The following is a 104,966-nucleotide window of genomic DNA, read 5'->3' as shown; positions in this document are numbered from 1 at the left end:
ATGCTCAAACTACCGCACAATTGCACTCATCTCACACGCTAGTAAAGTAATGCTCAAAATTCTCCAAGCCAGGTTTCAACAGTACGTGAACCGTGAACTTCCAGATGTTCAAGCTGGTTTTAGAAAAGGCAGAGGAACCAGAGATCAAATTGCCAATATCCGCTGGATCATTGAAAAAGCAAGAGAGTTCCAGAAAACATCTATTTCTGCTTTATTGACTTCACCAAAACCTTCAACTGTGTGGATCACAATAAACTGTGGAAAATTCCGAAGGAGATGGGAATACCAGACCACCCCTGACCTGCCTCTTGAGAAACCTGTATGCAGGTCAGGAAGCAACAGTTAGAACTGGACATGGAACAACAGACTGGTTCCTAATAGGAAAAGGAGTATATCAAGGCTGTATATTGTCACCCTGCTTATTTAACTTATATGCAGAGTACATCATGAGAAACACTGGGCTGGAAGAAGCACAAGCTGGAATTAAGATTGCCAGGAGAAATATCAATAAACTCAGGTATGCAGATGACACCACCCTCATAGCAGAAAGTGAAGAGGAACTAAAAAGAATCTTGATGAAAGTGAAAGAGGAGAGTGGAAAATTTGGCTTAAAGCTCAACATTCAGAAATCTAAGATCATGGCATCTGGTCCCATCACCTCACGGGAAATAGATGGGGAGACAGTGGAAACCATGTCAGACTTTATTTTTTTGGGCTCCAAAGTCACTGCAGATGGTGACTGAAGCCATGAAATTAAAATACGCTTACTCCTTGGAAGGAAAGTTATGATCAAGCAGAGACATTACTTTGCCAACAAAGGTCCGTCTGGTCAAGGTTATGGTTTTTCCAGTGGTCATGTATGGATGTGAGAGTTGGACTGTGAAGAAAGCTGAGCGCCAAAAAATTGATGCTTTTGAACTGTGGTGTTGGAGAAGACTCTTGAGAGTCCCTTGGACTACAAGGAGATCCAACCAGTCCATCCTGAAGGAGATCAGTCCTGGGTGTTCATTGGAAGGACTGATGCTGAAGCTGAAACTCCAGTACTTTGGCCACCTCATGCGAAGAGTCGACTGATTGGAAAAAACCCTGATGCTTGGAGGGATTGGGGGCAGGAGGAGAAGGGGACGACAGAGGATGAGATGGCTGGATGGCATCACTGACTCGATGGGCATGAGTTTGAGTAAACTCCGGGAGTTGGTGATGGACAGGGAAGCCTGGCGTGCTGCGATTCATGGGGTTGCAAAGAGTCAGACACGACTGAGCGACTGAACTGACTGAACATGTATTCTTTCTAAATACCCATGGAACATTTGCTGAGATAGATATCATATCTCATATGCAAAATAACCCCCAATAAATTTAAAATAATTGAAATTATATAGAGTGTGTTCTCTAAACACAGTGGCATCAAACTAGAAAGCAGTACCACAAAAAACACCTGGAGAGCCTGTAAACTCTCTGAAACTAGACAACGCACTTATAGATAATCTATGGGTCAAAGGAAATCTCAAGGAAAATTTTTTAACATGTTTTTCAAATTTTTAGTTTTTAATTAAAGCAGAAACAATCTATCCCTTATTTGGAGAAAAGATTTCACTTCTATAATCTACACCAAACCAGTTTTCTGAATGGCCTCTTTTCCTCCCTTGGTTTATCCACAGCTAATAGGGACAATGTCACTCCAGAGACTCCCCACATCTGTGGGGCCAGTGGAGAAAGTGGGCAGACACTCAGACTGAGACGCCATTCCACCTGGACCCACAGATGGGGACTTGGTAGAGGGGGTGCTATTTGCACTTAGAGGTTATGCAGGAGTATGCTAGGTGCAGGCTGGTGTCCCATTTTCAAAGTCCCAGCCTCATGGATGGGACTCCCTTTTGGGACTAGGGAGCACCAATCCTGCATCCAGACTCTTCCTGGCCCATTGAGCCCATGCCTTCCTACCCTCCCAGGGAACAGCCTGGCCCTCCCAACCAGGCCTGGGTGGAGTTCTGACTCCACGACCACCACGTTCAGTCAGGTACCCAGACAAGAGGCCCTGGAAAGGTGCTCCTGTTCCATGGGGCTCACTGGCCTCCCCGAGTGGTCAGCACGTTCCCCAGTGGCTGGCCCCAGAGTTGGGGACTCACCCCAACGTTTTCAGGTTCCTTTGAAGTCAGGAGGGACGGCTGTTAGGCTTAGCAACAGGGTCGATTCTGCCAGCTGCCGTTCCTCTCTGGGAGCCCTGAGTGCCAAATCTCACTGCTGCCGAGTTGGACCCGCATTTTCCATGGCTTCTTCCTGAAAACGCAGGCAGCCTGGACCCCGCCAGGAACATTTTGTGTGACATTTGGAAAAAGTAAGTGAAAGAGTGATGTGCTTTTGTGCCCAAGAGGTGGATGCCAGACCTGGATACCCTCTGTGATCAGTGAGGCCATCCAGCTCATGCTGGACCTCCCGGATTGGCCATGATGTGCCTACCACAGTACAGAGGCCCACAGCGCCTCTTCTTAGGACACCTCCATCTGCTTCCACTCCTTCTTGCCTACACGAACTTCCAGATGAATAACTTCACAGAGAGATGCAAGTTAGTGTGTTGGCTGGTAAAGGTGCTATTTTAGTGTCAGTGAAGGGGGCTCTTGGTATCACAGTAGGGCCGCCAGGATACAACAGTCATCCTTTCGAGCTCAGGCTCAGAAGTTGGTCCCACCCTGTCTGTGTCCCTCTCAAGTCCCAGGGCCAGCCCTAAGCCCAGTGTGAGGAGGGAAGGAAACATAAATGTCCAGCAGGGTTGAAAACTCATTTAACAAGAACTAATGAACTATCTGAAAAAGAAAGGAAAGTCACACCCTAGCTTTTCTATAAACGATTTTCAGAGGGATCAAAGAGGCATTAAAATAATGAAACTATAGGACAGCTTTCCACTGATGGGTTAGAATGGCTTTTGTAAGCACAAAACACTGATGCTCATTTTTGATGCTCATTTTGATGCTCATTTGATGCTCATTTTTAGGCCACCTGGCAATATACCTGCAAAGTTTTAACTTTGTCAAAACTTTGACCCAGTCTCTAGGCTTTTATGCTAGAAAAAGAACAGAGATGAGCAAACAATCTGGGAAAGCCTAGGGATCAAAGCACTATTTTTAATAGTACAAAATTACAAACATGATAAATGTCCTCCAGAGGAGATCTTTTATCAAGTAACATTTCCAGGAAAGTTTTAATTGCTAAAAAAATACAAAAAAAAATTTCTGGTTAAAGATGGACATTTATCCCACACATTAATTTCTTCTTCCTCCTAAGGCTTCACTAAAATGATAATAAATTAATTAAAAGATACGAGGCCCATGGGACAAAGTGATCCAGAGAAGCCAATGAGAGATTACAACAAATTTTTAAAGGAAAGAAAACAGATGGGTAAGTTTGGGCGGGGTCCAGGAAACCCCTGACTGAGAAGACAGCTGGAGTCCAAGGAGACTTATGAGCTAAACTGTGCCCCATGTTTAAATGTGGGTGCCCCAGCCCCCAAGACCTCAGAATTAATACATATGGAGGCAAGATCTTTAAAGAGGTGATCAAAGTAAAATGAAGCCATCAGAGTGTCCCCAATCCAAGGGAGGAAATGGGGATGAGAAAGGAGGAGGGGGACAGGGTGGAATGCAGGGTCTGGTTCAGGCCAGGCCACTCTGAGCCACCTGTAGGCAAGTCCCAGCCTCACCAGGCCTGTTTGTCCACCTGGGAGGTATGAGGGCTGGGTGTTTGAACCGACATTCTGCAATTCTCTGTTACATGGCACTGCCTAGGAGAGTAATACCCAAAGGTGGGAGGTAAGGCATTGGCATCTGTCTTCTAAGGCATGATTTTTTTTTATTAGAATCAGCGGCAGGTGGAGACTGCTGCTGTCTGAGTCAATCCTCTGACCGAACATGGTCCCTTGGGACCAGGGCCCAGCTGCCCTGCCCCCCGAACTTCAGGGTCTTCCTCAACCAGGTCAACATGAAGCCCGTCCCAGATGTCCGAGCTCCCCACTGTGGTTTTCCCGTCTGACCACAGCAAGCTGAGTGCGGATGTCAGTGCCTGGAGGTCAGTGAGTGAGGGCTGGGGGTGGGGAGAGAGTGAGTCAGGCACACAGCAGGGAAGCAAATCAGGCAGGGTCTTGCACTAAGCAAGTGGTCACACAAGTCTGGAGACCAGGGCAGAGTCCCTTGGGCTTCTGCACCAAGATTGGACTATGGGGCGAACAATGTATGGATGTGAGAGTTGGACCATAAAGAAAGCTGAGTGCCAAAGAATTGATGCTTTTGAGCTGTGGTGTTGGAGAAGAGTCTTGAGACTCTTGCAATTGTCTGTGGTCTGCAAGAGTCTTCCTTGGACTGCAAGAAAATCAAGCCAGTCCATCCTAAAGGAAATCAGTCCTGAATATTCATCGGAAGGACTGATGCTGAAGCTGAAGCTCCGATACTTTGGCCACCTGATGTGAAGAACTGACTCGTTGGAAAAGACCCTGATGGTGGGAAAGATTGAAGGCAGGAGGAGAAGGGGATGACAGAGGATGAGATGGTTGGATGGCATCCTCGACTTGATGGACGTGGGTTTGAGCAGGCTCTGGGAGTTGGTGTGCTGCAGTCTACGGGCTCGCAAAGAGTCGGACAAGACTGAGCGACTGAACTGAACTGAATGGGGCAAACAAGCAGGAACAAGGTGAATGAGAGCACATGCTCAGAGCAGAGAGCTGGCAGTGGTGGGCAGTCTCTGGCCATCCCTGCAGGGAGAGCTGACAGGCCTCTCAACACTCCTGTCAGTAGAGGAGGACGAGAACAGCCAGACAGCCCCAAAACTGGGCTGCAGTCAGCTCAGATGGAAGGACTAAGGGACCAGCAGGTTCGAGAACCTGATGATGACTGTCAACATCAAGGCTGGAATTGAGGAAAGATGGCCAACAGGGTGTCAAAGGCATTTGAAAGAACACTTTTGAGATTCCTGCTACACTGGCAAATAAAAAAAAAAGCTGCGTTCTCTCTTCTTACAAATTTAACCCTGTATTTGGGGGACCACAGACAATTGTAACAAAGCAATCAACAGCAAAGTGCATAGCAGGCACAGAATCCCTACCAGTATCTTGGATACCTGAAAACAGTTTTGAACTGGCACTGGGGGAGGCAAGTCCAGGGTGGGAGGGAAAGGCTATTGTGAGCCTGGGGACCCTGCATGTCCATCAGCATAAGGACATGCTTTGAGAAACCTTGTCCCCAAACTCACAGACAGTAGGAACTTTGCTATCTGAAACCACACTGTTAAGAGTCATACAACCCATTCTTGCCTGAGAGACAGGAGCCTCATGGATCACTCTGACATGGACATATCTTTTTTGCCTTTTCATAGTCTTCATGGGGTTCTCAAGGCAAGAATACTGAAGTGATTTGCCATTCCCTTCTCCAGTATGTAGGTCAAGAAGCAACAGCTAGAACCAGACATGGAACAACAGACTGGTTCCAAATTGGGAAAGGAGTATGTCAAGGCTGTATATCGTCACCCTGCTTATTTAACTTATATGCAGAGTACATCATGCAAAATGCCTGGTTGGATGAAGCACAAGCTGGAATCAAGTTGCTAGGAGAAATATCAATAACCTCAGATACACAGATGATACCACCGTTATGGCAGAAAGTGAAGAGGAACTAAAGAGCCTCTTGATGAAAGTGAAAGAGGAGAGTGAAAAAGTTGGCTTAAACCTCAACATTCAGAAAACTAAGATCATGGCATCCAGTCCCATCACCTCATGGGAAATAGATGGGGAAACAGTGGAAGCAGTGACAGACTTTAGTTTCTTGGGCTCCAAAATCACTGCAGGTTGTGACTGCAGCCATTAAATTAAAAGACACTTGCTCCTTGGAAGAAAAGCTATGACCAACTTAGACAGCATATTAAAAAACATATTACTTTGCCGACAAAGGTCCATCTAGTCAAAGCTGTGGTTTTTCCAGTGGTCATGTATGGATGTGAGAGTTTCACTATAAAGAAAGCTGAGCGCCGAAGAATTAATGCTTTTGAACTGTGGTGTTGGAGAAGACTCTTGCGAGTCCCTTGTACTGCAAGGAGATCAAACTAGATAATCCTAAAGGAAATCAGTCCTGAATGTTCATTGAAAGGACTGATGCGAAGAACTGACTCATTGAAAAAGACCCTGATGCTGGGAAAAACTGAGGGCAGAAGCAGAGGGGGATGACAGTGGATGAGATGGTTAGATGGCATCACCAACTCGATGGACATGAATTTGAGCAAGCTCCAGGAGTTGGTGATGGACAGGAAAGCCTGCTGTGCTGAAGTCCATGGGGTCTCAAAGACTGAGCAACTGAACTGAACTGAACATGGACAAGCAGTTGGGTTCCAAACCTGGTATGGAAAGCAGGGTTCTAGGGTACCCCCCACGATCCCCACCCACAGGTGTTCGCACCTTGCATAAGCCTCAACCCTTGAGCGGGAATGAACCCGTGATTGTGATGGGGTCAGGTTACTGACCAGTTGGCACTGAGAAGCTGAGTATCTAAGTGCATGCATGCGTGCTAAATCACTGCACTTGTGTCCAGCTCTTTGCGACACTATGGACAACAGCCCACTGGGCTCCACAGTGCATGAGATCCTCCAAGCAAAAATACTGGGATGGGTTGCCACGCCCTCCTCCAGGGGATCTTCCTGACCCAGGGACTGACCCTGCATCTCATGCCTCTGCATTGGCAGGTGGGTTCTTTTCCACTAGCGCCACCTGGGAGGCCTGAGTATCTAGGTGGGCCTGACTGAATCAGGTGAACCTGTAGCTGGACCTGTCCCTCTCTGAGGTCACACAGATTGGAGGTGTAAGGGGCCCAGGGAGGGCCAGGCTGTGAGAATGCTCACTGGCTTCTGAGAGCAGTCCTCGGTCGCAGCAGTAAGACGATAGGAGCTTCAGCCCTAGACCCACAAGGATCAAGGTTCTGCCAGTGGCCTCTGGGGTGTTGGGGTAGCTCTTCCCCAGCCCATCCCCCTAGTGAGAATGTAGCCTGCCCACGCTTGGTTTCAGCTTGACGACACCCTGACCAGAGGCCAGACGCATCCGGGTGCCATCTACAGAATGAGATGACTCTTAGGTTTTAAGTGCTGACCCTGTGCTAATTTGTTATGTGGCAAAAGAAAACTGACTCATCCGTTACAAAGCTTAGATCAAGGGGTTTCTTCAGACATGACTTTCCACATCAATCCAAACTTATGGGTTCCAGCAGGTGAAGGCTGCATGAGCAACATTTCTCCGCAGACAGTGCCATCCATTCTCAAGTGACCATTATTCCTTCCCTCCAGTCCCTATCTTGCCCCCACCCCACAAAGATGTTGGGAACCCCAATTGCTGACAGCACACGGAGCTGACCCTAATATCCCAAACCCTCTCAGAATTGCTCAACACAACACCAGGCCCTTTCAAAGGCCCTTCCTCCTCCCTAGGACACTTCAAGATTTCCCTTGGCACGAGGCCTCCCTGGCAAGTCAATGCACCCAGTGTGGCTCCGTTATGAGGGTGCCCCTGGTGGTCTTTACCTACCACACTTTATCAGCAGGTAGAAGGAGCATTCTGAATGTTCTGATCTTATCTTCTCCCACCTCCTAAACCTGCCTCTTGGACACAGAGATCAGTGATGGATCCCTTCTTTGATTCTCACATGCACAGATAAACTAATCCCAGGGCCATGCAGGGGAGGATTAAACCCAGACTACATCTCCAGGCAGGTAGAGGCAGCCTCTCCCAGTCCTGTGTTCCTTGAGTGTCAGGTCCTTCCATGCCACCAGAGCATGGAATGACAGAAAGTGCAAATGTCTCACAGTGGCTTTTATGGGTCTGGGCCCTTTGTTCTGGAGCATCTTCTTAAAGCATCTTCCATATGTGCAAGCATTCTTTAAGCATCTTCTGAAAATCATGAACTGACCCAGACCAATGCTGTCTTTGCTGTCCTTCACTTCCCCGGCATGCTGCAGTCCATAGGATCGCAAAGAGTTGAACACAACTGAGTGACTCAACAACAACAACAGCAAATAACTGCCTCTGACCCTCCTCAACTTATACTTCGTTGTTGTGACTTAGTCACTAAGTCATGTTTGACTCTTTGTGACCCCGTGGGCCACAGCATGCCAGGGTCCCCCGTCCTTCACTATCTCCCACAGTTTGCTCAAATTCATGTCCGTTGAGTCAGTGATGATATCTAACCATCTCGCCCTCTGCTGCCCTCTTCTCTTTTTGCCGTCAATCTTTCCTAGCATCAGGGGCTTTTCCAATGAGTCATCTCTTCACATCAGGTGACCAAAGTATTAATGCTTCAGCATAAGTCTTTCCAATGAATATTCAGGACTGATTTCCTTTAGGACTGTCTAGTTTGATTTCCATACAGTCCAAGGGACTCTCAAGAGTCTTCCCCAGCACCACAATTTGAAAGCAACAATTCTTCGGTGCTCAGCCTCCTTTATGGTCCAAGTCTCACATCAATACATGATTACCGGAAAAAACACAGCTTTGCCTATAGGGACCTTTGTCAGCAAAGTGATGTCTTTGCTGTTTAATATACTGTCTAGGTTTGTCATAACTTTCTTTACAAGGAGAAAATGTCTTTTAATTTCACAGCTTCAGTCACCATCTACAGTGATTTTGGAGTCCCCCCCAAAAAATAAAGTCTGTCACTGCTTCCATTTTTTCCCCTTTTATTTGCCATGAAGAGATGGGACAAGATGCCATTAGTTTTTTGAATGTTGGATTTTAAGCCAATTTTTTCATTCTCCTCTTTCACCTTCATCAAGAGGCTCTTTAGTTCCTCTTCACTTTCTCCCATTAGGGTGGTATCATCCATATATCTGAGGTTGTTGATATTTCTCCTGCAATCTTGATTCCTTGGCAGAAAGCTGGAATCCCCAGAGGACAAAGAGCTGAAAATGCCAGCCATCTCAGAATGAAAAGGTCAGAGGCAACACTGGTCTGGGTCAATTCATGGTTTTAAGAAGATAGCATAGGATGAGCTCCAGCACAAAGGCCGCTGTGAACCATTTACACTCACTGTCATTCCGTGCTCTGGTGGTATGGAAGGCACCTGGCAGGCAAGGAATGTGGGGCTGGGAGAAGCTGCCTCGACCTGCCTAGAGATGTAATCTGGGTTTAATCCTCCGCTGCATGGCTTTTGCATGGCCCTGGGATCAGTTTATCTATGGACATGAGAACCAAGGAATGGGATAAAGGCCATTCACCATCTGAAGCAGAAGTAGCATGATGCTATTACCTAGGTCCATATAGTCACAGCTATGGTTTTTCCAGTAGTCATGTATGAAAGTGAGAGTTGGACCGTGAAGAAGGCTGAGCACTGAAGAAATGATGCCTTCAACATGTGGTGCTGGAGAAGACTCTTGAGAGTCCCTTGAACTGCAAGGAGATCAAACCAGTCAATCCTAAGGTAAATCAACACTGAATACTTATTGGAAGGACTTATGTTAAAGCTGAAGCTCCAGTACTTTGGCCACCTGATGAGAAGACCCTACTCAATGGAAAAGATCCGATGCTGGGAAAGATTGAAGGCAGGAGAAGAAGGAGGTGGCAGAGGATAAGATGGTTGGATGGCATCACTAACTCAATGGACATGAGTTTGAGCAAACTCTGGGAGATAGTGAAGGACAGGGAGGCCTGGCAAGCTGCAGTCCATGGGTTCTCAAAGAGTTGGACACAACTTAGTGACTAAGCAACAATGACAACCACATTAACAAACTGTAGAATAAAAACTTTATGATCATCTTAATAGATGAAGAAGAAGCTTTTGACAAAATTCAAAACCCGTTTATAATGGAAAAAAACTCCCCAGAAGATGAACTTAGAGGGAACCTACCTCAATGTATTAAAGGCCATATATGACACACTTACAGCTAACATCATATTCAATGGTGAAAAGCTGAAAGCATTTCCTCTAAGATCAGAATGAGGTAAGGATATCCACTCACACTACTTTTATTCAACATAGTTTTGGAAGTCCTAGCCACAGGTATTAGAGAAGAAAGGGAAATAAAAGGAATCCAGATTGGAAAAGAGGAAGTAAAACTGTCACTGTTTGCAGATACTATACATAGAAAATCCTAAAGAAGCTACCAGAAAACTATTAATCGAGATCATCAATGAATTTGATAAAGTTGCATGATAAAAAAATTAATACACAGAAATCTCTTACATTCCTATACAGTAAAAATGAAAGACCAGAAAGAGAGATTAAGGAAACAATTTCATTTACCATCGCATCAAAAAGAATAAAATACCTAGGAATAAACCTACCTAAAGAGGCAAAGAACTGCACTCGGAAAACCATAAGACAATGATGGAAGAAGCAGAAACTCACACAGACAGATGGAAAAATATACTATGCTCTTAGACTGGAAGAATCAGCATTGTCAAAATGACTATACTACACACAAAAAATCTACAGATTCAATGCTATTAAATTACCTATGGAATTTTTCAGAGAATTAGAAAAAAATTGTATAACTCATATGGAAACACAAAAGACCCCAGTCAAAGAAATCTTGAGAAAGAAAAACAGACCTTAAGGATTCAGGCTCCCTGACTTCAGACTATACTACAAAGCTACAGCAATCAAAATAGCATGGTAATGGCACAAAAAGGGAAATATAACTTAATGGGATAGGACAGAAAGTCCAAAGATAAACCTATGCACTTGTGGCTACCTAATCATGGCAAGATTACACAATGGAGAAAAGACAGCCTCTTCAATAAGCAGTGTGGAAAATCTGGACAGGTATATGAAAAGAATGAAATTAGAATATACCCTAACATCATACACAAAAATAAACTTAAAATGAATTAAATACCTAAATATATGGCCTAAACATATGGGCAGAACATAAGCAGAACACTCTTTGACATAAACTGCAACAAGATCCTTCTTGATCCACCACTTAGAGAAATGAAAATAAAAATAAGCAAATGGGACCTAAGTAAACTTAAAAGCTTTTGCACAGCAAAGGAAAAATAAACAAAATGAAAAGACAACACTCAGAATGAGAAAAAATATTTTCAAACAAATCAACTGATGAGGGATTAATCTCCAAAATACAGAAACAGGCTCACACTGGTCAATACAGAAAAAAAAAAAAAAAGAATATAATACAATCAAAAAATGGAAACAAGATCTAAACATACATTTTTCCAAAGAAGACATACAGATGGCAAAAAAACACGTGAATAAAGGCTGAACATTAGTTATTAGAGAAATGCAAATCAATGCTACAATGAGGTATCACCTCACACCAGTTAGAATGGCCATTATAAAAAAATCTACAAACAGCAAATGCTGGAGAGGATGTGGAGAAAAGGGAACCCTCCTACACTGTTGGTGGGAATGTAAATTGGTAAAACCACTGTGGAGAATAGTATGGAGGTTCCCTTAAAAACTAAAAATAGAGCTACAAGGTGATCCAGCTATCCACCTCCTGGGCGTATATCCAGAGAAAACCTTAAGTTGAAAGGATGCATGCATCCTCGTATTCATTGCAGCACTATTTACAGTAGCCAGAACATGGAAAAAACCTAAACGCCCACAATAGAGGAACGTATAAAGAAGATGTGGTACATATATACAGTGGAATATTGCTGTTGTTGTTTAGTCAACAAGTCATGTCCAACTCTTTGTGACCCCATGGACTGCAGCACACCAGGCTTCCCTGTCCATCACCATCTCCCAGAGTTTGCCCAAGTACAATGGAATATTACTCAGCCATAAAAAGAAATGAAATAATGCCATTTGCACCAACACGAATGAACCTAGAGATTGTCGTACAGGGTGAAATAAGTCAGAAAAAGATAAATATCTTATGATATCATATATATGTGAAGACTAGAAAAATAGCACAGATGAATTTATTTGCAAAGCAGAAATAGAGTCACAGATGTAGAAAACAAACTTATAGTTACCATGAGGAGAAGGAAGTGGGATTAACCTGGAGATTGTGGTTGACATATATACACTACTGTATATATAAAACAGATAACTATGGAGAAGGAAATGGCAACCCACTCCAGCACCTTGCCTGGAGAATCCCATGGACAGAGGAACCTGGTGGGCTGCTGGTCGCAAAGACTCAAACACGACTGAGCGGCTAACACTTCCCACTTTCCATACCACCACTTAAATTTGTCATGGGATCTTCACTGTTAAAATAATGTGGTTGCCAATTAAAAAAAAATAGATAACTAATGAGAACCTACTGAGAGAACCTACACAGAGAATGTTATGCAGTGCTCTGTGGTGACCTAAATAGGAAAAAAATCTTTTAAAAAGTGGATATATGTATATGTATAACTGGTTCACTTTGCATTGTAAAGCAGCTATACTCCAAAAAAATTTTAATTAAAAAAATAAAAACTTCTGTCCTCCTAAAGACAGTATTGAGAAAATAAAAATGCAAAGCATTAGATTGAAAGAAAAAATGTTCACAGTTATGTGTGTGTGTGTGTGTGTGTGTGTGTGTGTGTATGTGTGTGTGTGTTTGTGAGACAAAGGTCTTGCATCCAGGCTGTATAAAGATCTATTCAGGAATACATCATGCAAAATGCTGGGCTGGATGAAGCACAAGCTGGAATCAAGATTGCCAGGACAAATAGCAATAACCTCAGACATGCAGAAGACATCACCCTAATGGCAGAAAGCGAAGAGGAGCTAAAGAGCCTCTTGACGAAGGTGAAAAAGGAGAGTGAAAAAGTTGGCTTAAAACTCAATATTCAGAAAACTAAAATCATGGCATCTGGTGCCATCACTTCATGGCAAATAGATGGGGAAACAATGGAAACAGTGACAGACTTTATTTTCGTGGGCTCCAAAATCACTGTGGGCAGTGACTACAGCCATGAAATTAAAAGATTCTTGCTCCTCGGAAGAAAAGCTATGACAAATGTAGACAGCATATTAAAAAGCAGAGACATCACTTTGTTGACAAAAGTCCACATAGGCAAAGCCATGGTTTTTTCAGTAGTCATGTACAGATGTGAGAAATGGACAATAAAAAGGCTGAGCACCGATAAATTGATACTTTTGAACTGTGGTGTTGAAGACTTCTGAGAGTCCCTTGGGCAGCAAGGAGATCAAACCAGTCAATACTAAAGGAAATCAGTCCTGAATATTGAAAGGACTAATGCTGAAGCTCCAATACTTTGGCCATCTGATGCAAAGAGCGGACTCATTAGAAAAGACCCTAATGTTGGGAAGGATTGAAGGCAGGAGGAGAAGGGGATGACAGAGGACGAGATGGTTGGATGGCATCCCTGACTCAATGGACATGAGTTTGAGCCAACTCCAGGAGATACTGAAGGACAGGGAAGCCTGGTGTGCAGCCGTCCATGGGGTCGCAAAGAGTTGGACACGACTGAGCAACTAAATAACAACAACAACAAATCAAAAGTAAAAAGATAATGATCTCAGGAAAACATGTTAAACACTCAAATAGATACCTCAAAGTGAAAAGATGGACAAATGTTATTAGAAAAATGCAAATTAAAACCACAGTGAGCTATCACTTCACATCCACTAGAAGAACAAAAATTTAGATGAGTGAATAGCATCAGGATTTTTGTTTCCAAGGGGTAACAGGGAATGGATTTACCTTCCGATCTAAAACAACAGCATCAAAGAATGGAAAAGAGAATAAATGGGCAAAATATAGAAAACAACAGATAGTGAGTGTCCAAACAGTGCAGGGCAGTGATTCCTGAACAAAGGAAAGCAAGCAAGGTCATCTCCAGTGGGCTGTCTGCGGAGATTTCACATTGAGGCAAGGAGGGGGATCTTCCTGGTGTCTTCCGGAGCTGAGGATGCAGTCGGGAGTCTAAGGATCCAGACTGGGTGGAGTTCACAGGACAGAGCACTGGAGAGGAGAGAGCTGCGTGGAGAGGGTACCAAGACTTGCAGAGTGCTCCCTCGAGCCAACCACAAGCGCTGACCAGAGCATGCACGTGGTGAAACACCTGAAAGAATTAGAGAGACGGTCTCCATGGCCTACACAGGTCAGCAACAGTTTCTGTTTCCAAGAGCCAGACTGGAAAAGCCTCATAATTCAGAAAACATCAAACAGCATCATCAGAAGTACATGGCCTCGATGCCAGGGAAAAGTTAGCCCTAGACTAAATCCTGCTCAGGTCCTAACAAAGTTTAAAAGAAAGCCTCAGGAGAAGTTTTCAAGTAATTTAGTTGCATTCAGAATAAAGCTGAAGAATTTTTAAAAGAATGTAAAAGTATTCAGCCAAATAAGGTAAATTTCACAATGGCTGAGTCTCAATTGAAAATTATCAGACCTGCAAGCAAGTAGAAAAAGGACCCGTAGTGAAGACAAAAAGTGAAGACAAAAAGTAATCAAGCCACAGAAATAAACACAGATGAGGCAGACGAGAAAAGTAGCAGGCAAGCACATCAACACAATGACCACAGGGATTTCACATATTTGTGAAGGTAGAGGAAAAACTCAACAGGTTGTGTTGTGACAAGGAGTATGTTAAGGTGATGACACGTCTAAAGTTGAAGACTACAGTGTTTGAGAGTATTTGAGATGACACATACACTGGATGTGCAGATCAGACTCAGCAGAAAAGAATATTAGTGAACTAGAAGACACAGCACAGACGCAAAGTCTGAAAATATTAGAGAACCAGTGAGTTGTGGGAGAGCTTCAGGCAGACTAATACTTGCATAATTGGAGTCCTAGAAGGTAGGATACAGATTTATTATTAGGAATTGCTTATATATTTGTAGAGGCTGAGCACATCCAAAAGCCACAGAAATTCAGGAAAAGAAGATCACAGGCAGGTGCAAACCATGGGCTCTTTGAAAAGATCACTCTAGCCAGACTAATCAGGAAAAAGAGAGAGAGATTGATAATATCAAGTATTAGAAAGGTTATATCTCTACAGATACTACAGATATTAAAAATAAAAAATATTTTTACTGAGCATGCATGCAAGAGTTCATATATGTAGTTGAACAGCTAGCCAAAAATAAAAAGTATTTTTAACATTTATATACCAATAAATTCTACAAGATCTATGAAGTGGACAAATTCCTTAAAAGACAGAGGCTATAAAAAAAAAAAAAAAGACATAGGCTATCAAAGCTTACTCAATAAGAAATAGATAACAAAAATAGCCCTACATTTATTAAAGAAATCAAATGTATAGTTAGTTACCAATCTTCCTGGAGAATAATTTTCTTCCTAAGAACACTTTAGGCCCAGATGGCTTCACTGGTAAGTTCTACAAGACATTCAACAAAAAATGACAGAAATAATCCACGAACTTTCTAGATAATTAAAATTGGAAACACTCATGAGTAGTGTATGAGGTCAGCATTATCCTGATGCCAAAATCCAACAAAGATACCAAAAAATAAAATACCAGACCAATATCCCTCATGAACATAAATGCAAAAATTCTTAACTAAGTTTTAGCATATCCAATTCAGCAGCATGTAAAGAAAACAATACATCATGACCAAGTGGGATTTATCCTGGAAATGCAAGGTTGGTTTGACATTTGAACATCAATTCATATAATTCAGTATATTAACAGACTGGAAAATAAAAACCATATAATTGTCTCAATAGATGCAAAAGAATGGACAAATGCTGACATTTGGATAAAAACTTTCAGCAAACTAGGAACACAAGCGAACTTCCTCAACCCTTAATAGGCATCTATGAAAAATCTACCAACATCATACTCGAATGCAGAACAAAGCAAGAATATCTACTCTCATCACTTTTATTCAACATTGTCTTAGAGTTTCTAGCCAATGTGACAGGCAAGAAAAAAATGAAAGGTATCTGGAGTTGAAAGGAAGATGCAAAAATGTTTTTATTCATAGATAACACCTACGTCTATGGAGAAAATCCTACAGAATCTATGGGGGGAAAAAACTGCTAGAACTAACAAGTAAGTTTAGGAAGGATACAGGATCAGTGTACTAAAATCAATAGTATTTCTACATACTAGCAATGGATAATGGAAATGGAAAATGAAAGAAACAATATCATTTAAAATAGCATCTATCTCTTAGACTAAAAAGAAACAGCTGGTCTAGAGGGCAAGTTAAAGATTTAAGAGAGAGGCGAGATGATGGCTTAGCCTGGAGACAATAAGAACAAATGCTTGCTGAATCTTCTGGATGAACTAGGTTGGTGGAGATTTCGTCCTCCGAGGCAGGGAAGATGAAGGCCCCATAGCAGGTTGTACGGGGAAAGCTGATGGCATCAATTTCCTTGTAAAACCTGCTATACAACACGAGAGAAGGGGGATGCCTTTTGAAAGCAGGAAGAAGCAGCTGTGCTGGTAGGGGGACGTGGGGATGCTAGGTGGAGAGTCTCAGCAGAGCAGGGAGATAGGGAGAAAGCCTACCAAGAGGCTGATGGCCTGGTAGGAAACACATTGTCAAGTCTCATTGGAGTCAGAGAATAGCAAAAGGGGAAGGGAGTGCTCAGTGAGGACCTGGGACAGCTTCAGCCCCTCTGCCCTCCTTACTCACATGCTCCTATGATCATGCCCCACCCTTTCTGACCCGCTAACCCCAACTTGGAGGTGTGTGAAGGCGACAACCCAGCCTCTCTTGACCCAGGGAGATGGAGACCAGTGATAGCATGCTCCCCCATCAGCCCTGGGGGAGGCACTGGAGATGATGCGGAGGATTCGGTGCACCAGAGGAGAAGGCAATCTGAGTGCAGAAGGAGTTAGAGGCCGAGTGACAGGGAGGCAGCAAGGATGCCACGGAGGCGGCATCCAGACCCTAAGTCTGATCCTCTGAACGCCAGCCCCACGGATCTTGCACTCAGTTCCTCTGGGCCTCAGTTCTGACCCACATCCTGAGGAGAGTTACACCATGTCTCAAGTTGTGACTCTCACAACCTGCCTAACTCAGACCAGCCGGGACTGAGCTCACTGCCGTTGCCAGGAGGAGGACCAGCTGCACTCAGTCTTGGGGGCGCCAAAGGCTGGGCAGATGCTGAGGCTCGTTCCATCCACAGCTGAGCCCAAGCCTCACTGCCTGCACAGGACAGACCTAAAAGAGGCCCCATGTCCTCCCAGGCCGCCTCCCTCGACATCTCCACATGGTGGCAGTGTTGTCCCAGAAGAGGACTTTTGGCAGGTGGCTAACGGCACCACGGGGAAGCGATCACAACAAAACTTAGCACGTTAGAATGGCTGGGATAACACAACACCCTCACTTTACAAGTGAGCAAAGCCTCAGAGTCAGGATTCTAGGCCTCACAGGAAGCCAACATTCCAGGACAACTGATGTACAGATCCTAATGGTCATGATGAGCATCCAGGATTCCAGAAAGTCCATGGTGTTGATTTTTAAATTCTTTTTGCTTATGGTTCTAAGACTCCATATGTGGCTCCCTGTTTGAGAATCTAGTGATGCCGAGATCCGATGGCTCAGCTCTGGGCCCCATGATTCTGTGACTGAGTGATGCCAGTGTTTCGAGAGTTCATTCATTCCGTTAAGCGGAATTCAGCATGTGGCTACTTGGCCTGCATTCTAAGTTGATTCAGTCGTGTCCTACTCTTTATGATGCTATGCAATGGAGCCCACCAGGCTCCTCTGTCTGCTTAATTCTCCAGGCAAGAATACTGGAGTGGGTTGCCATACCCTCTTCCAAGGGATCTTACCAACACAGGGTCGAACCTGTGTCTCTTAAGTCTCCTCCATTGGCAGGCAGGTTGTTTACCATGTGGCTACTTAGGGAGTTAGAAAACTCAATGGCCCTACTTTTTGACTCTTGGATTCCATCCTCCTCCTCCCTGCATCCCTCTGCAGAGATCCACAATTCCCACATCACCAGGCCACCTCTGCCATCCAAGGAAGGCAAGCCCAAGGATAACGCAGCCTGGGAATTCCCTGGAAGTGCAGTGGTTAGTACTCAGAATTTTTCACTTCAGTGGCCCAGGTTCAATCCCTGGGACAGGGGGGGACTAAGATTCTGCAAGCCACATGGTGTGGTCAAAAAAGAAAGCGTGCAACCTGCAACCAGAACAGGCTTAGCCATGTCTTCCGCACTCCAAGTCCTAAATGGAGGGGATGGAAAGTTAGGGTGCCAACACAGAAAGACATATGAGGTAGGGCTGCACACAGAAGTCTGCGTTACTGGGGATGTTTGCCAGCCTTCGATGATAGTTTCCCATACAACATCCAGAGCCTTGGCTCTTGGTGATCCAGGAGCAGACATCCTGGAAGGCATGAAGAATCCCTGAGGTATGAGGTCTAGAAATCAGAATCCTTTCACCCTGAGCCTTTCTCTGAACAAGGAGGGAGCTGACCTAAGGTTCTGGTCATAAATCAGAGCCTCTGATCAAAATCAAAATGGAACTCTCAGGGGAATTTAGAAGAGGTGAGGGGAGAGCCAGCTATAGTATGCTGTCTTGAGACAGATGGATTTGTTCTCAAAGAGACTTCCCTAAACTTCTGCAAATGCACTCTCCAAGGACTCCAGGAGGCAGGGAACACAGCCCACCAGGTGCCTCAGCCTTCATTCACAGGTATCAGCTCAGAAGGAACAGGCACAGACCGAGTGTGCTCTCCCGTGGACACATGCCCCCGTGCGTGCTCTGTCCATCTCGGGAGAGTGTGCTCAGTCACTTCAGTTGTGTCCAGCTCTTTGTGACCCTGTGGACTGTAGTCCGCCAGGCCTCTCTGTCCATGGGATTCTCCAGGCAAGAATGCTGGAGCGGGTTGCTGAGCCCTCCTCCAGGAGGTCTTCCCGAACCCGGGATTGAATCAGCATCTCCTGTGTCTCCTGCATTGCAGGCAGGTTCTTTACCTGAGTCACCACCCCGAACCCCCTCTCCATCCCAGCCATAAACTTTTCAGGCTTCTGCCATGCAGCCTTCAGAATTATGAGTCCCTCCACTGGTAACTGAATCTCAGAAGGACTTACATTATCTACAGGTATGCAAGTTTGAAAGAGACTGAGACCCCAGTCCTGCCTTGACTCCTGGGGATCTGGGGAGAGCTGTCACCGAGCCTCCTTGCCTCCTTGTCCCCTTCAGAGACAGATGCTTCCAGGGGGCACTGGATGAGGCCACAGCCCACAGCACTGGGCAGAGCCCTGGGCACCCAGAGCATGTGGTGGCGTCACTACCTCAAAGAGCATCTGGGAAGTCATCTGATCTGCCTGCCTGCCTTTACCAGGAGAATCTTCCAGAGAGACAAGAGGAGGGGAAAAGTTCGCTAGATGTGAACTGCAGAGGAGAGGTTCTTCGAACACTAACAAAACTACAAACCAAGTTGAAAAGATGTGGGCCAACAGTAAGGACCAATGCACACACACAAGGCGGGGCACATGAAGACATGTACCCGAGGCCAGGAGAAGGAGGCATCAGCAGAAAAGCCAAGATGACTCCCACATCTCATGAGCTGCTCGCTTAAGAACCACAGTTCCCAAAGTGTGTGCCAAGGCACCGTGGAGTGCCACAGCAAATTCCCAGGGTACGGCAGGATATTTTAAATGTTCAAGGAACAGGTAGCAATATGGTCATCTGTAGGACAGATACCTACTAGCTCCAGGTAATTCTGTTTCAGCTTGGACGGTGGCATCTTCCTTTGTGAAGCTCAGTTTCCGGCTTTTGCTCTGATTAGAACACAAGTACCAAGTGAAAACGGGTGAAGAACAGGAAGCAAAGTGTCTCCAGTGAGGCTGCAGGCACACACTTCCCATGGGTAAGTGACTGCAGTTATGTGAGGATGAAATAAATATAGCATTTTTTTTCTTTTAACTTATATACATTTCTTTTCCCAAGAGCTACTAACTAATACATTATTTGGACCTAACTACTTGCTAAACAAAACTATTATGCATTTTTTGACCTCAGGCAAAAAACAAATGACAGAAAATGGACAGAAATTCTGCCTCTGAGTATAAGCACCCACCTCTGAAGAGCAGGTGTCCCAGTAATGACAGCCCCACGGCAGGTCAGGGAAGCTGCCAGCAAGAGCTTAGAACCAAATGGGCCTGGGGGTAAAAAGAGCACCCCTCCTTTGACTTTAGACCTTCACCCTGTCCTCTTGTAGCCCCTCTGAGGTCACGGCTGCAGGGCTTCTCAGCTACCCAAAGCCTTTCCTGCCTCCCCTCAACTTTAAAATATAATTTTTTTGCCACTTTATTTTTTAATCCCTCAACTTTTTGAAAAAGAAGAAGGAGAATGATTAGGCATTTAGTGTCTGAAAGCCTGGCTCCCCTCTCCCCAGTACCTGAAGGATTTCTACCTGATACCTACCAGACTGGGATTCAAACGCTACCACGGACGAGGGTTCACTGGCTCAGAAAGCAAATTGCCCTTTCATCTGGGCTCCTTCCCCCACACTGGGTCCTTGTCCTCCCTTCCCTGTTTCCTAGCAGGGACCGCCAACGCTCCTGGGACCATACCTTCCTTCCCCTCTGGGACTACTCTGGAAGGAACGCAGTCTCAACGGGCCTCTGGAAGATCTACGGTGAGGCAAAAAAAAAAAAAAAAATCTTTTCTCCAAGGGCATCCATAATTCTTCAGAATGCTGTATTAGACCTGTGGCCATGGGCCAGGCCTAGAAGCTCCCTCTGTGTGACAGCAGACGGCGCTGCCAGGAAGGCATCCTCCCCTTCACCTTCAGAGAAGGAACCCAGACTCCACAGCCTGAGTGAGCAGCGGGCAGAAATGCAGAGCAGACATGCCACGCCACAAGGCTGACTCTGTCCTTAAGTCAGGCTGCAGAACTTCCAGCTGAACATCAGGGGGCAGGAAAGAGTTCCACTGACTCAGCTATGATAGAAACATCCCCCTCCTGCCCCTGTATTCTTCACTACCCCAGCCTGGGGACGGGCCCCATCCCCATGATCCTGGGCTCCTCAAGGGGCTTCTATGATGCCCAGAGAATGCAATGGGATCCCCGTTTCCCCATGCCACAACCCCCACGAGAGCCTCACAGGGTCTGTGGAGGGCTGGTGGCCCTCGCCATCTGGACTCGGGTGGCACTGCTCTCCAGACTTCCCTCTGAGGTCTTGCCACCCAACCAGGGATCGCCGTTCCCCCTTTTCTCTACACTTACATGGGCTGTTTGAGGTCAAAGCCTCCAAAAAAAACTACAGAATGGTAGCAAAGGAAAAGAACCCTGCAAGATCACCATGCCAGCTCGGGAAGCCCCCCGCGCGGCGCCACCATGCAACTTGCCCTGGCTGCAGCTCGCTCAAAGGCACAGTGTGATGCACATTTTTCAGGGAACTCTAAAGACCTGGGAGTCTTCATGTGGGAGAGGAATCTGAGCAGTTGTCTCTCTCTCTCTCTCCCTGTGCCATAGGAGGCTTCCCAAGCTCAGGGTGCCCAGCTCTCTCTTCCTCTCTGCCACATAGCTTAGGCAGAGAGCACGGACTAAATGAATGGGCTGATTCATTCCCCAGTGGCTTAGCGGTAATGAATCCACCGGCAATGGAGGAAATATGGGTTCAATCCCCGGGTCAGGAAGATCCCCTGGAGAAGGAAATGGCAACTCACTCCAGTATTCTTGCCTGAGAAGTCCCATGAACAGAGGAGCCTGGTGGGCTACAGCCCACGGGGTCACCAGGGTCGGACACGACTTAGCAACTAAACAGCAGCAAGCAGGGACCAAATGAGAGAGAAGCAAGCAGCAAAGGAAGACAGCAGGGGCGTGGCAGATGAGGAGGCAGGAGGCAGGACTGCGGAGACAGCACCCACCAGCTCCGTCCTCTCCAGAGCCCGTCGCAGCAGGACAGTCCGTCGTTGGGCAGGACACAGCCATCCACTCCCCTTGTGTGTGAGGAGCCAGCAGCCTCTAATCCCAGGGCCCCACAGCTGGGGAGGGGGGTGGGAGCCTGCTGCATCAGGATTGGCCCCACCCTACTCCCACAGCCCAGGTCCCCAGTAATGCGATAATTGGGTGGGATTTTCACTGAGAGAGGGGAAGTCCAGAAGAGGACGAGCTAACTCCCCAACCTGCCTCATTCCAAAACTCTTCCCTCCTTTCCTCTGCGGGCGAGGGGGCACGGTGACTCAGAGGAGGCGTAGAAGGACCAGGCATGCGTAGACTCAACTGGATCCCACTGGCAGTGCTGGGAAAAGGCAACACTCCTTGAAAGAGAATGGCTCTTACTCCCCATCGATAGGACCCCACAAGCACCCTCTACAGATGGGAAAACCAAGGTGGATGGGCCAGCATGTCACAGGGTATGGCCTGCCTCTAGTTCTCCAGCCAGTGCTAAACCTGTAGGGTCACTAATTCACTCCCTGCCCTGAGAAGCAGCCACATGCCAGCCAGAGGCCTCTTGGTGGAGCCACACACTCTGCAGATCCCGTGGTAAGGCAAGGCTCAGGGGCTCTGGAGAGGCCGATGGTCCACATGAAGAGACAATACAGAAGAGCCTGGAGTTGGGATTTTTATTCATAGTCCTCCTCTCAATTGCAAAACACTAGCATGGATTCCTGCCTGCCTTTCTTCACAGTCACTGAGACTGACTGGGTCTCCTGCTAATACACAAAGTGGGGGAGGGAAGGGAAACTGGGAAGACCTCTTGACTTGGATCGTCCTCTCCCAAAATAACTCTGGCTCCTGTCTCCCTGGGCTACAGATGAATATGCAAACACAGCTTTGCAGTGGAGTAAGAGCCAGAGAATTGGCTAGCCACTCTTTGTGACCTTGGATAAGTCACTTATCCTCTCTGGTCTTCCCTTTCCCCATCAGCAAAAATCATAAGGCTTACCTGAGTGGTCAGAAATCGCTTCTGGCTGAAGAAGCCAGCCGCCCTGGGCAGACTCTGCAGTCAGTGGTCCCGGAGCCTGGGCACCAATCGGCTACACTGTCCCTGGGGCCCAGAAGCGCCAGGACTGCTGTTCCCTTCCCTAGCAGGGTGTGGGGGAGAACGTGGAGCCATCAACACCTGGCCCCTAAACAGAGCTGGACTGTTTCCCAATAGTGACCTTCAGAAACGTGGCTGCACCCTAGATGCCCACCCAGCAGCTGTCCCCAGGCAGGCCTCCCCCTGTCCTGGCCGCTCGCCATTGGCCCAGCTCCCAGCAGAGCCTCAAGGCGCGGCTCAAGGAGCCCAGCCTCGGACGAACGGCCCCCCAGTAAGGGGATGGACGAAATGGAGCCGCAGCCCAACCACCTGAGGGCAAGGGGCAGAGCGCGCGACCAAACCGGAGCAGAATCGACAGCGGGGCAGCGCGTCCCACCCACAGTGAGTGCAGGGAGCGCGGGGCAGCAAACCTCAGGAACCTTCCAGGAGCCCCGAGGGGGCGCGGCCCGGGAGCTCGGAGGGGACACCTGCGGACTCTGTAACCTCTGTCCGGCCGCCGCCTGGCCAGCCGCCGGTCCGGCACAACGCAACCCGTGCAGCCGGCGCACCCGCGCACCCCCGCACACCCCTGGCACCCCCGCGCTCCCCGCGGCCACGGGAGGGGCCGGCGCCGCAGCCGCCTCCGAGCTAGCTCCCAGGGCCCCGCCCGCCCCCTGCCTGCCCCGCCCCGGCCCCGGCCCCGGCGGGCGCCCCCCGCGGCGCTGCCCCGCCCCCGCCGTCCCGCGCTGCCCCGGGCCCCGGCCCGCCGCCCGGCTGCCGGCCCACCTGGCTCAGCGCCGCCCTCGGAGCCCGCGCACCCGCGCTCACCCGCGCACCCCGCGCACCCCGCGCACCCCGCGGCCGCAGGAGGGCCCAGCGCCGCCGCCCGCGAGCTCCCAGGGCCCGGCCCGCTCCGGCGCCCGCGCTCTCGGGGCGGACTCCTGGCCCTCCGAGATCTCCCGCCCGGCGATGGCCCCGCTCGGATATTTCATATTCCTCTACGGCCTGAAGCAAGCCCTGGGCAACTACCCGATCTGGTGGTGAGTGAGCCTTCCTCACGTTCTCCCCAGGCTGTGCGCGTCCCCCAGTCACCGTCCCCTCGGGCAGGGCCCCGCGGTGGCCCGGAGCCCGCGCTCTGCCCTGCCCTCCTGTTCCGCGGGTGGTTTGTTTTCCTTGGCGGCCACTTTCGACCTGTTCGGGCCGGGGCTGGGACGCGGGTGGCGGAGTTTCCGGGGACATTGATCTCTCGGGCAGAGAGGAGCTCCCGGCGTCGGACGGGGCGAGCAGTGAGCTGCGAGAGGCAGAAACTGGATCCACACGGGTGGCACGAACGCTTGGGCAGCCCGAGGTCAAGAGAAGCCAGGAGGGCGAGCTGGGAGAGGGAGATCCGCCGGAGACTTTCCTTAGGACATGTCTTACACACCACACGCGCACACACACACCTTAAAGCAAAGTCAGTGAGACAAGACCCAACAGCTCGAAGCAGCGTAGTTACGTAAAGACTGCGGGGACCCGGCCGGGAGTGGCGGGCGCACCGGGGCCAGCACCTGGCCCTGCTGCGTCTTCCTGCCGCGGTCCCGACCGAGATGGTGAGAAGGGGCTTCGGGAGAGGTAAAGAGGGAGAAAGCATCGAGTTTGAGGGCTCCTTAGTGAGAGGCTCCGCGAACCCACATCGGAAACGTCTTGCACTCCAGACAAGACACATTCCCGTGAAACCCTCCTAAACCTGGTGATGGAAGTGCAGATGAACCAAGAGAAGGTTCTGAGGGTCTACAAGCACAAATCCCCAGGGGAGGAGGGAAGCTACTTCGGTAGAGCCCCCACAGGCAAGGGTCGCTCCAGCTCCCCAGGGGAGAGGGCAGGGGCGCTCTGAGATGCCCGAGATTTGACGAACACAGCTGGGGGAAATACGGGAGCCGAGGGGCCTGAACGCGCCGCTGGAGGAGACCGAGATCAGAGACAAACCTTCACATACACATGCGCGCGCGCGCGCGCACACACACACACACACACACACACACTCACACACACACACACCAGGAACTCTCTCCGACGGCTTGCCTGGAATTATAATAATTATGCCGAGGGGAAGTTGGGGCGGGGGGAGACTGAGTGAGCCGAAGTACATCTAATCCGATAATAATTTTTCTCTTCGAGATTGTTCAGGAGCAGGGGCGCCCTAGGTGTGGGGCGCGGGTCCAGGCGCAGCCTGGCGGGACGGGGCGGGGCTCAAGAAGGAGGCACCGGCGGGTCCGAGGGCTCGGGAGAGGTGGCGGGGCGGCGGGGACGTGCTGCGGAGACCCCAGCGCGTCCCGCACCCGCGCGGCACCTGCAGCTCCTGACTGCAGCGGGCGTGCCCACGAACGCGGGGACCCTGACTCCGGGGGAAGCAGGGGAGCGCGTCGGAGAGAGAGCCTCGGCGGCCTGCTCCCGCGGGGGCCTCTAATTAGAACCCGCCGCCGCTGCATTCCTGGGCGCTAGAGGAAGCGCCTTCGCCCCCGCGCTTCTTCCATAAAGAAGGGCCCTGTCACCAGCCTCTGGCCACCCAACGCCGTTGAATCTCTGTCCTCTCGGCCCTGAGCGTCCCTGGCCTTGCTCCCCTCAACACACCTATGCCACCCTTTGCGCCGGGCTCAGACGTGTTCCATCCGAAAGATCCTGGGGCCTGCTCGGTGCTTCCGGCAAGCTCCAGGTGAGTGGGGAGGGGCGTCCTGTCCCCACCCCCTCCCTTTCAATGACCTACCCAATCAAGAGTCTAGAGCAACTCTAACCCCGAAGGGAAGAGGGTGCCACGGAGCCGCCCCGCCCCGCTTTGCCCGCTTGTTTCTTGAGAAGAAGCATCTTTGGTGGCCACAACCCCAGGGCTCGCTGAGGACCAGCACTTTTCTCTCTTCCTTCCCTTTGCCCCCAGGCCATCTGGACACAGCAAGGATGTGGTCTCTCCACGGTGCACATGAGCATAATGAAAAGGAGGGCTCACAAAGAAAGAAATGGCGTTTAACAGCAGCAGGAAGGCTCTCTGTCTTCATATCCAACCTGATGGAGTTTCCCACAGGTGGCTCCTTCTTTTTTCTTGCCAACCCCCTCTCCTGCTCCCCCACCCCTCAGTGAGGCCTTGGGTGGGGGGTGGGGAGACCCTCTCTTTATAACTTCTCACCTTCACACTCAGCCTCCCTAACTGGTATTCTGTTTCACCTTCCCTCCCCAAAATGAGGCCCCCGATCTCATCACTTCCCCCCACCCCACCCCCAACTCCTTGCATATGAAAGTGAAAGTGACAGGGACTTCCTCACCTGGAGAAACAAGGAAACAGCCCAAATTGGGAGTAATTAGGCTTTGAAGTTGGTGTAGTCTTGGTGGGAGGGTGGAAGGAGAGGAGGCGGTGGTGCCGCATCCTGTGGGGATTTAAAGAGCCAACCGCCTCCCCAGGACCATCTTGGAAGTGTCCTTCACCTTAGATGTTCAAGGTCCAGAGACAGGTCCCCGCAGAGGCACAGACAGAGAGCCCTAAGACCAGAATGTTGGAAGTTGCAGAGACCTCCAAGAACGTGTGTTCTGGTCTCCTCGTATGACAGAGAAGGGACCTGGGAGGTGGCAGAACACAGGCCTAGGCACCTGATCCCAGAGGCCAGCCACCAGCATCCCATGGGGCCACGTACTGCAGACCTACGTGGAGGCGCTAGCCCCTTCCCCCACACTCCCCTGATCCAGACTGAATTCTTGTTTAATTAGAATTGATCAGAAAGATCTATGTGAACACAGCACAGGCATCATGGTCCAGGGGAACACACAGAAACCTTGCAGAACTATGCTCAGTACACAGCTGGTGATGTGTTGCCGGCACCTGCCTCCCACTTCGCGTGTCTGGGCTGATGGCGTCTTGTGATCCCCTCCCCTCCCCTGGGGCTGACCCTGGAGATCAGCCTGTTTTCTCCCCTGCCCCCTCCCCACAGAGCTAGGCCCCTCCATCTCCTGCACCAGACTGCAATGCCCCATCTCCCCACCTTCCACGTCTGTTCTCAGCTTCCTTCCACCCTCCCCTCTGACCCTCCTGGAGTTCCGGCTGCCGTGTCTTTACCTGCACAGAGAGCCTGGCCCTCCTTTTCCTGTCGGTTCCCCTTTCCTGCCACCCAGCACCCCACCAGTCTCTGCTGTACCTAGATCTCCCCAGCTCTGAGTGGTACCTGGAGTGGATGCCACCCCAGCTGACCCCGGAAATTCCCTGGGAGGCCACGTCCAGTCTTCTCCCACCCCTGAGCCAGCTCAGCAGCCTGAGACAGACTCCCAGTGGTTCTCCCCAGTTTCACTGCTTCTCTGCCCTCCTCCCCAGCCCACCGCACCCCACACCCTGCTCTGAGCCTGTATCCAGACCATGAGGAATGCCAGCTTGGCCATCACCCCTCCACACACTCTAGAACTTTCTCTCTGCACAACCTTCCCTGGTGCTGGCTCTACTGGTTCTTCACACACAGGGGTCTTCTCCGCCCCAGGTGGAATAGAGGCTTCCCCCCTGTGGACCCTGATATCTGTGGGGCAGAGGTGCATGTGGAATTCAGGGAGAATGAAAGAGAGCTCTAAAGGCTCTCTGCAGGACCCACAGCCTCAAAGGGTGTATGGGGGGAGAGTGAGGGGGAGGAGGAGGAAGGGAGAGATGAGCAGTCACACAGAGGAAGAGGTTGCTTGTGTCAGACGACACGGGATCTGGGAGGGCTGAGCCAGGCTCTGAGGCTTCTCAACCGGGAAGGGCCAAAGCAAGCCAGACTCCCTGAGCTGGCGTTCCCTGGTGAGCCTGCCCTGCTGCGGGTCCCTCCCAGGGCAGCCCTGTCCCTCCTGCCAATCCTTCCTTCTCACTTCACCCTGTTTGTCCCTCTCTCTGTGTGTGCGAGCCTCTCCACCTCTCTGTCTCTGTCTCTGTCTCTCTGTGTGTCTGTCTGTCCTCGTCTCTCTGTCTGTCTATATTTGTCCCTCTGAATCTCTGTGTCTGTCCCTCTCTCTCTCTCTCTGCCTCTCCCTGCAGCCCTGAGGCTGGTGATGGTACCAGCTAGCCTATGAAACTAGAGAAATCCAGATGCCAGCTCGACACCCTTGGTGTTGTAGGATCTCAGGGTACTGGGAACGATGCTCCTCCACAGAACCACCAGTGGACATCCTTTTATTGAAGAGCAATGTTAGAAATGACCATAGGTAAAATATGTATGACCAGAAATCTTGTTTTATATCACCAAGTTGAATATGCATCATCTTGATCCCTTGAAATCTCATCATGGTACTCAGTCCTTCCAGAATGCAAAAGCATCACCCACCTCTCACATCCAACTTGATATGACTTGGCCACCTACATACTCGGGACTCTGTCTGGGACTCAGATTGGGGCAGCTTCTCCCACGCTAGCTAACCCTGCATTTCACTGGGCTTCTTGTCATCTTTTTAAATGATTCTGTTTTATTTGCACAAATCTCCTAGAATTCTTTGTGACAGCGAAGGGGGTGAGTAAATACAATCAAGGAGGAATACAGTCTGGAGAGGCTATAAAATCACACTTTTCACGGTGGGTCTCACTTACAAATCTTCAGCCTGTAAGGATGGAAGTTGCCTTGTTCCAGAGGGGCTGTCCACCATCACGCAGGCCAGGACAAGAAAGGCAGGGTTTGGGTAAATCTCCTGTCCCTGAAAGTATCAGTTATATTCAAACTGTAATCCACAGACCAGAGCCCATCATGGATGGTTGTTCATGAAGAAATAAGAACAGAAGTTGAAAATAGGTGTTCAGGAAGAATCATGGCAGTTTTAAAAATGTATTATGTATTATTTTAGCAGACTTTTAATGTAATTTATAATAATGGATTAGGAATTTAAAAAACCCCAACCCCAAGTTCTGTAACTAGTTTGAGAAACTGAAGCCCCCACAATGGGCCGCTTCTGCCATGCCCAAGTCAAGGGTCATTCCCCTTGAGGCTCCATCACCTAGCACTTGTCATTTGCATTTTTGAGCCAAGTCTTAGAGTTTGTATTTACCCCTTTCAAGTGCAATTGAAGGACTGGAGCCTCCTGTGGTTGAGAAGTGTTGGGGGAACACCCCACTGCAGTTTGGTGTGTGAGAAGCTGTTGGGCAAGGAGGACTGGACTTCTGTGTGGCTCTAGCAAATCCTGGGAGCAGAGGCTATAGGTAGCCAGAAGGCAGATTTTGGTTCAGTATAGGAAAGGCTTCCTCGATCTGAGAGTGGCGGTAGTGAGCTGCCCATCCATGGAAGGGTAGAAGCAGAGGCTGAGGAAGGAATAGCCTGCCTTGGTGGGGAGGTGGGGTGGGGGGACATCCCACAGATACTACAGCGGCTGAGAATCCAGGGTTTACAAGACCCAACTCCTCCCCCACCCCCTCCCAGCTCAGCACTGCACTCATAGTCCTCCTGGTAAGTTCCCTAAACTCCCCTAGGCACAGCGGGATAGTTCACAGTTACACAGTGACCAATGAACCCATCCTGGCATGCCTTTGCCCCCCACACCCCAACAGCATGCCCTCCTCTCCTAGTGCCCCTGCATCCCATCACACTTCCTCCAGCCTTGCTCAGCTGATCCCAGATCTGACCATGACTCCTCACTCCTCACCAGACTGGGCTGGATGCTGTAGGGTAGCATGAAGAGGTGGACAAATAGGCCCTGACTCCGGCCAGGCTGCCTGATCCCTGTGAAACCTGTCCCCCGCCCACCTTTGTGGAACTGTCTTAAGAATGGCACCTATATCACCAGGCTGTGAGATCCTACAGGGTATATGTTATCCTTCCCCCCAACCTTGGCCCTTCACTCCTTGTAGCTGTTAGATAAGACTTTGTTGAACAAGTAAATGAAGGAATAAATGGGTGGAATATTTCCTATGAAAAACAGAAACTGTATTGGGTAGCCTGTGCTTGGGGACATGAAAACATAGCTGACTGTTTTTACAGCCCCCTCGACTGAACCTCTGGCTCTAGGGCTGGGTCCCCCCCATGTACCAGACCAGCTCTGCCTCGGTCTCCCTCCCAGTCTCTCCAGGTGACACCCTGGAGGTGTCTCACACTTTGGTGCTTCCACATTCCTTCCCCGACGAAACGTGCCGCTGCCGCCCAGGGAAGCGGGCAAATGCATGGCCGCGGGCACGGGAGCCTCTGCCCGCCTGCTGGGACTTGCGCAAAGTATGTGTCAGTAATCCCGGCTCGGCCCGGTGGGGCAGGAGAGGGTGCTGGGAGGGCTGCAGGCAGGGCCACGCAGCCCAGAAGCTGGGAAGAGGTGGCCCCCGACACCAGGGATCCAGGTCTTGGGACGCCCCTCCTCATGGGCCCTCCCATTGCCAAAAGTGCTCCAGCTGCTGGGGAGGGGTCTTCCAGGCGAGAGAGAGAGAGAGAGAGTAAGGAGGCATGTGGGCCCTTCTTGGAGATGTCATAGTGGGTAGGGAGAGAAGGCAAAATCTGGAACACCTGGGGCAGATGAGCACCCTTGGGGGAGTCTGAGTCCTACTAGCCTCCTCAACAGCTCCATCCAGAAAGGACAGAGCCTACCCATCAAGCTGGGTAGCCATCAACCCACAAGGCAACCAGCCCATACTCAAGGCCTCCAGGCTGAGGATAGGAACCTGGTCCAGCCGTGGAGAGGCCCTGACCTTAGAAGACAGCAATTTAAAATGGGACAGGCACTCTGGAATCCTCATGTGTTACGAGGAAAGTCCATGGGACCAACCACAGTCCTCCTCCACAGAGGCCCTATAGGCAGAGTGGGCAACAGGGGGCCCCAGATGAGGAATGAGCAGAGATCTGTGCCCTCGAAGGACAAGGGAAAGTGTGGCCATGCTCTCTGGGGGCGGCCCCTTGTGGCCCACAAGTGGGAGGATGGGCAGGCGGAGTGGCAAGCTTCAGCGGGGTACAGAGAAGGCAGCTAGGAGCGCTGAGAGCCCAGAGCACTTCCTGGAGAGGTGACCCTGGATGATGTATGGATAGAATGTGGGTCACCCATCCCCCAAGGTGCGGATGAATCCGCCGTGCCTATGACTCACTTCCCCTCCAGGAGCCTCTGATAGAATGTGGCCCACCGCCTCCTTGGACAGATGGAGAAACTGAGGCCCAGGAGAGAAGGGCAAGAACAGTTAATTCAGTGAATACCAGGAGGTGGTGATCACATCCTTTCCCCTAGACCCGGCAGAGCCCTCTTCCCCGCAGAGCCCTTCTCTCTTTGGGAATTGCTGTGAGGTCCCAGCCTCAGCAGGCAGCCGTAGGCAAGGGCAGAGCTATGCCCACCGTGCACAGGTACCCTGTGTTTGCTGATCTTGCAAAAAGAAATCAGACCAGAACTCAAGAGACCTAAGAGCCTGTGACTCCATTCTGATCTGTCAGATAACGGTGCACAAGCATTTAGGCACTCTGATTGAGGGTCCACCCCCAAAGGACCCAGGCAGGGACAGGGGGCAGAGGGGGTCTGCGCCGGGTCCTGCCTTTGCCGCCAGCCTCTGTCTGTGAGAAGTGGCTTCTGTCCTCGGGTTTCACCGCACATTTACATCAAACTCCGCTTGAGTGAAGGCCATCAGCCCCGGGGAGCACAGCTGGCCCAGACTGGGTCCTGAGTGTCCTCCTTCCCCTGCATGTCACAGCCAGCGCCTCTCCTCTATCTTGAGTAAGACCGTCTGGCAAGGCGCCTGGCCTTTCAACAGTGCAACTGTGCAGTCCTCAACAGGAGCGAACAGGGGCAGAGAGAGAAAAATCATTAGTACTTTTGGGTGGCAGGCGTGACTCACATGGCCCCAGCCATAGGCTGGAACTGGAGTCTAGGGGCCACTTTGCAAACTGCCCAAGTGTGTGCTCTGGGTTGAAAATGATGCCCTCACGCCCAAACAAATTATTACTAAAAGTTAACCAAACATAGCATTCACAAAACCCTGGAAAACAAACAAGCTCTTCATCTTACCAACTTAATACGGGCATTTCCTCACTTCAGGTTCTTCTCATTTCGCTTACACATTTTCCATGATCATAATAACAGTGTGCAGAGAAGACTATGTTCTGTTTTTTAAGGCTTACCATCTTCCACTAAACATTTTGCATTTGTGGGACCTTGTCAGCGATGGTACTAGCAGCTACACAGGCTTGTGGTGTGGGCGTGCTGTAATCTCCTTGCCTGACCATTGCCCCCTTCTGCTGTATGGATGGTTCTGCCAGCAGAATCTCTCCAGAACCTAGAGTGGAAGCTCAGGGCTCAGAGAGGGATCCTCCCCATATCTGCGGGGAAAGGATGCATTCAGTTTGGGACAGTCTGATTTTGAGGGGCCTTTGGGACAGCAGATGTGACATCCAGCTGGGCATTTAAGATTCTAGCTCCCAGCCAGGGGGTGGCTGGCAGTGGGGATGCGGGCACTTCCTGGGTTGCCATGCGGCACTTCAGGGTTGGCAGTAGGAAGGGAAATGGAACAGATTCCTCATCGGGTGAATCATGGTGGCCAGGTGCAGGGTGAAGGAAATGGGTGCAGTGAGGGCAGGGCCCCCACGCCCTGGTGGTTCCCAGGAGAAGGGCGGCACACCCCCTCCCGCCTGGCTTTCCCTGAGGCCACAGGATACAGTTTTTGTCCATCAGAGCAAGGCTGATGAGATCTGAAGTCATCATTGGATAGAACATCCTGCGCTGGCAATGGCCGTGAGGAGGAAGAGATCGCGAGACAAGGTCAGGACCTCACAATGACCTAGACCTATGGGCCAGAGGGTAAATGAGGAGTGACTGGTTATGGGGTTCCCACACTCAGGGCTCCCCTGACGCCGTCTCCTGTGAGTGGCCCTGAGTCAGGCCCCACCATCTCCATCTGGACCTCAGTTTGCATACCCGAAAAGCATGTGAGAGGCTGAGGGGGAGACTGAAAAATTAACCTGAAGCCCCAGACACCCAGGTAAAAACTCAGAGTGGGTTCCTGGGAGATTAATGAGACCTCATCCATGCTTGTGACCCCTCAGAGAGCCTCTCTCAGCAAGACCCTGAGTTTGCCTCCTCGGGATTTGGAAAATTCTGAAAGAGATAGGAATACCAGACCACCTGACCTGCCTCTTGAGAAATCTGTATGCAGGTCAGGAAGCAACAGTGAGAACTGGACATGGACCAACAGACTGGTTCCAAATAGGAAAAGGAGTACGTCAAGGCTGTATATTGTCACCCTGTTTATTTAACTTATATGCAGAGTACATCATTAGAAATGCTGGGCTAGGTGAAGCACAAGCTGGAATCAGGATTGCCGGGAGAAATATCAATAACCTCAGATATGCAGATGACACCACCCTTATGGCAGAAAGTGAAGAAGAACTAAAGAGCCTCTTGATGAAAGTGAAAGAGGAGAGTGAAAAAGTTGGCTTAAAGCTCAACGTTAAGAAAACTAAGATCGTGGCATCCGGTCCCAGCACTTCATGGCAAATAGATACAGAAACAGTGGAAACAGTGGCTGACTTTATTTTCCTGGGCTCCAAAATCACTGCAGATGTTGACTGCAGCCATGAAATTAAAAGACACTTCTTGGAAGAAAAGTTATGACCAACCTAGACAGATATTAAAAAGCAGAGACATTACTTTGCCAACAAAGGTCTGTCTAGTCAAGGCTATAAGTTTTTCCAGTAGTCCTGGGATGTGAGAGTAGGACTATAAAGAAAGTCGAGCACTGAAGAATTGATGCTTTTGAACTGTGGTGTTGGAGAAGACTCTTGAGAGTCCCTTGGACTGCAAGGAAATCCAACCAGTCTATCCTAAAGGAAATCAGTCCTGAATGTTCTTTGGAAGGACTGATGTTGAAGCTGAAACTCCAATACTTTGGCCACCTGATGTGAAGAGGTGACTCATTTGAAAAGACACTGATGCTGGGAAAGATTGAAGGCAGGAGGAGAAGAGATGACAGAGGATGAGATGGTTGGATGGCATCACCAACTCAATGGACGTGAGTTTGACTAAAATCCAGGAGTTGGTGATGGACAGGGAGGCCTGGTGTGCTGCAGTCTGCGGGGTCGCAGAGTTGGACACGACTGAGCGGCTGAACTGGACTGAACTGGGTTTGGAAATGGGAGGTCAGTGCCCTGCCTCAACATCGTCCTTCCCACCGCAACACTTCTGTAATGTTCACCATTGTTGCTTCCTTCTTCTGTCACCACCTGGCTCTTTTTAGGATCCTCACCACCCCCAGATGAGAGTTGGGGTCTGGCTCCTGATGATCTCGCTTATTGCTGGCTCTGAGATACTAGGCTGGAGAGAAGCAAGTGGCCAGCCCCATGGAGACAGATGGGGCTCTGGGGGGAGGGGACACAGTGGCCCCACTCCTGAGCCTGGCTGAGCGTGCTCTCTCCTGCCACTATAATGGAACTCATGTTCTCAGCGAGCAGCACCAGAAGTTGCTGGAAGCCTTGGGATTTAGAAGCAGAAATCAAAGGAAACCTTGATTGCCAGACCAAAGGGTTTGGACTTGAAGCTTCAAGAGGCTCCCTGGACTCAAAGTCCCAGGACTCAAAGTTAGGCTCACCTTCAGTGATCCCAGAATCAGTGGTTTTCAAACCTGTCAGAGCAGGGCACTGGCCCCGAGGTTCTGACTCAGCAGGCCTGGGGCAGCACCGCCGGGGAACTGGCGCTTCTGACAGGTTCTGTGGCGCACGTGCTGCCAGCCCAGGGCCACCCTGAGCGTGCCCAGCTCTCCCTCCAGCCGTCTGGTGTGTTGGCTGGGAAACCCAGGTGCAAAGGCCACAGCAACAGGCAGAGGGGACCAGCCGGGGGGCAGATGGGAGCCACTGTACACATTGCCCCTCAATGATGGTTCTGTGCTAGAAACAGTGTCACATCAAACGCAGGAGCCCCACGGTGTCCTCTGTCTTTGGGTTCAGTGGTTTCTGTGTGGGGCTTGTTCATGAATATGATGTTTACCTTACTCTCTGTCATAAACTGCATGTTCATGTTCCCCCAGATTTATACGTTGATCCCCCAAACCCCCCAGTGTGATGGTACTAGGAGGTGGGACCTCTGGGAGGTAACTGGGGTTAGATGAGGTCATGAAGGTCCCCGTGATGGAATAGTTTCCTTAAAAGAAGAAGACATTAGAGTTCTCTGTCTGCCATATGAGGGCACAGCAAGAAGCTGGCCATCTGTGAACCAGAAACCCTTCGCCAGAACCCCACCATGTCCACACCCTCATCTCAGGACTGTGAGAAATGAATGTTTGTTGTTTCAGCCACCCAGTCTATGCTCTTTGTTGTGGTGGCCCACGCTCACCAAGATAGCTGTTCATAAATGTTATCTTGCATGACTGGTATTTAATATGTTTTAAGAGCGTAATAGCATACTGGAAAGGGGAAGCCAACATGCCAAAACCCCATCCTGCCAAGTTAACGCAATGATGTTGGTCAGGTATCTTGCTCTATCCCCAGCTTCTTGGTCCAGGAGATTCCCTGGGGTCCCACCTACCAGGTTGCATCATTTGGAAAGAGTCATATAGCAGGCAGGGCCAGGCGCAGGACCACACAGGTGATGCTGGTGGGGCAGGTGGGCCAGATAAGCAGCTCAGCTTATGCAGGAAGAAAAGATTCCAGGAACTTGAAAAGAAGAAGTACCCAGCCTCCGAGAGAGTGGTAGTGGGTCCCTGAGGAGGGGTGCTATTGGGGACAGAGGCGGAGGAAGGGGAGAGCTGTCTAAAAGTTGTGGTGACCAGCCCTTGAAGGCATCAGTGGCTTGAACCTGGAGGGGCCGCCTCCTGGCCTGAGCAGCTTTGAGGGCAAGAGAAGAGAGCCAGCATGCAGAGGAGAGAGATGGGGAATATTTAGTCTTTGCTGAGTAACAACCGACCAGAGTTATGGCTTCAAACAGCACCTGTGCACTAGTTCACAGCTCTGCAGACCAGAGATCTTGGTGGTTTGCCTGGGTTTCCTGCTTATGATGTCCAGAGGCCAAAATAAGTGTTGGCCAATCTGGCAACTAATGTGCTCCCAACTTCACCCAGCTGTCAAATTCTGGTCCTTGCGGTCTCCATGTTCTTGCAGCTGTCTGCCACGGTGGTTCTCTGCTCCTCGAGGCTACTTTCTGGTCTCAGAACGCAGCACCTTCATCTCAGAGCCAGCAACAGCTTCAGACGCTGTTGATGTCTCTGACTTCTGCTGCTAGGTGAAGACTCTGCTTTGAAAGCATACTTGTGGTTAGAGTAACCCAGATTGGTGGCCCTGATATGTCTGCTTTCCACTGCATGTCCTGCAGATATAGCAAGTGTAATCTGTCTGTATTCACAGTCCCAGACAGGAAGGTGGGCACTCTGGAGGCCTTGTGAGAACCTGGACTTGGTGGCCAGGAGAGCAGGAGAGCAACCACCTCCTTCAGGGCGTGCACAGCCGCTCTCTGTCATCAGATCTCATGTGTGTGTGCTAAGTGGCTTCATTCATGTCCAACTCTTTGTGACCCTATGGACCATAGCCCACCAGGCTCCTCTATCCAGGGGATTCTTCAGGCAAGGATACTGGAGTGGGTTGCCATGCCCTCCTCCAGGGGATCTTCCTGACCCAGGGATTGAACCCAAGTCTCTTATGTCTTCTGAGTTTGCAGACAGGGTCTTTACCACTAACACCACCTAGAAAGCTCAAACCACATGTCCCTTCCCAATGCTCCTGAGCCATCTCCCTCTGGGCGCCAGTCCCCTGGGACAAGAAAATGACATCTTTATTTGTACCCACCACTAACTGCAGTTTAACTCACCTTCAGTTATGAATGGAGATGACAAACTGCAATAGCCTTTGTGGTTTTCTGCTATCGCCAGGGGAAGGCAGATACTTTCATCTCAGAAGACGATAGCAGTTGGTGCAGATTACAAAATGTCATTGAGCCCTCAGCCCACTATGTAGGCTCAGTAAAGAAACTCATGGTCCTGAATCACAAGCTTGTTCCCTGTTGTTGTAACCCGATGTCAGTCTGCTTGTTTGGTTGTAACTGTTTCTTTCTCCTCCCTTGGGTCTGGGATGATGACTTGACTATAGAGCAGAGAGTTTCTACAGGCCAAACCTGCTTCCCCTAGTGCTCACATCTCACACAATCGGTTTGTCTATCAGGATGGAGACCTTGCTAGTACACAGCCCAACACAGGCTGACTTCTGCAGTCTCTCCATGGACATGCTTCTCTGTTCCCGGATCTGACTCAGGAGTCCAGGCTGTGTTGGTGTTACTGCGTTTTATGTGCTCTGAGCACTTGGGGAACACAGAACACCAAGGTGGTGGCGCTCTGTAGTTACAGCACTTTTCAGTTTACAGCATCCCTCTCCCACTAAGCTGTCTCTAGTTCCTGGAGAGACCCTTAAACAGGACAGTACCTGGTTGTTCCTGGGGTCTGGGGCCCAGAGTCCTGGTGGACGCTGCTCCCCACCAACCTGTCCAGCCCCCAGCCCCAGGTCAGTGTACCTTCCACCTCCTCCCGGAAGACCATGGGAGAAGGAGTTACAAATCTTCATCTTCCAAGTATTAATTGACTGAGGGTACCTACCTCCTCCTCAGATTAGAAATCTGAATCTTGGGAGTGTTGAGAAGATAGCACATGTCCAGTTTGGAGTTTTCTTCCAGCTTTATGGAGATATAGAAGGCAATGGCACCCCACTCCAGTACTCTTGCCTGGAAAATCCCATGGGCAGAGGAGCCTGGTGGGCTGCAGTCCATGGGGTCGCAAAGAGTCGGACACAACTGAGCGACTTCACTTTCACTTTTTACTTTCATGCATTGGAGAAGGAAATGGCAGCCCACTCCAGTATTCTTGCCTGGAGAATCCCAGGGATGGTGGAGCCTGGTGGGCTGCTGTCTATGGGGTCACACAGAGTCAGACACGACTGACGCTACTTAGCAGCAGCAGCAGTTGACGTATAACATTGTGTAAGGTTAAGGTGTACAATGCAATTATTTGATGTATGTCCATGTAATAATGATGTATATATTGCAAAATGATTACCACAGTAAGGTTAGTGAACACACTTTGGATATTCAATATAAATGTTTATGAACCAATTTATCCTTGAAGGCTCAATCAAAATTCAGTGACATCAACTGGGCCCCTGTGACCCTTCTCTGCCCCCTTTCTCCCACACACAGACTCCTCCCATGTCTGACAGGACCCCCCCAACTTTCTGCCCTACATGGGCAGGGTCTGCATCACCAGGATCCTCTTGGTTGCTCAGCTCTGGGACAGAGGAACCTTTCTGGAAATAATTCAAGGAACTTAAGAGGCCATCAGGTCTAGCATGGTTGGAAGAGGGATCCAGTTGGGATTGGTGGAGGCCAGAACAGGGGAGCTCTGGGCTGGGAGTTCTCCCTCTGGGCTGGGAGCTGGCTGCCAGGACTCTGGCCTTGCTTGGGAAGTGGGAATACGGGACCTGACTGGGAGGAGGCCAGGAGAAGGCAGGGGCAGGTGCTAACTCAGCACCGCGACCTTGGGACAAGGCAGGGGAGAAGCCGTGAACTCGGAAGCCCCTCTGCTTTCCCAGGAGCTGTGGCCTGGCAGTGTGAGGAGAGGTGGGGAGGGGCCCAGGTGGGAACAGGCTGCGGGGTTCTGGGGATGGGCAGCTCAGCCGCCACCCACAGTGAGCCCCGGCATCTAGCATCTGGCAGGGGGACAAGCACCCTGGGACTGGTGAGGACAGAGAGAGATGGAGTCCACTTTTTTTTCCTGTCTGAATTAAGTGGCCCTTTGTTTTTCCACTTGTTCTGAGTCTCCAAGTACATTCAGCCAGTTAAAGAAATCCACTCAGAAATCAACTGAGTGGATTTTCCTTCTGACAGACCATTTTCATCCCTTCTCCAGTTTGAGCCCGGCTGCCAGTAACAGAAGAGAAGGAGAGAACCCCACACACCTCAGGAGCCAGCCCCCTTCAGAAAGGCTCCAAGACCAGAGCCATGAAGGGCAAACCCTACGCTAATGTTCCATCAGGAAGTGTTCAAACATCCAAAAGGATGCAGGACTTGAACAAAGAACACCTATGTACCCACAATGCACATTCTGCTTGACCCAGTGTATTCCATACCTCACCATCCCTTCTATTCACCCACCTATTCATTGCGTGTTTTTATGTGACCTCAATCCACTCTTTCCCTGAAGACTTTGGCTGGCTCATCATCAACTAGAGTTCGACATTTGTTTGCAAATCACATCCCATGTGGAGCGTCAAAATGTGGAACAGATGGGTGCAAAACATCCTGAATCACAGTGTGGAAGAGCCAGAGCTGATCAGGGCAGCCTCACCTGGAGTGACAGCTCATTCCTGCTTTAAAAACCCTGGTGGTCCAATGGTTAAAAATCCACTTTGCAATGCAGGCTACACCAGTTCAATCCCTGGTCCAGGAGGATCGCACATGCCTCGGAGCAGGTAGACCTTTGCCCCGCAGCTACTGAGCCAGCACTCCAGAGCCCACGAGCCGCAGCTCAGGAAGCCTGCTCACCCTGGAGCCCATGCTCTGCAGTGACAGAAGGCACTGCCATGAGAAACCCACGCACTGCAACTAGACAGTGGCCCCCACTTGCTGCAACGAGGGAAAGCCCGCTCAGAGCAACGAAGACCCAGCGCAACCAAACATAAGTCCTTTTTTTAAAAAATGGAAGCCCCTTCAGTCCCAGGCAAACAGGACAGTTGGTCCCAGCCCCACCTGACCTGCTGGCCTCTGAGGCACCTCTGGGAGTCCTGGGTGCTCTAAGGAACATAGATTGAAAACCACTAGCCTGGCCCCGACAGCGCTCTCTCTGGCCTGGCCACGCCATCGAGGCCTCCAGAACTGGCCACAGCAGCTCTGTCTTTGCCTGAGGCAGAAGGAGCCTGGTGAGTGACCAGCCAGGCTAGCAGAGGTGGACTCCAAGCTATGGAAGCACAGTAGCAGCTGCTGAAGGGCCCTGAGCCAGAGCCCTGATTCTTCCCCAACCTAGCTCTCACCCTGTGTTCCACCTGCTGGCTTCACAAGGCCACCTGGCTGTTCAGTTCTCATGGCCCCCTCCCCATGAGTCCCCCCACTCTTTACAGAGGTTGTCATCTGAAACTTATGCCGCCAGTTCCAAGTTACACCCTGCTTGTGCTGAGTGGAGTCGGAGAATGATGCTGGGCAAAGGTGGGAGGTGAGGACATTCAGGGTCACTGTGAGAGGTATCACACGGTGGAAATGGATGGCCAGCCTGAGCCAGGAGCAGTCAGAGCCAGCCACATATGCCAATACAGGCAGAGTGGTCATCGGGGCCAAGACAGGGATGGCTCAGTGGGTGGGAGGGCACAGAAATTGGCTGAAGTCACTTGGGTGGGTGGTGGAGGTGACAGTGTTCTGAAGGAAACTGAGGTCTGGGGAGTTTCGCCCTCTGATTTATAAGTGGGAAGTGAAGTGAACTGTTAGTTGCTCAGTCATGTCTGACTTTGCGATCCCACGGACTCTAGCTTGCCAGGCTCCTCTGTCCATGGGTCTCCAGGCAAGAATACTGGAGTGGGTTGCCATTCTCTTCTCTGGGGGAATCTTCCCAACCCAGGAATCAAACCCAGGTCTCCTTCATTGCAGGTGGATTCTTTACCACCTAAGCCACCAGGGAAGTGGGAGGTTATCCACAAAAGCTCAGACTGAGAGTGGCAGAGGGCATGCGGGTTAGACACAGTCTACCTCACCCACTGGCCCTCACCAACCCGTCCTGGACATCTGAACTCAGCCTGGAGTGGGCAGAGCTGGCCTATCATCTCCACCCTGAAGTCCTCACCCTGCCCACTGGGTGCCCTCAAGAGCAGAGACCGCTGACCCTGGCCTGCATGCCACGTCTCAGTCCAAGTGCCAGCTTCCCCCCATCCTCCCATCTGTGCATTCGGCCCATGCTGGTCCATCAGGAAGCTAAACACCTCGGTCAGCACAGAGGCCCCAAAGAGACAGTGGCAGCCCCTGAAGTCTCCACTCAGAGCCGTCTGTGCAGGACAGGGAGGCTCAGATCACAGAATACTTCCTAGAGAGGAGAGACTTCACAGCTGGGTGAAAGAAGGGGGCTGCCCTTTCTGAAAACCTTGGGGTCCCAGACTCTGGGATGGGGGTGGGAGAAAGCTGGGGAGGGTCAGGCCTGGCCAGGCACCCAGGATTCAATAGGCTCTGCAGGTAATGAAGGAACAAGTGAGGGAACAAGTCAGCCCCACAGTTGGAATGCCACTCCAGGAATACAGACTCAGACAGGGCTATGGGGATGTCTGTGATATCCACTGTGAGATCATGGCTGGGTTTTGGCTCATCAAGGCATGAGGATGCATAGGATGGAGACGGCACCCAGGGAGGGGTGTCAGATATTAGGGCACAGATGTAGGAGGGACCCAGGAGACCAGGAGTCTGGTTTGGAGGCTTCAGGTCTTCCCTAGAAATGGGGGCACTAGAGATGGCCACCCATGAAAGGAAAACCACTTGAGCATGTGGATGCATGGTGTCATGGAAATTCCCCGGGGAAAATAGGTTTTAACTCTTGAGAGATGCACTTGATCAGGAAGGAAGAGCAAGCCAAGGATAGAAGTTGCCCAGAAATGGTGGGCAGAATGGGCACAGGATGACATGATACCAAACTTGGGAAACCCTGTGTTCAAGACTTCAAGAAGTTGCCCTCTCCTCAGCCAGCTAACTGAATATACAACTACATAAGTGCTGCAGTGGGGAGGTGTAGAGGGTGACCCTCACACAGGAGGGCAGGGGGATTGTGGGAGATAAAAGGGACTCTGTGTGGCCACAGAGTTCTGTCTCAGCCCCTGTGGGGTCCCTGGGTCCTGGTGCACACAAGGTTTGTTTGAACCCTCTGAGCGTCTCTGGTGGGAATGGGGTTTGATTCTAAACATGAATTCGCCCCTCCTACCATCTTGCTGGGGCTTCTCCTTTGCCCTTGGGCGTGGGGTATCTCCTACTCCACATGGGATATTCTTCAAGAATGCACAGAAGAACTATACAAAAAAGGTCTTCACAACCCAAGTAATCATGATGGTATGATCACTCACCTAAAGCCAGACATCCTAGAGTGTGATGTCAAGTGGGCCTTAGGAAGCATCGCTACGAACAAAGCTAGTGGAGGTGATGGAATTCCAGTTGAGCTATTTGAAATCCTAAAAGATGATGCTGTGAAAGTGCTGCACTCAATATGCCAGCAAATTTGGAAAAATCAGCAGTGGCCACAGGACTGGAAAAGGTCAGTTTTCATTCCAATCCCAAAGAAAGGCAATGCCAAAGAATGCTCAAACTACCACACAGTTGTACTCATTCACACGCTAGTCAAGTAATTCTCAAAAGTCTTCAAGCCAGACTTCAACAGTGTGTGAACTGTGAACTTCCAGATGTTCAAGCTGGTTTTAGAAAAGGCAGAGGAACCAGACATCAAATTGCCAACATCCGCTGGATCACCGAGAAAGCAAGAGAGTTCCAGAAAAACATGTGCTTCTGCTTTATTGACTATGCCAAAGCCTTTGACTGTGTGGATCACCACAAACTGGAAAATTCTTAAAGAGATGGGAATACCAGACAACTTGACCTGCCTCTTAAGAAATCTGTATGCAGGTCAGGAAGCAACAGTTAGAACTGGACGTGAAACAACAGACTGGTTCCAAATAGAGAAAGGAGTACGTCAAGGCTGTATATTTGTCACCCTGCTTATTTAACTTATATGCAGAGTACATCATGAGAAACGCTGGGCTGGAGGAAGCACAAGCTGGAATCAAGATTGCCGGGAGAAATATCAATAACCTCAGATATGCAGATGACACCACCCTATGGCAGAAAGCAAAGAAGAACTAAAGAGCCTCTTGATGAAAGTGAAAGAGGAGAGTGAAAAAGTTGGCTTAAAGTTCAACATTCAGAAAACTAAGATCATGGCATCTGGTTCCATCACTTCATGGAAAATAGAGAAACAGTGGAAACAGTGGCAGACTTTATCTTTTTGGGCTCCAAAATCACTGCAGATGGTGACTGCAGCCATGAAATTAAAAGATGCTTACTCCTTGGAAGAAAAGCTATGACCAACCTAGACAGCATATTAAAAAGCAGAGACATTACTTTGCCAACAAAGGTCTGTCTAGTCAAGGCTATGGTTTTCCCAGTAGTCATGTATGGAGGTGAGAATTGGACTGTAAAGAAAGCTGAGGGCCAAAGAATTGATGCTTTTGAACTGTGATGTTGGAGAAGACTCTTGAGAGTCCCTTGGACTACAAGGAGATCCAAACAGTCCATCCTAAAGGAAATCAGCCCTGAATATTCATTGGAAGGACTGATGCTAAAGCTCAAACTCCAATACTTTGGCCACCTGATTCGAAGAGCTGACTCATTTGAAAAGACCCTGATGCTGGAAAAGATTGATGGCGAGAGGAGAAGGGGATGACAGAGGATGAGATGGTTGGATGACATCACTGACTCAATGGACATGAGTTTGAGTAACCTCCGGGAGCTGGTGATGGACAGGGAGGCCTGGCGTGCTGCAGTCCATGGGGTCGCAAAGAGTCAGACATGACTGAGCGACTGAACGGAACTGTGGCCACAGAGATGCTTGTGACAAAGTCCCACATTGACTGAGAGATGGGTGGAGACAGGAACTGTGCCCAGAGCCTGGTGCGGCAGGAGCAGGGGGCTGGCAGAGTGTGAGAGGATGGAGGTGGACAGATCTCACAGGACTGTGCAGAATGAGGAAGTGTTCTCTCTGGGTCATCCAATGAGACGTCTCCAGGTGCTGAAGGGCGAGGGCTGGGTGCCTCGAGGCAAGGCGGCCTCTGGAGATTTTGGAGACAAAGAGCGAAAGATGTTGGGGTCTGATTTGTATTTCCAGAGGGTAGGTTTGTTTCTCTGAGAGACGGTGATTCCCGTTTCCTCTCATTCTCACCACTGATGGATGGATCTGGGTTGGACTCAGAGTAGGATTTACTGCAAGCATCATAGTGCATGTGTGCGGCTTGCTAAGGAGCACAGAAACCTTTGTCCCATGGTCTTAGGGGCGCCTAACCCTCCAGGAGAGAGGAGATGCTGAACAAGAGGAACCTCTGGGGGCCCAGCTGAAATGTTTACAAAGTCACCCACCAAATAAAGGAAAGGGAAACAGATATTTCCATCTGAATCCCACCAGAGAAACCTACCAGATAAGCAGGGACCATCTTGCCAGGCAGAGGGGTCAGTCTGGGGCTGGGACACACCCCACCAGAAACCCCAGTGGGAGGAGGAGATGGGGCTCTCAGAGGAGGAGGAGAGAGTGCTGAGGTTAAAGGCCAGGTGAACATGGGCAACACCTGTACCACTGTGCCAAGAGACTGAGCAGATCTCTGGGGGCCAAGTAAGAAAGCACAGAGCCACCCCACACCCAGTGGTCCCCCTAGGTCCACAGGGCCTCCCATGCACTGGTCTTCTCCTACCATCCTAAACATTTTCATGACCCTGAGACACCCTGAAGAGCCTTTGTGATATCCGTGGTTGATGGGAAACAGGCTTCAACAGATGGCCCCAAAAAAGAGCAGCGGCCACACGGTCGTTCACATGGAGCTTCCACCCAGGAGTGAAGGACGCATTGAGACACAGGAACCAAGCAGAGCTCTGCTGACAAGAGCCCATCACCTCACTACAAAGACAGATGCTCCCACAGATGGCAGAACCATGGGTTATCCATCAGATTGGGCAGGTACAACAACGTGTCACCGTGGGATTGGGGAAGCTCTTTCCCTCTGCCCTGGAAAGGGCCTGCTGGTTCTTCCTCTGAAATCAAGGGGTAATCAAACCTGTCCATCCTAAGGGAAATCAACCCTGAATATTCATTGGAAGGACTGATGCTGAAGCTGAAGCTCCAATACTTTGGCCACCTGATGCAAAGAGCTGACTCATTAGAGAAGACTCTGATGCTGGGAAAGATTGGGGGCAGGAGGAGAAGGGGACGACAGAGGATGAGATGGTTGGATGGCATCATTGACTCAATGGACATGAGTTTGAGCAAACTCCAGGAGACGGTGAAGGACAGGGAAGCCTGACATGCTGCAGTCCATGGGGTTGCAGAGTCGGACACAACTGAGTGACTGAACAACAATCACAAATAATAACATGACCGCATTTCAATCAGTTGTGACAGATAAACACAGGTGTAACCAACAGCCCTGTCAAACACAGAGCACTTCTTCACCCTACACCCTAGCGGTCCAGTAGAACTTTCCACAGTGACCGAAATGTTCTTATATCTAACCATCCAACATGGTAACCACAGATCATGTATAGCTAGTGTGACTAAGAAACCAAATTTTTCTCTCATTTTTTGTCATTTTGCTTAAATTAAATAGGCACATATGGTGAGTGGGAACCATTTGGCAAAGCACAGCCTGAGATACATTTTCTCATACTGCCTTTTGGTCAGGCCAGACCTCCCATGAGAATGAGGAAACTATCCTGATTTCTGTACCTATCCACAGTGTTGCTGGGCCTTGGTCTCCATCAGCAGAATCGTGGTCACCCACACTGTATCAGGTGTCACTTAAGCTCCCTGCCAGGGAGATCTCTGACCTTTGCACGAGCAGGCCACTCCTCTCTATTTCCATGTAGCATTCCACTGCAAGAGTAAACACTGTCTGTTCATCCACGCTTCTGTGGATGCATCCTTTAGTGGTTTCCAAGTTTTTCTCTGATGATCACAGCCCTGTGAATATTCTTAAGCACATCTTATTGTGTGCATATGCTTTGATATCTGTTGAGTAAATAGCCAAAAGCTTGCTGGAATGGTGGGCATGAGTTCAGCAGTGGTTTTCACCTATATGATTTATTTACCCACTGCTGTGCCCCATCTCTATGTGTGTGCGTGCATGCTAAGTCGCTTCAGTCATGTCTGACTCTTGGTGACCCCATGGACTGTAGCCCACCAGGCTGCTCTGTCCATGGGATTCTCCAAGCAAGATTACTGAAGTGGGTTGTCATGCCCTCCTCCAGGGTGCCCTATCTCTAACTCCACTCTAACAGCAGAAAGCAGAGAACTAAAAAGCCTCTTGATGAAGATGAGAGTGAAAAAACTGGCTTGAAATTCAACATTCAAAAAACTAAGATCATGGCATCCGGTCCCATTACTTCATGGCATACAGAAGGGGGGAAAGTGGAAGCAGTGACAGATTTTCCTTTCTTGGGCTCCAAAATCACTGTGGATGGGGACTGCAGCCATGAAATCGAAAGACACTTTCTCCTTGAAAGGAAAGCTATGACAAACCTAGACAGCATATTAAAGAACAAAAATGTCACCTTGTTGACAACAGTCCATATAGTCAAAGCTATGGTTTTTCCAGTGGTCATGTACAGATGTGAGAGTCGGACCATAAAAAAACTGAGCACTGAAGAATTGATGCCTTCAAATTGTGGTGCTGGTGAAGACTCTTTAGAGTCTCTTGGACTGCAAGGAGATCAAACCAGTCGATCCTAAAGGAAATCAACCATAAATATTCATTGGAAAGACTGATGCTAAAGTTCCAATGCTTGGCCACCTGATGCGAAGAGCTGACTCACTGGAAAAGACCCTGATGCTGGGAAAAGTTGAGGGTAGGAGGAGAAGAGGATGGCAGATGATAAGATGGTTAGATAGCATCATTGACTCAATGGACGTGAACTTGAGCAACTCCAGGAGATAGTGAAGGACAGGGGAGCTGGCATGCTGCAGTACCTGAGCTGGACATGACTTAGCTACTGAACAACAACAGCATGCTCTAGAAGTGATTGTCCTCCTGCCGCAGACCCAGCAGCACCTCCTCTGGGCAGCCCCTGTACTGACTCAGCATCACCTGTATGCCTGAGTTCTGTTCTCTGTGTTCCTGAACAGTTTCAGCATGCTGCTCTCTCCACCCCATTGGGGCCAGGCCCCCTGCAGTTGTGCAGAGAAGCAGGGAAGCCTCCACCACTTCCTTGATTTCTTTTCTGTCAATCCATGTGCACATCACGATGTTTTGTGCTAAGTCTCAGGTACAGGATAGGGACAGGCTTCCTCAGTGGTAGAAGCACATCTTGCCCTGGAATGCTCAAGTATCTGGAAGGAAAGGGCCTGTGTGCATTCTCCAAAGAAAGCTCACCCTAGGACAGGCCTGACTCCTGCTCCCGGTTCATGGGCCAGAAGGGCACTTCCCCTACTAACCAGGCCTCCTTGTCCTCCTCCCCCAGGTCCCTGGCTGTTGGACCCCAGTACTCTTCCCTGGGGACACAGCCCATCCTCTGCGCCAGCATCCCAGGCTTAGTACCCAAGCAGCTGCGTTTCTGCCGGAACTACGTGGAGATCATGCCCAGCGTGGCAGAGGGCATCAAAATCAGCATCCAGGAGTGCCAACACCAGTTCCGTGGCCGTCGCTGGAATTGCACCACCATCAACAACAGCCTGGCCATCTTTGGCCCCGTGCTGGACAAAGGTACTCGTGGTGCCCGTCATGGCTAACCAGGCAGAGGTGGCAGCCCAGGGATGTGGATGCGGCAGGGCTCAATCCAGCTTCCCCCTCAGTGGGAGTGGGCACAAGCCAGTTCGTTTCTCTTCTGCCTCTGTTTCTCACTGTACTCAAGCATAGGAATGGCACTTGCAGTAAGGGGGCCATGCTCATTACTATAGGGATCTCCCATGTGGGTCCTTTCCAATGCTCACCCACTCTGGAGGGTGCTCCTGGAGTGTGGGAAGGGTATAGGATCACACAGAGATTCCTCCTGCTTCCCCGTTCCCAAAAAACAGTTAACACAACTCCACGGGGACAGGATTAACCACTGCAGTTTTCCTGAAGGAGCCAGGACTTCAGGCAGGTCTTAGAGAGAAAATACCAAAACAAACAGAAAACACAAAAAAGGGTGAGGGTTGGGGATCACAGAGGCACACAGCCAAAGTTATCCGTGGTCCTGGAGCCAGGGAAGAAGAGATCTGGCAGGTTGGGTGTTAGTTAACTCTTGGTGAAGAGCAAATTTGCACAAGACACAGTAGCTCAAACAATAATAATCATGTGTTGTCAATCCCAACATCTGCAGATGTGGGGAGATGCAGTAGGCAGGGCTGGTCTCTCCTAACGAGAGAGAGAGATGAGCTGGTCTTCATCTCTCTTACATGCCTGGTGGCCCCTGCTGCTTCTGCACATGACCTGGGTTCCCTTAAATGCAGTGGCTGGGCCCTCCAGCAAGTGAGGAGAGAGGCTTCTTTCACTGAGCATAATGTTTTCAAGATGCATCCACCAGTATTATGTTTTGGTACTTTATTCCTTTTTATGGCTGAATTATATTCCATTGTATGGATGGATCACATTTTATTTATCCATTCATTTGTTAGAGGACAGTTAGTTTGTTTCAAGCCTTTTTTTGGCTGTTGTGAATAATGCTGATGTTTCAAGTATCTGAACACCTGTTTTTCGATTCTTCTGGGTATATTCCTAGAAGGAGAATTGCATAGTAATTCTGTGTTTCGAGGAATTACCAAACTCTTTTTCCACAGCAACTGCACCATTTTGCTCTCCCACCAGCAACACAAGAGGGTTCCAGTTTCTCCACATTTTTGCCAGTGTTTGTTATTCTTTCTCTCTTTTTTTTTTTTTCCTTTAGCCCTCCCAGTGGATCTGAAGTTATGTCTCATTGTAATTTTTATTTGCACATCCCTGATGACTAATGATGTTGAGCATCTTTCCATGGGATCGTTGAACATCTGAATGTCTTCTTTGGAGAAATGTCTATGCAAGTCCTTTGCCCAGTTTTTAATTGGGTTGTTTGTGTTTCTATTGTTGAGTTGTCAGAGTTCTTTATATATCCAATACTGGACACTTATCAGAAATATACTTTTCAAATATCTTCTCCCTTTATAGATTGTCTTTTCACTTTTATGACAGGGTCCTTTGATGTACAGAAGTTTTAAATTTTGATGACATTCAATCTACCTATTTAGATATCATATCAAAGTAAACTTTGCTTAACCTACAGTTATGAAGTTTTACACTTGTGTTTTCTCCTAAGAGTTTCATAGTTTTACTTCTTACATTTAGGTCTTTGGTCTATTTTTAGTGAATTTTTGTATATAGTGAGAAGTAAGGGTCCAGCTTAATTCTTTTGCATGTGGGAAACCAATTATTTCAGCACCATCTGTTCAAAAGACTAGTCTTTCCCCTATTGAATAGTCTTGGCACCCTGGTTAAAAATCAATTGTCCATGGATGTCTGGGTTTATTGCTGGACTTACAATTCTATTCCATTGGTCTATATGTCTACCATTCTTCCAACATGACACTATTTTGATTTCTATAGTTTTATAGTATGCTTTAGAGTTGGGAAGTATAAGTTCTCAAACTTTATTTTTATTTTACAATTGCTTCGGCTTTGATTGTTTTGGCTTTTGGAGATTCCCTTACAATTCCATATGAATTTTAGGGTTGTTTTTTCATTTCTGCAAAAAAAAAGATTGTTTGAATTTTAATGGAGATTGCATTGAATCTGTATATTAGTTTGAGAAGTATTACCATTTTAACACTATTGTTTTCTAATCCATGAACATGGGATTTTTCCATGTATTTAGGTCTTCCTTAAATTTTTAGCAGTGTTTTATAGTTTTCAATGAACGAGTCTTATGCATCTTTGGTTAATGCATTCCTAAGTATTTTATTCTTTTGATGCTATTATAAATGAAATCGCTTCATTCACTTCCTTTTCAAATTGTTCACTGACTATGTATAGAAGTACAGTTGATTTTTGTGTTTTGATCCTGTATCCTGCAAATTTGATTAATTTTTTTCATTAGCTGTGAGAGTTTGTGTAGATTCTTTAGAATTTTCTATATATGAGATCAAGTCATCTGTGAATAGAAATGTTTTTGCTTCTTGCTTTCCAATTTCGATGCCTTTTCTTTCTTTTCCTTGCCTAATTGCTCTGGCTAGCACTTCCAGTGCTATGTTGAATATGAGCAATGAGAGTGGGTACCCCTGTCTTCTTCCTGATCTTAGAGGGAAAGCTTTTAGTCTTTCACCATTGAGTATATGATGCTAGTTGTGAATTGTTCATAACTTCCCTTTATCAGGTTAAGGAGATTGTCTTCTATTCCTCATCTGTTGAGTGTTTGTATCATGAAAAGGGTACTAGATTACATCAAATGCTCTTTCTGAATCAGTTAAGATGATCACGTGGTTTTGCCTTCATTCTGTTCACCTGGCATTTCTTCTAAGGAATTCTTGCCCACAGTAATAGATATAATGGTCATCTGAATTAAATTTGACCATCCCATCCATTTTAGTTCACCGATTCCTAACAAGTTGATGTTCACTCTTGCCATCTCCTGTTTGACCACTTCCAATTTACCTTGATTCATGGACCTAACATTCCAGGTTCCTATGCAGTGTTGTTCTTTACAGCATCAGACTTTACTTTCACCACCAGACACACCCACACCTGGGTGTCATTTATTTTTGCTTTCACTCAGCCTCTTCATTCCTTCTGGAGCTATTTCTCCACTCTCCTCCAGCAGCACACTGGACTCCTACTGACCTGGGGGTGGGGGTGGGGTCTCATTCTTCAGTGTCCTATCTTTTTGCCTTTTCATACTATTCATGGGGTTCTCAAGGCAAGAATGCTGAAGTGGTTTGCCATTCCCTTCTCCAGTGTACCACCTTTTATCAGAACTCTCTACCATGACCTATCTGTCTCGGGTGGCCCAACATGGCCTGACTTATAGTTTCATTGAGTTACCCAAGGAGGCTGTGATCCATGTGATCATTTTGGTTAGTTTTCTGTGATTGCAGTTTTCATTCTGTCTGCCCTCTGACCAATGAGGACAAAATGCTTGTGCAAGCTTCCTGATGGGAGGGACTTGTGGGAAAAACTGGGTCTTGCTCTGGTGGGTAAAGTGATGCTCAGTAAATCTTTATGCAATTTTCTGCTGATGGGTGAGGCTGTGTTCCTTCTCTGTGGTTTGGCCTGAGTCTAGCCCAGTCCTAGAATCTGTAGTCTCTATGGTTGACTATAGGCTCTATGGTAGGCTCTAGGCTCCATGGTAGGGGTCATGGCGACCTCCTCCAAGAGGACTTATGCCAGCATGCTGCACCTACCAGGACTACTGCTGCCAATGCCCCGATCCTGAGGCCAGCCACTGTTGACCCACGCCTCTGCTGGAGACTCCCAAACTCTCACAGGCAAGTCTGGCTGAGTCTCTTGTGGGGTCGCTCCTTTCTCTTGCATTCTGGTACACACAAGGTTTTGTCTGTGCCCTCCAAGAGTCTTTGGCGGGTATGAGGTTTGATTTTAAACATGATTGCACCCTTCCTACCATCTTACTGTGGCTTCTCCTTTGTCCTTGGACATGGGGTATCTTTTTTTGCTGGGTTTCAACATCCTCCTGTTGATGGTTGTTCAGCAGCTAGTTGCAATTTTGGTGTTCTCTCTGGAAACTGAGTGCACATCCTTCTACTTTTCTCATATATACATATATATATATATATACATATATATATGCTAGATTATATATATATACCCATTATATACAGTATTTGTTTTTCTCTTTTGACTTACTTTACTCTGTACAACAGGCTCTGGGTTCATCATCTCAATTCAGCTGACTCACATTCTTTCTTTTTTGTGGCTGAGTAATAGGCCTGGTATAATATGACCACATCTTCCCATGCGTTCATCTGTTGGTGGACATCTAGGTTGCTTCCATGACCTGGCTATTGTAAATAGTGCTACAGTGAACATTTGGGTGTGTGTGTCTTTTCCAGTTATGGTTTTCTCAGGGTATATAACCAGTAGTGAGATTGCTGGGTCATATGGTAATTCTATGTTTAATTTTTCAAGGAAACTCCACACTGTTCTCCATAGTGGCTATACCAATTCTTCTTTTTTCTCCACACTCTCTCCAGCATTTATTACTTATGGACTTTTTGATGATGACAATTCTGACTGGTGTGCATTGATACCTCCTTGCAGTTTTGATTTAGTATTTCTCTAATAATTAGTGATATTCAGCATCTTTTCATGTGTCTTTTGGCCATATGTCTTCTTTGGAGAGATGTCTATTTAGGTCTTCCACTCATTTTTTGGTTGGCTTTTTTGATTTTTTGATGTTGAGCTCCATGAGCTGTTTGTATATTTTGGAGATATTATTTGTATATATTAATTATATGTGTATAGATAATATTTGTATATATTAATTTCCCTTTTTGCTCTATTTGTATATATTAATCCTTTGTCTGTTGCTTAATTTGCAAATATTTTTACCCATTCTGCTGGAGTTTCCCTGGTGGCTCAGATGATAAAGAATCTGCCTGCAATGCAGGAGACCCCAGTTTGATTCCTGGGTCAGGAAGATCCACTGGAGAAGGGATAGGCTACCCACTCCAGTATTCTTGGGCTCCCTTGTGTCTCAGCTGGTAAAGAATCCACCTGCAATGAAGGAGACCTGGGTTCAATCACTGGGTTGGGAAGATCCCCTGGAGAAGGGAAAGGCTACCCACTCCAGTATTCTGGCATAGAGAGTTCCATGGACTGTATAGTCCATGGTGTTGCAGAGTCAAACATGACTGCAATGCAGCAGAGTCAGGTTCGACCCCTGGGGTTGGAAGATCCCTAGAAGAAAATGGCAACCTACTCCAGTGTTCTTGTCTGGAAAATCCCATGGACAGAGGAGCTTGGCAGGCTACAGTCCTTGGGGTCCCAAAGAGTTTAACATGACTGAGTGACTAACACTTTTTTTCCTTTACCCATTCTGAGGGCTGTCTTTTCATTTTGTTCATGGTTTCCTTTCCTGTGCAAAAACTTTTAAGTTTAATTAGGTCCCATTTGTTTATTTTTCTTTTTACATTTTCATTATTCTAGAAGGTGCAAGAACTTCTTTGCAAGAAAGATCTTGCTATGATTTATGTCAAAGAGTGTTTTTTCTATGTTTTCCTCTAAGAGTTTTATAGTGTCTGGACTTACATTTAGGTCTTTAATCTGTTTTGAGTTTGTTTTTGTGTATGATGTTAGGGAGTATTCTAATTTCATTATTTTACATGTGGCTGTCTAGATTTCCCAGCACCACTTATTGAAGAGGCTGTCTTTTCTCCATTGTGTATTTTTGCCTCCTTTATCATAAATTAGGTGATCATAGGTGCATGGGTTAACTTCTGGGCTTTCTATCCTATACCATGGATCTATTTCTCTGTTTTTATACCAGGACCACACTGTCTTGATTACTATAGCTTTGCAGTATACTTTGAAGTTGGGAAGCCTGAATCCTCTAGCTCCATTTATCTTTCTCAAGATTACTTTGGCTCTTTGGGGTGTTTTCATACAGATTGTAAAAATTTTTGTTCTAATTCTATGAAGAATGCCATTGGTAATTTGATAGGAATTCCATGGAATCTGTAGCTTGCTTTAGGCAATATACTCGTCTTCATTATATTGATTCTTTCAATCCAAGAACATCATATTTCTCTCCATCTGTTTGTATCCTCCTTGATTTTCATCAGTGTTTTATAGTTTTCTGAATACAGGTCTTTTGCCTTCTGAGGTCAGTTTATTCCTAGGTATTTTATTATTTATGTTGTGATGGTAACTGTGGTTGTTTCCTTAATTTCCCTTTCTGCTCTTTTGTTATTAGTGTGTAGGAATGCAGGAGATTTCTATGCATTAATTTTGTATCCTACAACTTTACCAAATTCACTATGTCCAGTAGTTTTCTGGTGGCATCTTAGGATTTTCTACATATAGTATCATGTCACCTGCAAACAATGACAGTTTTACTTCTTCTTTTCCAACTTGGATTCCTTTTATTTCTTTTTCAGCTCTAATATCCATGGCAAGGACTTCCAAAACAATGTTGAATAAGAGTGATGAGAATGGACATCCTTGTCTTGTTCCTGATATTAGGGGAAATGCTTTCAGTTTTTCACCATTGAAAATGATGTTTGTTATATATTGCCTTTATTATGTTGAGGTTCCCTTTATGCTCATTTTCTGGAGAGTATCATAGATAGGTGTTGAATTTTGTCAAAAGCTTTCTCTGAATCTGTTGAGATGATCATATGGCTTTTATTCTTTAATTTGTTAATATGGTCTATCACTGCATAGACTATCACACTGATTGACTTGTGTGCATTGAAAGATTTGTGTATATTCCTGGGATAAATCCCACCTGATCATGGTGTATGATCCTTTTAATGTATTATTGGATTCTGTTGTCTAGTATGTTTTTAAGCATTTTCCAATTATTTTTAATCAATTTATTTTTAAAAACAGAAAAAGGAAAGAAATAAACAAAACCATTAACAGTAGTACGGTTGATACAGTTGCTAAGGCATTAATAACTTATAAAAGACATAGTAGCTAGATAAGTGTGTGTGTTCACTTGCTAAGTCATGTCCAATTCTGTGACCACATGGACTGCGGCAGCCAGATTTCCTTGTCCTTCACCATCTCCCCGAGTTTACTCAGATTCATGTCCACTGAGTCAGTGATGCTATCTATAACCATTTTGTCCTCTGCCACCCTCTTCTCTTTTTTGCCTTTCTTTCATCAGGGTCTTTTCCAATAGGTCAGTTCTTCATATCAGGTGGCCAAAGTATTGGAACTTCAGCTTCAGCATCAGTCCTTTCAATGACTATTCAGAGTTGATTTCTTTTGGAATTGACTGGTTTGATCTCTTTGCAGTCCAAGGGACTCTCAAGAGTCTTCTCGAAAGCATTAATTCTTCAGTGCTCAGCTTTCTTTTTGGAGAAAGTAATGGCAACCCACTCCAGTGTTCTTATCTGGAGAATCCCATGAAAAGAAGAGCCTGGCGAGCTACAGACTATGGAGTTGCAAAGAGTCAGCCATGACTCAGCAACTAAACAACAGCCTTCTTTATGGTCCAACTCTCACATCCATACATGACTACTGGAAAAACCATAGCTTTTACTATATGGACCTTTGTCGGCAAAGTGATATCTCTGCTTTTTAGTACTCTATCTAGGTTTATCACAGCTTTCCCTCCCAGGAGCAAGTATCTTTTATTATCATGGCTACAGTCACCATCCACAGTGATTTTGGAGTCCAATAAAATATAATATGTCACTGCTTCCACTTTTTCCTCTTCTATATGCCATGAAGTGATGGGACCAGATGATATGATCTTAGTTTTTTGAATGTTGAATTTTAATCTAGCCTCTTCACTTTCTGCCATTACAGTGGTATTATCTGCATATCTGAGGTTGCTGATATTTCTCCTGGTAATCTTGATTTCAGCTTGAGTTATCCAGCCTGGCATTTCCCATACATTAAATAAGCAGGGTGATAATATACAGCCTTGGCATACTCCTTTACCATTCTGAACCAGTCTGTTCTTCTATGTCTGCTTCTAACTGTTGCTTCTTGACCTGCATATAGGTTTCTTAGGAGACAGGTAAGGTGGTCTGGTATTCCCATCTCTTTAAGAATTTTCCAGTTTGTTGTGAACCACACAATCAAAGACTTTAGCGTACTCAAAAAGCGTAAGTAGATGTTTTGCTGAAATTCCCTTGTTTTCTCTATGATCCAGGAAATATTGGCAATTTAATCTCTGGTTCCTTTGCCTTTTCTAAACCCAGCTTATATGTCTGGGAGTTCTCGGTTCATGTACTGCTGAAGCCTAGCTTGAAGAATTTTGAACATAACCTTTCTAGCATGTGAAATGAGCACAGTTGTAAGGTAGTTTGAACGTTCTTTGGCTCTATACATGGCCATCACCATATAGTTAATACAGAAATTAGATTGATTATATTCTTTACAGCTGAAGATGGAGAAGCTCTATACAGTCAGCAAAAACAAGACCTGGAGCTCACTGCAGCTCAGAGCATCAGCCCCGTATTGCAAAATTCAGGCTTGAACTGAAGAAAATAGGAAAAACCATTAGGCCATTCAGGTTGACCTAATCAAATCCCTTATGATTACACCATATAGGCGACCAGTAGATTCAAAGGCTTAGATCTGGTCGACAGAGTGCCTGAAGAACTATGGACAGAGATTCGTAACACTATACAGGAGTCAGGGACCAAAACCATCTGAAAGAAAAAGACATACAAGAGGCAAAGTGGTTGTCTGAGGAGGCCGTACAAGTAGCTGAAAAATGAAGAGATGCGAAAGTCAAGGGAGAAAGCGAAAGATACCCAACTGAATGCAGAGTTCCAAAGAACAGCAAGGAGAGATAAGAAGGCCTCCTTAAGTGAACATTGCAAAGAAAAAGAGGAAAACAATAGAATGGCAAAGACTAGAAATCTTTTTAAGAGAATTGGAGATATTGAGGGAAAATTTCATGCAAAGATGGGCACGATAAAGGACAGAAATGATAAAAGACAGAAAACTATTAGGTAAAGACCTAATAGAAGCAGAAGAGATTGAGAAGAGGTGGCAAGAGTTTTGTTGTTTTTGTTCAGTTGCTCATGTCCAACTCTTTGCAACCCCATAAACTGCAGCACGCCAGGCTTCCCTGTCCTTTACTACCTCCTGGAGTAGGCTCAAAATCATGACCATTGAGTCAGTGATACCATCCAACCATCTCATCCTCTGTCGTCTCCTTCTCCTCCTGCCTTCAATCTTTCCCAGCATCAGACTCTTTTCTATTGAGTCGGCTCTTCCCATCAGGTGGCCAAAGTACTGGAGGTTCAGCTTTAGCATCAGTCCTTCCAATGAATATTTAGGATTGATTTCCTTCAGGAATGACTGTTTTGATCTCTTTACAGTCCAAGGGACTCTCAAGAGTCTTCTAAAACACCACAGTTCAAAAGCATCAATTCTTCACCTGTCAGCCTTCTTTATGGTCCAACTCTCACATCCATACATGGCTACTGGAAAAACCATAGCTTTGACTATATGGCAAAGTGATGTCTGCTTTTTAATATGCTATCTAGGTTGGTCATAGCTTTTCTTCCAAGAAGCAAGAATCTTCTAATTTCAAGCCTGCAGTCACTGTCTGCAGTGATTTTGGAGCCCAAGAAAATAAAGTCTGTCATTGTTTCCAGTGTTTCCCCACCTATTTGTCATGAAGTGATGGGACCAGATGCCCTGATCTTAGTTTTTTGAATGTTGAGTTTTAAGTCAGCTTTTTCACTCTCCTCTTTCACTTTCATCAAGAGGCTCTTAGTTCCTCTTTCCTTTCTGCCATAAGGGTTATCTGCGTATGTGAGGTTATTGATATTTCTCCCAGCAATCTTGATTCCAGCTTGTGGTTAATCCAGCCTGGCATTTTGCATGATGTACTCTGCATACAAGTTAAATAAGCAGGGTAACAATATACAGCCTTGATGTACTCCTTTCCCAATTGGAACCAGTTTGTTGCTCCATGACCAGTTCTAACTGTTGCCTCTTGACCTGCATACAGATTTCTCAAGAGGCAGGTAAGATGGTCTGGTATTCCCATCTCTTTAAGCATTTTCCATAGTTTGTTGTGATCCACACAGTCAAAGGCTTTAGTGTAGTCAATGAAGCAGAAGTTGATGTTTTTCTGGAACTCCCTTGCTTTTTTTATGATCCAGTGGATGTTGGCAATTTGATCTCTGGTTCCTCTGTCTTTTCTAAATCCAGCTTGAATATCTGGAAGCTCTCAGTTCACACACTGTTGAAGCCTAGCTTGGAGAATTTTGAGCATTACTTTGCTAGCACGTGAAATGGGTGCAATTGTGTGGTAGTTTGAACATTCTTTGGGATTGCCTTTCTTTGTGATTGGAATGAAAACTGATCTTTTCCAGTCCTGTGCCCACTGCTGAGTTTTCCAAATTTGCTGGCATATTGAGTGCAGCACTTTAACAGCATCATCTTTTAGGATTTGAAATAGCTCAGCTGGAATTCCATCACCTCCTCTATCTTTGTAGTTATGCTTCCTAAGGCCCACTTGATTTCACACTCCAGGATGTCTGGCTCTAGGTGAGTGATCACACCATCATAGTTATTTGTGTCATTAAGATCTCTTTTGTATAGTTCCTCTGTGAATTCTTGCCACCCCTTCTTAGAATCTTCTGCTTCTGTTAGGTACATACTGTTTCTGTCCTTTATTGAGCCCATCTTTGCATGAAATGTTCCCTTGGTATCTCTAACTTTCTTGAAGAGATCTCTAGTCTTTCCTATTCTATTGTTTTCCTCTATTTCTTTGTACTGTTAACTTTAGAAGACTTTCTTGTCTCCTTGCTATTCTTTGGAACTCTGCATTCAGATGGGTGTATCTTTCCTTTTCTCCTTTGCCTTTTACTTGTTTTCTCAGCTATTCATAAGGCCTCCTCAGACAACCATTTTGGCTTTTTGCATTTCTTTTTCTTGGGGATGGTTTTGATTACCGCCTCCTATACAATGTCACGAACTTCCATCTATAGTTCTTCAGGCATTCTGTCTATCAGATCTAATCCCTTGACTCTATTTCTCACTTCTACTGTATAATTGTAAGGGATTTGATTATAGGTCATACCTGAATGGCCTAGTGGTTTTCCCTACTTTCTTCAATTTAAGTCTGAATTTTGCAGTAAGGAGTTCATGAGCTGAGCCACAGTCAGCTCCCGGTCTTGTTTTTGCTGACTGTGTAGAGCTTCTCCCTCTTCGGCTGCAAAGAATATAATCAATCTGATTTTGGTGTTGACCATCAGGTGTTTTCCATGTGTGGAGTCATCTCTTGTGTTGTTGGAAGAGGTGAGAATACACTGAAGAAATATACAAAACAGTTACTCTCTTAGTGACCGGGATAACCACGATGGGGTGGTCACTCACCCAGAGCCAGACATCCTGGAGTGCGAAGTCAAGTGGGCCTTAGGAAGCATCACTGCGGACAGAGATAGTGGAGGTAATGGAATTCCAGCTGAACTATTTCAAATCCTAAAAGATAATGCCGTTAGAGTGCTGCACTCAATATGCCAGCAAATTTGGGACTCAGCAGTGACCTCAGGACTGAAAAATATCAGTTTCCATTCCAATCCCAGAGAAGGGCAATGCCAAAGAATTTTCAAACTACAGTACCTTTACATATAATGATTCTAAAAATAGTTAAACAGGAGGTGATGAGCTTTTCTCAGTATTGATGTGAAAGCAGGCAGTTTGGAATTTAAAAATACTTGTTGACTCAAATAGTTAATGCTTATCTGTTCCCTAACTTCCATAGTTTCTCAGAGAAGGCCAATTTTAAAATGTATTCTTCTTTTCATTATAAATCCTTTAAGGAGAAAAAAGTAAAAACAATTTAAAAATTTAGTTCTTGTTACCTTTCTATATATTTCAAAATGATCCTTACAGTAAGTCTAGTTACCATTTGTCAGTATACAAAGATATTACATAGTTTTTGACTGTATGTATTCCCCACTCTGTGTGTCTTACCTGTGACCCACTTATTTTGCAACTGGAAGTTTGTACCTCCTGATCGCCTTCACCCATTCTTTCCTCAGTATTTTCTCTAATCAGTAGTAAGAAATAATTGAATTTGATTTGAGCCTTTAGTGGCCAACCTTCATAATGTTGGCTACTGTTTCGTTAAGGATTTTTTGCATCTATGCTCATCAGTGATGTTGATCTGTAATTTTCTTATTTTGTGAGATATCTTTGTCTGATTTTGGTATCAGGATGTTGACGGTGGCCTCACAGAACAAAGTTGGGAGTGTTCCTCCCTCTACAATTTTTTGAAAGAGTTTGAGAAGGTACAGTGTTAGCTGTTCTCTAAATGTTTGATATAATTTGCCTATGAAGCCATCTGGTCATGGACTTTTATTTGTTAGAAGATTTTAAATTACAGTTTCAATTTCATTATGTGTGATTGGTCTGCTTATATTTTCTAAGGCTTCCTGGCTCAGTCTTGGAAGGTTGTACCCTTCTAGAATTTGTCCATTTCTTTCAGGTTGTCCAATTTATTGGCATATAGTTGCTTTTAGTAGTCTCTTATGATCCTCTGTATTTCTGTGGTGTCCGTTGTGATTTCTGCTTTTTCATTATTAGTTTTATCGATTTGTGTCCTCTCCCTTTTTCTCTTGAGGACTCTGGCTAAAGATTGATCGATTTTGTTTATCTTCTCAAAGAACCGATTTTTGCTTTTGTTTATCGTTGCTATTGTTTTCTTCACTTCTATTTCATTTGTTTCTAATCTGATCTTTATGATTTTTTCCCTCCTACTGGCTTTGGATTTTCTTTGTTCTTCTTCCTCTGGTTGCTTTTGGTGTAGGGTTATATTGTTTATTTGTGATTTTTCTTGTTTCTTGAGGTATGAATGAATTGCTATAAACTTCCCTCTTAGAATTTGTTGTGTCCCATGGGTTTTGGGTCATCATGTTTTTATTGTCATTTGTTTCTATGTCATTTTTTATTTTCTCTTTAATTTCTTCAGTGATCTCTTGGTTATTTAGCAGTGCACTCTTTAGCCTCCATGTGTTTGTGGGTTTTTACAGTTGTTTTTTTTTTCCTGTAATTGATATGTAATCTCATAGTGTTGTGATCAAAAAAGATGCTTAGTACAATTTTATTTTCTTAAATGTACTGAGGCTTGATTTGTGACTCAAGATGTGGTCTATCCTGGAGAATATTCCATGTGCACTTGAGAAGAAAGTGTATTCTGCTACTTTCAGGGGGAATGTCCTATAAATATCAATTAAATCTATCTAGTCTATTGTGTCATTGAAAGCTTATGTTTCCTTATCTATTTTCTGCCTGGATGATCTGTCCATTGGTGTAAATGGGATGTTAAAGTCCCCTACTATTATTGGGTTCCCCTCAATATCCCCTTGTACGTCTGTTAGCATTTGTCTTATGCACTGAGGTGTTCCTATGTTGGGTGCATAAACTGTGCATTTGTAACTGTTTGATCTTCTTGTATTGACCCCTTAATCCTTATGTAGTGTCCTTCCTTATCTCCTATAATGGGTTTTTTTGATAATTTTATTTATGTGTTTATTTTTGACTGAGCTGGGTTTCTGTTGCTGTGCAGGTCCTCCTCTAGTTGTGGTGAGCAGGGGCTCATCTTCATTGCAGTGTGTAGGCTTCTCACTGCTGTGGCTTCTCTTGTTGCAGACCTCAGGCTCCAGGGCATGCAGGCTTCAGCAGTCGTGGTGTGTGGGCTTCAGTTGTTGCAGTTCCCAGGCTCTGGAGCACAGGCTCAATAGTTGTTGTGCTTGGGCTTAGTTGTTCTGTGGCCTGTTGCTCCCAGGCCAGAGACTGAACCCGTATGTCCTGCGCTGACAGCTGGACTCTACCACTGAGCCACCAGGGAAGCCCATGGTTTTTGTTTTAAAGTCTGTTTCGTCTGATATGGGTATTGCCACTCCAGCTTTCTTTTGATTTCCATTTGCATGGAATATTTTTTCCAACCCTTCACTTTCATTCTGTATGTGTCCCTAGGTCTGAAGTGGGTCTCTTGTAGGCAGTATATACATGGGATTTTTTTTTTTTTAATTCATTCAGCTAGTCTTTGTCTTTTGGTTGGAGCATTTAATCCACTTACATTTGAGGTAATTATTGATAGGTATGTTCCTGTTACCATTTTCTTAATTGATTTGGGTTTGTTTTTGTGAGTCTTTTTCTTCTCTTGTGTTTCCTGCCTTGAGAAATTCCCTTGGCATTTGTTTCAAGGCTGGTTTGATGGTACTGAATTCTGTTAGTCTTTGCTTGTCTATAAAGCTTTTGATTTCTCCATGAGATTCAGATGAGAGTCTTTCTGGGTTAGAGTAATCTTGGTTGTAGATTTTTTCCCTTTCATCACTTTAAATATAGGCTACCACTTCCTTCTGGCCTGCAGAGTTTCTGCTGAAAAATCAGCTGATAGCCTTATGGGGATTCACTTGTATGTTATTTTTTGATTTTCACTTGCTTTTAATACTTTTTCTTTGTATTTAATTTTGATTAGTTTGATTAACGTGTGTCTTGGCATGTTTCTCATTGGGTTTCTCCTGTGTGGGATTCTCTGCACTTCTTGTTCTTGGGTGGCTATTCTTTCCCCATATTAGGCAAGTTCTTTACTGCAATTCCTTCAAATATTTTCTCAGACCTCTTTCTCTTCTTCTTCTGGGACCCCTATAATTTGAATGTTGGTGAGTTTAATACTGTCCCAGAGGTCTCTGATACTGTCCTCAATTCTTTTTCATTCTATTTTCGTTATTCTTCTCCTTGGCATTCTCTCTTCCAGCTCACTTATTATTCATTTTCTCTCAGTTGCTCAACTGTTGGTTCCTTGTAGAATACTTTTAATTTCAGTTATTGTGTTGTTCATCACTTTGTTTATTCTTTAGTTCTTCTAGGTCATTATTAAATGATTCTTGCATTTTCTCCATTCTATTTTCGAGATTTGGGAATATATTTGCTATCATTTCTCTAAATTCTTTTTCAGATAGAGTGCCTATTTCCTCTTCATTTATTTGATCCTGTAGATTTTTACCCTGGTCCTTCATCTGTAAGATATCTTTTTGTTTTCTCAATTTTTGTTTTAACTGATGGGTGGGACTGTTCCTGTTTTACTAGTTGTTTGGCCTGAGGTTTCCAACAGTGGAGTTTGTAGGCAGTTGAGTAGAGCCAAGACCTGGTGTTGAGATGTGAACCTTCGGGAAGCCTCATTCCAATTAATATTCCCTGAGGCCTAACAGTCTCTGTTAGTCCAGTGATTCTGACTCGTTGCTCCAACCACAGGAGCTCAGGCCTGCTCTCTAGCCCATGAACTGAGATCCCACAACCCACAGAATATGGCAAAAGAAAAAAAAAGAAGCAGAGCAATAACAAAGAATAAAAATAAAATAAATTTAGAAAACTAACAGATGTTTTAGAAAAAATAAGAATACATGTGAAACAACCATTGGAAGGTAAAACAGAACTCCAATAGCAAAGAACAGAAGAAGAAAAAGGCAGAAGCCTTGGTTGGAGGGGCGGGGCTTAGGCAGAACAGGGCTTAGGTTGGGGTGGGGTCTAAGCTCAGGACCCACACCTCTGGAAAAGGCCCTGGGTGGAGGTACAGGGTGGTGTCCAGGCTTAGTGCAGCCCAGAACAGAGTGTATAAGATCAGGCCTGGGACCTTAGGAGGCTTCCCAGGGGTTGAGTGGGTGGAGAACTCCAGGCGCTTCCCTCATCCTCCAACCCTGGAGGCTCCCTTCCTGTCCCCTTGATTCCCAGGAGTTAAGGTAAGTGTACTTCTTCAGGCATATGAAACCCTCTCCTCCCCAAGCTACCCCTCAGGTGTCCTGGTACTGTGAGGTCTTGCTTCTCCTGCCCCCTTGCTCCCCCCAAACTCCTATCCCGTTGCTTGGGGGTTCTTTCCTTCTATCTGGGCATCTGAGGTCCCCGACCAGCATCTATTAAATGTCCTAGCTGTGGGGAGACATGGACTCTTGGTCTTCCTTTGCTGTCATCTTGGCTCCATCCTTCTGTCTCTGTCTTTTGATAGCTTGATTAAAATGTCTTAGTCTGGAGCTGTCTATGCTTATCCAGCTTGAAGCTTGTTGAGCTTCTTGGGAGTATCTTGAATCTTCAAATTTTTTTTTTTTAATCAAATTTGGAACTTTGGGCCATTATTTCCTTAAGTATATTCTTTCTGCTCCTTTCTCTCCATTGTCTTCTTCTGGGACTTTCATAACATGTCTGTTGCTATATTTGATGGTATCCCACAGATCTGTTCACTTTTCTTCTTTTTTCTTCCTTCTCTTCAGACTGTATAATTTGAGTTGAGCTGTCTTCAGCTTCACTGATTCTTTTTTTCTTTCTTTTTTTTTTTAAATTATGAAAGTATGATGACACATTCACAGGAGACTTGGAAAATACAGAACAAAGTTACATACAGTTTTGCTATATGTTACAATTATTTTTTAAGTAGATAAATTAAGATTTTTGGTTGGAGTTTCAATAGCAAACTCTCAAAAATTAATAGAATGAATATACAGAAAAGTAAAAGGGTATAGTAGACCTGAAAAGCACCACAGGTTCACTGATTCTTTCTTCTGCCTGCTCAACTCTGCTGTTGAAAACTTCAAGTGAACATTTTGCTTCAGTTATTGTACTTTTCAGCTCCACAAAGTTTATTTGGATACTATTTATACTGTCTATCTCTTTATTGATTTTCTCTCTTTCTTGAGACATTTTTCTTCTTGTTTCCTCTATCTTTTTGACAATATTTAGGACAATTAATTTAGAGTGATTTTCTAGCATGTTCAATATTTATGCTTCCTCAGAGATAGTTTCTGTTAATTTAGTTTTCTTTTTCCTATGGATGGTCCATGCTTTCTTGTTTCTTTGCATGCCTAGTAATTTTTTTGTGGAAAGATGTACCTTTTGAATATTATCATATGGTAACTCAGGAAATTAGATTCTTCTTCCTCTTCAGGGTTAGTTGTTGTTGTTGTTATGGGTTGTTATTGTATGTTTGTTCAGTAACTTTTCTAAACTATGTTTAATTACTGTATTCTACATTATATATGGTTCTCTGAAGTCTCTGTTTCTTTAGCTTAGAGTCAGCTAATGATTTGGCAGAGAGTTCCTTAATATCCTGGAATAACAACAAGAAAAACCCTCCAACTCTGCCATTTTGCTGATACCACTTTGTATCACCTTCTGAGACCTGGCCTCAAAGGCTGTGCAATCCCACAGTCTGTTGGTTGAGGTAGATACGAAGACCTCCCCACCCCCAGATTCTAGGGTAGCGACACATCCCATTCTTGATGGCACATCAAGGTCACATTAGAAAATGGGACATCCCCTGATGTGGCCGCCCCTGGAACATACCATCCACTCTAGGATGGGCCAACAGATGTGATGGCTGAGATGGGTCCCCAGAGGCCATAGCCGAGCATGCTGTCAGTAGCTAGAACTAGACTAGACCTAAGAAGAGCGTGATGCCAAAGGAAGGCCACTAGGACGGAGATAAAGGGGACATGTCAGCAAAGATCTGCTAGGGGCTCCTGCTGTAGTCCCACAGGGCATTGGTGACAGGATGGCCGAGGCCATGTGCCTCTCCCACACACCCGCTTTCCCATCTTTGTAAAAGGCAGCCCCATCCTTCTGTTGCTTTGACTTACTTGTGATTCCTCTCCATCACAAGTGCAACCAGCAATACCTTCAGATTCAATCCTGAATCCAGCCATCTACCACCAAGCCCAGACACCCTGACAGCCTGTATGATCAAAGTGGCTCCTATACAACTGCTCAGTGGCATTTTCAATGTCCCCAAGGCCAAAAGAGCTATGTCAAGCACACTCCTCCTTCACTTGGGCCCTGCAGGGCTCCCAGCTCTCTCAAACTCTCTGGCCCTGCTGCCTCTTTTCCCGCCTCCTCTTCATCTTTCCTGCGTCCCTCTCCATCCCAGTGGCCTCTTGGCTGCTTCCCAAACCCTGAGGACAGTTCTAGCTCCACCTTTGCTCTTGCAGATCCCCGGCCATTGCTCTTTTCTCTGCTTCTGTATGATTTTCCCCATCCATCTCCCTCCGTCTCCTTCTAAATGTCACCTTGTCTCCATATCACATAGCCCCATGCTGGCCTCTCTCTCCCCATCACCTGAAATCACCTCTTGCTTCTCACTGTCCTCAGTCCTTTACCACCACATCCATCAGCCTCCCCATGAGTACTGTGAGGCCCACCCCAGCTGCCCTTTCTGTCTTGCCAGCACATGGCCACTACGTTCAGGAGGAACAAATGGCCTTGCTCAGCCCTGGTAGCTGGAATGCAGAGGAAGGAAGAACAAAAGATGTCTGGGAGGAAGACATACCAGGCCCTGAGACTGCTGGCGTGCATGTGCACAGAGGTCCTGACAGTGCAACTGAGCATTGCACGGATGGCAGGTGGGGCTCGATGGTGTTTGTTCAAGGGGTCAGGGCTCCTCAACATCAGGCAATCATGGCCACGCCCCTCCAGCTTGGCCTATGTTCTCTACAGTCAGGAAGGGGCAGGGGAGAGTCACACCATGTGACCTTGACCAGCAAGTCAGCTCACTTCCTGGAGCGTTAGCGTCCCCATCTATAAAATGGGAGAATAATTGCCACTCAGCCAACTTCACAGAGCCACTGGCTGGGGTAATTACACAGCAGGTCCTTTGGGGATGGCCACTGCCTTGAGTGGGAGAAGTTAAGGCCACTGGGTGATGTGACACATCGAGTGTGGGGGCATGCGTGTGTGAGTGCGTGCAAGTGTGTGTGTCCATGCATGTAAATATGCATGATTGTGTGTGTGGTGCATGTACATGTGGAGTCGTGTGTGCATGTGTGTGCATATGCATAAGTGTGTATGTGTTCACATGTGTGCATGTGCAAATTTGTCTGTAGTGTGCATGTGATTCCAATCCCAAAGAAAGGCAATGCCAAAGAATGCTCAAACTACCGCACAATTGCACTCATCTCACACCCTAGCAAAGTAATGCTCAAAATTCTCCAAGCCAAGCTTCAACAGCATGTGAACTGTGAACTTCCAGATGTTCAAGCTGGTTTTAGAAAAGGCAGAGAAGCCAGACATCAAATTGCCAACATCTGCTGAATCATCAAAAAAGCAAGAGAGTTCCAGAAAAACATCTACTTCTGCTTTATTGACTATGCTTTTATTGACTGCTTTATTGACTATTTGACTATTGTCTATTGACTATTTGACTATTGACTATTGTGTGGATCACAACAAACTGTGGAACATTCTTAAAGAGATGGGAATACCAGACCACCTGACCTGCCTCTTGAGAAATCTGTATGCATCTCAGGAAGCAACAGTTAGAACTGGACATGGAACAACAGACTGGTTCCAAATAGAGAAAGGAGTATGTCAAGGCTGTATATTGTCACCCTGCTTATTTAACTTATATGCAGAGTACATCATGAGAAACGCTGGGCTGGAGGAAGCACAAGCTGGAATCAAGATTGCTGGGAGAAATAACAATAACCTCAGATATGCAGATGACACCACCCTTATGGCAGAAAGCAAAGAAGAACTAAAGAGCCTCTTGATGAAAGTGAAAGAGGAGAGTGAAAAAGTTGGCTTAAAACTCAACATTCAGAAAACTAAGATCATGGCATCCGGTCCCATCCCTTCATGGCAAATAGATGGGGAAACAGTGGAAATGGTGACAGACTTTATTTTTTTGGGCTCCAAAAATCACTGCAGATGGTGACTGCAGCCATGAAATTAAAAGATGCTTACTCCTTGGAAGGAAAGTTATGACCAACCTAGACAGCACATTAAAAAGCAGAGACATTACTTTGCCAACAAAGGTCCAACTAGTCAAAGCTATGGTTTTTCCAGTAGTCATGTATGGATGGGAGAGTTGGACTATAAAGAAAGCTGAGCACCAAAGAATTGATGCTTTTGAACTGTGGTATTGGAGAAGACTCTTGAGAGTCCCTTGAACTGCAAGGAGACTCAACCAGTCCATCCCAAAGGAAATCAGTCCTGAATATTCATTGGAAGGACTGATGCTGAAACTGAAACTCCAATACTTAGGCCACCTGATGCGAAGAGCTGATGGCATCACCGACTCCATGGATATGAGTTTAAGTAAACTCCAGGAGTTGGTGATGGACAGGGAGGCCTGGCATGCTGGAGTCCATGGGGTTGCAGAATCAGACACGACTGGATGGCTGTGCATGTGCATTTATGTACGTGTGTGTGGTATTCTGTGTGTAGTGTGCGTGTGATGCAGGGTTTTATGCTATGCCATGGTCAGCGGTGTTGTGATGCAGGAAGGTATTGTCACCAATTTCACCACGCCCAGGAGGGTCAAGACAGGAGCATGGTGCCATCTGGGTTCCTGGCTCCAGAACCTAATGTGGATGTCTAAGGTTCCCACTCTCCCATGTAAGAAGGAATATCAGGGATTTCAGGAAGAAGGCAGAAGCCTGTCCCACCTGGAAAGGCTGTCATCCTGATGGTGGAGGAAGGCTGCATCAGGTGGGGTTAGGCTCTACTGAAAGCCAGAGAAGGAAGTATGGGTTTATTTCTGGGCTCTGTTCTACCCCACAGGTTCACATGTCTGTCCTATGCCCAGGCCACATTGTCTTGATATCTGCGGCCCTGCAATAACTTTGAAAACAGGGAAGTGTGAGTTCAACTTTGTCTGCTTTTCCAAGCTTGTTTCAACTCTTCAGAGCCTCTTATTTGGCTTTTAAGATCAGCTAGTCAATTCCTGGGGGGAAACTTGCTTTTTTTAAAAGTTACACTGAATCTGCAGATCACTGAGAGGAATATTGCTGCCTTAGCAGTTTTAAGTCTTCTGATCCAAGAACATAGAATGTCTTCATTTATTTAGGTCTTTAATGTCTTTCAATGACATTTTGCAGCTCATAGCATACAAATCTTATATTTCTTTTGTCAGATTTATTCCTAAGCATTTTTTCCTTTTTGATGCTATTATAAATGGAATTGTTTCCTTAATCTCATTTTTGCATTGTTCATTGCTGGTATATAGCAATATGGTTGATTTTCAGATATTGACCTCTTGAACTCTATGGTTGGTTTTCAAATATAGATCTCATACTCTATGATGAAAGTTTATCAATTCTAATAGATGTTTCATGCATTACTTAGAATTTTCATGTCATTTGCTAATAGAGACAGTTTCCTCCAATCTGGACCCTTTTTATTTATTTATGTTTTTCTTGGTCAGTTGCCCTGGCTGGAGCCTCCAGGACAATGTTGAAAAGCAGTGAGCAGAGCAGGTGCCCCTGATTTCCTCCTCATCTTGGAGGAACAGCTTTCAGGGCCCATTGTGTTCTTAAAATTTAAAGATCTAGGAATGAGAATTATCCTTCACAAAAATAAATAGATAAAAGAGGGAGAGTTTTGATAGAACATGTCTGGATTCTTTGAATATTTTCTCAGTTATATATGCCAAAAATCTCACAGTGATGTATTGATACAGTGATGTATCAAAACATTTTTGAAATTTGTCAGCTCATCGTTCTATTGGGTCCTCTTTCATTCTGAAACAAGAAATTGGAAACACCTGATTTACCCATGTCTTGGTGTCCCAGTCTTTATAGCTGACACCAGGGCTGGACATGAACCAGGAAAACTGCGGGTGTCTTCATGGGTCAAGTGGCAGATGGGTGGTCCTGGAAGGGAAGGCCAGAGAAGAAGTAATGATGCAGGCAAGAATGACAGTCAGGATGCCGTGGGGTGACCCATGCTGTCCTATAGGCCCTGGTCTGTTTCTATGTACCCCTAGGGATATGTGAACCTGCCTTGGAGACCTTTGGGGCACAGCATCATCCTCACTGGCCTACGGGCCTTGTCCCTTTTCTGCACATTCAAAGGATCCTGTCACGCTCGACCCCAAACTGCAATCTTCCAGCCATGATCAAACACACAAGCACCTTAGTCAGGGCGGCTGTGGTGACAGCCAGGACGCTAACTCCCTTCTGTGTTACCCACCCCAGCGTGCGACAGCACCCATGCCCTCTCCCTGGCAACTTTTCCAAGTCTCCGTTGTAGACGGACCTACCCTGCCAGTCCAGCGCCACCTGCACCTGCTGCTTCCTGGGCCCCGCAGTCCGAAACGGGATCAGTCTTTGTGACCCCATTGTTGCAACCTCCATCCTCTCCAGATCCGTCTTCTCTTCAGCTCTCAGCCCACAGGGCCCACCTAGGGGACAGCTCCCATCCTCCAGGGCAGCTCCTAGTTTCCTGGCTCTATCCTCAACATCACTCTCCCAGGACAAGCGCTGAGCCCTGCAGGGTGCTCTCCAGTCTGGTGCGGGGCTCCCTGCCACGCACAGCAGGTTCACATGGCGGGCACAGAGGGCAGTGCCCAGGCTTGCTCTGGCACAGAGTGGTTACTTCATAAGGACGTGCTGGGTGAATGACTGAAGGATGAGCATGTGGGCTTGAGGGTGCCCGTGCAGGCAGGCTTCTCTGGGGAGGGGGAACCTAAGCTAGATCTTAAAGAGCTTTCTTTTCATTTAAAACATGTATACAGTGCTTTTGAAACCATGTGTTAGAGTGTCTTACACACAGCAGTAAACTGAATCGTAACACCCATCTCATGAGCCAGCACTGTGGTTATAAGTTAAGGAAACAGATACAAAGAACGGGCTGGGCCAGGACTCCTAAGAATGCACCAGCCTGTGGGGGGTTGGCGGGTTCTGTAGAGGCTATTCAGGTGACAGCAGCCCTGAAGGTGCCCAGGGCCTGCGTCAGGGCTGGAGGCCCAGGAAGCTCCCCCTCTTTGCACGCCCTCACTTCCTTGAACAGCTCTCAGAGGGTGTCTAGTCTCCAGCAGACCTCCAGGCCCCGTGTAGCCTTGGTGTCCCCACCCCCCTCCCCCGCACCCGCCCTTCCCGAGCCCATGCTCCCCTCTTGTCTCTTCCTCACGTGCACTGTCCCCCGTGTTCTCCACTTCACGCTCACCGCCCCATCTCTGCGCTCCACCCTTTGCCCTTTGCTCCCCCCTCCCCTCAGCCTCTCTCCCTCTTTCTGCCTCCGTTTTCAGCGGGATGAAAGTCACCTCAGCTGCATTCGTCCTCATCACTTGGTCTAACGGGAAAGGAAAGACCTCTCCCCCCGTCGCTCGCCACGGGGCTGAGAAATGGCCGGATGCATTGTGGCGCAGAGCTGAATGGCCCAGGAGGAAGGAGCCTGCCAGGGGCCCCAGAGAGAGGCCAGCTCTGGGAGGCCATTGTGGAGGCCCCCGCCTGCCCACCCGGCCACACTCACAGTAATCAATCTGATTGGATTAGGGTCAGGGCGACCCTAATCGTGTCAGAGGTCACTCGGGCTTTGTGGCAGGGTCCATGGGGCGCTTGACCACCCCTGCTGAGGCGGCCTAGTTGAACAAAGCTTAACACTGCCAGCTGAGGAGTGGGGCCCAGCCCCATGTGGAGGTGTGCGAGTGTGTGCGTGTGTGAGCATGTGTGTGGGGGTGAGGATAAGAGGGAAGGAGTGTGTTCATGTGTCCTGCTTCCAGCGCGCTCACTCTCTCTCTGTCTCACACACACACACCATCTGCCTGCCTGGCCTGGGACTGCAGACTAGTTGGCCAGGTGGACCCCTGAGAAGCTGCCACCAAGGAGCGTGAGGCTGGGCGGCAGAGGCGAGCCTGGGCTTGGAAGAAGTACCGTCCACTCTCATTTGCGCAGTGGCAGGACAATTTAACCTGCACTGGGCAGAAAGCATTTGAAGAATTTTGAGTGCGTGGAGGCTGGCACACGAGGCAGCTTATCTGTCCCTCCCGGACACCTGGAGCACCAGCTTTCCCTGAGAGCTGGCCGACACCCACTCTTGACCTCCAATGAGGTGAAGGGAGAGGAGGCCGAGAGGCAAGGAAGGCAGTCCCAGACGTCAGCGCTTTCGCAGACACTCTGGAGGAAGCCCCGCCGGGACCACGCCTCTCAGGAAGTGGGATAGCCGGTCCAAGGTCCAGGCCAGTGGGTTTGTGAGTGGCGCATACTTTGAGGGGCCTGTGTCACAGCTAGGTGGGGCATTTATTTGCACCTTACAGAAATGGAGGGGGCTGTAAGAGGTGACTCATCCATGGTGGGAAGCAGGACCCTTGATGTCTCTCCCACTGGTGTCCCAGCATGTCAGCATGAACAGGTGGGGCATGGGCCCCAGTTTCATCATCAATGGCCCCAGCCTGGGTCCATCCACGAGTTTAGTGCCCTTGGTAGAGTGTCCTTGCCAGCGGCTTTCCCAGGCACCGCCCCCTCCCACCCCGCCCCCAGCCAAGGCCTCGGAGGCTTCCCTAGACTGGAGGAGCCGCTCAACCCTGCCTCTGATTCCAGTCTGTGTGCCTCTAAGTGTCCCTTCGGGGTCTTAGTCCTCACCTGAGTCCTCACCCACTGACAGCTGAGCTGGGGGCCCTGGCTGACCCCCTCAAAGCCCATCATGCCAGAATCCTGGCTGTTTACTTGAGGTCTGTGGTGTCAGTCGAAGTCTCAGAAAGTGTGTTCTGGGTGCCTGAGGCCTGCTGTGGCTCCCCAGGCCCGGCTTAGCCCCTCGCAGCCCTCCGCCCTTGCCCTTGGGCAGCCCTGGGACAGGCACCCACCTCTGCCTCCCTTCTACCCCCTTTCCCTCGCGGCGCCAGCTGGAGAGGGCCGGAGGGGGATGGCACAGCCTGGCCTCTCCCGGGCAGAGCCCCTTCCCTTGGCCAGGCTCCAGGGGGTGGTCTGTCCACCTCCCTCTGTGTCCTGGCGCGATCCTCGGAGGGCCAGAGTGCAGGCACGGGGCCAGGGCAGGACAGCCGGGCCGGCACCAACCGCGGGGCTCAGGAGGGGCCAGAGAGAAGGGGGGCCCTCCAGAGAACCAGCATCCCTGAATCCAGGTTGCAACCCCTGACCCCCATCGGAAAGTGTTTCGGTTCACGGTGGCTGGGGGGCTCCGACCGTCTCTGCGGCCGCCCCTGTATATCATTAACTCTCCCCAGTTGGGGGTGTGTGTAGAGGGGCCAGGAGAGACCCCGGTGACACCCTGCCGGGCCCGGCTCAGAAAACAATATCCCCACGAAGACGACAAGATTAAGCACAAGAGAAAAGCGAAAATGCTGCTGGCGATTCACACGCCCTCAGGAGTGCTGTGTTAAAGCGTGTGAATAGTGAGCTCCCCTCGTGCCCCAGGCCCCTGGGCCGCGCATACCTCCCGGTTGCTATGACTGGCTTGCTATGGCCTAATCGCCGACGAGGGGGAAATTCATATAAAATATCGAGGGCCATTGTGGGCCTAACGCGGCGTGACAGTGGCTGACAAAGCCAGATTCATTAGCCCCAGCAGGTAATCGGGACGCCGGCCGTGCTGGCGGCCGGCGGTGTCAGGGGCCGCTGCTACGGTGGGGCGCAGGCCGCATTCCGCTCTCAGGTGGCTCCATCCTTTGTGCAGGACGGGCCAACAGGATTACCAAATGCCACTGCCCACTGAGACACCCCCTCCTCGCCACCCCGCCAGCCCCGAGACCAAGGAAGGTGGGCCGTGTGGGAAGGGGGCAGACTGCGGGCTAGGGGCTCTGCCAGTCTTCCGTCTCTCCTTTCCTCACGTTGGAGCATTGCTAGGGGGAAGAGGTAGCAACCTCTGGATGCTCTGAAAGTGCTCCTGAGGCCTTCGTGGGCCAGGGAGACAGACACGGAGCATTTGCTGACCTCTCTGCACCTGGCCGGGCACTGTAGGACTTGCTTGTCTTTGCGGGGCGTCGGTTATCGGTTATCCCTGGACCTGCCTCTCTCTGCATCCCTCCCCTCCTACAGCCTCTCACCTGCCAGGTATGCAGAGGCCTGAGTCTGGCCCAGGGAGGCTGAGAGGGAGCCACGGTCGCTGCCTTTGAGTGTGTGCTGGGGAGGTGGCAGAGTGAGGTCTCTGAGTTCTTTTTGTGTCTTGCCAGGGGTGCTCTGTAGGCAGGTGGGAGCAGAGAAATGCCCCCACTGAGGCTCCCGTGGAGGCTCAGTGTCCACAGGAGCCATTTGCCCCAAGGCGGCCTCTCTGCAGGCCTCTCCCACTGTGAGCGCCAGCACAAAGAACTCCTTACCTGGAGCACCGGGGAAGACTCAGAGGACCCCCAGCTGAGTAAGGGCAAGCCCGTGGGATGGGGGAATTCGCCTCACATAGCTGGTGAGAGAGAAGCTTCCCTGCAGCGCAGTAGAGTGGTGGGGCGAGGATCCAGGACTCCCCACCCTGAGCAGGCGATGGTGGTCGCAGCCATGGTCCTGGAAGGGGGAAGGGGTCTCCATGGAGGCAAGGAAGCCTGCCTCCTACCTGCACCTCCTCTGCTGATCAACTCCAGCATCAACATTGCCCATGGAAGAAGTAGAGCCCCAGGTCTCAAGGGACCACAGGGGAGGCACGCCCAGGTGAGAGAGGGCTGTCTCTCAGGCCAGAACTCAGCCAGGAGGCTTTGACTGGCAGGTCCTACAGCTCTAAAGGAGGAGTCACATCCCCCCCTGCCCCAGGCTGTGTCCCCACCCAGCTATCAGATGATAGCAGCCAAGCCCCAGGGACCCAGGGCCTCACTTCGCTTAGAAGCCAGGCCAGAGATGCGTAGCCCACTGCAGGAGCCTGCAGTAAGGGGGAGCAGGTGACACCCCCCGTATTAGCTCTTTCCATGTCCCTCCAATGGCAGGGAGTGTGTCGGAGACACTCTTGCCATGGTAAACCCTCTCCCTTCAGAACCCTGTCCTGGGACCTCCTTTCCAGATGCCTCTTGGGTCTGGCCACCTTCCAGAGGAGGGGCTTAGGAATCTGAGACCGTAATGGAGCTTGAGTTCAGCTCAGGAATGTATCAGAATCACCGAAGGATTCTTCACAGATATACATGCTCCCCTCCCAGAACTGCAGCCCTGGGTCCATTGGTAGGTCTGCAGTGACCACTGGTGGGGCATCTAGTTACCTGCAGAGCTTCTCAAAGGGTGCATTGTGTGGACCCCACAGACAGAATGCCCCAGGAGCTTGATTTCATTGGTCAGTGGTCAAATTTGAACCACAGTCCCCTTCCAGGAACTTCCACTGCCTGAGAGGTTACACTCATTCCTCAAAAAAGGGATCCATGGCCCCTTCAGGCCAATGGGTCCATCCCAGGAGCCCTGAGCCATCCCTTCCTTCTCATCCAGGACCAGCCCCCTACAGCCTTCTCCTCCCAGGAGAGGACGGGAGGGTCTCTCCCCATGCCCTGCGGCTGCGAAGTATGGGGCCAGCCTAGCAGGGCAGGTGGGCCCTCCACCTCCTGAAAGCTGCAACTGTGGAAACAGCCTGGTGGTGATGGAGCCCATTGCTGGGAGACGCAGGAGCCTCTGTCTGGGCTCAGTGCTCACGGCTGGGCAGTCTGAGGCCTGGGCTGACTATCCTGAGCCTCTACCCATCTCTGGGGCTGAGAGGGCCTGCAGGACCCATTATAATGGCTCAGCAGAGAGGAGCCCCCTCTTTTTGTCTGGACCAGTTTTAAAAGGATGTGCAAGGCCTAGGGCAGGGAGGCCTCTGGGGTGGTGCTTTCCTACCAATCCCTGATAAAAAGGCCTTCTGGGTAATCTCCCAGAGAGAAAATCATCTCTGGGACAGAGGCCGCAGTCTTCTTGTCCACTCAGACCACAGTCAACACTTAATAAGTAGTTGCTAACCGCTGGGGAAATGTTAAAGACAAGGACCTTGGAATATTTTTTTGAACTTTCTTCTGCATATAGGACTTCAGAAATAAATCCTTTTTTGATGTAAAAAAGGTCCTTTTCTGAAATTATGATTGTCATTTCTTATGTATCTTATTCTCTCAAAAAAGTAACAAAATTTCACAGACCTATGTCAGTCCCCAAGTAATTTTTAGTACTTTCCAAGCCTATGACATCCAAATCTGGAAACAGGATTTATTAAAATCCCTCTAGAGTCTAGAACTAGAGTTCTAAAGTTATGAGACCCAGGGAAGTAAAGTAACCGCCAAAGCCCATCTCACATGTGACACTTGACTCTGGTACCCAAGGCTACACTGGTCTCAGTGATGGTGCAGCCGTGCCAGACAACTCTCCCTGAGTGTCCCTCCCCCCTCGCCCCCTCCAGGACTCCAAGCTCTTACAACAAACATAGTAACCTGCCCCAGATTTTACCTCTGCCCATCCATCCATCCACCATTCATCCATCCATCCATCAATCCATCATTCAGCCATCATCCACCCGCTATCCACCACCCACTCATCCATCCATTCATTCATTCATCCACCCAGTCTCCACCATCCACCCATTCATTCATCCATCCACCGACCATTCATTCAGCCACCCCTCCATCCCAAAGCTGCCCCAGAGCTTACATTGCCAAGCCTATTGTGTGTCCTTTTCCCCTACTCTCTTCATCATAAACTGTAATCTCCCAAAGGCAGGTGACCCAGCAAAGCCCAAAGCAAAGAACCTGACTTGCAATAGCAGGGCCTCCCACTAAAGGAATGCGAAGACTCCTCTGGGTCACCCTTCTCCTCCCCATTGCAGGGATTCCCTCTAGCTAACAGTGGGTCATTCAGTTTATGCTTAATTATCACCGGGACACGTAGCTCCTTCAACTTTCAGAAAATCTAGGTTCTTAGAAATTTCATCAGAGCAGCAATCCACTTTCTTACAGATTTCTTACTTTGGTTCTTGAGAATGGGCACCTTGCATCTTGCTTATCTTGTATTTCTAGTTGTGAGCCTAGTGTCTGGTTCATTATAGACTCTTGGGTCCTGGATGGGTGGACGACTGTATTGATAGATGGATGATGGGTGGTGAATGAATGAATGGATGATGGATGGATGGATGGATAGATGGTGGAGGGATGGTAGATGAATAGATGGATGGATGGGTTGATTGTAGATGGATGGATTGTGGATAAATGAAAAAAGCTTATTGATCCTTTGAATGAACTGAATAAATAATTGCTAATGAAACAATTATTAGCAATTAGGAACTAAAGAGCCTCTTGATGAGGTGAAGGAAGAGAGTGAAAAGGCCGGCTTAAAGCTAAATATTAAAAAACTAAGATCATGGCATCTGGCCGTATTACTTAACAGCAAATAGAAGGGGAAAAGGTGGAAGCAGTGACATATTTTCTCTTCTTGGGCTCTAAAATCATTGAGGATGGTGACTGCAGCCTTGAAATCAGAAGATGATTGCTTCTTGGCAGGAAAGCTATGACAAACCTAGACAGTGTGTTGGAAAGCAGAGACATTACTCTGCCAACAAAAGTCCATATAGTCAAGGCTGTGTTCTTTCCTATGGTCACACAGAGTTGTGAGAGCTGGACCATAGAGAAGGCAGAGCGCAAAAGAATTGATGCCTTTGAACTGTGGTGCTAGAGAAGACTCCTGAGAGTCCCTTGAACAGCAAGGAGATCAAACCAGTCAATCTTAAGGGAAATCAAGCCTGAATACTCGTTAGATGCTGAAGCTCCAGTATTTTGGTCATCTGATGCAAATAGCTGACTCATTGGAAAAGTCCCTGATGCTGGGAAAGATTGAGGGCAGAAGGAGAAGAGGGCATCAGAGAATGAAATGGCTGGATGGCATCACTGATGCAAGGGCCATGAACTTGGACAAACTTCGGGAGATGGTGAGGGACAGTCCATGGGGTCACAAAGAGTCGGACATGACTGGGCGACTGAACAACAATGAAAAAGCATCAAGCTTCTGGGGAGGATGGTTTTCTTGATTGGAAGACACTTGTCTTACAAAAAGACTCTTTTAGGAGATTCCCTTTCTTCTTCCTTTTCCCAATCCCAGATTGCAGGGTGGGAATAAGGGTCCTGAGCTGGCACAGAGCAGGCTTGGGGAGCCCTAACAGCTCATGTAGGCTCTATTCTAGCAATGCACCCCCTTCTTATAGGCTGTGTCCCTTCCTCCTCTCTTGACCTGCCAAAGCCCATTCACAAGAAAGCATTTTGCTAGTGACAGGGGTTATTTCCAGTCTCGTCTCCAAGAAGCAATTTCTCCTCCCACAGGCAGAATGGTTCTCTCTCCCTATCTGTATGTGTCTGTGGTTTGTGGCTAAAATTTTGCTGTAACTGGAGTTGCTACTGTGCTCTCCCAACCCATGACCTCAGCAGAGCCCTGTGTCCCTTCCTCTCTAAACTGAGGCTAATCCAGAAGGTCATGACTTTCTTGGTTCAGACCCCTGTGGAAATCTGATTTAAAAAAAACAATCTATCCAGAAAAACCACGAGTTTTCAGACATGCCCTGGAATTCAGCTTATGATTTTGGGAGGGTTATGTTCTGGACTTTGTTGGTATGTTGCTGTTACATATTGACAAGAACTTTAGGTTGAAAGACTCCTGTAAGTCTACAATAAACCTTGTTTTAGGGATAGAGTAAACGAACACCTGGGCTTCCCTGGTGGCTTGGTGGTAAAGAACCTGCCTGGCAAAGCAGAAGACTCAGGTTTGATTCCTGGGTCCAGGAGATCCCCTGAAGAAGGAAACGGCATCCCACTCCAGTATTCTTGCTTGGAGAATCCCATGGACAGAGGAGCCTGGCAGGCTACAGTCCATGGGGTGGCAAAGAGTCAAACACCACTGAGCAACTAAAACAACAAACAACAATGAACACCCTAAAGCTTACCTGTGGTTTCCTGCATTAAAAGCCCCACAGCTGTGGAATGTCAACTGGGCATTCTGGGGTTCTTCTGCACAGCATCAGAATGTGTTTTAACTTTTTCTTTGGAAATAATTGTGTAGACTTACAGAAACATTGCAGGAATCCAGATCTCTTCCCAGGCCTCCCCATTGCTGACAATACACAAATCCAGTTAGATCCATCAAAACCAAGATCCACCACTAAACTCCAGGCTTTACCCAGATTTCATCCATTTCCCCACTAATGTCCCTTATCTGTCCAGGAGCCCATCCCACGTCCATGGGCTCCTCAGCCCAGCCCTTGCCCTTCATGCCCTTGAAACCAGGAGAAATTTGGTTAGGCCTTTGGGGGTGTCTGATATTTCCTGATAATTAGATCTTTAAAATGCCTCAAAGAGGGTGGAATTTCCTTGGGACATCGTCTTAGGAGGCACATGACATCCATCCGTTTTCTGTCTCATTGCTGGTGACGGCAACCCTGATTTCTCTGGTGAGGAGGGACCTGTCATAGTGTCCAGTGTGAAGTTTAAGCTTTTCCCTTTGTGATTGATCAGCTTCTCTGGTAACTGCTTAAAGACCTGTGTCTTCAATTTTAAAAGGATCTTCTTTGCCAGAAAGAACCATCTTACTTTTTTCTTTTGGCTTATGGTCTTCGTAAGGCTTCTTTTCCTCATGAGCAACTTGAAGGCCAGCTCCAAGGTGTCCTTGGTCCTCAGATCTTTATTTGTGAGGAGCCTCTCCTCATTTGACAGAAAAGGAAACGGAGGTGCCCAGAAGAGAGAGAAGTGTGCAGGCTCACACAGCTACTTGGTGACAGAGCAGTGCAGGAATGAGTTTTCTCCTCTAAGTTCAAGGGGGAACACCCCTCCCATCCCCGCCCACCCTTCCCCTCAAGTTGTCTGGAAGCCCTGGACTGTTTGCCTGAGCTTGATAAGCAGAGATCTCCAAGCCCTGTTGAGGGCAGGGCAAAGCCCCAGGCCCGCTTTCTCTCCCCTTATCTCAGTAGCTGGAGAGAGGAGGTGAATAGGGGCTAGTAGGGGGTGCAGAGCAGAGGCGGAGACAGAAGGCAGGATCCTCCTACAGGGGCTTGCCCTGGGCCTCTGGGGACAGGCTCAGAGGGACTTGGGGGAGCATATTCAGGACTCGGAGACGCTGAGACTTGAGAAGGGCCACCAGAGAGCGCACGGTAGGGGAGGCATCAGACTGTGCAGTGGGTTCCAGGGATGCACAGGACATCCTGGCTCGACCCTGCCCTGGGAGGGGTGGTGAGGAACCCCCAGACCTCCAGCTCACAGCCCCGAACCTAGGGTCACTGCATGGGCAGGAGGGGAGACACCAGACCAGGACCCTGGAGGGGTGAGAGTCAGGTTAGCCCAGCCTCTAAAGAGTTGGAGTCCTTGAGAAGACAAAATGAGGGTGCGGGCTCTGCTGAGTGGAAGAACAGGAAGGAAGGGGGTCTGTGTCCGAGTCGTGTGTGCCTGGAGTCAGCAGGAAGTGGCTCCAGGCCGCCCTGAAACTAATCAGGTGTACTATAAAAGGGTAACAGGACAGGGGTTCGTGTCTTGAGAGGCAGCTGCCCGGCTGATGTCTGGGAAAGAGGACAGTGAGGGGAGCCGTCCTGAATTTCTTCCAGGACAAGCTGAGTAGGGAGAGGCAGAGAGCCAGGTCCCCTGGGGTGGGCCTGTCCAGGTGTGCTCAGACCCCCCTGGAACTCCCTGCCCCAGCCCAGGGCCTCTGCCCTCTCCTCTGACCACCAACAACCATCTAGGGGTGGGCCTGGGGCTTCAGATTAGAAACAAAAGTTGAACTCGACACAGCCCCCACCTCAGAGAGCTTTCGGGCAGAATGGGTGTGAGATGGTCCTTGGGGAGCCCTAGGGCCCCAGGGCCAGGCATGGACTGAGCCCAGACTGCATCCTCGGATCCCCAAAGAGCAGGGATGGGGCCACAGCAGATGCACAGCAGCACAGAAGCAGCTGGAAAGAACCCAGGGGAAGGATGAGGGCTGAGTGTGGCTGGCGGCCAGGGAGTGGTGATCAGGACTGAGAGGGTAGCAGGTGGAGCAGAGTCAGCCTGTGTGTGAGTCAAGCAAGGACACAGTGGCAAGGACTAGAGAAGGGGCTTGGCAGGGCCAGATGGGCTCTGGACAAAGCGTTCCTCCTACAGTATGTATAGGGGGATGTGCATACTTGTGTGAGTGTGTGCATATATGTGTATGTCTGTGTGTGCATGCATATGTGGGTATGAGAGGTGAGAGTGTCTCTGTGTGTGGATGGGGGGTAGGGAGCTGGAAGCTAGAGGCAGTTGTCCCAACTAGGATCCTCTTCTGGTGCAAGTTGGAGATTCTGAGGTCTGGACTCACAGTTGAGAACCAGGAAAGGCAAGATGGGCCACAGCCATTTCAGGAGGCCAGAGCAGCCTTCAGACTTGGGTAGATCCCAACCAAGCTGTCAGTGGGAGGCTGATGGAGGAGAAATGGGGAGTCCCTTTCTGGGTTTGTGACTGGGTGCTTGCCACCTGGGAGTTTCCAGAAAGAAGCAGGTGTCCAGGCCTGCTCTGGGGAAAACATGGGGAGTACATAGGTTGGCTGTGGCCTGCAGAGGACCTTGCAGAAGTGCTGACAAATCCATAGAAAAAAAGTCACCAAAAGCAGGGTGGAGCCTTGCAGCTATCAAGAGGCTGGTGCCTGGGGCACTTTCTCAGACATGTCCCACTCTGTGTGTTCCTAGTATAAGAGTAAATGTGCTTTTTTAAGTGGCAGGTGTGTGTGGATGTGTACAAACCTGTGTGGCAGAGTCTGAGTGTGTGCACACTGCTGGCTGGAACCCTATCTTACCACTTCCCTGACTCTGCTGCCTGAATTTTGGGACACACATCCTTGGCTGCAAACCTGGGAGCAGGTAAGACCATGCAGTCGGAATAAGTGTGGGGCGCAACTCCAAACCTCTGCTTGCTCCCCAGGGTGGAGCCCCCTCTCCATCCCCCTCCCAGGAAAAAAGCCTCCTGAGCTTTGATGTGGGTGAGGAGATAGCAGCCCCCTGGGATGACTCTCCTGTAGCTGTTTCAAGCCCTTGCACGGTCCAGGCCTGTGGTGGGGCCTCTGCCCAAGAAGAGCTCAGGGAGAAAGTGGGGCACATACCCCTTGCCAGACACAGAAGGCCCTGGTTGGTCCTGTTCTTCTATCTCTCCAGCTCACTCCTCAGTCCATAGCAATTTTTTTTTACCTGGGATTTTAAAATTCTTGCTAATCTGCGGGTAAGCTCCACAAAGTTATCTTGCTCCCTGATATTTCTCCAGCAGGGTTTGGCAAACAGCAGGTGCTCCACACACGTGTGGAATGGTGATTTGAGGAGTGAGTGAGTTCTATCAGTTCATACAGGACCCAGGGTACCCCCAGGACCTGGTCCTCCACCTGGAGCAGATCATGGCTTGGCGCGTTGAGGAAATGTTTGTACACACTCAGGAGACGTGATGCATTGATGCATTCATTCACACCGTCTGGGGAAGCCTGGCTGAGGATCCAGCCTCTACAAAGTCCAGGCTGTCCCCCACATGCCCTATATTTCCCTCTGGTCCTGCCAGCCCAGCCCCTCCCCACCTGGGGAGCTGACTTTGTGAGCCCCCAGGCAGAATACCCCTGCCTCCTGTTTTTCCTCTGCCGACTTCCTGCCTGTCCTTTGAGACCTGCTCCTCTAGGGTTCTGTCTGCCAGGCTGAGGTGAGGCCTCCCACACCCAGCAACCCCCTGCAGCTGGCCTCTCCTAGGCAGGCCTCTGCTGACTCCCTCACATGCCTGTCTGATCCAGTTCAGCCCCACTGGCTTTTTCTTCCTAAGCTTCAGCCACCCCCCACTCGCCTTCTAAAAACAAATGCCACATCCCCTGATTCAGTTCCTCCATGTGTAGAAGGAGAAGGCAGCATTCAGGGGCCCAACAGCTCCAATATCAGGTCAGAGGCAGTCTGCCAGCTCCTGGAGGGCATTCAGTTCCAGACCCAAACACGAGGGGCCAGCATAGGGCAAAGTGCACATGGAGGCACTGACCTTCAGACGGTTCCAGAAGAGGTGGCCCTTCCGCTGGGCCTCTCAGTACCCAGTGTCTAAAGTGGAAGAAGGGAAGGGTGTGCAGGCAGTAAAAGAGGCACATGTGGGCAGCATGTGAACCAGGAGCCACACCCTGGGCAGGGCTGCTAGCAGCTTCCAACAAGGACATCTGGGCAGGAGGGCTCCACCATGGGTTAGGAGGACACTAGAAGGAGTATCTGCCTTTTTGTCTCCCTTTTAATCAATCCACATAATTATTTTGAGATTCATCCATCCTGTCTTTCCTGGTATGCTGAGTAGAATTCCACTTCATAAAAATGCCACAGGTTTTAATTGAAATATAATTGACATATAACATTATATTAGTTTCGGGATTCCCTGGGGGCTCAGACTGTGGGTGTACAAAATAGTGATGGGCTTCCCTGGAGGCTCAGATGATAAAGAATCCCCCTGCAATGCAGGAGACCCTGATTCAATCCCCGAGTCGGGAAGATCCCCTGGACAAGGGAATGGCTACCCACCCCAGTATTCTTGTCTGGAAAATCCCATAGACAGAGGAGCCTGGCGGGCTACAGTCCATGGGGTTGCAAAGAGTCGGACAGGACTGAGTAACTAACACTATTACTACTACAACTGCAACATAATGATTCAGTGTTTGTACACACTGTGACGTAATCACCACAATAAGTTTAATTAACATCCATTACCCCACGTGGTTACAAGACTTTTTCTTATGATGAGAACTTTAAGATCTATGTTCTTAACAACTTCCAAATATACAATATTAATTCTAGTTGCCATCTGTAATCCACGACTTATTTACCTTATGCCACTATTTTTCATCCATTCACCTGTTGATAGACATTTTAGAACTCAGTTTAGGACTATTACAAATAAAGTTGCAGTGACATTTGCTTCCTGGTCTTTACATGAACACAGGTTTTCTCCAGGGTTAATACCTTAGAGGCGAATGACCAGGTCATAGGGTAGGTATATGTTTTCAAGAAGTTGCCAGATCGATTTCCAAGCGGGAAGCACCAGTTCCTTCCAGCCAGCAGTCTACAGCGTTCTGATTTCTCTACATCCTCACCAGCACTGGTTATGATCTGACTTTCTAGTTTCAACCGTCCCTGCGGTTCTCCATGACAAGTGATGTCCAGCACCTTGCCTTGGCTCCTTAGCTCTCCGTCTGCTTTCTTTGGGGAAGCTCTCTCCCCTCCTTGGGTCCTTACTTGGGGACGCGCGCTCCTGTCCCACCGCAGCCCTGCCTCCCCATCACTGTGCCGTGGTTACCCACGCCCACTGTGGGTGCCCAGGGCAAGAGGCAGCCACGCCCTCCACGGCCAGCCCCACCCAGCTATGCCGGGTCCTGCCAAGCAAGTCATCTCTTTTCGCAGCTACTCGGGAGTCCGCCTTCGTGCACGCCATCGCCTCTGCCGGCGTAGCCTTCGCGGTGACGCGCTCTTGCGCCGAGGGCTCCGCTGCCATCTGCGGCTGCAGCGGCCGCCATCAGGGCTCGCCCGGTGAGGGCTGGAAGTGGGGCGGCTGCAGCGAGGACATCGAGTTCGGCGGGATGGTGTCTCGGGAGTTCGCAGATGCGCGGGAGAACCGCCCAGACGCTCGCTCCGCGATGAACCGCCACAACAATGAGGCTGGGCGCCAGGTACGTCTGTGGCCCCCCTTCAGTCCTGGGGGTGAAGCAGAAATCCCTGAGACCACAGCCCTGCGGGGCTCTGGGAAACAGCTTTCTGAACAGGCTGTGTGCTCTGGCCCCCTAAGGGGTATGGCCCGCTGGAGGCAGGGTGGTGGGCCGTGGGGGGGATGTATCTGATGGCCAAACTGGGGGTCTGCTCACTTCCTGCCCAGGAGTGTCTGAAACACAGGGCTGTCCCGTTGCTCCACGAGGTCTAGGGCATTCTCACACGATGGCGGGTCTGCCTGTGACGTTGGGGTCCCAAGGAAGGAGGGTCGGGAGAAAGGCCTGCTCCTGCACATTCCAGTAGGGAGACAGATAGGCTGCTCCAACGCAGTGTGGTAAGTTCTCCAATGAACAAATGCACACACACACACACACACACACACACACACAAGGTGATCTGGGCATATGGAGAGACACACACACACACACACACACACACACACACAAGGTGATCTGGGCATATGGAGAGGTCAGACCCAGACTAGCGTCTCAAAAAAGACTTCTACTGACAGAGGTGGTGAGTGGAGACAAGCAGAATCATCTGCAGACAGGGAAGCCTGGCGCGCTGCAGTCCATGGGGTCGCAAACAGTCACGATTGAGCGACTGAACTGAACTGAAGTGAGATGAGGGGGAGCCAGGAGAGCCTCTGGGTAACCCACAGTGAAAGAATGCACAGGAGTTAGTTCAGACAGAACATGGAGAACAGAGAAAGAAAGATGCGGGGAATGGAAAGGCTGCCAGAGACCAAGCTGTAAAAGGCTTTGTGAGCCTTTTTGAAAAGAACTTGATTAGAGGGTCAGTGGGGAACTGCTGATAGGAAGTGATGTGTGTAGGGGCTGAAAAATATCCCGTAAAGTTGGCTCTGACCTTGGCCAGTGAAACTGGGGCATTGCAGAGGGCTGAAGAGTGAACATTTAATTTCCAACAACAGACAACAGGGAACTTGGTGACTCACATTAATCTTCTGACTAAAGTGTACAAAAGTACAAATGTAGGATGAAATGTAAAAATCACCCTTTATACCCTGATACAGTTACCTGACTTATCACAGGGAAGAAGACAGTGCAGTGCAAAGGGGGAAATGGTCTTTTCAATAAAGTATGCACAGTCAACTGGATATCAATATGGTAAAGAATTAATCTTGACCCCTACTTCACACCATATTTTAAAAAATCAATTTCCCATTTCCAAATAGGAAAGAGTAAACAAAAAATGTTTAGAAGAAAATATAAGAAAATATCTTTGTGACCTTGGAGTGGGCAAAGTTTCCTAAACAGGCCAAAAAAGCACTCATAATGAAAGAAAAATGTGATAATGCAGAGTGTATTAAAATTTGTAAAACCACACCACCATGAAACTGAAAAGGCAATCCATACAGGAGGAGAGATCCACAATATATACTCAACCTGTATATTAAAGTTATAGTATTAAAAAAAAACCTACAAAGTAATAAGAAAAAGACTGATGACCCAATAGAAAGTTGGCTAAAAAGTGGAAAGCCACTTCACAAAAGAAAATCTAGAAATGACCAATATGTGTGAATATGTGAAAGGGTGATCGATATCAGTAGTCATCAAGGAAATGCTGTTGGAATACATGCCCTGGCAGGAAAGAAGATAACAACTAGACGAGAGCATGATGGGAGTTTCCAAGGAGCTGGTGTTCTGAGGCTGGTAATTTGTGAAATTTGGTCATATTTCATGCTTATGACATATCAACTGTTGCATGTATACTACACTTCCAAAGAAATAATTGTTAAGTGTCAAATAGCTAACATATAGTAAGGAATTAGCAGTCCAAAGTTCAGAAGGCGACTATAGACTCCAAGCCTGGTGGCTGGGGGCAGCTTTTATCCAGGGGTCATTTGCTGGTCTGAGAAAAAAGTATATATGCTGAGCTGCACTTTCAGCAGCCTCACCGAGCTAAAAGGGACCATCAAAGGTTCTGTGTCTGGGAAATAATTCCTCAGTTTAGGCGGGATCCTGAGGAGTAAACGAAAACCAGAAGTAGACAAGCCCTTGTGCACATGTGCAGGCTAGCAAAATCTCAAAACCGGATTAAGGTGATCCCAAATTGCTGGTATCCCCACGCACCTGGAAAAAGAAGACAAATCCTTTTCGGAGAATGATAACCTTATGATAGGCTGATTTTTTTTCTACAAACAATTTTTCAAACACAATGTTCAACACATGATCAAATATAACCTATTAAATGAGCTGGTGACATAATGAGTGATAACCAGCCAAACAAAACAAAGCGAAACAAGAACAACAACAAAAACAGAAATAAGAGTCGAATACTGAAATTATTAGACACAGATCGTGAGAAAAAAATATGCTTACTTGTGTTCACAAAGCTAAAATGTAATACAATAGATTTGGGAAAGAATCACAAAGAAATTGTAGACCTGGAAATTGAATGGAAGCTTCCAGTTAAAAAAAAATGACAAACTAAATACAAAGGATTTTTGTCTGCAGTCTCCTAGAACATCACTAAAATGACAATGAATTAATTTTAAGATACATAAATAAACTATAGAGAACATGGAAAACAGAAAAGGGGACAAAGGCAATAAAACTTTGAAAGCAAAAAGCAGCATCTCAGTACAGTCAAGAAAGCTGAATCTTAAGCCAATAGAAACTCTTAAACTAGATTGGCTTTAAAGCAATCAACCCAGGAATTTCTAGTATCCGATATCTTGAGAAGTAGAGATAGATATAGAGCTTGGAAACAGAAAGGTTGGTTGAAATCTGTTTTAAAAACACTTTTAAATCTACCAGCTCTTCTGTCCAACCTCTTGCATCCAGACAACGCCCCTCCATCACCATGAAGAAGCCTGGAGGCTTATTCCCTAATGAGGGTAAAGCAGAAGATGTCTGGACTGCTGAGGGTGAGGCTGCCCAAGTGAAAGGAGTCTGTCTATATACACATTTCTCTTCTTAATCTTCTAGTGTCACAGTGAATCTTGTATGCTCTAGTTGGGAGAATGGAAGACTCTCCCCTGAAAATCAGACCAATCCAAGAGAAGAGACTTGAAGATATTGATGTGGGGTTTCCCCTAAAAGCAATGTGGCCAGATCACTCTACAGTGAGGGTCCAAGTACATGAGTCTCTCCTGTGTACAGGAGGTTCCAATAAGTTTTTGGTGCCCCACTTTTAAATATAGCAGGTAGTTAGGGATCACTGAACATGATGCCTTCCTACAACCACAAAGATAAAGACCAAATTAAATAAACAAAAATCAAACTTATGGGAAAGAGACATTATAAAGAGAGACAAAAACTTCAAAAAACCATCACTATCCCCAGAGAGTTAATACCTTGAATCCATAAAACTGGAATAAACTGTTAACTTAGAAGAATATTCAGGGGGAAAGGAGGCTCTTAGAAATTAAAATAGAACAGCAAAAATCTCAGCAGAAAGGTTGGAAGACAGTTGAGACAGCCTTCCCACAAAGTAGAGGAAGAAAGACCTGGAAAATAGGAAAGAATAGAAAATACAGATCTGTCCAAGAAAGACAGCAATGAACATGAAGATGAGGAAATTTGGTAAAGAAGTTTCCCAGAGCTGATGACCAGAAGTTCAGACCAAACAGGCCATGTAAGTGATCAGCACAAGAAAGGGGAAGATCCATGTCCAGACTCATTGTGAGGGCTTCCTTGGTGGCGCAGTAGTTGAGTCCGCCTGCCAGTGCAAGGGACATGGGTTCAATCCCTGGTCTGGTAAGATTCCACATGCAGCACAACTAGGCCCATGTGCCACAACAGCTAAGCCTGCACTCTAGAACCCGTGAGCCGCAACAGGAGAAGCCACCACAATGAAAAAGTCCACACACGTCAATGAAGAGTAGCCCCCACTCACAGCAACGAAGACCCAGTACAGCCAAAAGTAAAATAAATAAATAAATAATTAATTTTAAAAAATTTTTTAAAGAAAACTTATTGTGAAATTCACGGCCTATGACACATCCTTCCAAACTTCCCAGAAAAAGATTTGATTTCACGCAAAGGATCAGGAATCAAAATATCATCAGTGTTTCTAAGAACAACAATGAAAACTAGAATAAAATAGAGCAATACTTTCAGAATCCTGAAAGGGGGAAATATTTTAAGCCAAGACTTTTATACCAAGCTAAATCATCTTTTCAACTTTTCAAGTAGAAAAGATTTGTTTGCAGACATGCACATTTCACAAAATTTACCAGAGGGGCTTTGAAAAAGATGTCTCCAAGAAAATGAAATCCATGGAACATCTGGTGCGTTTGAAAGTCTTCAAGAGAATATTTACATGACTAGAGAGTATATGAGACTGAATCTGTAAGTACATTAAAAACAGCAACAACAAAACATTTTGTAGAAAAAGAAAAGCAATCACATCATGTGGCTCAACTAAGTATGACATTTAACACAGCCCCAACACTGTCAGCTTCCCTGGTAGCTCATCTGGTAAAGAATCTGCCTGCAATGCAGGTGACCCCAGTTTGATTCCTGGGTGGGGAAGATCCGCTGGAGAAGGGATAGGCTACCCACTGCAGTATTCTTGAGGTTCCCTGGTGGCTCAGCTGGTAAAGAATCCACTTGCAATGCCGGAGACCTCTGTTTGATCCCTGGGTTGGGAAGATCCCCTGGAGAAGGGAAAGGCTATCCACTCCAGTATTCTGGCCTGGAGAGTTCCATGGACTGTATAGTCCATGGGGTCACAAAGAATCAGACATGACTGAGCGTCTTTCATTTTCAACACTGTCAGCACTAAATTTTGATCTAACTGGAACTATGCTGTAGTTTTTAGAGTAGGGGGGGGGCTTGGAAAAACTGTGCATCAGAATTGTGGCATAAGTTCCCCCCATGGGACCTCCATGATGATAGGTCCATAAGACAAGGCCAAACACTGAAAAATCAAGAAGTAACAAGTGAAAGGGTTAGTCGCTCAGTTGTGTCCAACTCTTTGCAATCCCATGGACTGTAGCCCACCAGGTTCCTCTGTCCGTGGGATTCTCCAGGCAAGGATACTGAAGTAGGTAGCCATTCCCTTCACCAGGGGATCTTCCTGACCTGAGGATTAAACCTGGGTCAAGACAAGCATCTTATTAGAGGTGCAGAGGTGAAAGGTGCTGCCCCTAGCAGGTCAGGAAAGTGCTGTTAATGAGAGTGTGGGAGCAGAACTCCTGTTTTTCTTAACAGGTCTTAGGAACTCTTGGACTCTTTAAAGTATATGCATATATAACTTTGATCAAAAGTAAAACTAAAACAAAAGACTTAGGAGGCAGAGATGGAAAGTGTCAGCTCCTCTTTGGAAAAGCTTGGTCACGAAAGAGAAGAAAATGGAGATTAGACAGAACTGGATTTTGGTATGGGAATGTAATTTACAGATGCCCCTAAAAAAGTGCCAGGATGAGAATGAAGGGTTGAAGAAACAGCATGGAGAGGGGAACAGGGTGGAGGAAGCACCTGGACATGGAGCCCACCTGAAGTCTTAGACCAGTGCTGTTCAATAGAAGTGTAATGAAAACCACACAGTATGTATCAATTTCTAGTAGCCACATTTTAAAAGGAAACAGGTGAAATTTGTTTTAAATAATAAATTTTATTGAGCCCAATATAACCAATATATAACCGTGACAGTTATGCAATCAATATTAAAATTTTGAATGAGATATTTTACATCCTCTTATGAAATCTGGGGATTTAGTGTGACCCAGCAATGTAGTGTGCCCTTAACAGCACTTCTCAGTTTGGACCACCAGCCACATCTCACGACCTCACAGGTGGCTATTTCACAGGACCTTTCACCCCCAGCCCCACTCCTTCCCCCAAAGAGAGAAGGGAAGAGAACCTGCTGCTGGGATGCCCACAGGAGAAACATAATGTAATTCTCAGCTGCTGCTGCTGCTAAGTTGCTTCAGTGATATCCGACTCTGTGTGACCCCATAGACGGCAGCCCACCAGGCTCCCCCATCCCTGGGATTCTCCAGGCAAGAACACTGGAGTGGGTTGCCATTTCCTTCTCTGATGCATGAAAGTGAAAAGTGAAAGGGTAGTCGCTCAGTAGAGTCCGACTCTTAGCTTCCCCATGGACTGCAGCCTACCAGGCTCCTCCGTCCGTGGGATTTTCCAGGCAAGAATACTGGAGTGGGTTTCCATTGCCTTCTCCGAATGTAATTCTCAGCACTTCCCTACAATGCAATAAACCCAGTTTCCTGGGCCCTGAAGATACTGTGCTCAAGCCACTTGCATTATTCATGCTCAGGTCAGCCCCCAGGCTTGCCACCCAGCCCATGTGCATCTCCTCTAGACCAAAACCTTGGATTTCCTCAGTTAGAAGGAACCATTTCCCTTTTCCACCCCTGGACTTACATGTCACATGTTACAGCCCCTTCTTTCCTTCACTGAACATAGATGGCCTAGAAGTAGACTCAGCCCAGGAGGGGGCTTCCCAGACCCTGCCCTCCAGGGATCTTGGGTCTGCCAAGGGAACCACATCAAGGGTAGCATTGGGAGAGAGCATCTGCTCCGCCTGGGAGTCCCAGAGCTTTATGGAGCAGGTTGGGGGATTGTTTGACAGATGAGTGGAAGGAAGACTAAGGCAAAGAGCACAGCCATCCTTTGGGGAGGTGGGGAGGTTGAGGGCCTGCCCTGACTCCACCGCTTGCCCGCTTCTGTAGGCCATCGCCAGTCACATGCACCTCAAGTGCAAGTGCCATGGGCTCTCGGGCAGCTGTGAAGTGAAGACCTGCTGGTGGTCGCAGCCTGACTTCCGCGCCATTGGTGACTTCCTCAAGGATAAGTATGACAGCGCCTCAGAGATGGTGGTGGAGAAGCACCGCGAGTCGCGCGGCTGGGTGGAGACCCTGCGGCCACGCTACACTTATTTCAAGGTGCCCACAGAGCGCGACCTGGTCTACTATGAGGCCTCACCCAACTTCTGTGAGCCCAACCCCGAGACGGGATCTTTCGGCACGCGGGACCGCACCTGCAACGTGAGCTCGCACGGCATAGACGGCTGCGACCTGCTGTGCTGCGGCCGCGGCCACAACGCGCGCACCGAGCAGCGAAGGGAGAAGTGTCACTGCGTCTTCCACTGGTGCTGCTACGTGAGCTGCCAGGAGTGCGCGCGCGTCTACGACGTGCACACCTGCAAGTAGAGGGCGCCGCTACCGGCCCCGCGGGTTAGAGCTCCACCTGGCGGGGGCGGGGCCCCAGTGGGCGGGGCTGGAGGCGGGGCTCTGAGGTAGAACTCCTCCGTGGGCGGGGCGGGGCGGGGCTCTGAGGTAGAGCTCCTCCGTGGGCGGGGCAGGGGCGGGGCTCTGAGGTACAGCTCCTCAGTGGGCGGGGCGGGGCTGGAGGCGGGGCTCTGAGGTAGAGCTCCTCCGTTGGCGGGGCGGGGTGGGGCGGGGCGGGGGCGGGGCTTGAGGTAGAGCTCCTGGAGCGGGGCGGGGTCCGAGCAGGACAGGGTTGAGGCTCCTGAGTGGCATAGAGTTCTTCCCCGTCCTGCAGTGAAACCCAGGACCCTTCCTGGGTCCTCCTCTCTGGAGCTGGGGCTCCAGGGACGGGGATTTAGCCTGCTATTACTGGCCCTCGAAGACCACATGGTTCCATCGTCCCGACCTCGTCTGTGTAAAGCAGAATCTCCTGGCAGAATGAGCTGTGGAGAGACTGTGGGGAACATCTTGTCCTCCTACCCCTCCCACTGAGGTCCGAGGTATATCCTCCAAGGATTCCTCCCTCAAAGATACCTGCCAACGCTCTCAACCAGGCCCTGCAGAACCGCAAGAATGGCTGGGGTTTGGGTCAAGGAGATAGGGCCCAGTGGCAGAAGGTTGAGGAAGGGCCTGGAACGTGTGGCCTGACTCTGTCCTGGCTGCTTTGTGCTGGGCATCAGACACCTGGGCCCTCTTCCCAGTGTTCTGCTGTCATCCAGGCCCCAGCAAGGCACCACGCAGCCTGGTCAGCTGTGCCCTCGACTTTGCCATTGATAGAGTCCTAGCCTGGTTTGCCCACCTCCCTGTCTTCACGCTCCCACATGCACCCGATCTCATCCACAGGAGAGGAGCAAAGCCTCCTGTCCCAGTCTTGCTGTTGCTGGCCTCTTGGCATCAGCACCTCTCTCCAGCTCCCTCATTCACAGTCCTCTGTAAGGGAAAGGCAAGAAGGGGACCTAGACTCTAAGGCTGTCCAGAGTCACTGGGCTGCACTGCTGCCCAGGTCCTACTCAGCTCTATAACCTAGCTTAGAGGCTTACCTTGGGTTGTTTGGGAGATTTGGAGTCGGGGGATGATACAACACTGGTGCTACAGAGAGAGGACCCAAAGAGCCCAGAGGAGTGGTCTCTGCCCCAGCCCCTTGTGGCCAGGACTGACCCCCAGGTCCTGCTGCTATGTCTTTGGTACACCAGACCTACCTGTCACTGGTCATTGCGGAGTCTCCGGTTGGCTACTTGGCTTGGCCCTCATCACATCTGACTCATCTATCCTGTCTGGGAATGAGCAAGGCCGATGGACCCCTCAACTAATGCCCATAGGAACTGCCCAACATGTGCGGCCTTGCCAAGACTTTTCCTCCTCCGCCTCTGGTACTGTGAATTGTTGCCTGGCGCCTGGCCCTGAAGGCCTCCTCTCCAGGCAGGGGGAAAGACAATGGAGGGACCTGCACACCCCACTAGGAATACGACCTTCCTTTGCCTTCAATTTTGCATTTGTGGGTTTTAATTTTATTTCTGATGCTGCTATATCCACCATACACAGGAGCTAGACAAACAGATGTGTTGTTGTTGTTTTCCTTTTCTTTCTATGAAAGAAACTTTTAGTCATAGCTTGTGAGTTTCAAACAATGGGGAAAGTAAAAACAAACAAAAAACAAAACAAAGAAGAAGAAGAAACAACCAAACAAGCCTGTGGATTGTGCTGGATTTTTGGTGGTGGGTCAGCAAGACATGGGACCTGGATTGGTCATGACCCTCTGGGAGGGGCCACGATGGGAGGTGGTGGTGGGCATGTTTAGCTCAGAGACTCCTGGGGGCTCTGTAGTGGCCTCCAGGGCCAGAATTCCAGAGGAAGGAAGAAGGATGGCCACTCCAAAGAAGGAAGGAAACAGTCAGTGGTCTCAAAGTCAAGGGGGAGACAGACCTGTGAAAAGTGCAGAGAGCGGGGAAGGAGGCCTGCCTGTTGCAGAGGATGTGTGATGCAGCAAGCAGGGCACCACGGCCGCCCCAGGGGGCAGACCTCACGCCAGTCAGGGGTGCAGTAGTACATCCACCAAGTCAGCTGAAAGCCACTTCCCCAAACCTCCACAGCATGCTCACTCAGTTGACATCTGAGCTATGTGGCCATGACTAGCTATGTGGCCATGCTTCCTGGGCTTGGGGACATGAACTCTGTGTGGGGTCCCCTTCTCAGCCTGCCATGGGGCACTCTAGGAGCCTGGTCTGACCTGGAGGCAAGACACGTTCCCTCAATCGGAGGCTCACCAGCCAGAAGCCTGGAAATCAGGCAGGAACTTCTCACTGGGCCTCGCCTCCTTCTGCCTCCTGCAAAGGCCACATTAGAAGTCACAGCTCATGCAGCAGGAATCCAGTTGGGAGATCATGAGGGACATCCATCACTGGCAGAGAGCTAATGTATGAAGCCAAGAACTCTCAGGGGCTCCTTCCTGCCTCTGTCCATCCTCAGGCCTGAGCTGACCCTGGACCCTGGCCTCCTCTCCACCACAGGGCATAGCTCAGGTGTCTGAGGACTGGCAGGGGTCAGCAGTCTCTATATGTATGGTTGGCCAGATCCTGGAATCGTGCTCAGAATCTTGTGGGGGTGGGGGGATCTTTCCAAGGCAAACAGGGAGAGACTCAAGGGCAAGCAAAGCATACTCTTGGCAGAAGTGTCACGCTGTGCCTCCGTGGCTATTGCCTACATCCACCCTCAATCCAGGGTATTCAGGGTATGCAGAGCTGGATAGCCCTCTGAAAACTGAGGCTACAGGAGCCAGGAGATGAAGGGATGGCTTTCTCAAACCACATCTTCACCTCTTCAAGCCAAGAGCAGGGTCCTTGCTTCTCTCTGTGTCCCTCCATGCTCTCCTCCCTACTATTACCACTGCCTCTGAGCCCTGCCTGATATCCGAGTAGACCCATAAGGAGGGAGAAAGGGGAAGCAGGGGTGGAGGGGCATGCTGGGGCAGGTGGGACATGGGGAGAGCTGATGCTGGAGCTGAGGCGAGGAGGCCTAGTTCCCACCCCTCTCAGAGGTCAGGCTCAGCACAGCCGCCCTGCAGGAGCCATATGCTGGAAAGGAGGGGACTGGGGGCAGACAGGAGCCTCATAATCAGGAGGCTTGTGCCTGCTGAGAGCAGAGGGAGGGAAGCCCAGTTCAGCTGGCTCCATGGCTAGACATCAGGGCCACGTGGTATCCTTGAGAGCAAAGGAATGAAGGGTGACCCTCTGCCAACAGAGAGCCAGAGCTGGCTGGCCAGGGTCCTGGCCAGGGCTGTGCAGACCCAGCATGGGCAAGAGTATCCACTCCACACAGAGCCCTGCACTGGGAGAGAGGGTCTGGGAGCTGCCTGGTGGAGGGAGTAGGAACCCTTCAAGGGAGGAAGGGAGGAAAGAGGAAACACGGTGATAGGAGGTCGTGGCCTCATCACTCCAGACAGAACCTGGGGAATACCACCCCCATCACGCTAATGGCCACACTGGTCTTTGCTGCAGGCTCCAAGCCACTAAAGTCAGAGCCAGAAGAGGTCCAGCAAGGCTAAGGGACTAGAGGCAGGGACTTCCCCACAGTCATCCAGTGGTTAAGAATCTGCCTGCCAATGCAAGGGGCAGATTCAATCCCTGGTCCAGGAAGATTCCACATGCCACAGGGCAGCTAAGCCTGTGTGCCCCAACTACCAAAGCCTGCGCACCCTAGAGCCTGTGCTCTGGAACAAGAGAAGCCTGGGCACTTCAACTCAAATAGCCCCCACTTGCTGTAACTAGAGAAAGACCTTGTGCAGCAACAAAGACCCAGCACAGTCAAAAATAAATATAAGTAGATATAATATATATTTTTAAAAAGGACTTCAGAGAGACACAGGGCTCTGGACTCCCAAATCCTCTGCTTTCACACTCCAAATCATTATCACCTTCCCAGGCTGGCACACACAAGTCCCACCCAAGTACCTCACCCTTGTTGGCCCGGGGCTCACTGCCTCCTTCACCAGGCCCATTTCAGGCCAGGTCACCACTGCCCCAGGGCTGTAGCTGACCACCAGGGACTCCCTACTGGGGCCTCAAGGGGTGAGCTGGAGTCAGATGGACTACAGTCAGACTCTATAAAGAGGGAGACACTGATTAAGCTCACAGGGTAGTGTCCAGGCCTGGAGCACAGGTGGCCAATCTCACCTGCAGGCCTGAGTCACCAGCAGAAAGACCCCAGGCCCACATAGCCCACCAGTCAATAGAGCGAGATCAGAGACTCCACACAAGGGTCAGGTCCTGGGGAGGGGGCTGACAGGTGCCCCACTAGAGCTACCTATGGGCCACATCCACAGTGCACAGACAGTACAAAGGGTGCAGCACCTCTTATTAGTTAGGGTCTGGGCAGGAGTTGCCCTAATTGGCACCTGCTGAAAACTAGGTGCTAGGGGCTCCACAGATGAAAGGGTAGGAGAGACGGGCTAGTCAGGGAGTAGAGGCATAGCCACAGGGTCACAAGGGTGAGAGGCCAAGAGAGGAAGCAAGGACACAGCCAGGCTTCCTAAGAGAGCAGAGGTCAGACACCCAGAAGGAAGATGGAAGCTACCTGGGAGTTGATGCAGAGGTAGGTTCTGCCTGCTGGGTCTCAGCCCTCCACCAAGTAAGGCACTAGGCCCCCACTCCCCATGTCTATGGCTCAATGGCAGAGAGAGGCAGAACCCCACCAGAAGAGGCCCGTAGGTCCACAGGACAGGCTCCAGTGAATGGTCGAGGGGAGCTAGCAAGAGCCTGTGTGAGTGAGGAGGTGAAACCCTCAACTCTCTGCCAGCCAGGAGCAAGCCCCACCCAGAGCCTTAGTTTCCCGCTAGAGGAAGAGGAAGTGGGATGATGGGGCTCCCCTGGGCCTTTCTGCCCCTGCCTTTTGCTAATGTGGGATGTTCCATCTGGAGGCCTCTCTGGAGCCCAACTGGCCCCCCTCACCTGCCAACATCGGCATGTTCCCATGAACTCTGGTCCAGCCTCCCCACCCCCACCCTTTACCCCCAGCTCACAAGGAGGGCAGAACACAGGGCGGCCAGCCTGCCTGGGCCTTAGAAGCCACCTCTCCAGGGAGTTTACAGCCCCTCCCGACAGCCCTGAAGAAGGAGGAAATGGGCCTGGTGGGCCTGTTCACAGGTAGTTGAGACAGGAGAGGAATAACCATATTAAAGGCCCGGAGGTAGTGGGGCCTCACCCCACCAGGGCCCCTCCTTGGCCCAGCTCCCTGCAAATCTCACACCCCCAGGGCTTCAGCTTTGAAGTCCTGGAGGGGGTGTGGTGAGCCCCCTCCTCCTAGGACCCCCACAGGCCCTCCTCTCCCCTCTCCCCTCCCCCCTCTTCCCTCATACTCCCACTTTCTGGGTCCTTAGGACCTGTTTCCACACTTCAAGGATGCTCTGAACCATCCCATCTCCCCCCCGCCCCGCCCCATGCTGGCCCAGAATCTCCAGGGCTGGGACCCTCAGAGCAACAGGTGCAGGGCTCTGGGTCACCAAGCCTGTTACAGAGCACTGAGGACCCCCAGCCAGGTTCCCTAGTCCTACACAGTGATGGCCTTCACCTCTACAGTAGAGCTTGGACTGGATGGGCCTCAAGATCCTGCTGCCATGCCTTTGCCCCTTTCCTGAGGGTCTGGTCTGGGGACATGACTTAGCCCATCCTGGGGTCTGGCCTGATGGCCTGGGGCAGCCCCAGTCCCTCAGCTCTCCCCTTAAGAGGCCTAGCCCCACTCCAAACTGCATGGTCCCTCCCCAAGCTGCATGGTCCTCTTGCCTGCAACTCATCTGCCTGTAGGAACCCTGTGTCCCTTCATGAAACTCTCTGGTTGGGACTCACAAGGACAAGGCACCCTAGCAGTCAGCAGCTTCCTCTCCAGTAGCCTGCTGGCCTCCTGGCCTGAGCAGGAACAGGGCACCTCATGCACCCACACTGCACTCCAGTCTCAACTCCAGCTTCAGTCTGGACAGCAGACAACCTCCCAAGGTGATGCCCGAGCCTTAGAGGGACAGGACTGCATCTCTGCCATCCCACCTGGGTGGGAGTTCTTCCAGTCCTTCTATTCATAGGCACTGGCAGGGAAACTGAGACCTACTGGATAAAGCCTCTCTCCCCAGTGTGAGTTCATGAAGGCAAGACTACCCCATTTTCTCCCTCCCTGTCCCCCCATAAAACGGGGGCATCAGGAGCAGCTAACAGAGGGCACGCCCACTTACACACTCCTCATCCCCGCAGATGACCTTGGCCCCAGAGATCTGGGCGATGGGCCCTTCCATACCTTCCAGGTCATCTGGGAGGGCTCCCAAGAGGAGGTGAGCACGTGGTGCAGTTTCTGTGGCTCTGACATCCTCGATCTGTGCCCCTTAGGCATCCTGTACTTCTGAGAGGTCCGCCCTACAGATGCCAGGATCCGGCGGGTACCCAGGGCACTGGGGGAGCCCTGGAAGGGCCCCAGCCTGGGAGCCGCCACTGCCTGGCCTGGCAGCTGGGACAGGAGCTACTCAGAAGGTGCTAATTGATGTTTAGATCCAGGCTGGCTCCTCAATCACGTCTCTCTCTCTTTCTCTCTCTCTTTTTTATTTGAGTCTCTGGAGCACACAGTAAACAGTCATTTGGCTCTCAGGGCCCTGCAAATTGGTGTTTATGGTATAAGGACCAGGACTCGTCCACCCAAACACAGCAGGCTGGGAGGGAGGCACTGGGCTGGCAGGGATGGCATGCTCTCCCGCCCATGGAGGCCCGGCTCTGGGAAGGCCTTCCCTTCACTCTAAAGGAGAAGGCAGGCCTGCTCCCAGTAACCTTGATGCCTGCAGCCTGGCCTGAGGCAAGGAACTAGCTGGTTCATCCACCAGCAAAGGGCCAGCACTTGGCCAGAATCCTGCCAGCCAGGCACTTGTGTGTTTGGAGCTGGCCAATACCTGAGGCATTGTCATTAATCCAGGAGGGCTTCTTGGAGCCGGTGAGTCTCTGTGACAGAGAGGACCCTCCAAAGGGAGCTCTGAAGGTTCATCAGGGCCCTCAGATTCCCCCGGGGCTCTGTGTCCAAGCTTCTCCCAGGCTTCCATTTCCTTCAAGTTTCTCCAAGTCCCTGTGGCAGATGCTAGGACCCTCTACCCACACACCTTCTCCCAACCCCAACAGCCACCTCCAGAACTAAAGACAGGAATGTGGGCAGACCCGGGCCTTAATGCAAGAGGTTGAATGGTGGAATTCCAAGACAGCAGTGGAGAGGTTTTGGGAAAGAAGGGAGACTTCCCAGTGTCTGCCCCTTGCCTGACAACTGGACTGCAGAGAAGCAGGCCGGCCAATGTAGAACCTGCAGCCGGACTTAATAGCTGTCCTAGGTTCTTTAGCTCCCTCTGCTGCCTACAAGTTGCAGGGATTCATTCTACCTCACCTGGCTCACCCAGTCTGTCAGCCTGCAACCTACAGAAAGGCAAAGCCTGGGGCCCTGGGGAAGTTGTTTGATGTTTGGATTTGGGAAGGAGCACCATAGATCCCATGTGCTTCTTCCCTGAGTGCACTTTGAATTTTCAGGTCTGAGCTACAGAACAGGAAACGAGCCCCCTCCTCTGCTCAAGAACCTTCCGTGGCTCTCCAGTGCCAAGTTGGAGTTGGAGTGCCTCAGCCTACAACCCTCACAAATTGGTCCCACTCTGAGCTAAAGGGGGACCTCTAATCTATGGATGGAGAAACTGACCTGGGCAGGACATGACTTGCCCAGAGGGCACTCAGCGTGTTAGGCAGGCAGAGTCTTAAGGAGAGCTGAGACCTCACATCATACATTCTGGTCCCACTTGCAGTTCACTCTCAACTTCCTTCACCCTTGCCTCCATCCCTCAGTCTCAGGCATCTCCTGGCCTCTGCTGAGGCCTCCTCACCATCTCACAGCCATAATCTTTGTGGCTCCTATATCACGGTCCCCCAGGACCCAGCTGCACCTTAGGGACCCATGCAAGGCAGAGGAGAACCTGTGTATGTTGCATGTGGGGGAGGGATCTCTGGTGCCAAGTTGATCCATTCCCAGGGCTGCAGGCCTCTACAGGGGCCCTGACCAGTTCCAAGGGCTCAGCTATCTCCCTAGCTCTAGACCTAGCTCCCAACAGATCCACCCTTCCAACTCCAGCTCCGACCTCAGGCAGGCCAGTCTAAGTCAAATGATCAGAATGCCTCAGGAGAATGCCCCTTATCTGGGAGGAGATTTGGGAATGGTTGGGACACCTGCAGTGGGCCGTCCCTACAACATGTGGCCTCAGTATCAGTGATGCCGAGGGTCCCTGTGTGGATGCCTCCCGTGGAACCTCTCCCCACCTCCCACATCAGGGTCCCCAGGAGATGGCCACGAGGAAGGGTGTCCCAGGTCTCAGGATGACAGGATAGCAGCTGGTCACGTTGCAAACAGGGAAACTGAGGCTGGGAAAGAGGCAGAACTTGTCCCAGCCTCTCAAAGTCAACAGCACACTGCGGACAGGCAGAATCACACATTGCATCACCCCTGCTCTGGGAGGCCACTGGGAACGGGCTGCATCCGTTGTGGGCAGCTCCAGCTGGGCAAGAGTCTAGCAAGGATAGGTGCTGCCTGGGACAGGATCAGGGTTAGTCTGAGGTCAGAAGTCAGCCCGGCAGGTCAGAGTGGTCTGGGGATGCCCCTTGCCTATGTCCAGACGGCTGGTCTTCATGGACGTCCCCCCCAGTGTGGGGGATGGGTGGCCTCACCCAGGCTCCTGGACACATCTGCAAGCACAGCGTCAGCTCCATGGCCCCCACCCACCGGGCCATCAGGAACCGCTCTGGCACTTCCCAGTGGCTCACAACTCTGCCAGTGCTTGTCTGAAGACTACGCCTAGTGAATGTGGAGGTTGGCGAGTTCTAGCCTCTCAGGTGGGGGAGATGGGCACTGAGCCCACAGCTGATGTGAGGAACCCCGGTGGGGCTGTTTCAGCACCCACCCACTCAGGCTAGGAGGACAGTGTGGAAGAAAGTCGGCTCAGCTTGCCCCAGAGTAGCCAAGAATAACAGGGATGGTGGGGACGCAGGTGAGGTGGCAGCAGGTGAGGACACTGAAGGTAAGAAGGATGCTGTAAGTGAGGACGAAGCAGGCGGGGAGGATACAAGTGGGGACACTGCTGTTGTGGATGCCGCAGGTGGGGACAATGCAAGGGAGCACACTATAGGTGGAGTTGCACACAGCACAGGTGTGATGCCTCAGGCTCAGACACACTCACAGGTCGTTCAGACTCACTCTGCCTCTCCCTGTCACATGGCTTGCCCTATGATGGACAAAAAAAGGGGAGATTTTTTCCTGACCCCAGGTTTAGCCCCTTGCCCTGGGCTGATCCTCAACTGTGAGCTCAGCCAGCCCAGGCCCACAGGGTCCAGCTCCTACATTCCAGCCCAAGGCTGACATGAGAAGTGGGACAGGCCACCATCCACTCTGACATGCTTCCTCAGAGGACACACCTGGGCCCTGGAATAGGACCAGAGGTCTCCCCAGAGCTCCCCCTGCAGCTCACGCCCAGCCTGGCCTGACATGCTGGTGGGCAGCAGCACCCGCCAGCCAACACCCAACCCAGACAAGCTCCCGGCATGGCCAGCGGTCTCCGGCTCTGGGTCCAGTGTCAAGTGTCCTTGTCCAGTTAATGAGGAATAGTTTCTCTCCAGAACCAGAAATAATGCTGGGCCTCCTCACACTACCTGGCCTGCCTGCTCAGGTTCTCCCATCCCTCAGCCTGGCTCTGCTGGACCTCTGGACCTGGACTGCCTGTTGCTTTGATGTCCAGCTCTGAGCAGGCAAGCAGGCAGACATCCACCCCTTTGGGCAGCAGCGAGGCACTCTGGCCATTTCTTTCCCCATCTATGACAGAACAGTGGCTGCTTTTGTCAGGGACTTGCTTTCCTCGGCCTGTCTGTCTCCCTCTTTATGACCAGACCTTTGAAGGATCAGATCACAGACCCTGATGTCCCTGGCTGATCACCTGGAAGGCTTCTGCCTCCCCACTGGCCTCCCTCACAGGGCACCCACCCCTTAAACACACCTGGGGAGCCAGGTGCCCTCTAGGGTGACCTTAGCCTCTCCCCTTGCAGATAGCCCTGACATGGGGTGGTAGGAGGTAGCAGTCTGTGTAGGAAGAGGCTTGAGCTCCCTCTTGAAAAGGGGGCTTCCCAGGGCAGGTGCCCAGTTGGGCTTGCAGGTAGGGTTGGGGTGCTGAAAAGGGCAGGGCTGGCCCACCTTGACCTGGGAGCCAGAAGCAGCACCCAGCCGCACCCGCCCCCCTCCTCGGCAGAAACAGACTGGTCTCTCCAGAGCCAGCCTGCCCTCACTTGGTGGAGACTGAAAGCCACTTCAGAGCCTCAGGATCCCTGTGAGATGCTCACAGTCTTGGAGAGACCAGAGTGGAAAGCATGGAGCTGGACCCCAAGCCAAGTGACAAGTGTGGAGGCCAGCCCTCTGGATTGTGAGGCAGGGCGCGCGCAGCAGATCCCAGCAGCAGACGCTGGGACACGCTGCCCCCCTCTCCTTGGGCTGGGCTTTTTAATTAACCTCAGCCACTCTGATGGGCCCCAATTAAGTGGAGAATGTGATGGTAGAGCGGGTTCAGGCAGAGAGATGGGTTTTAATTAAAGCACTGAAGGGTCCTAGCCAGGGTAGTGGTAGCCTAGGCAGGAGCGCCCCCACCTGACCATCTCGGTCCTAATCTTGCTCCAAAGGATGCTGGCACACCTCAGGTGGCAAGAAAAAGTACTGCTTGCCCATGGCCAGGCATGGCACCCGCAGGGCCTGTGACCTCTCACCCTCTCTGTGTGGCCCAAGATCAGGCAGCTCCTCTCTGATCCACTGTCCCCACTGGCTTCCCCTCTCTTCTTCCTGTCTCTGAGCATCTATAGCGTGTCCACTGTAAAGGCCCTGCTGGGTGGCAAAGAACAGAGAAAAAAACCATGAAACAAACGTGAAAGTGAAACTGAAATTCGCTCAGTCGTGTCCAATTCTTTGCAACCCCATGGACTATATAGTCCATGGAATTCTCCAGGCCAGAATACTGGAGTGGATAGCCTTTCCCTTCTCCAGGGGATCTTCCCAACTCAGGGATCGAACCCAGGTCTCCCGCGTGAAACAAATAAATGGATTAAATATGTTCATGTGCAATAGGGGACAGTGGAGTGAAGGGAGGGCTATTTTCAATGGAGAGGGGAGTTCAAAGGAGCATAGACCCTCAGAAGGAGGAAGGAAGGAGAAAGCAAACTCACCTGGAAGGGGGCAGTCAGTGCAAAGGCCTTGGGTCAGAACCCTGGGCACAGCTGAGCTGCCTGATACCAGCAAACTAAAATGAGAGGGAGGGCCTCCCTGGTGGTCCAGGGGTTAAGAATGCAAGCTGCAATGCCGGGAACACCAGTTCAATCCTGGTCTGGGAAGATCCCACATGCCGCAGAGCAGCTCAGCCCCTGGGCCACAACTACTGAGCCTGCGCTCCGCGGCTTGGTCTACAACTAGAGAAGCCACTGCAACAAGAAGCCCGCATAGCGCAGTTGGACAGTAGCCTGCGTGGCAATGAAGACCAGGCAGAGCCAGAAATCAACAAAAATAAATACAAACTTTAAAAAATAAAATGAGAGGGAGCCAGACAGCAGAAAGTCATAGGCATGGAAGGTTTTCAGTGTCACTCAGGTGGACAAGGACCACTTGGGGCTTCTGAGTTGGGCCACTTGCTAGGTTCCAGGAACCAGAATGCCTGACCACCGTAACTCGGACACCAATCTGCTTGGTGCTCCCTAGCCTTGCTCAGTGGAACGGCAAGCGAGACGCTTGTGAGTCCTTGACAGATTCTGTGAGTCTGAGGATGGTTCACACTTGGGCCTGGGCCTGGAGCTGTTGGGGAGAGACGGTGGCAGGCAGGCACATGAGTCCTGCCCCATAGCTGCCCATCTTTCTTCAGAACAGTTCTGCAATAACTGCAGCTACAAGGCTGACATTCTCCATGGCTGGCTCCCTCCAGACCTGGGGCTTTGGGAGTGATGCGTGAAGGAAACAGGGTGAGAGAGTGTCCTTCCCCTGGTCCTGCCAGGGGCTGCAGGGCAAGGGGAACCCAGGAAAGGACTGCTGTAACCCCAAGAGCCAGAATCACTGCGAGGTGTGGCAGTCACGGCAGGGGACGCCTGCCCAGTGGGGGACACACACCCAGATGCACAGGTCATGTGGCCACTTGCAAGAAGCTGGCTACCCTCAGGCCAATGTGTGCAGATACCACCTGGACAGGCAGGTGAAAGGAAAGAGGGGTGTCTAGGGGACCCCCATACTTTCAGCCCCAGAAACCAGTCCACATGAGCCCCTGGGAAGGCCGTGACAAATGTCCACAAATGTAGTGGCTAAAACAACAGAAATTTGTTCTCTCCTGGGATTAGAGGCTGGAAGTTCGAAATGAACGTGTGGGTAGAGTGTGCTCCCTCTAGAGGCCCTAGGGGCAGACCCTTCCTGCTTCTCCTGGTTCTTGGCGCCCCAGGCATCCGCTGGCTTATGGCTGCATCACCCCAACCTCTGCCTCTGTGGTCAGGCGGCCACCTTCTGGCGTCTGTGTCTCAAATCACCTTTAACACTTGTCATTGAATCCAGGGCCCTAATCCAGAGTCATCTCACCTCAAGATTCTCGATTAATTACAACTGCAAAGACACCATTTCCAGACAAGATCCCATTCTGAGATTCTGGACAGATGTGACTTTGGGGGGATATCATTCTACCCCCTGAAAATCCCGTGGGGTAAATCCAGGTACTACTGCTATTTGGCTGCACCACATGCAATCCTGGTACCAGTGCATGTCACCAAGATGCTCCTAGGTCCTAACCCCCAAGGAGATTGCCTATATAAGGGCTGTCATTTTAAGCCACTAGGGCTTGTGGAACTTGTCACCAGTCCACAGATAGGGCAGGGACCAACAAACTTTTCCCTTTCCCAGGGTTTTTGAAACCCTGAATTCATCAGATGCCTCCCAAGACAGGTTGGGTCCCTCCCTCCTGCTGTCCTCTGGGGGTTGAAAGGGGGAGAAGGGCCCCCCCCAGAGAGAGGAACAGACACCAGCCCTCTCAAACCTGGAGGTGAGTCCCAAGAGAACAGCTTGGTCCAGGTGGCGACGAAGGCTGCAGGCCCCCTCACAATCTGTGATACAATCTGTGCCCAGACCCATGAGGGCCTGCCCCTCCTCCCTCCCTCCCCTACCCATCAACTTGCTGAGTGCCATGGCTCCACACCCTGATCAGCCTGGTCTTGATGATCTCCTCCTGCTGGCTTCCTGGTCGCCAGCCATACAGCAGGGACCACCATGGAAAGTGCCTGAGTCACTGGGGTCTTCCTGTCCCTCAAATTCCATGTCAGATATCTCTGCTGGTCCCCTGCCTGGCAGCTTGCCACATGCCATCCCCAAATGAGGCCTCTCTCCCTCCCCTACTGACCTCATCTAGAAGTTAGAGCAGGTAGGTTATGTGGGCACCAGGGACCCCCTAGCAGACTAGGGAAGTCCATGAACTCCTTCTCAGAATACGGTTTTATTACTACCTAACATAAATGATGCACCATCAGAAACAGATCCAGTTATCAAAAGTTTTAAGATTTTCGTGGCATGTGACTTCAGGGGCAACAGGTTTCTATTACCTCGATGAGGATGATGGTTTCCAAAATGTACTGAGTGCAGTTACCACTTTCCAGACTGCATACATCCAGTGTGTCCTTCTGACTGCGTTCAGCTCCATAATGCTGGAAGACGTGGAAAGGAAGCATTGTGCAGAAGGGGGCACGGAATGCAGCACTGTCATTTCTGTCAGCCTCAGTTGCCAGCACTGGAGATGAAAAAGCTGGCTGCAGGCTGACAACCTCTGTAATTTCAGTTGAGCAGGGAACAGAAATAAGATTTCATGGTTCCTGCAACAGCCATGACAAGACATATAATTGTCTTGAGGTTTCTGTTGCTGACAACATCATAGGTCCAGTGCATACCGCTATTTGGCAATGTCACCTATATTCAAAATGGGAGGGGATGGCAAATATCAGTCAGAGGGTCCTAAAAACAAAGGCGTGCTTTTTGGCATCCCAGTGTGAAGCTCACTGAGAAGCACTCCCTGGACTCGCCTTACCTATCGTCTGCCCAGGCATGAAGTGAGACCAAGAACCAGGTAAGAAACATCTTTCCCAGTGAAGCTGGCCTTCCAGAGAGCACTGCCATGCACAGGAGAGCTGACATGAGTGTTCAAGAACTGCACATTCCCAGGTAGTGCCCAGGAAAGGGGCGAAAAGCCCTGGGTAGGGAATGGTCCTGGGCTGTTACTGTGAGCTGGGCCAGAGAGAGGATGCAGGGAA

The 104,966-nt window shown here is 49.1% G+C and overlaps 1 protein-coding gene across 1 annotated transcript; it reads left to right on the top strand.

The window, feature by feature from the left end:
- Nucleotides 1-23,619: 23,619 nt before the first annotated feature.
- WNT3A (Wnt family member 3A) lies at nt 23,620-92,185 on the top strand. The gene is made up of 4 exons (XM_043913872.1): nt 23,620-23,882; nt 46,960-47,201; nt 83,127-83,392; nt 90,091-92,185. The coding sequence occupies exons 1-4, from the start codon at nt 23,812-23,814 to the stop codon at nt 90,568-90,570; spliced, it is 1,059 nt and encodes a 352-aa protein (XP_043769807.1). The 5' UTR covers nt 23,620-23,811; the 3' UTR covers nt 90,571-92,185.
- The last annotated feature ends 12,781 nt before the right edge of the window (nt 92,186-104,966 follow it).

The sequence above is a fragment of the Cervus elaphus genome, chromosome 9 (assembly GCF_910594005.1).
Source record: "Cervus elaphus chromosome 9, mCerEla1.1, whole genome shotgun sequence".
Classification (NCBI taxonomy): Eukaryota; Metazoa; Chordata; class Mammalia; order Artiodactyla; family Cervidae; genus Cervus; species Cervus elaphus.
This window is presented reverse-complemented; position numbering and strand designations above follow the sequence as displayed.

Coding starts and splice junctions, on each gene's coding strand:
- WNT3A (XM_043913872.1), top strand. CDS start 23,812: ATGGCCCCGCTCGGATATTTCATATTCCTCTACGGCCTGAAGCAAGCC. Junction 23,883..46,959: donor GGCAACTACCCGATCTGGTG/GTGAGTGAGCCT, acceptor CTCCTCCCCCAG/GTCCCTGGCTGTTGGACCCC. Junction 83,393..90,090: donor ACAATGAGGCTGGGCGCCAG/GTACGTCTGTGG, acceptor CCGCTTCTGTAG/GCCATCGCCAGTCACATGCA.